Here is a 144179-nt window from a genome sequence, read left to right on the forward strand (position 1 = left end):
CTTGTCACACTGCTGGCGTTTAAAAAACGCGGCGCACTCATTGAAAACAATTGGGAAAATATGCTAGCCTCTGAAAGAAAAAAAACGCTTTGATGGACACACGGCCTAAATGATAACAGAATTTAATTTTTTTAAAGTGAACTGTCCCTTTAAGGGAATTTCTCCAGATGAATGTGTTCTTCTTCTCTTCTGGAACATTTACTCAGAAGTAATTAACAGAGATTATCACAAAGCAGCTTGATCCAGCTAACAAGCATTTGAAAATGACGCTCTCAGAGAAATTACTTTCTTCTCAGGCCGCTGGATTCAAGCACATCAAATCATCGCATATCTCAATGCGGGCCGGAGGTCTCTATGTGTTTTTTGTCCAGCTCTTCTCAAATAGCCGAGCATATCCGTTTGAAACAGAGTCTGTTCCGATCGTGGCTATCTCTATCTCATTTCTTAGTGCAGGCCAGGAGCCTTTTAACCAGAGATGAGAGATGTGGGATTAATGCCAACGCAGTTAATGGACTATGAATTCCCTTGACCGATGAAGTCATCCATGATATCATATGGGCTTCGCCATGGATTGATTTGGGAAAACATTTGTTAATGCAAGTAGAGCCCAACCTCTCTGCTGGGAGTTTTAGATTGCCTTTATGGTAAAATGGAGACTCGGGTTAGTTGTCACCCCACTCTCAGAAGTGTGCTACATCCCTTATACCATATGCCCTAAAATATGTACTCTTTTGAGAAGAAAAAGTATACTTTTGAGTTTGTAGCAGAAGAGTACACAAATGACATACTATCTTTCTATTATAATTTTAGTCATATGCTACTTTTGGTGATTCTACACGAGAGACTGTCCATGGACTTTTTGGACAGTGTTGTTTTCTGGGGTAGGTTGCCAGGTCTTTCCCAACCCTCCCCATGGCTTGGGACTCACACACACATGCATTCACACCTACGGCCAATTTGGCATTTCCAATCCATCTAACCTGCTTGTCTTTGGACTGTGTGAGGGAAACCGGAGCGCCAGGAGGAAACACACGCTGACACGGGGAGAAGATGCAAACTCCACACAGAAGGGACTCCTGGCTCAGCCGGGGCTCAACCCAGGGTCTTTCTTGCTGTGAGGCGACAGCAAGCCACCATGCCGTCCCGTTGACTAGTCTCAGCCTCAGACGTCACGCTGGCTGAATGTCTGATGCATATGGCACACTAAATTGGAAACACTTCTGGATTTTCAAAGTCGTCATCTGATTGGTTGAATTCTACAGGATGTCCAGGAGACGTGTGTCACGTTCTTTTACGGTTCGCCTGGAAACAAAGATGCCGTGATGCCAAACCCCCTCATGGATGAAGAACGGCATCGTGTTTACAACTGTGACAATGAGCGCTTGTCAGGATCAACTAAACGCTGGGAAGTATATGAAGAATGCAGCATAGACTCTTTGAAACACGTCCAAGAGTTTTACACACCGGTCTGTTATTGTAGGGACATCGATGTTATATTTTCACGCCCCTAAACATGACGCGGGACAAAACAAACTGTGATTGGTTGCTTTACATATCAGTTAGACATCCTCTTGGGCGGTCCTTGGCCAATGAAAGCTGCTATGAGTCCAGACCTTCTGCCGTTAGTCTGAAGGTCTGGCTATGTGAAATTACCCATTGACATACTACCACATCATAAAATTTGCATATATGCATTCTGTCACCGTAAACCAGCCTGTCAATCATCCAGTCAAAGTTAACATCCACATATATGCACTCTACATATTTAATTAATATTACACTACAAAAATACACTACAAAAAAATCTATCTATCTATCTATCAGCATTCATTACTTCCCTGAACTGGAAACTGTAGAAGCATTTCCCCCTCACAGCATCAGCAACTTTTACACACACACAAACCAGAAGGCAGAGAGAGAGAGGGAGAGAGAGGGAGAGAGAGAGAGAGAGAGGAGGGGTGAGTGAAGGAGAAGACACACTGCGGAGTTCAGCAGAGGAGAGATGAAGAGAGCTGGAGACAGAGACCAAACCGACATCACAGAGCTGTGAACACACAGGAGCTCATGCAGTCACGCCGCCTGTGAGTTCAACTTCACGTCTCTGACACTAAGCAGCTCTGCTGTGGACCTAAACCCCATCTGTGATTATTCTGGACTGGACCCCCTTTGGACTGTGTCTTAACATGCTGGGAGTTCAAAGTGATGCTCTGCTGCTTGGCTTGATGGTTTGGATGGGAATCCTATGGGGAGAGATCACAACCCAAGGTAATGTTCATTACTGCTCTGATTCATTCAGATGCCCTTGTGTCTTTGATGGACTGACACTGCTGTTTACCATAAAGCCCCCGTGGAAACTTTAACACTACGTCCACCGCACTTTTATTTCAATTACGCACAGCCCGTTTAATAAAAGACTCGTTGCAGCACAAGTTTAGTCACCCTGATGCGACGTGTGGGGCTTGCGGACAAGATCATATTTGAGACAAACATGCCGGGTTTGATCAGTTTGGATCGTGCATGCGCTGCCAGAATTGTTTTCAAGACAAAAGTGGGGCAGAAACATTGAAGAAACACGCTTATGTGTGGATCTGGTGCATAATAACGCGCGTGGACAAAGAAACGCTGCGGGATTCCAAATGAATGTCGTTTATAATGTATCACATGTATAGATGTAATGCACAAACATCGCGCTTAATATTGTAAATCACACTCAAGATTGTCTGAAGGACCCTTGCGCTTTAACTGCAATGAAATGAAAACGCATTTGTTTGTTGTTGGCTATTGTGTGCGTGTGCTTGTCCATTCATAAGCATGCTTCATTTACAAGATATTTTGAGTTTGTGTGTGCAAGATTGCGCTTGAAATAAATTATTCCTTTGTAAACCATGTGTGCTCGCATCAGACACGAGCGGTTTGATTTCAGTAAGTGTCACCTCCCCAAAACAGGAGCACTCACCCTCCCTGACCTGGTGTAATAAATGCAATGCTGTTGCATTATTCATGCAGATGCGTGAACAAGAAGTCAAATGACTGTGTTGGTTCTTCATCCACCCGCGTTTTTGCTTCCCCGAGCAGCTCTTTAATCACTTGCTGTGTAAATTTAGCTCAGTTCCAAGCGCGTGGGCAACTCATCTTTAATCGGGACATGCGCGAGTGCATGTGGCTCCATAACACAGTTCTGTCCTCTCGTAAAAAAAAATGTTTATTTTTTATAGAATAAAAAGACCCCACTCTGTGTTTGGATTATTTTTGTCCAATGTAAATTCATGTCCCAGCACCATTTGACGTTTCCTTTGTTTTCAGGTTGAAGCAACTGCATTTCTCTTTCCACTAACAAACAAGAAATCAATATTAAGCTAGAGATATAGATACTAGGCTATAAATATATAGCAATATGTATTACAATCAAGTCTATCCTCGCTCGAACGTGTGTTACTGTAGCAGACACTGAGGTTCAGCTTTATTTTTTACTAGCCCAAGTCATTTCAAGTTCATTTTACATTTAATTATTTAGCAGACGCTTTCCAAAGCGACTCACAAATGAGGAGAACCATAGAATAAAAAAAAACTAACAAGGACAACAGTAGACCTATGCAAGTGATGTGACACTTCCCAGTTTAGTCAATTATTATTATTTTTTATTATTATTTTTATATACAGATTAATTTGAGCAAAAGTATTGAAATTCGAGTCTATTTTGTGATAAGTTCGCATTCACGCGCACCTGTAGTGAACGCGTGATCAGCCAATAGCAGCAAAGCAGAGGCATCCTCACGTGCAAGTGCCTTTGACAATTTTTTTGACGTGTTTAACGATCTGAATGAGAACGAAAATGAGCTCAAGGCTGGCTAAAGAAATCAGACGCAGCCTTCTTCTGAAGCTGTATCTTTTGGATACAGTGTTACATGAGAAAAACGAGTGTCATATTTTGTAATATTTTATTTTTGACTTGTCAAGGAAGGCCCATAGCCACCAATTATGACTTAAAGACCCCCTGTGGTGAAAATCAAGTTTTTAATGTTGTTTATATGTCTATGTGGTGTTTTTAATATGCTTTAAGACAAACCATGTGCAAATGAAGAAAAGTGAAAAAAGAAGCAGTTTGAAATTGCCTGTGTTTCTTACGTCACAAACTGCCTTGTAACCAATCACATCAACGTGTGGGCAGGCTTTAGCATATCATTAACTGCTGTGAAGCAGGGGAGTCTCAAGATAAGCCAGGTTATATTTTCCTGTTGATATGAAAAAATCGGGTACATTTTGCAATATAGCGGGTGAATTATGTATATGATGTATATCACGATGTAATGATGAAATATACGCCTTTCTCCACTGACGTTCTAAGTTGTTCAAAGCGTTTTTAAGGATACTGATTTTTAGAAGGCAGCTGTCTGACTATATGGCGAATGTGGTTGGTGTAGCATTAGCAGCACATTATTAGCTGTTTGATAACGTAGTCAAGCAAAAGGCTAATCATATTAATTACCGTTATGTGTGCGACATTTTAAAGAATGATACATAAAATGCATTACCATTCTGATACTTCGACTTGTATACAAGCCTGTGTAATTCACTCTTCCACTTCTTCTGAATTAGTTCTGGTTCAAACATATATGGCTGAATTTAACCAGTGTTTCCACTTGACATGCAGTGTTTACTACAGTAAGGTTGACCGAGTGGATCAGGTAGTCCGAGCTTGTGTGAGTGGAGGCGGGGCTAATTTGCATATTTATGGAGCTGCATATACTACATGAAGCAAGGGTGTAGTTACATTCAAGCTATTTTAAGGCATGAATAATTTTTTTCCCCACAGGAATTTTTTTTTTTTAAATATGTCATTTTGGCGATCAAAGATGAGTTTTAAGGGGTAAAATGATTGACAACAGGGGGACTTCAATCAATGTGAGTGCATGTTTCCCGACATCAGTATTCTGTCTGTTCAGAATATGATGTATAAAGAAATAAAATGGCAATGCTAGCATGTGTTTTGCAAGTGTATACAGTTGTTTAAATTCTAGATTTCCACATTTGAATTGGATTCTGTTGCACTTACAGTAGTAAAGTTGGCCATTTCAAATTGAGTTCAAAAAGAGCATTCAAAATTATTGTCTAGAAATCGTCAGCATCTGTGTTAATTAGTCATTATAGAACTTAAATTTGTGCTGAACCCAGCACATTCCTTTAACTAGAAGGGTCAGATTACAAAAGTTATCATATCCCTCGTGTTCACTTTGGATCAGGTCCCATCATAATAGAGTTCTCATTGTTTTGGCACACTGTACTGTTGAAGGGAATGAGATCTTAGTTACACTATGTGTCTTTATTTACTGCTGGTGATATAATAATCAGAGCTCTTCCATATACGAAACACATGAAATATAAAGAGTATTCTTTACCACTGAATCTTACCTCAAATGAATCAAAATAATTGTATTTTTAAGAAATAAATCACTCATGTCCCTCTTTGCTCTCCATCATTAGGCGCGTTTCCATTAAAGATTTGCGCAAAACTCTTGCGATTTTTTTCTAAATGTCGACAAAAATCTGACAGCGTTTCCATTAACCGATGTTATGCGACTAAAACCTCATTTTTTCCTCTCGCGATAAGTCATTCCAAACATCATAGCAACGGATGTTGGTAGGTTTATGTATCTCAGCCACCGCACTGGCCATTATTATTAATCAAAGGAGACGTATGTGTGTTATCCATCATTAATGGCAAGGAAAGACCCTTAGCCTATACTTGAGAGCGGCTCATATGAGCTGTTTCTGGGTGTTTCTCCCTCATTTCTGCTTCAAGGTCTTGATTGTGGCATTTCTTTAAGGTTTAGAATCCAGTATTCCTGTAATTCTAAAGTCTTTAAGTCTTTTATGAATTTAATAAAGAACTCTGTCTCGTATTCTGTCCAAACACACGTCTTCTACGTCAGGTGTCTGTAAATGCGCAAAAACTGTTTCCATTGCAGTTTTGCAGAATATTTCTTTTTCGAATTGCCTGAAAAAAACCCTCATGCGAGCGGAAAAACTTTTTTGCGATAAATGGGAGTTTTTGCGAAAATTGACGTGTTTCCATTGGGCGTATTTTCAATTCGCAATTTCAGTTTCGCAATTTGAAGGGTAATGGAAACACGGCTATTGTCTATGGTGTTGTTCTTTAATTTGTTCTGGTCACTCTCTTCCATGCAGTTACAATGAACAGGGAACTTTGATGCTTCCAAAGCAAGTAACATAAAAGTAGTCCATATGTTCTGCATCCACACTAGAAATGACTTAGGGGTGAGCAAATGCGTGAGATTACTCATTGTTGAGTGAATTATTCCTTTAACTGCACTGCATGCTACCCCCTTGCTGATTTGTGAACAACCACAGAACTATTATCGCCTGCAAAGTTTTAAGCAAATTCACAGTAGTTCTCCCAAAAGTCAGATCGACTGTTCTGGCGGTGCTGTCAGTGTTATTTTCACAGGGCCAGAACTCTCTAGGTGACAGACTGTCTGTTCTGCACCTTCTGAAACTCACTCATCTGGAATTTGTCCTTCTCTTCCCATCACATCACTTCCCGTCTTTCTCCGCAGCTCTCCCTAGTTTCTGATACACAAAGCCAAATCAGAATAGAAAGGGGAAGAATGTCCTGCAGGAAATGTCTGATAGGGACTAAAACAAGTGTGTGAGATGTGCACCCAGAGGACTAAAGGCTAAAAATGTGTTTGTCTATGGCAGTGTCCTGTGCTGGGTAAACAGGTGCCTTTTTACTCATTAACATGGAAATAATCCCGCGGTTTCACAGACAAGGCTTAAACCTATCTCAGACTAAAATGCATGTTTGAGCTGTTTTAACTGAAAGCAACTTGCACTGATATATCTTAAAATAAGTTTTGTCTCAAGATTCACACCAGTAATGTTTTTTTTCGAAGGCACGTTTACAAAAGCTACTTAAATGTCCTAATTGAACTAAGGTCTAATCCTGGCTTAATCTAAGCCCTGTTTGTGAAACCAGGCCTATATGACTTTTGTGGTTAATTGTAGACTTTTTCTTTTATCGTTTTATATTGTTTTGTTTTTTTCTGTTTGTCATTGTCTCATTACCATGAAAAGTGAGTATTTGTAGAAATAGCCAGTGGCGTATAATACTGGTAGGGAAATTTGTATTCATATTTTACATTAATAATTTGATTTGCCTCAAGATGGCACAAAACAGTTAATTAAAACTAAAAGTTAATTATTTTGTCTGGTACAATTTATTTTAAATAAATATTTACATATTGTTTTATATTATAAAATATTTGTAATTTATTCAATGTGTAATATAAATATATTTAAATAATAATTAAATATTAAATAAATTAGGTACAATTTTAAATGTATAAAATTGTGGGTAAAAAGTATAATATTTTAAGTAAATATTTATAAGTAAAACAAAAACAAAAAAACATATATATATATATATATATTTAAATATATATATATGTTTGTTTGTTTTTTATTCCCCTTTTGAAATGCAAAAAGCACCCGTTTCATAGAATGACTCATTTGATGGTACCTGTGTGGGTTTGTTGACTCGGGATATTTTGGGCTTCTGTCTCTGAATCCATTGTCAGGTGTTTGTTTTGCTGATATTGTCTTATTCTAATCTGATATGTAAACAAATACTGATTTAGATCCGTTGAACGCTGGCATGTTCAGTACGGTAAGTTAATATCTCAAGCTTAATTTGTTGGCTGACATTATGGTTTTATTTCAGTTAAGCATGTGGTGCGTTAAAAATAGCAATAAGCTCTTAAGATTTGTGTCTACATCAGGATATGGTGTTTTATGCAAGATCACTGGCATTTTATAAGCTCTGACAGGGCAGCTTGCGTAATATATGCTATCCTGTAGCTCTATATACCGGCCTGTGCGCGTACAGTGGATCTTGGAAAGTGCTTTCTGCTGTAGTTTCCTCCGAACGAGAGGTTTGAATCTGATGCCCTGGAGGTTTGCTGACAGGAGGGCGACTGACAGCTTCTCTTCAGCGCCTGGAGTCCAACTCACCAGCTCCACATTGTTCACATGTGAGGATGCTCTTAGTCACTGGGAGTTGGTGAGACTTTCTCGAGTTTTCTCTGAGCAGTGGTGTCCTACATCACTAAACAAACAAGATTTTTTGCTTTGAAGAGAAAGAGCAAAGGTAGAAGAGATGTGGATTTGTAAGTAGTTGTTTTAGGAGATTTTTTCTTTTCTTTTTTTTATCCAAAGTGACATACCATAGGGGAGACTGGAGGCCAGTTGTAGCATGTTTTACATTTTCCTTATTGAATTACAGCCTATTAGAAATCTACCTCGTATATACAAGTAAAAATAGGATTTTTTTTTGTTTCAAATAGAGATCAAGATTCTCCCACGATTCTGAACAGACAACTAAATACATTTTTGATTTGAATGAATGATTCAATGACTCACTCATAAAGCCTTCACTTGTTTGATTACTAAATGAAACAGCGTTTTTGAACGAATCTATTGAATGAATGATTCAATGACAAATATGTTTTTAACTTTTTGTAAAAATATGGATAAATTGAAAATCACAAGTTTTTTGTTTCAAATAGAGATCAAGATTCTCCCACGATTTTGAACAGACAACTAAATAAAATAACATAATTTACTAGAAGTTCTGACAAAACGTAATTGCTGCAGTCTATTTAAAAAATATTTTATTAATTTGAGTGAATTGTTTTTTTTTTTAAATGGCTTGAATGAATGATTCAGTGACTCACTCATAAATACGTCACTTGTCTCATAGATGAATCAGTGTTTTGAACAAATCTATTGAATGAATGATTCAATGACTCACTCATAAATACTTCACTTGTCTCATTACTAAATGAATCAGTGTTTTTTAACAAATCTATTGAATGAATGATTCAGTGACTCACTCATAAATACTTCACTTGTCTCATTACTAGATGAATCAGTGTTTTTGAACGAATCTATTGAATGAATGACTCAATGACAAAATACGTTTTTTCAGTCACTTTTCGCAACAATGTAATCGATTATCGATACAATCGTTATTTGAAGTGCCAAGGGATCTACTATATTTTGATCGCTACCGTAGACATCCATTTTTATATCCAAACTATAAATCTTTATACTTTTGTGATCATTTGGATTATTGCATACATGACAAATGCTCTTTCTGGGTCAACAGCCGGCAGCACGAACACAGACAGCCGAATCATTGTCATTTAGTTATTAGATCATGTGGATGTTTGAATCGAAATCATGATCTTTTAACGATTAACTGTGCAGCTCTAGTATATACCTTCATGTACATCTGTCATGCAATTCCCATTTCATAACCAGTGTTACAATTCCCTCTTGACCTCAGCTGTGATATTATATGGGAGCTGCCAGAAACAGTGTTACCTTTACTTTAATCATTTATTTTGCACGAGCAAATGCTGCTCCAGTTCTTGTTTCAGGTTCAATCCCCCTGGAGCAATCTTTGTTTTGCTGAAGGGCAAAATGTGGATGCTTTTCTTCTTGCGGGGATCAACCCATCATACTATTGGTAAATTTAACTATTACACACGCTTATCAGCTAGGCAGTGTGTAAAAAAAAGAGGCAGAGCCTGTCAAATGAAAAAAGACTTGATGTGAAATGAAGGCCCTCTTTAATGTAACCCGATGAAGAAGTGAGGAAACAGTGTAGCGTAAACATCCTGACACAAGAGTTTCACAGCCGAGCATCTGTTGCCTCCGAGTGTTAATGAAATGATCAGGCAGTGTTAATCAGCCCTGACTGATCGCATTGGTCGGGTGAATCCGACAAAACTAATGAATGGCCCAGGATCAGCTCATCTTGACCATGAAAAGAGGATATATTTTGTTTTGTGTTTATTTGCACTGGATCAGATTATGGATTGCATCATTAAATGCACTAAAATGTGGATAAACTTTATAATAGTTAACATTAGTTAATGCATTAACTAAATGCCTTTGTGTTATGTTATATAATGTTAGCTCTACTCCATTAAATAATATTAACAGATGCAACTTCTGATTTTAAGAAATAATGTTTTAAGAAATGGTGAAATTAACATATACTAAGATTAATAACTGCTTTAGAAGTATTTCTCATTGTTAGTTCATGTTAACTAATAACTAATGCTTACAAATGGAACCTAATCGTGAAGTGTTACCGAAAAGAGGTTTGATTAGTTATAATCATAATCAAATCGAAATCAACCCATTGACTTTTGTAATGATCCTGTTTTTTGGGGTTTTTTTTTTTTGAAGGATTCAGTGCATGAATGTTATGCAAAAAAAAAAAAAAAAAAAATTATCTGCCTCAGAAATTAATTGCATTGGGTTGCAACCACCATTTTATGCTTCTCCCACGCCATGGTGCTCAAATGGGAGATGTGAGTTTGAATGTTGTTTGTTTTGTGTCTTGATTTTGTTTCCCCTGATTAAATGTTCTTGTGGAAAGAAAAGGTCATAAACTCACATTTACTGTATTTGAATTACATGTAGGGCCTTCAAGACTGTATAGAACAAGGCTCCTCAAACATCTAAATGTTTACTGCCAACAGATGCCTTGATTTAAAAAGCGAGCTAAAGTTGAGGAATTGCACACAGCCCCTCATAATCGAGCCTAACACGGCTACGGCTCTAATGATGCATGTGAATGAGCGATTCAGGACGTCAGCGCTGAACTTTGAAGACGCTCCATGATGAATCTGAGCCTCTGAATATGACGGTGTCACTTCAGCCAGATGGAAGTTGCTGCAAAGCATGCGCCATCTGTCAGGCGCATGACACCTCAATTTCCGTGGAGCGTTTTACATGCTTAATATTTCAGCTTCCCTTTGCTTCAAAGCAGCGGCTGACAGGTAGCGTGTTTTGAAACGTCCCAACCTGTTTCTCTGATTTGAGAGCTGCCTTCACCTGAGCCCGGGCGCGTTTATCGCGTCGAGACGAGGTGAGAAGCGCAGTCAAAGCATTGCCGTCAGCTCCCCTGTCTCCACGGTGACATTTGAGAGCGAGTGTTTGCCTTAACGTTTTAGCTCTATGTTCTACACACCTTCAGCTGTCGGGTTAGTTCAGTCGTGTGCTTGCGAGCGCTGTCAGCCGCTAATGCAGAAGGACAATCTCAGCAGGTGGAGAGAGTCGATTTAGTGCCAAAACTTCATTTTACAGCTATTATGGAAATGAATTTTTCAGGGTATGAAGACGTCTTTAGAAAGAGCCTCTGAATTAATGTAATTTCAGACATTTAGATCTGAATCACTTCTGAATGTGATATTATCGTGCCTGCTGCTTTTGTAAATGGGAATTAATCTTGAAATGTGAGTGTGACTGAAGAGCTTTAATGGCCTTAAAACATACGGTTCAATCGTACCTTTGAATACCAGGATATAGAATGTTTAGTTATTATTAATGTACCCTAGTGTATGTCAAAATAACATGGTAATGCCATTGAACCACTTTAAAAAAAGGACCATGGTATTTTAAACATTATTGTAAGTACCAAGTATTATGCACCAAACGTACCATAGTATTTATATAATCATAATCAGAACTTTTTGTAAGGTATAACCAAAAATGCATATAGTATTACCATGTTACATCCAGTGTTGTGTGTGATGCATTACATATTTAATTACTGTTATTTAATTACGTTTCCCTTGAAAAAGTAAAGGATTACTCTTCATTTTTCTGTAATTTAATTACAGTTACTTCTGATTTAATTGCATTAAATACTGTATAGACTAGAACAATTCTGTATTAACCGGTATTGAATTAAACGCTTGTCTGTCATCAAAGACAAAAGATAAGATTTAACATTTGATGTCTTATGTTAAAATGTATGTTTTAATATAACCTTCTCCCTTTAAATACTTTGGTCAGTTCAAGAAGAATTTATGCAATTTTATATTATTTATTTGAAAGAATTAAAAGAGCAGTTTCATGTCTATTCTTGGGATTTAGGAAGTAATTACTAAGAAGTAATGGCATTTTTTGAGAGAGTAATACAGTAATCTAATTACACTGTTGAAGATTTAATTAGTGGTAATTAATTTTTTTAAGTAAATAACAACATTTTGTATTGTATTATGATGGTAAACATTCATAAAACTATGTTTTTACCATGTTACATAATTAAAAAACATTGTATTATGATGGTAAATGTTCATAAAACTATGGTATTACCATGTTATATCATCAAAAACATGGTATTATGATGGTAAATACTCATAAAACAATGGTATTACCATTTTCCCTTAAAAAGTGATGGTATCAGTTGAAAATACCATGGTATTTACATGTTACTTCAAGGTATTAATAAGAATACCATGGCACTTTAATGTCCAAAAATTGTATATCTGGTGCTACACAAAAAGTACTGTGGTATTTTAGAATGTAAAATGGTACTGCTATGATATTTAGGAAAAGTTCCATGGAATTATTGGAAGTCATGGTAAATGTACCATAGCATTAACATCTGACACCATCACTGTACCATGGTACCACCACAGAACTTTTTTGTAAGGTACATAACCAAAAACCATGCTATAACCATGTTACCACATCAACAACAACAAAAATGGTATTACCTTAAATACTCATAAAACAAGGGAAAAAATGTTTCCCTTTAAAAAGGTGATTTTAACATGTTATTGAAAATCATGTACTAACGTATTTATTTACATGCTGCTGCAAGATACTTCTAAGAATATCATGGTGATGTCCAAAAAATTTTATTAGCAAGCAAACTTACAAAAAACGACCATCTTACATGGTATTTTCCTTACAAATGTGATGGTGTACTTCAAAGAATACAGTGGTATTACCATGATAAAGAAAGCATAAGCAATATCATGGTACTCAGTTAGTGTGAGATGTGAGGTGTTAAATACGGGTGTCCGGGTGTTTTCTGGCTGTGCAGTCTCGCTGCGGTCGGGTCCAGGTCTTTTGAGCGTGTGAATGAGCGATCGGTTGGAGGGTTCTTGGCAGGCCTGCACACTTTAGTGCTTCTCTGTGGGCAACAGTCATTGAAACACCACTCACACTCCAGACTGCCTCACGCTCATGCATGGAGCACAAGATGGAGGAGTCAAGGCATGGAGAAGAGAGAAAAACATCTTTCCATCTTCCATCCATCAAACTTTGTCATGCTTATGAAAGCTCCTCACTGTCATGAGACTGTAAGATCTGTGTTTTGATGAAAGACAAGAGCTTTGATTTTTAGACGTACAGTGGGTTTCCTCTGGGTTGCATAAAGCATAAATAAATCAATAAATAAATGCAACCGCATTAATTGTAAATGGAGAAGGCTTTTAAGATAGGCTGTCATGGCAATAAGAATATCAACACTGGGAATCTTTGGAAAAACAAGAGCGGAATTCAGTTCAGTTCCATTCTGTTTCATTAGTGGAACACTTTTTCTATTCAAATAGTTCCAAAGTAGCTTTACAAATAAAAGTACCTAGTGAACATGCCAAATGTGACATTGGCATGGAAATTAAAGAAATCTAAAAGGCAAATCTCAAAACTACCTTTTATGAACGTAATTCTGTGCATTTCTGTATGCATGGAACATCTGGATGACCTGCTGTTTGGGGTCAATAAGATTTTTAATGTTTTTGAAAGAAGTCTCGTATATGCTCACCAAGGCTGTGTTTATTTAATGTAAAATACTGTGAAACCGTAATGTAATTTATTCCTGTGATCAAAGCTGAGTTTTCAGCATGCAGTCTTCAGTGTCACATGGTCATTCAGAAATCATTCTAATAATGCTGATTTGCTGCTCAAGAAACATTCATTATTATCAATTTTGAAAACGGTTTTGCTGCTTCATATTGTTGTGAAACCGATGCATTTTTTCAGGATTCTTTAATGAATAGAAAGCTCAAAAGAACAGCATTTATTCAAAATAGACATCTTTTGTAATTATAAATGTCTTCACTTCTCTTCACGAGTCATTAATTTCTTTCAAAAAAATCATACCAACCCCAAACATTTGAACAGTAGTGTATATAAAGAAGTGGTGGTGGGGTGCTATTTTGTGAGGAATCTGTGTTTTCGTATGTTAATGCCCAGAGAGAGAGAAATGAAGTGAGCGAGATCATTCTATCAGTCTTCTTGATCTTTTTGATCCCTGTGCACACTTTGTAAGTTAAATGAAGGCAGGAGAGGCAGAATGGAGAGATACGGCTCTTTGATGTATTGTCACCCTTTGTTCTCCAGAGAAGTGGTTAATCACACTCTCGTCGTATCGTAGAAAACGTTATTCGTTTCACCTTTGTGGAACACACCGTCCCAAAATAATGTAAATGAAAGCGCAGCAAGGGTCAGAATGTAGAGGGAGGAGCGCCGAGATTAAAGGCTGAGGAAAGAGAGAAGGATGGAGGGAGATGCACATGTGAGAGGAGAGAGAGAGGAGGACAGACGACACACACCTGTGCAGCTGCTCGGAGCGGGAAGAAGATGCCATCTGCCTCGCTGTGCCCGTCGCCATCCTGGAGGGAATCCAACACAATCGGCCCCCGGAGCATCCGAGGATGGATGAGATCCCTCTAAAGGCACTGATCACGGAGACCACGAACGGATGAGGTTCTTTAAGGTGGTGGTGATTGTCAAAAGAGTTTCTCCTGTCTCCTGAAACAACTAGAAGTATGGAAGAAAAACTGATGATGCCCTGGCTGATAATTACCAGTACCTTTTCCGTTACGGACATTTCCTTCAACGTTTCAACACAACACGATGCAATGTGTAATTCAGAAAATGGGTAAAAGACCTGTGGAAAATCATTGCAGAAAATTCCCTCATTAACACAGTACATTGAGCCATATTTTCACACTAATTTATAAATTGGATTTAAGAATGATTTACATTCGGCGGACCTACATTGATTTGAGCCTATTTACTTTAATAGAGTTTAAACTTGCCTTCTGTTCCCATTATAGTATGAAATCAGGTCGTGGGCCATTCAGAATTGATGTGAGAATGCCTTTTGAATTACATTCAGCTCCTGAAAATTGAATTTTATTTGAATTGAGGTAGCAAACAGGATACAGGATTGCAATTTGAATTTGAACATGTAGAATTAAAATGAATTTCATTAAATTAGTTTTTAGAAAAGCAAATTTCTTCATGACAAAGTTGAAATGTTGGCTTGACATCCTTTAAAAAAGGTTTTCTTTGTATTTAGCTTCTATCTATCTATCTATCTATCTATCTATCTATCTATCTATCTATATCTATCTATCTATCTATCCATCTATCCATCCATCCATCCATCCATCCATCTACATATCTATCTATCTATCTATCTATCTATCTATCTATCTATCTATCTATCTATCTATCTATCTATCTATCATCCATCCATCCATCCATCCATCCATCCATCCATCCATCCATCCATCCATCTACATATCTATCTATCTATCTATCTATCTATCTATCTATCTATCTATCTATCTATCTATCTATCTATCTATCCATCCATCCATCCATCCATCCATCCATCCATCCATCCATCCATCCATCCATCCATCTACATATCTATCTACATATCTATCTATCTATCTATCTATCTATCTATCTATCTATCTATCTATCCATCCATCCATCCATCCATCCATCCATCCATCTACATATCTATCTATCTATCTATCTATCCATCCATCCATCCATCCATCCATCCATCCATCCATCCATCCATCCATCCATCCATCCATCCATCCATCCATCCATCCATCCATCCATCCATCCATCCATTTCCAACTCTTCAGTTCTGAATTTTTCTCAACCCTAATATGAAATATTCAGTTTTCCTGCTTCATATTTTCTTGGTTCAGAATGCCGTTTCACTCAAAAATACATCACATTACAAAAATGAGTTGTGAATATTCATTGCCAACTAATGAATGCTTATAATTGTCTTTGCACATTACATTTGAATAAGAAAAACAACTTTACCTTTAAGCAACTTAAAATAAGCTTATTAAACATCTATATTTTACCATTTCGATGCTAAGTCTTTTACCCATCTTATTACAGACTCAAGCTGATTTGTGCTGAAAAGATTTACATGCCGGGTGTTTGCCATCTGTAATGGATCAAGATTGACAGCTCTTATTTTCCACATCGACGGACGACTGAGTCAATCTAGAGCTGTACATTCACCACCAATGTGATCGTACAGTCACCAGGCATTTGTCCAAGACTCTTGATGTAATTTGTACATGTTTACAGACTCTCAGCAGATGATAAAGTTGTTTGCATGGTAGTTCATTGGTTTAATATTGTGTCTGTGTTGCACTGGGCAGCACTTCAGGCAGAGATGATGTGTCGTGTGACCGTTCCCAATGCGATCAATGGCTGCTCCAGTTCAGCTTTAGATCTAGAGGGCTTGGCTGACCCGTGGGGTCATACAGCAACTGTCCCGAGACATCGACCCAATGTCTGTCCTGCTCTCATTAGCTTCCACTGGAAAAAGAAAAAAAATCATTATTTCTGGTTCGTGCTCTTCTCTGTCTCTATCTCTCATAGCCGCTGTAACTGCGATTGAGCTCAGGGCCGAGCGCCACAGATAATGAGGCAGGTGTTCAAATTAGTGAGCCGGGCCTGCGATCCCTTGGGAAAATGGCTGCCGTCATATAGAGAATTTAGATTAATTAACGTTGGAATGTGCACTTGAGTCAATAGTTCAGATATAATTAATATGCGGTGCTTCTAAGGCATTGTTTGGAAAAATATTGTGTTGGAGTGGTTGACAAGACTGCTGTATGGTGTTCTGATTGGTTTTAACATGTTACTATGTGGTAACTATGGTGTTCTGATTGGTTTTAACATGTTACTATGTGGTAACTATGGTGTTCTGATTGGTTTTAACATGTTACTATGTGGTAACTATGGTGTTCTGGGTGGTTGCTAGGGTGTCATTTAGTAGCTCAAGTCATTCCAAGTTTCTATCATATTCTAATCTCTTGATCTGATTTTTAAAAGAAATTAATACTTTTATTTAGCAGGGACATTACGAAATTTGCATATTAGAATGATGTGACACTGAAGACTGGAGTAATGATGCTGAAAATTCAGCTTTGATCACAGGAATAAATTACATTTTAAAATGCATGTTCAGAAATACTCTGTGGTCATGAAACAAATGCTGGTGCTGGCTGGCAACGTTTTTCAAAAACGCTGGCAAGGAAAGAGTTACAAACTAAGGTAAGAAGCTATGCACTCAATGAACTGCTTCTCAACAACTATTTTTAGCCATTGCGTAATTTGTCTCATAATAAATGGCAATGCTGTTTGGCTCCTTCACGTTTAATTTCAGGGGCCAAAATCTCCCACTATAGTCATTTTGATTTATTTATTTTGTCTGGAGCCTTGCACTATTATAATTTAAAAACACTCCTAAAAATAAAGGTTATTTATTGGCATCTATGGTTCCATGAAGAACCTTTAATATCCATTGAACCTTTCCATTCCACAAAAGGTTCTTTATAGCAGATTTTTAAAAATGTTCTATATAGTAACAAAAATGTTTATTTTAAGAACTGTTCACTGAAAGGTTCTTTGGGGAACCAAAAATGGTCTTCTCCGGCATTACTGTTAAAACCCCATTTTTTAAACTTTATTTTAAAGTCAAGTCAAGTCACCTTTATATATATATATATAGTGCTTTTTAAAATAAAGATTGTTTCAGCAGCTTTACAGTGATAACAGGAAAATAATGCAAAAGATCTAGAATAAAATAGCATCATAGTCCAGCTTAAAGGGATTCTCCACTTTTTTTGGAAATAGGCTCATTTTACAACTCCTCCAGAGTTAAACAGTTGAGTTTTACCGTTTTCAAATCCATTCAGCCGATCTCCGGGTCTGGCGGTACCACTTTTAGCATAGCTTAGCATAGATCATTGAATCGGACAGGACCATTAGCATCTCTCTCAAAAAAATGACCAAAGAGCTTCGATATTTTTCGATATTTTTAACTTGACTCTTCTGTAGTTTCATTGTGTACTAAGACCGACGGAAAATGAGAAGTTGCGATTTTCTAGGCTGATATGGCTAGGAACTATACTCTCATTCCTGCATAATAATCAAGAAACTTTGCTGCCGTACCATGAGTCCAGCAGGCGTAATGATATGACGCAGCGCCTGAAAATAGTCCCCAGCTCAGTAACTTCCAACGTGACCGGGACTAAGTTTGTCTAACCTATTAGACCTATTTTCAGGCCCTTGCTAATGGTCTTGTCCGATTCAGTGATCTATGAAGCTATGCTAAAAGTGGGACCGCCAGACCCGGAGATCGGCTGAATGGATTCGAAAACTGTTTAACTCTGGGGGAGTTGTAAAATGAGCCTATTTCCAAAAAAAAAAGTGGAGTATCCCTTTAAGTAAGTTCAGTAATGGTTCATTTTTGTTATCTATGCAGCCTCTCTGGAGAAAACAGTGATGTCATCGTCCAGCTCAGTTCAGTTCTCATATAATGGTGCTAATGCAGGCAGATCAATAATATTGTTGAATATTAAGTGTAAATTTAAATTATCAATAGACATTTATTACACCATAGCAAAAGTAAATTTCTTAAGTTAATTTTTCATCTCTATTTTTTGTGTTTATTTAAAATTGGACAAATCTGATATTATTTTAATCTCCAATATGTTATTTAACGGTTTATATAGTTCTTTAATGCTTTGCTAACTAGCAGAAGACACTAGCAGGGTTTAAATCACAGTTGTGTAGGTGGGGCATGTATGTAATATGCTATTCTATTCTATACTTTTATGAATTCTATTGAGAAAACGTGAGAAAAAGGTGAATAAAGACTGAGAGTCAATGTTCAGAAATTACTAATTATTAATGTTTTGTACTATGTTGTATAGCTGTATTTTCCTGTGTTCGTAGTCAAATTCAAAAATTAGTTTATTTTTAATTATTAAAAAATGCCATTATTTTATATGAAAAAGTTAATAATTGTATTTTATTGAGACAATATTTTAGTTTGTCTTGTATATTTCTTTGATTAGATCAGATAACATTTTAATCTGTCATATGGTCATGTTACGATGTACCAATGGGGCATGTTGTCACATTCACTTCCATTCTTTCGGGGTATATCAAGAAAAAAGTATATACTGTATTAATAAAACAGAACCACATAATTGTACTAGACGTGTGAAATTAAACGTGGGAAAAAACAAATACTCTGAACCCTAAGTAGATTTACACAAACTGAGAAAGTTAAAAAGCATTACTTTGTGCCCCGCTCTCCCCTACACACTTATGTTTCTTTCCCTGTGGTTTATAATTCTCACGGAGCTATTTAGTTCATTTCCACCCTAAAAAGTGTGATGTTTTGTAGCATAAGCAATGTCGCCTTCACACACAGCGCTTTTCCACAGCAACTGAATATGAACGGACGGGAATGCGCCTCAGGAATTTACGGTTATAGTAATTGTCTGTTTGACAGCTGTAAAGCGCGTAGAGAATGTCACCAGCGGTGGAAAGAGGAAGGGCATAAAAACAGGCAAATGTGGAGATTGAAAAGTCAAGGTTAGTTATATGTTTTTCTATTCAGCCATGCGTTCAAACCTTGACAAGCGTGCAATTCTTCCTCACATCCATACAGCCAATGGTGGTGGCCTTTATCTGCTCTGCCCAGAAACACACAGCCTTGCTCTCTCTCTCTCTCTCTCTCTCTCTCTCTCCCCACCCTCTTTATCTCATGCAATCCCTCCTTTCACAACCACTCTGTTACTCTTTCTCTCTATGGTGGATCATTGACACCTTTAATGAGTCAGCACACAGTCATAGCTGTAAACGGTGATAATGGGATGCTGTGTAGAACGGGGGAGATGTGGAAGTGTGTGGGATGCTCTGCTCGAATCCGCGAGAGCGTGTTTATTGGTTCGGTCAAGCCATTTGTAGCTTATTTTAATGCCTTTTCTTGTACTATGACTGCCCACTTTCTTTCAGCTGCTTTGCTTCCGGAAATAGTTTTTCCCATTCATTTTTACCATTGGGATTTCAAATAAAGGGTTCTGAACCTTGAAGCGAACCGACCAGCTCCCCGATGAATCACAATATCACAAACTTTGACTTGAAGCATAAACAATGTTAATTGAGGCAGCCAATATAGTCAATAATTTATATTCTATAATTCAACTAATTTGCATTGAAAGAGGCGTGTATTTGCTTAGAAAAGATTAATTTAAATTAAGTTGGACTGCTGGTGGTTACTTAGTACAACTAAAATAACACATGATGGTACAAAAATATAAAGTATATATATATATATATATTATAATACAAGGACACACACACACACACAAATGCTATACCATTCAAAAGTTTGGGGTTAGTAAGATTTTTAAAAATGTTTTTGAAAGAAGTCTTTTATGCTCACCATGGCTGCATGTATTTGATCAAAAATACAGTAAAAACAGTAATGTTTTGAAATATTCATGCAATCAAATTTAACTAGTTTCTGTATGAATATGTTGTAAAATGTAATGATTTGTCCAGCAGCCATATCACCCTGTAGCCCAAGACTGGTTGCCCCAGGGGCGTAGGAATGACTTTGACATTGGAGGGGACATATTGGCCACTATGAATCAACGTCCATCCCACCACCATAATAGTAACATACAGTATGGTGACGTGATACAACATGTATGGAATCTCAAACAGCAAATAAATAAACAAAATCATCCATTCTGTTTATTATTAGACAAATATTGGAGTTGGAGTCGCTTTCAAAATAAAAGTTCCAAATGTACAGTTTTTGTCCCTGCGGTATAGAAAATTTTCAATATTGAGACGTGGGTTGCCCACTGAAGCAGGGTTGACTCTGGTCAGTACTTGGATGGGAGATGTCCTAGTTTGCTGCTGGAAGAGTTATTGAGTCTCACCCTGTGGTCTGTGTGGGTCCTAATGTCCCAGTAGTGATGGGGACACTATACTGTCAAAAAGCACCATCCTTCAGATGAGACGTTAAACCGAGGTCCTGACTCTCTGTGGTCATTAAAAATCCCAGGATATCTTTCTAAAAAGAGCAGAGGTGTAATCCCAGCATCCTGGCCAAATTTGCCCATTGGCCTCTGTCCACCATGGCCTCCTAATCATCCCCATATACTGATTGGCTTAATCTCTGTCTCCTCTCCACCAGTAAGCGGGTGTGTGGTGGGAGCTCTGGCTCAATATGGCCGCCGTCGCATCATCCAGGTGGAGCTGCACACTGGTGGTGTTTGAGGAGATTTCCCCTTCCATATGTGAAGCGCTTTGAGTACCCAGAAAAGCTCTATATAAATGCCACAAATTACCATCATTATTATAATTTAGTCCTGTGATCAAAGCTGAATTTTCAGCATCATTACTCCAGTCTTCAGTGTCACATGATCCTTCAGAAATCACTCTAATATGATAATTTAATGCTCAAGAAACATTTCTTCTTATTGTTAATGTTGAAAACAGTTGTGCTGCTTAATATTTTTGGGATTCTTTGATGAATTCTTTCAAATGATTTATTTGAAATAGAAAACTTTAGTAACATTTTAAATGTCTTTACTGTCACTTTTGATCAATTAAATGCATCCTTGCTGAATTAAAGTATTGGTTTCTTTAAAAAAAAATCTTACTGACCTCAAACTTTTAAACAATAGCATAGTTTTAATAACTTAATAGTTTCATAATTGCGCGTGTATAATAGTGTCTAAATATATAATGAATAATTAATGATTAAAAATAATTTTTTGCTTTATTGCCAAATATTCAAATATATACACAAGTCATTTGAGAAGTAGTAAGTAATTTTTTTCCCCATGGTAAAAGCGACTTGTTTGGTGTATCTCTGTGAATTCCGCAAATAAACATGATTGGGGAAGAAAACTTGAATTGAATTCTCTTTGAATTGTGTCTTCTACAGAAGCATAGACCGTCGCTCAACCTCAGAACTCACGGTAGGCCCGTCTTTATCGGATTTAATACGTTATAGCTAAAAGCCAGTTTTTCTATAAAGAAAATGAATAGGATTTTTACTTCTGGAACTCTGCTGTTGCTCTCAATAGCGGCTGGCTTTTAGCAACATCCTGATAAAGACAACACTGTCTCGTGAAGATGAACACACTGTGCTTTATCAACAGCAGAAACGCTTGCTAAATCTCTCCAGGTTGTTGTGGCAGCAGCGTCTGACTGAAAATCCTCCAACTGCTCTCCAGGCTGCAATTATGACAACTGAATGCCTCTATTTTGATTTTGGCATATTCGCTTCGAACCGCTTTTGGATTTGATCCAGACACACAAAGGGAGGCGGGATAGTAACCATCAAGCGTTTGTACTCGGTTGACAGGATCGCAGGGTTTTTCCTGATCCAGATTGGTCGGGATCTTCCTCTTGTCAAGCGCTAGTGATGAAAAGACCATTGTGCCGCGTGATTGGCCCTCTTTCACCTCTGTTTGAATGTCAAAAGACGCTGCTGAGAGGAATTATTCTACTGCATTTCAAGAGACGACGAAAGTCCTGGAATAGGGCTTAGCCTACTGAGACAGAGAGCTTCAGCTAGAGTAACACGTGGTGTTTTTAACCGTGCTGTCATATTTCATAAAACACTTATTTATGTTGATGCACATACAGTTTGTTACACAAGTTGTTGTGTATTTACTTTCTAACAATAGGAACCCTTAAAAAAGTACAGTTGCGTTACTATGGTATACTCTTTTTTTGTACTACAATTTATCTCACTACAAAAATGTATTGTGGTAAATGGTAAAGACAGGACTTGTATTTATGTACCATGGTACTACATGATTATCATATTCGTATACCATGGTGTTTTGATGGTACTATGTTTAAGATACAAAAAAAATATGGTTTTACCATGATTATATGATGGTAGTACTTTTTGCAATTAAAAGCAAGATTCGGGACAGTTTTAGGTGTGTGTATACTGTTTGATTACCAGATTCATATATGTACAATTCAAAATCGATACTACAAAAAGCAGAAAACCCCCCAAAAAACTGCAGCTAGAAACTACATTTAGAAGCTCAGTCCAGTATTAGACATTAATATTTCTCGCATGGTTGAGCTGCCACTGTTTTTGCCTCTCCTGCGTTTTTCTCAGCACTGGCCATTTATTGAATTGCATTTCTTCTGTTTCCGCCGTCACTGTCAGGAAAGCTGTCTGAGTCATAATCCGACAGAATAAGCAGTGTGCGGGGGGACGGAAAGAAGCCGAGTCGAGGAAACAAGATAAAGAAGAGACAGAGGCAGCGGGAGAGCGAGAGAGAGAGAGAGAGAGAGAGAGACAGAGAGAGAGAGAGAGAGAGAGAGAGAGAGAGCGAGAGAGAGAGAAGCTGAAGTTGATGACAGCGAGAGGAGGATTAATTCCTCAATCAGCAGCAGTGTTGGACTGTGCTCTTAGTAATTGCTGTGCTGTTGGGGCCCCTGTGTTTGGGGCTCATTATCGCATGTGAATGAATGCCGTTCACGGGGCCAGCTCAACCGCACTGACATCACTGCAAGACGCATCGCTGGCTCGGTGTGGACGGCTGTTAATGTGTCTACATGACGTGAGCAATTTCTAACCGGTGGAAGAGTTCATTTATCATTCAGAGTAGCCGGGAAAATAACACCCTAGTCATATCTGGTTATTAAAGTTGGTGCGTGTGCTTTTTATTTTATTTTTTTATGGTTGATGTTGATAACTAGAGAGCGGGGTGATCCAATACATAGGATATAATTTATTACAATTCATATTTACAGTATGCATTGTTTTATTTGAATTTTTGTTTCTTGTATTCATTCACAAAAATAATATATAGTTAATATATGGTTTAAATAGATGCATATGTCACAATCACTGTAGATACGAGCACACAAAGATGAAGATGTAGATCAAAACTGAAGTCTTTAATATTCCACAAAGCAAACACAAAGTGGATCATTCACATCACATTGAAACACGTCACATTGAAACTCAAATGAAACAGGGAGACTTCAATACAAGATTAATCAAATCAGTAACTATAGAAACAAAATTAAAAACTAGGCAGGTGGAAAGACTCTAAACTTTACTGAATATAACCGTGACAGCATATATATATAGTTAATACAATTCGACATTATTCATTTCTGAATGGAATATTGCACTTTTTGTGTAATTTAATTCATTAATTTGCATATATATATATATATATATATCATTTGTATAATTATGTTTAAATCGTAATTTCATTATAAAAAAATAATGCATAATTATCATACATTCTACATTATTACTTGTTAGATTGAAAGTTGCATTTTGAATTTATCATATATACTGTATGTGTGTATATAATTTACATATTCTTGCAAATAAAAAGTCATAAAATCCACGTTATTTATTGTTAAATTGAATTTTCCATTTTAAATGAGATTTTTAATTGATTAATTAATCATTTTTTATGGTAAAATGTGTATTTTTTTTTTTTTTTTATAATTTATTGCTCAGTTGATTTAATAATTTACAGGTGGTTATGACATTTGCATGTCAATTACGACATTTGCAGCTATCTCGTATACGGAGGTTGCATACAGCAGAAAAGCGGTTTCGGTGATGAAAAGATTTTAATGTGTCTTCCTGCAGTTTCTGACTGGTGAAATAGTTCATTTGACATTCAAAATAGCAGGTTTGAAAACTAGCGTCATTAAAATTCTCTCTCTCTCTCTGTGGATAATGGCTCATGTCCTAACTATACAACCCCGTAGTGTTTAGTGGCGCTGGAGTTTCAGAGTCAGATGGTGTTGGCTTTGTCTGACCCACTTGCTATAAATAAAAGTCCAACGGCGTATAACAGCAATTCAACATGATGAAAAAGATCCAGTGAACAACGAAGTGAAATTGCTACTCTTTGTCCCTATAGATTAAATGATTGACAGAGATAACACCGTGCACTCGCAAACAGTGATCATGGAAGCTCTAGCCTCAAATCGAACCATTAATGGATGAAGGGTTGTTGTTGTTGTTTTAAACACTGAATTGCAACGGATGTTTTCTAAAATCCAATTTCTCATAGGTCAGAAGTTTTCATCATCTTATGAATACAAATCTCTTTAATACTTCAATTGTTTCTTTTAGACAGCAATTAGATTAGAAGATCAAAAGGAGGCTTTGCTGAAGTTGAGATTGTTCTTCTAAGAAAAAGACGCCTTGTAATCTGAAATATGTCTCCTCTAGAGTTTCAGAAGATATCTCAAACTGCAGACTTTAGTATCTTGGCAAATCTGAGAGCAATCAAAGGTAAAAGATGAACTCAAACACATTTCTCATCAATTTTTCTTAAGATCGATTTATCTGAGCTACTATCTACATTAATTGTATTGCTCTGTACTCTTACTGTGTTTTAATTACGGTCTGGATTGAGTCAGTTTTTCTCTTTTCGAAATTTTAGGACTAAGTTGATTCCTAATGAAGTAATTGAGAATGCTTGAGCTATGAATAAGCAACTTATGTGCAAAATATATATTTTCAGACATTTTCTGAAGTTCTGTTAAGAGGGTCATGATATGAGAAATGAAATGTTCCCTGATCTTTTGACATGTAAGAGGTCTTTGAACCATTAAAAGGGACCTATTATGCTTTTTGCATTTTCAGCTTTCTTTAATGTATGTGTAATGTTGCTGTTTCAGCATGAAAAAGCTCCGCAAAGTCACAAAGCACAAAGTCCCTCAGTGGGAGTTAATCATATCAGTGCCACTGTTTCTGAACTCCCTGAAACGCCTCCATTGTAGTCTTGAGTTTTCTTCTCCTCATTTAAATAATTCCCGCCCATGGAATACGCAAAAAAAGGGGGCGAGGTCTGGTTGAGTTGGTTAGTAGTGCATTGAACTCACAGTTATGGTAAGGGGCGTGACATTTCCCAAACACGCTCAAAGGAGTTGACCAATCACAACACACTGGTCCAGCCGACCAATCAGAGCTGCAACCAATCAGAAGAGAGGAGCTGCAACAAATATGTGAAAAACAATGTTTTTTAGTTTTTTTTGTTTTTTTTTACATTACTAGAAAACCTAAAAACAAAATCAAGACATCCTGTAAGTTTGATTGCTTAAAATTCTCCTCAATATAAACAAAACATCTATTTAACCCGGTTTTTATTTATTTATTTTTTAACATTTTTACTTACGGTAAAAAAAATTGGTACATTTGGTAAAACTTGGCAAATGTTTTGGAATTTGCTATGTGAACACACACAAAAAAAAACATGGACATGATTCGAAAAGGTTAAATGGTCCTGAAAAAAATTGTGCTGTTGTTGAAAATGAATGGGAGACGAATTTCATCTAATGGAAACTTTTGGTACTGCAGCCAAATAAAATCTTACTGAAAGCTAATTTTTTGAGATATCAAGCTTAAATTCGGAACCCAACTTGTTTAGATTTATGGCTTTGATTTTCTTGCAGTTTTAGAAATATATATTTTTGAAAATCTATGAAAATATATATTTCATATAAAAAATTTCAATAGCATTTTTGTATTCTGTAAATTCTGTAACTTTTTATCAATAATTTGCTAAGTGTCGTCTTTGAAAAGATATCAAACTTAAGTATGTGTTCCAAAGCATTCAAGATTTACAACAGTTTAAATTGGAAATTTAATTTTCAGGTTTATGCTCAAAAAGTGAATAAATGGATTATAACTACAGCATATAGTGCCATGAGCAAGACACCTAACCCCAGCTGCTCCCGACGAGCTGGATGGCACCTTGCATGGCTGACACCGCCGTCGGTGTATGAATGAGTGAGTGAATGGGTGAATGTGAGGCTATATGTATAGCGCTTTGGTGGCCATAGGTCTGTGAAAGCGCTATATAAATGCAGTCCATTTACCATTTACAGCATAGATATAATTTAATACAATAAAATCCCATAAAAATTCATTAATTTTATTGAAATATAAAAAATGCATTATTTTTGACTACCACACGAAGAGCATCAGAAGGTTAACCTAGCTCCGAAAATGCTTCCTTTGGATAAATGTGGGATCTGTGACATCACATGGGCAAAGACATTCGCATATGACTGCTTCTAGAGCAAGACTTCGAAGATTAGTCGAATAGATAGGCCCCGCCCATTGCCGTTCAGTCATTTACCGAGGCACAGTGTAATGGAGAGTTAACGTTTGCTGAAAGATGAAGCAGCCAACTGTACTGGATCTGACAGCAGCTGCATCACAAGTAAACGATTTCATAATGCTTTGACAGTTTTATGTGGATAATGTTTTTAATAGCAAGTGGGCGTTGATGCTGTTTCCTATGCAAGTGAGGTAAGCCAATCATAACAGTGGCTGTTTACTGACAAGCCTTAAAGGAGCGGCGCATTAAAACAGATAATTTCAGACAGTATTTTTCTGCATACAAAAAAAACCTTTATTAACATTTATGAACCTCAAGAAACATATATAAAAAAATTCTAAATCCATTTCATGACACCTTTAAATATATATGTTATAAATCAAGTAGTCAACTGTCTTCTTGTTTGAATCTCTAATAAATTCAGAATTGCTTATATTGAACAGAAGTGCATGTACATTGTACATGGACCAATTAACTTTCACCAGAGGACAAAGTGGCCCTGTGCACGCCACGTCAGGTGCTTTCCTCTTGTACTTGCTTTCATTACATGTTTTATTGCTCAGACAACGTCCGTGGACAACACTCTATCACTCTCCGAGGGTAATAGCTTTTTTCGCCAGAGTAATTTAATTGATCAGGCACTTCTTCTTTTTTTACCTTGAGGAATGGCCACTGTGCTGAAAAAGCCAACAGAGATTAGAAGTCGTATGCATCTGAATTAGTTTGATATGGAAAGATTTAGTATATTGTATTGTAATGTAATTCCACACTATATATATAGAATTATTATTATTTTTTTATTATGATCATTATATATATATATATATATATATATAAATTCCAATTTTTTTATGTGGTCGCATACTTTTGGATCCTTACTGTATGTGGGAGTATATATATAGTGCAGAAAAAAAATCTTTTTTGGTTAAAGTCCAATTTAAACATGAAAATTTGATGTCACTTTTTATGTCTAGCTGGCTCATTGACATCCTTTTTGGCAGAAAATGAAAGGTTGAGGTGTCTCAGTGGGCATGAGAATGAGTTCAGGCTGTGGGTTGGCGCGCAGGAGGTGAAGCTCCACATATTAACACACGTAGGAAACGGCGTGTCGGCGCATTTCTTACGGCGTCGTTTCTCCGACACGCTTCATTTGCGTTCCAGTCCATCCTCCCCGTGAAGGACTGTCTGCAAACCTGAATCAGCCGCACAGGAAGAGAGAGAGTTTGAATAACTTGCCGTCCTGGCAGTGGTCCACTCAGCCTGACAGACCCAGAATAGTGCTGTGAAAACTAGATTCCCCTTTAGCTTGATCTCCCTCCTCTTTTACACCGACCCCTCATCAGTGAGACTGCCCTGAATGAACACAGCCGTGGAAGCCTGCACTTTACCAGAACCTTATCGCAAATCATGCGTAGTATTGCACTTTGCATTTGGCAACATGCTTTTCCAGAGGAAAATTGTATAGCTCAGAGGTTGATTTTTATTGCTCACATTCCACTCACACCTTCTGAAAATGGAAAAATGTCTTATTTTTCTACAATTTCTTAAACATTAACTATGGAGTTAGAAAGTTACATTATGGTTTTATAATATCCAGCTATTTTCTTATCATTATTTGTAGCAAATTATTTGTGGTAAAAGGTGGTTAAGGATACTTTTTCTTTTATCTTTACACATGAAATATTTTATTGCAAAACATTTTTTTTTTTTTGTGGTGGAGCCAGTGAAAATGGTGACATGTGACACCATGTTTTAAAGGTACATTACAGAGCAGTGTTATTTTAGTATATTTTATGAAGTATTTCATATGAACAATATTTTATTTTTATGTTTTCAGATTTTACTTGTTTTTTTTTTTTTTAAATGTTACTATTTAGTTTTAATTATTATCTTTTTTACCTTAAACTAAAAAGTTAGTTGCCTTGCCAAGGCAAAATTTAAAATTTTCATTTAGTTTAATTTTAAAATTTAAATATAACATTTATTTTGTTATATTTTAGCTTTATTTGAATTACCAAACATGTTTTAAATAGTTTTACAATGGAAAATATCCCATGAGGCCACGGGAAAGGTTTTCTGAATGGCAGTGAACAGACGTAATTGACCCTGGTAGATCACATGACTATGACAACATGGCTAATGTAGAATGTTCTGATTACATTCATATAGAACATTTAAAAAAGTGATCTGTCGCTATATTCAAAATAAGTACCTACTCAAAGTATGCAATTTCAGACGAAGCCGTGGAATATAGCGCTATAAAAGTATGGATAGCAGCTCAGATGATCTGAACTTGGAAGTATTTGATGAGAAATGTTCAGACTTTTGTTTGCAGACTTATCTTGACATTTAGACATGAGATCTCTTACTGGGCTCTTTTTCTCACGAGACAAGTTTGAGAAGCAGAGCAATTTGCACTCCATTGCTGTCTTGGACAAGCAAGTGGGATATCAGTTAAGTTTGCAGGAAGCAACTTGGTTACTCCCTACTAATTGTTCTCAAACTCTTTTTCTTTGTCCCAGATGAGACCGATTTGACCCCTCCACCCAGCCTCACTCCAGTGATGCAGGTACCAGCCCCTAAAGAAACCCCCAGAGGAGTTGCATCCATGGGGCAGGACTTCCTAGAGTCTGTCCTGTCAGGCAAGGATCATCTTCTGGCCCAGAAGGGTGTGACTCTTCCCAGTGGTTTACCCCCTAATCTGATGCCCATGTTGGGGAAGGGGCTCGAGGCCGGAGCGGATGCCCTGTCCCCCGACCAGCCCTTCCTGAAGAAGATGCTCCCTGCACACCCCACTTTACCTCCAGCCTACGACCTCCCGACCGAACCCCCGGAGGCCGTCGCAACTCCGAGCTGGGATACCGATGCTCCAACCGCACACACGAAGCCTTCGCTCACCGATGCGGTTCCCACCACTGTGAACGTTGACACAGTGTCTGGTGTTCTCACCTCAGGTAAGACCGAGTTTCAGAGAAACCTGAATCACGAATGAGGCATTCTACTGACGGTTGCTAATTGTTCCTCATGCTGCTGCACATTTACATATAGTTGACCTCTAATTAACTTCATCGCATTACCAGCACAGTCTCGCCCAGTCTCAGTGAAAGTGAATGACGTGTGGTTGCTTTCCCACTGAAAATCATTGGCTAGCTGGGTTTCCGTTCACTTTTTATGCAAATGTTTTGAGATTGCTTAAAAAGTGCTGGGTGGAAACCCAAAGATCTGAATCGAATATCCAGAATGCTCACTTCAAGTGGAGACATGCACATCAAAAAAAGTCATGTGACTGAATAATGTGCTCAGATGCAGTGTTTTTTTTTAGGTGTGTTCGACTTGCGGAGACTGTTCGGTGTTTGACACCAAAGTACCACAAGAGGAGACGAGAAAGCATTATTTCAAATTGCTCCCGTGGTACTTTGATGTCATACAACGCTTTAAGACGAACACAACTATTGTTAACTAAAACTATTTAAAAAAAAATTGTTTAATTGAAATTAAAGCCTAAATAATATGAAACATTAGATGAAAAATCTGGTTCAGATTACACAATATTTTTGTTTGTTACGATAGTCAGCAGTGTCAGATTATGCGATTTTGACTATTAAATTATTGTCGTGTCGTGGACAAGTCACATGTCAGACTACAGGTTGCTTCCCAACCAATCATCACTAGCCATCTTTAACAACGTGCGTGATGTCATCGAGAAGGCGGAACTAGAGACTGACGTTCAGCTTCCGGCTTCTGAACTGGTTGCAGTTCCACTCTGGTTCCAAATGAGGGCGCTCACAGGACGAGTGCAGAATGAATGGAGGTCTATGGCGCTATACCCCTCAAAATCCACTTTTCTCAGGATATAATTTTTTTGTCTAGTAATTTGAATGTTGTATTCGAAAGGAGATGCAAAGAAATTACACATTGCTGGGTGTTAGATTTTTTAGAGTCACTTATTCGCTTTAAAAAGCCTTGTCTTTTGACGTCAAAAAGCCTTGTCAAAAAGTGTCAATGACGTCATACACATCGTACGACCAGAGATACTGCTTTACGGCAATCCTTCAGTCACTTTGGTGCTTTCGCGCTCTGCACTTTCTATTCTCTTGAGGCATTGACAACACAGCTGACACAGGGAAATACAGTTTTTGTTTTGTTGTTTTAAAAGACCACGCCGAAAATGTACACGATGCCATCAAGCGGTATCTCTGGTCGTAATCAGTCCTTCACTGACCAATCAGCGTTCATTAGCAGAATGCTAGCGTGTTATGGGCAACAACAACTCAACCTGTAAGAAATCGAAAGGACATAAGTACTCGTTCATTCAACTTTCGACCTATAACCCATGTTGAACTTGCAAAACCTACAATCAAATCAGAGATTTCCTAACGGCAATCGGGTGAAAGAGACAAATTTAGCCGTCTAGCCCCATAGACTCCCATTCATTTTTGCACTCATGGGCGATCGCCCCCAGTGGAACTCTGGTGGACGGGCTCTGGCTTAACTCTTTCCCCGCCATTGACGGAAATTTTCAGCTTTCTGTGTTTTCACTGTTATATGGTAGGGGGCGCTATTACACATCTTCTGAACAAGCACTGAATCTCCTGATCAAAACACAGATGAAGAAGAAGCAGAAACAAGCGATATCATATGTAGGGAATGCATATGTAAAATAACGCGATCATCAACATTTAACAGCATATAAATCAAAACTGCCTAATGTTACTGAATCAAATGTCGACCCTGACTATCATTTCATATAAATAATATCAAATGAGTAATAATTCTGAAAAAATAACACTGCTACTATCCAATATCTGTTGTGATGACAAACATTTTGTCAATGTGCTCTAAACTGTAATGTTCTGTAAAAAGTAATTTGCCAGTGTCTATTCGCACAAATTGCACAATTTTATTTTTAGTACTAATAACAGCATATTACATGACATTTTGAGTTAATACCCAGATAGCATCTGTCACTTTTTGCATTAGTGTAAACAAGATATTTGTTGCTAATTATACTTGTTGCAAACAGTGTCAATTTACACTTAGCATAAATAGCTGCACAAGATATATTTGCGATAATTTCCTCCAGAAGTGATTTTGTTTCGTGAATTTTTTCGCAAATTTCCCCATGAATAAAATTTCCAGCTTGAATGAAAACATAGCTAGTTTGAAACTTTTGACCTGAAGCGTACAGCTCAGTGATGTAGATGTTTCTCCTGACTGTTGTTTTCCTTCTCAAATCCCCTTTTTAGAAATTCTCAGATGAACAGTTGGCTTTTTTAATGTCGTCTGTCTGGCATTTTCCTGCAGCTGTAACAAACTGCAGGGTCAATTTCACCGACCCAGAGGGCTACATCGATTCTTCAGACGATCCTCCTCTTCCCGAAGGAGCGTTCCTGCAGTGCACGTACACAGTGACGGTGTACACAGGCTACGGCGTGGAGCTACAGGTACACTTACAGCTCTTCGGTGTTCAGATTTGCAGACCTTTTAATACGAGGTTTGAATATTGCATCCATAAATTATACTTTCCCCCTCCTTCAAACGATATGACAAACTGCGCTGGTTTCTCTTGACTGAATAGGCACCTGTTAATGCATGAATCTCTTTAAATGACATGCTAATAGACTGTGTAATTCAACAAATAACCAGCTGCAGAACACCGACCACAGCATGTGGCCCCGAGGGAGTTATCTGGAAATGCAATCTGCTGCCTAACAAGCTTCTTTTTTTTTTCTTTTTTTTTCTGCAATGCAATCTGATTTCTCCTGTGCCTTGCACATTTTCCCAACACCCTCGCTCGGATACAGGTGACTGCGCTTAACAACTCTGTGTCCAGTCGAACGTGCCCTCTAGTGGCGGATGGTGTAATTGCAGGGATCTAATTACTGGAGTTGAGCACTTCGGGCCGGCAGCAGCCGTGTGTTCCCAGAGAGCCGGAGCCACACAAGCAGATGTTAATGAGAGAAACGGGGGCTTGTTGCCGCAGTGCCCGCGTGTTGCCTGCTGTAATCCCGTGTCCACGTCCGCTCTCCCTCTGCGGATAATTCATGCCCGTCACATAATCTCTAATTAGCCTACCACTTTAATCCACAGCCAAAGGCCTGCTGTGCTTCTGTGTGTCTGTGTGTGTGTTAAATATTCTGTCTCAAGAGATTAAAACACTTCCAATTAATTTGGTATGTATACACACACTGTCCTCATGGGATCGGATGAAATATGGATAATCCATGCTGGCCGTGATATGCTTTAAACGTGAAATCAAAATGCACACTTTTTACTTCCTACATTATTACTGTTTATTGGTGCATGTTGTTTCAAAGAAAAACATGTTGTTCCTGTCATTAATTTTCTCTGCCTCTGAAATGGTTTTATTAAATCATTAAAAAAAATATCAATGAAAATTATGCAATGTAACACCAATGACACATTTAAAACGATGTATTTAAATTAATAACTTTTTAACATGGTGTGAAAAATCACTATGTAAACTTTTGAACAACCTTTGAAATGTTTTATATTTTAAATTTTCTGATGTTGATAATGTATGTGTGGTTTTTTACACACACACACACACACATATATATATATATATATATACAGTATTGTCATTTTTGTTTTTATTATTATATCATAATTATGTATCAAATATTTTGATTAATATCAGTATGTATAAAATTTGGCACAAATAAAAATAATATTTTCACACACACACACACACACACTTATATTGAAGTTTCTTGACTATTTGAAGTAATTTTAATGATTAAAAAGAGACATTGTCTCTATTTTTTGAGAATTACCGATACATGGAAGTACCATGGTATTATCATCAGATACCATCATTGTACCATGGTACACATTACTTTTTTGTTCTCAAATGAACTTGATAATATGTTAATGTGAATGTCGTACTGTACATGCTCTGCATACTTCTTAATGTATTGTGGTTTTCTTACAAGATGCTTGGCATTCCTTTGTTGTAGGTCAAAAGTGTCAACCTGTCAGAGGGCGAGCAGCTGTCAATCAGAGGTGTAGATGAAGGCGGAGCCTTGCTCGTACTGGCCAATCAGACGCTTCTGGTGGAAGGTCAGGTGATCCGCAGTCCAACCAACACGCTGTCCGTGTTCTACCGCTCGTCTCCAGAGGGAGGAGTCGGCATGTTCCAGCTGCATTATCAAAGTGAGTCTTTCAAAACAAGCCACTTATGCATTAAACAGGGCATCTTTGGGATTTGTGGAGATAATTGCTCTTTTACATAAAACTGTAAAGTTTATATAATATTACGGTAATGAATCCCACAGCAGCTTGTGTAAATGTTAAAAATGCTCCTCATCCAGAAGTCTCAGTAATTTACTTTGCCTTCAAACTTTTTATTGAAAAATTCTCTGTTTGTTTAATTTGCTCGGTTATCTAACTCGATAGCTTCTGCCATGTCCATTAACCGGCTAATGTTGTAGTTTCACTCCAGGGCTCATTTCACAAGGCTTTCTTGTTGCTGCCTTGGTTGCAATTTCTTTTGATTAGTGTTCTCGAGCGGGATTATCATACATTTTACTCATAAATGATTCAACAAATAATTCACCCTCCAAAATATCTGCCATTATTTACTCATATCTCATAAAAAGAGAATTTTAAAAAGGATAATCTGAACTTTCTTGTCCAGTTTTTCGCCTGAGTTGTGCCCTACCTCGACGGCCTCATTTTGGGGAGGTGTCAGTAAAAGATCTGCATCCCGGAGGAACGGCTCATTTCCAGTGTCACATGGGATACCACCTGCAGGGGGACGCCACCCTCACATGCCTGAATGCCTCGCTGCCTGTGTGGAGCCAACGCGAGCCAAGCTGCAGGGGTGAGACTCGGAGAATCACAGGAACTGCTGGGAAAAGTGCTGAAATGTTAATATTAATAATTAGTATTCATTTGAACAAACCTATATTCTAAACATATTCTCACCTGGAAGAGAAATAAAATGGGTTGAAAAATCCCATAGACTTTACATTGATGGAGATACCAGAGTCATATCTAGAGACTTGGGCATGGGCAAAATCCTCATCTACAGATCATCTCGATAAAGAGCTTTTTTCCTCTTCTCCCATGCTTTCTCAAGATAATTGGCTAATTTATATGTTTCACATGTGAACAGCCATCTCAGTCTTTGAGCATCATTCATATTTACCAAATCAATCTCTGATTTTATCCTACAAAACAGAAAATCACGCTGTTCACAATAAAATGGACAATAGAAAATGGAACTCATTTTCTATATCATTCAAACAACACATGGGACAGATCCGTTTTTCCTCTTCTAAATTAACATATCGTCCTGTTTCAACAGTCAAAGGTAAAACACCAGATCTCAATTGAGCACACAGAGATCTTTGCCTTTTTGACAAATTATATACAATATAATTCTCTGTGCCATATTTCGGTTTTATCATCACAAAAATACGCAATTTTGGCTTAGCCCATATATCGTCGTTTATATATAATAAATATTTCATTTTTATTTTATATTTATTTTTTTCTGTCTGAAAAGAATTTATATTTTAAGTTAATATACATTTTAATATAATATATAATCTATAAATGTATTCTAATTTTATATATATATATATATATATATATACAGTATACTGTATATGTATATAATATGAAATTGTTATGAAAACAATTTATAAAAATACATTTTTTATATTTATATTATTGAAAAAACTAAATATTTATTATTTATAAATATATTTTTATAATTACAATATATAAAATTATATATATATATATATATATATATATATATATAATATAAATGTATATAAAAAATCTACAGTATATATGTATATAATATGAAATTGTTATGAAAACAATTTAGAAAACAATTTATAAAAATTTTTTTTATATATTTATATTATTAAAAAAACTAAATATTTATTATTTATAAATATATTTCTATAATTAAAATATATATAAAATTTTATATATATATATATATATATATATATAAACACATTTAATATTATACTTTCTTTTATTGTTTATTTTAAAAAGTGAATCATAAGCCTGGCTCTTATTGGCACATGTTCTTTTGAAGCTTTGTGTGGCGGGGTTGTAAAAAACGCCATGGTGGGCCGCGTTCTGTCCCCCTCACCCCACTCGGGCCCTAACAGCACCCTGGACCGCAGCTGCTCTTGGTCCCTGGAGGCTCCTAATGGCCAAAGGCTGCACCTGCATTTGGAGAGAATGGTGTTGGGTCCGACAGACAGGTAAATGCACGTATCATCTAAATCAATGCATTCTTTTTATATGTATATAAGAGGCTCAGCCTTTCTCCCATGACACAGGCTTGTCTTATGGAGCGGCCTCGACGCAGGATCGGTGGTCCTGTTTGATTCCGGCCGCGGCGGCCCGATCCCGTTCGAGGGAGTGATCAGCGAAGGCCCGGCTGTTCGGGTCCAGTTTATAACAGACCAACCTAACAGTCACAACACTGGCTTTAATATACGTTACGAAGGTACGCCAGTTTGATCTCTGCGAAACTGAATGTACAGTGGCCCAAAAAGCATTTAAACATTTAAGTAACACTTAAAAATGTATGAATTCCATTGCATTAGATAAAAGTTTTTAGGAACATTAGATCTACATTAGACTAACATTTGAACTCTTTCCTATTTTTTATCATTTAAAACACAAAATAAAAGTGACATTTTATGAAGTGTTGTACTTGAAAAATGTGCTTTTAAATAAATAAATTTGGTTTGATATTTTATCTTAATGTCTTATATCTAATATTTTTATGGTAACAATAAGTACATTTGTTAATGCATAATGAGCAAGACATTTATTACTATTACTAATTTTTATTATGGAGCAAGTATTTATTTATAATTGGTAACGCAACTGTTAATAAATGCAACTGTTCATTGTTAGTTCATGTTAGCTCAAGTCCATTAAATAATAATAAAAAGATACATCTTTTGATTTTAATAATCTTGAAATGAATTTAGTAAATCTTGAAATGAAAATTTACCAAGATTAATAAATGCTTTAGAAGTATTTTGTATTGTTAGTTCATGTTCACTAATGTGAACAAATAACAAATGGAACCTTATTGTAAAGTTATTTTTTTTATCTCATGCATTAACATATATTTTAATATATGTTATATATAATATATTTTAATTTAATAAAATATATTTAAACATATATATAAATAACAGCTAAGGTTAACATGTTTCTCTGGATTGTTTATTGTTACTCTATAGCTAACAGAACTTCTAATTCTTCACGTTTAGCATTCGAGAAGGGCCACTGCTATGAGCCGTACATCCAAAATGGAAACTTCAGCACGACAGACCCGACTTACGGCGTTGGGACGGTGGTGCAGTTCACCTGTGACCCCGGGCACTCGCTGGAGCAGGGCCCGCCCGTCATTGAGTGCATCAACACACGAGACCCCTACTGGAACGACACAGAGCCCCTCTGTAAAGGTAGATCGTCACACTACGGCACTACGTTACATAATGCACATCACTACAAGATAACATTAATCCTTTACTAAATGTCATGGGATGGCAGATTAGCAGCTAATTGGCACTTCTTCTCTAATTATGTTATGGTAATTGCATTGAATGTTAATGGCATTTTAATATCCAAAAACAGCCTTTCATCTAAGAAGTGCTTTTTAGAATTTCGTATTTTTTGCTGCTAGGCTGAATAATATTTTCACGGCCTAATCATCGGGTAGTGGATGAGTATTAGGTATTGCTCTATATTTAACCTTGTTGTAATTCATCTTTAGACAGGATAAAGGAGGTTTTCTGTGACTGACAATAGGTCATAACAGCTGAACATAACACTGGTCGACCCCACATGATGTATTACACATGCTTGATATCGCTTGGATGTCACATGCAATTAATATCGAAATGCACAGGACACACTTCAGAGAATAATGAAAAAATTATATATATATATATATATATATATATATATATATATATATATATATATATATATATGTTTGTGAATGTGTGTGTCAATGTATAAATTAACTTACACTTTATATTATATGTACACTGTTTTTAATAACTATTAGACAGTTATTTATTTATTTTATTATTATTTTACTTATTATTTATTTATTTGTAATTATATACCGATTTAATACCAAATTACATACCTGCTGATATTAAAGACAATATCTGAAAACATAAATATAATAAATATATTATTAATAAATATAAAAAATAAATTACTGTGTGTGTGTGTGTGTGTGTGTGTGTGTGTGTGTGTGTGTGTGTGTGTGTGATGTATATGTATATATATATATATATATATATATATATATATATATATTAAATATATTATAAAGATGCTAATTGTGACATGACAGACTTTTGAAATTTGTTCCACTGATTCATGAGACAACAATGTGACAGAGAAATCAATGTGACGCGTGTGTATGTGGACTCTGCAGCTCTCTGTGGCGGTGACCTGTCCGGCCCCAGCGGCGTTATTCTGTCCCCAAACTGGCCCGAATGGTACGGGGAGGGCGAGGATTGCAGCTGGAGGATTCACGTCGGCGAGGACAAGCGCGTTCTGCTGGACGTGCAGCTGTAAGTCCGTCTGGAACATTCTGTTCTGAGAACAACAGCGAAGTCTGCGGGTTTAGCTGCTCTGGTGGCTGATGCGTCAAGCTGATGCTGAAATCCAATGAAACCCACAGACCTGCTGGATGCGATGACTCACCAAACCGCCTGAATGACTCGTTCATTTTCTCATTTCCTCCCACACCACTCACCTATCTCTCTCTCTCTCTCTCTCTCTCATTAGCTTAAATCTGAGCGACAGTGATATGCTAACTATTTTGGATGGAGATGAGGTCACAACACGTATATTGGGCCAGTTTGTTGGGGGCACCAACCCGTTTAAGATGTCCTCCTCGACCCCTGACCTCACCATCACCTTCCACTCAGACCCAGCCGGCCTGGTCTTCGGGAAGGGTGAGGGTTTTATCATCAACTACATGGGTAAGGACACTCGAGCTAATGGCACCAGTTAAGAGGCATAAATTAGATTCAGTCTCATGCATCTTGCAAACAGGCTAGAAGAGTGTTTTCAAAACCTGATTGTCTGGAGATGAAGAGAGTTTTGTTTGTATAACATATAAACTATCTTTGAGAACACATACTTTAATATTATTTTTCTTAATATTTCTATTTAGCTGTAATTTATTTTTATTTTAGATTTATTTTTAGTCATTTTAGTACTTCAACTTCATCTTATTTGTATATATACAGTAATATTAAACAAAATATTTGATACATAATTATAATAAATATATATTATAAGAAAAATGTATTTATAAGAATTAATAAAATAAGCAATAAATACTGTATATATAGTTTTTATTTTAGTTATTTTATTTCAGTTAGTTGCCAATATTTCATCTAATATTTAAAGATTTAATTTATTTCAGCTTTATTTTTATTATATTTATTTTATTTAAAATATATATATATTTTTAATTGGTTTAGTTTTTAGTTGTAGTTTTAGTTTTAGTTAACAGTAACAACACTAGACCAGACTTTGTTGATAGTCAAAAGTCTGGCTAAACTAAATTAGTCGGTCACAGTATTTCTTTTCCCACCTCCCCCTGTTAAAGACAAGCTTTATACACAAACGTTCAGTCTGGCATGAGTGTCACGAACTCACAGAGAGTCTCAATGCAACTCTTTCTTTTCAAATTACTTCAACCGATCCATTATGTTCTCAAGTGGTCTGCATGCATTTTAGTCAATGCTTTTTTCCACTCAGGCACAACTATTCATCTCCCATCATCCTCTTCTCCTCCTTCTTTTTCCTCGCTGCCCTCATTCATTCACATTTAGTTTTGTCTCTGTCCTCTCCCATAGGAAACACACACACACACACACACAGCATGTTTGCATGTAATCTCCAGTAATGGCTTGAACTAAAGAGACAGAGATACTCTTTTTATGTTCGTATAATGGTAGAGGATAAAGTTCCCAGGAAAATAAAGGTCACCGAAGCCCTATGAATTCACAATGGCTGCCAAGTTGCTCATGATCAATCCGCTCATGAACTGATTGAATGTGGAATCTAAAGGAAACCCCATTAGCACTGCGCTAACATCATACACGAACATCCGGCCATGCTAAGAATAATTGATCTGTTGAAAAACTGTTTTGAATGCCTTTTAAATAAAAAATTCATTTATATTTATTTATAATTATTTTGCCAGCTACAAGATCTGAAATCTTATGAATAAAGCTGTCAGAGCACTGACCTAGTGGTTAGCGCACATGCTCCTACACACCAAGCCGACACGTTCGTGTAGGTTTCAAGTTGCCTCTTTGATTCTCAAAAGGCTAAAAATAATATCAAAACTAGAGTTTTCATTTCCTAATAATGAGTGAGTGAGTGGTGCATAAGTCCCTCCGAGATGCTAGGGTGTTGCGGGTGGTTGTTAGCTGTTAGCGCTTTGCTGTGTGGTCACCAGAGTGTTCTTGGTGTTTGCTAAGTGGTTACTTACTGACCTAGGTTAATAAAATCCACCCTCAAGTGATATTCTGGTCTCTATGACTCAGATCCCTCCTTTAATCTATGTAGATGGGACTTTAATTATTCGCAAGGCAAAAACTGTGAGTTCAGTCGCTTAAAAAAACAATAACACACCTCTTAAGGCAAATCTAATGTGTATAGATACTGTACTAAAGCTTCATTCTGCTATGGAATAAAAAATAAAAAAGGTGATCTCACAATTCAGACTTTTTCTCCCTGTAATTCCAAGTTTATATCTCGCAATTTAGACTTTATTTCCCAGAATTTTATAGGAACACTCCACCGTTTTTTGAAATAGGGCTTATTCACATTCTTTCATGCATTTAGATAGGTGGGTAAATATATTTTTGTCTCAGTGCATGCATTGTTTTGGTTTGACAGGGTCGGCGCTAGCTTAGCTTAGCACAATGAATGGAATCCTTTGTTGCCAGCTAGCATGTCCTGAGTAAAAGTGATCCAAAAAAAAAAAAAAACCCACGTAATTACTTCTTGTGGCCTGCGTATTCACAACGAGTACAAATAGCGATGCAGATTAACACTATGTGATTTCTTAGGCAGATATTGACTGTGGGAAGCACAGGCGAAGCACGGCTACTTAGGCGAAGCACAGCCACTTGGGCGCAGACATATCACGCAACACATGAAATATACAGCGCCGACCCTGTCAAACTAAAACAATGCATGCACTGAGACAAAAATGCATTTACCCACCTATCTAAATGTATGAAAGAATATGAATAAGCCCTATTTCAAAAAACGGTGGAGTGTTCCTTTAAGTTAATAATTCATAATTCATAATTCATTCTTTTCTCTCAGAATTGTGGGATACAAACTTCTAATTCCAAGTTATAAAGTCTGAATTGTGAGATAAGTTGCGATTTATTTATTTATTTAAAAAAAAATTGTGGTGGAAACACGCTTCCATAGTACTGTACAAGCATGTACGTATTCTTATGCACATGTATGTATATACTTTATATTTGAATGGTCTTGTAGATGAATGCGTGTACACTGTGTATATAGGTGAAAACTTTCAATTTTGATGAGACAACATATATCCTATACATACTTGACATACTTTTGTATTAAATTGTGTATTGAGTTGTGTGTGTATATATATATATATATATATATATACTGTATATACACTATATTATACAGTATGCTTACAAACTTACAAATCGATTTGAAAGCACTAATATATATAATTATGTCAATAATGTCAAATTATGCACAAAAAAACGAATTTCTAACTTATGTGTGAGAAACAGAAGAAGTTCAATCATTTTACCCCTGTTTTCCAGAGGTATCACGCAATGACTCGTGTCCAGATCTACCTGAGATCCAGAACGGCTGGAAGACCACGTCTCATGCAGCGCTGGTACGCGGAGCTCGCATCACTTATCAGTGCGACCCGGGGTACGACCTCGTGGGCAGTGAAACCCTGACCTGTCAGGTGGACCTAAGCTGGAACACCCAGCCTCCGTTCTGTGAGAAGAGTGAGTCAAGCATAGTTGGGTGTCTTTGCTAATTGGAGTCTGAAGAACTTTTACTTTCAGCAGATTCAAATGTCATCCTTCTCAGCTTTGTCTCTTTTTCATCCCTTCCCCTCAATAGTTATGTACTGCACAGACCCTGGACACGTGGAGCACTCCACACGGACTCTGTCTGATCCCAAACTCTTAGTTGGCACCACTATCCAGTACAGTTGCATTCCCGGATTTATCCTGCAGGGCGGCGCCACACTCACTTGCTATGGTCGAGAACCCGGCACCCCTGTTTGGACGTCTCGCTTGCCACATTGCGTTTGTGAGTTCCCGCAAATGTTTTGTCCAAAATTTCTGTATTTTATATTTAAATCCTTTTTTTAGCCCTCAATTATTCCTGATTTTATTTCTTACACTGTATAATAGCGGAAGAGTCCGTGTCCTGTGAGAATCCCGGCCTTCCTGACAACGGCTACCAGATATTGTCTAAAAGGCTTTACCTACCGGGAGAGTCTCTAACCTTCATGTGCTACCAAGGCTATGAGCTCATTGGTGAGATTGCCATCAAGTGCATTCTGGGAAATCCCTCATTTTGGAGTGGTCCATTACCTCTTTGCAGAGGTAAGGAAAGATATTTACAGAGAATTTGTATGTATATAAATGTGCAGGGGTTTATCCCTCACGCCTTTTTTATTATAAAAAATATTAATAATATTTTTTTACATTTAAAAAAAAATGTTGATCCCAACAATTGCATTTTGTTTTCTATTTATAACTACCCTAATGAAGCTGCATAACAGATATTTAATGAATATTCAAATAAAATATGTAAATATCTGTGATGTGAACACAAATAAATTGTCATGTTCATTGTTATTGTTTTATTATATTATTATATCATATATTAAAAGCTGAAATATATATTATTTTCCCCTAATATTTTCAGTCAATCATGAATGTTCTGGCAATCATGCACTAGAGGGTAAGTTTTATTGTTTAATGTACTAATGTAAGCAAAGGTTTGAATTTTTATAGATTGTATCTCAGTGTTTACCCATTGTTACCCTTGTTTTATAAAGTTTTTATAAAGTTTTGATGGTTGTTGTAGTGGGTAAAGCAGTCGAAAATGAATTCTTAATGTATTTCATCTTTGTATCTTGTCTAGTGGCTGAGGCTGCTGCAGACTCTTCTTTTGACGGGGGAAGTATGGCTCTAGCAATATTTATACTAGTGTTGCTAGTGTCTGTTTTACTGGGAGGGGCCTACATCTATGTCACAAGGTGAGCAATATACTGTGTAAAGTGTTAGTATTACTAATAGAGTGCATTAGCACCTGCACCCTTTTTCAGCAGCACTGGTTCTGGAAGTATTTTTTCATTAATTTTTCCCATAGGGATCTTAAAATAGTCGTCGTTAAAGAGTTAAAAGTAGGGATGCACTGATATGAAAATTTTGTCCGAGACCGATAACGATAATTCTTTATATTTGAAAGCCGATAACCGATATATTGGCCGATAAATATTAATAAAAAATGTTATATCATTTTTGAGAGCCTGATTACAAAAACAAAAGTCTCACCATTAAAAGCCATATCCCAAGCAATTATAATTTTATATATAGCCTATGTGACAGACTTGCTCTGCACATGTTGCACTTAATTGTATTTTCCAATCATATTTCAAGCAATTCAAAACCATCATGGCGAACAGTACGCATCTGAAGTGTCTCAGCTGAAGGAAATAATACATTTTTTATCGGCTTTTATATATCGGCTAAATATTCTTATTGGGCCGATAATGTTAACGTTAACATTAAAGTGAACGTATATTGGCCGATACCGATATGGTGGCCGATATATCGTGCATCCATAGTTACAAGCCATGAACTAAGCCAATCAGCTACAAGGTGAATCATAACACTACAAACTTTGATTTGAAGCGAAAACATTTTTGAAAATTGGACAAAAAGACAATGCAAGACAAGACTGACTCTGATTGTTGGAATTTTCTGTACAGCATCATGGGTAATGTAGTTTTTCACCAGGAATTCCACTGTTAAACACAATTATTTAAAAAATAAGCTGAAGTAACATGAACTGACGGCTTCAACAGAAGTAAATACACACAGTAGGCCTGTCTTTAGAGGTTTATAAGTTATCCTTCAAAATGAATTTTCCTTATGGAGAAAATGAATGGAGTTTTTACTTCCGTAACCCGTCTGTTGCATGTGTTACAATAAAGAGCTGCCAGTGTTCATGAGCACTTACACATGTTCTGTTGCTCATTTAATAGACTGCTCAAAGCTGCTTGTACTAATAATGTTGTGAAATGAGATTGGTTTCTTTATCAAGCATTTAATAACTTGAAGTGTAATGATATGTGTGGGAGGGAAAACAGACACCATGATTGTCCATTGCTGAAACGAGAGAACATGTGCTGCTGTGTTCCTCAGGTGCCGTTATCATTCAAACCTGAGACTTCCTCTGATGTATCCGCATCCCTACAGCCAAATCACCGTGGAAACTGAGTTTGACAACCCCCTCTACGAGACTGGAGGGGTGAGAGTTTTCTAGAACACCTTAGCAACCGCATAACAAAGCCTTGGCAATCACATAGAACACATAAAACCTCCCAGAGAACACTAGTCCTGGCAATCATCCAAAACACCTGAACAACCAACCACTTAGCAACTCCATAGGAACATATCACCACCTTGGAAACCTCCCAGAGCACCCTAGCAAATGCTTAATCAGCCTGGCAATCAGCCCAAGCATTTTAACAACTGCCTAAGCACCCAGAACTACTTTTGAGAAACCACTTAACAACTCACAGAAACCCCTAGCAACCACCTAGAAACTCCATAGCAACCATCTAGAACCCTGTAGGAACCATATAGCACTGCCCTGGCAACTTCCCAGAACACCCTAGCATCCGCATAGGTCTTGGCAATCATCCAAACCACCTAGCAACTCCCTAGCAAACACCTAGAACAACTTAGGAACCACATAGCACTTCCCTGGCAACTTCCCAGAGCACCCTAGCTACCGCATAGGTCTTGGTAATCATCCAAAACATCTGAGAAACCACTTAGCAACTCCCAGAAAACCCTAGCAACCACCTAGCAATCATCTAGAACCCATTAGGATCCACATAGCACTTCCTTGGTAACTTCCCAGAGCAGCCTAGCAACAGCATAAGTCTTGGCAATCATCCAGAACATCAGAGAAACCACTTATCAACTCCCAGAAAACCCTAGCAACCACCTAACAACTCCCTAACAACCATGTAGAAACGCTTAGGAACCACATAACACTACCCTGGCAACTTCCCCGAGCACCCTAGCAACCGTATAAGTCTTGGCAATCATCCAAAACATCTGACAAACCACTTAGCAACTCCCAGAAAACCCTTGCAACCACCTAGCAACTCCATAGCAACCATCTAAAACCCTGTAGGAACCACATAGCACTGCCCTGCCAACTTCCCAGAGCGCCCTAGCAACCGCATAAGTCTTGGCAATCATCCAAAACATCTGACAAACCACTTAGCAACTCCCAGAAAACCCTAGCAACCACCTAGCAACCATCTAGAATCCCGTAGGAACCCCATAGTACTGCCCTGGCAACTTTCCAGAGCACCCTAGCAACTGCATAAGTCTTGGCAATCATCCAAAACATCTGACAAACCACTTACAGTAGCAACTCCCAGAAAACCCTTGCAACCACCTAGCAACTCCATAGCAACCATCTAAAACCCTGTAGGAACCACATAGCACTGCCCTGCCAACTTCCCAGAGCGCCCTAGCAACCGCATAAGTCTTGGCAATCATCCAAAACATCTGACAAACCACTTAGCAACTCCCAGAAAACCCTAGCAACCACCTAGCAACCATCTAGAATCCCGTAGGAACCCCATAGCACTGCCCTGCCAACTTCCCAGAGCACCCTAGCAACTGCATAAGTATTGGCAATCATCCAAAACATCTGACAAACCACTTAGCAACTCCCAGAAAACCCTAGCAATATCCTAATCAGCCACTCTGAACCACATAACAAGGGCCAGGAAATCACCTAGGAGAACAACATCACCTGTGGGGGCAATGAGTTTTTTACATGATCAAACGTGGTAATTCTCACAGCATCTCTTGTGTTTATTTTCTACAGGACACGAGAGAATATGAGGTGTCCATATGAAGAGGCCCACAGACACGTCCCGTATTGCTCCAGCTCTTAGAGGAAGTGATGTAAATATATCCTGACAATTCCACTCTCCCCACCTCCCCAACCTCCAGAGGAAAGGGCACTCATCAGCCGAGAGAGAGAGAGAGAGAGAGAGAGAGAGAGAGAGAGAGGGAAGTGAAGGGAAAGGGTCTGTGAAACAGGAAGTATCGGTGCAGAGATCGTTCGCCCTGTAGACGTTACTGTGGTTTTACGACATGTGACTTAACACGTATGCACTCACAGATGGAGGCTCTCATTCTGCCATTCACAAACGTGTGTGTGTGTGTGTGTGTGTGTGTGTGCGCGCGCGCGTGTGTGTGTGTGTGAGACATGACAAGTGAGTGGAAAAAAACAAGTGATGGGTTTGCACAGTGTTCTTTCGCCTCAATTCTGTAACTTATGAGACAGTCTAACCCTTGAGGTACGTGCTCCGATATAAAGGGGTTGTGGTGGCGCCGTCCTGTGTCTGTCTGTCTGTGGCCCGTCCTGCCTGCTGTCATTTTTAAGTCTTTGTACTTAGAGCAGTTTGTAGTGCAGGTTTTAAAGTAGTATTTTTTCCCCCTGCAAGTGACGTCCTACTGCAGCAGAGACCAGATGATGTATTTATTTTGAAGTATATATGTGAAATGTTCTCTGCTGTTTAATGAATACTTCATTTTTGGAGATCAAGAAAAAAATGTAACTGATTTCTCTAAAGAAATGTGAAAAATAAATTCATTTAAATCTTTTTTAACCCTGAAGTGTCCTGATTTTATTAAAGGCTTTTATTTTAAGAGAGATCTGACAGAAATAGGGCATTTATGCTACAGTGATTACTCACAAAATCTGCCCATTGGACAGAAAATGTTAAAATTAAATCTCTTTAATATGGAGTCTCATGCATTTCAGATGTTTCTCCTAAGAAAAGTCAAGTCTCAAACTTGCTCATTACAAAGGTCCATTGTCTATAGAGTGCAACAGTCGGGTTCCGGAAGTAAAAACTCCATTCAATTTTCCCATAGGGAAAAAATTTTGTCAGCCCATGTTATTTCAGCTTATTTTTCAAAAATAAGTCCCATTTATCAGCAGAATTCCTAGTGAAACACTACATTACCCATAATGCCGTACAGAAAATTCCACCAATCAGTGAGTCGAAAAAAGCAACTTGCTCCAAAATAGCTCTTTAGCTCCGCCCACTCCCATGAAGTTGTAATCGAGTCTATCTCTCTAAGCTCTCACAATACTATATGCATATTTTGCAACTTAAAATATACTATTAATGTGTAATCAACATTTGTACTTTTTTTATTTATTCATTATGCTGTTTGCAAAGCTTCATGGGATTGTAGTTCTTTCCCTCACTAAAGTACACAGTCTTGTAGACTACCTTAGAAATTTTGTTCGATTTTCATAATTTTTTTGATTCCAATCAAAGTTTGTAGTGTTGTGATTCACCTCGTAGCTGATTGGCTAAGTTCGTGGCTTATAAGTCTTTAACAAAGACCTTTTTAAAAACCCCTATTGGAAAAAAATGAATGGAAAAAATATTTCCGGAATCAGCGCTGCTGAAAAAGTGGGTAAAAAAAGTGGTCTGTTGACCAACATGGTGAATTTGTGTGACCAACTTGAACCCATTGTGAAACCTGAGTGGGGAAATTTTTCGCTTTCATGCCAGATTCTCATTTGTGTGGATTTATATTGAATTGACTACAAAAATTTGCCGAACAACAGTAAATGTGACGGCAATAGATTGCAGTAAATTGACCTTGACTCAAAATGATCATTCAGTCGAATACTTCTATACTCATTTTATAGCTCTAAATTTTTACTGTATGTCAGTATTTGTGTCTAGATTTGCTGAGGAATCTTCCGAGATACATAAATGAACTATTAAAAAAGCAATTTGCAATCAATAACATCTTCCTTGCTGGATACTGGATGTCCAAAAACATCCAGTATGCGGCAGTCCTGTGGGCGAAAATGCCTTGCTGATGCTAGAGGTCAGAGGAGAATGGGCCGACTGATTCAAGCTGATAGAAGAGCAACTTTGACTGAAATAACCACTCGTTACAACCGAGGTATGCAGCAAAGCATTTGTGTAGCCACAACACACACAACCTTGAGGCGGATGGGCTACAACAGCAGAAGACCCCACCGGGTACCACTCATCTCCACTACAAATAGGAAAAAGAGGCTACAATTTGTACAAGCTCACCAAAATTGGACAGTTGAAGACTGGAAAAATGTTGCCTGGTCTGATGAGTCTCGATTTCTGTTGAGACATTCAGATGGTAGAGTCAGAATTTGGCGTAAACAGAATAAGAACATGGATCCATCATGCCTTGTTACCACTGTGCAGGCTGGTGGTGGTGGTGTAATGGTGTGGGGGATGTTTTCTTGGCACACTTTAGCCCCTTAATGCCAATTGGGCAACGTTTAAATGCCACGGCCTACCTGAGCATTGTTTCTGACCATGTCCATCCCTTTATGACCACCATGTACCCATCCTCTGATGGCTACTTCCAGCAGGATAATGCACCATGTTACAAAGCTCGAATGATTTCAAATTGGTTTCTTGAACATGACAATGAGTTCACTGTACTAAAATGGCCCCCACAGTCACCAGATCTCAACCCAATAGAGCATCTTTGGGATGTGGTGGAACGGGAGCTTCGTGCCCTGGATGTGCATTCCACAAATCTCCATCCACTGCAAGATGCTATCCTATCAATATGGGCCAACATTTCTAAAGAATGCTTTCAGCACCTTGTTGAATCAATGCCACGTAGAATTAAGGCAGTTCTGAAGGCGAAAGGGGGTCAAACACAGTATTAGTATGGTGTTCCTAATAATCCTTTAGGTGAGTGTTTATGTTTAAGTGTACTATAAGTGTAACAGTAGTAAACTTTAAGTGCACAACTACTTCATAATTACATTTCTCATTTGTACTGCAAGTGAACTTATGGGTATACTAGTAGTTTACTATTTTAATACTTGTAGCAACTTTGAAGTATACTCAGTAAACTACTAGTTTAGTAGTTTTATACTACAAGTTTTCTTTAAGTGAATTTAACATTATACTTATAGTTTACTATTTATATATAATTTTTGCACTTGCAGTAGGCCTATACTACTATGTTCAAATGTTATTTTTTATACTTGAAAAATACCTTTAACTGTACTTTAATTTTAAAAACATTTTATTAGCTTTATGCATCCTTTTTTATCAACACTTGAATGTCGGTAAGTTTCATAAATGAAGGCAACATTTTAAACAAAAAAGATGAGAAAATCTCATTTTTGTCAAAGACTATGCCTTGATCAGATTTAGAAAGATGATCAAAACACAGATGGAGTAGATCGAGTCCAACACCCCCAAAGCTTCACAGTCGTTTTCTCTTCATGGCTTCATTTCATTTGGAAACATTAAGCAGTTTTGATTTACAAGCTGTTTAATGTTTGATGATCACGTTATTTTACATTTGAGTGAGCAATCTTCATAGACAGTAAAAGAAATGGACACAGCGACCCCATTGGATTCAGCAGAGAAATATGAAGTCAATTAGAAGCACTCACTTCCTGATGGCTGAGCGTACTGCGCAGACTCAAACTGAGCTTGACGGCGTAGATGTGACGTGAGCAACCCGTCTGTCTTCTAGTAGCTGTGCCAAGAGAAATCTGAATCATTCCCTTCCGAAACTTGCAGAGACGGAGAGTGTGAGTAGGAGGTGTCCATGAGCTAGGAGCAGGAGCAACTTTTGCTAAGTATTCTGATGAATCATTTTGCCTCCACGTCCCCCCAATTGCCCGCGAGCTTCTCCTCCTGTCCATACGGTAATTTCTCTACTGTGCGACAGAGAGTCGCGTGGTTATGATGCAATCGTTAGCCTATTTTTACAAAAACTGCTTCTACGGGGCCATAACGTAAGATACAAGGTAATGAAGCCTTTTATACATTTTCGTGTTTCTTTAGAAATAAATCTAAAGATGAAAAGATGTAAGATGTAAAGTTATTCGCTGTCAAAGTGACGCCAAAATGAATGGGAGTCAATGGAATGCTAACAGCAGGTGATGGTCTGCTAATCAATGGCGGCCCCCGGGAAGCTTCAGTTTTTTCTGAAACATTACCCCCTTGGCAATCTTCCATCACTTGTTTCAGCTTCTTCTTCTCCTGTGTTTTGATCCGGAGATTCTGTACTAGAAGATGTGTCATAGCGCCCCCTACCGTATAACAGTGAAAACATGGATAGCTGGAAAATTCAGTCAATGGTGGGGAAAGAGTAAAGTAGAATTTAAGTAAATTCCTATGTGCACTACCAGTGGACTAGCCTACACAAAAATTAAGATACGCAGAATTATACACATATCTGTTTTATATCAATATTTTCAAACAATGTAAATTTCATAAGACTGTATATGAAAAACTATGTAAAAAAAGTATATTTAATAGGCTACTCGATCAAAAGAGTTAACACACCTACAAGCCAAGTATACTTTGAATAATTAAACTTTTATATCTCGATCAAAAGATTGAGTACAAGTATAGGCCAAATATACTTGGACTTTTCTCTCAGTATAAGTCAAGTACACTTAAGTGTAATTAAGTATATTTCTGAGAAGTACATAAAGTATATTTTTGAGAAGTATTTAAAATGTAGACTGAAAGTATGCTTTCTTCTTTTAGTTTAAAAGAAGTATACTAACAGACTTATTTTTCGTAAGGGAATTACAAGATCAGGTTCAGTTCCATGCTCATTTTATTTACTCTATAAGCTATTCCACCCGAAAGCTTGTTACTATATAAACTTGAACATGTTAGTTTATAAGATAGTGTGTAATATTATGTTTAAAAAGCCAAGAATACTTAGAATACTTAATTTTACTTTTAAGTATATCTTGATCAACAATAGGCCAAATATAGGCTACTTAGACTTTTCTGTCAGTATGAGTCAAGTAGCCTATACTTAAGTGGAATTTGAAGTATATTTCTGAGAAGTACATAAAAAGTAGACTGAAAATATACTTTCTTATTTTTAGTTTAAAAGAAGTATACTAATAGCACACTTGAATGAATTTCCTCACAGTCTAATGCAGTGGAAACATCCAGCCTCCTACTTGCATGCAAATGCCACATTTGCTAGTCAAAGTTTCACACCTTTTCTCATTTCTCAGTTCACCCATTTCCTTTAAATGTTTTTTGAAAGTGTTAAATGAATGCATTTCAATCAGATTTGCACGATTTAGCAAAGAATCATTCAGCACAGATTGAGCACATTTGAGGTTTAGAGACACAGGAAAAGACATCACGCAAGCTTTTTGGTAGAGGAGAACTGTTTGTGGCTGTCAGGAAAGATCTCGACTGATAACCTATTTCTAAACTGCGTTCACTTCCTCTTTGTGCATTCTGCCCATTTGCCTTCACTTCAGCGCATGGAGATCATGCGATGTTCATTGTTTTTCTAGTGAAGGTGAGTTAATAGTTTCCTTAATGACTTGTGCGTATCGTATTTAATGCATCTCGTATCATGTCACTTTATAAGTAGGCTACATTATATTTTTTCAGCTCCATATTTCCTGTGTAGATAATGCATGTTTCATATACCACTTTCACTTTTTTTTTAATATGCAAAAAAGTCATTTTTAAAGAATGTTGTGTGATTCATAGATAAGATCTAATAAATGACACTCGTAGTTCCTGTAACCAGTTATCTCGCAGTTAACACGAAAATATTTGCAGAAGTAGCCAACAGAGGAAGTGCAGTCAACCCGGTGTTTAAACTTAAAATGTTTTCCTCTTGCAATGTCTCAGAGTGATGAGGTTGTCAGTCAAACGGACAGTTGTACTCCTGCTAACCGTGTTAGGAGCCTGGACTCTCACTAGGACTCTATTTCGAGTGCTGGCATGCCACGGAGAGCTTCCCAGGACTCATATGGTGTCTTTAGTGTCTCGAAACTGGAACCAGACACAGTATCGGTATAATCAGAACACTCCAATGGTGTTTGTGGGTGGTGTTCCACGATCAGGGACCACTCTGATGCGTGTCATGCTCGACGCCCACCCTGACATCCGCTGCGGGGAGGAGACGCGGGTGATCCCCAGGATGCTGGCCCTGCGGCAGGCATGGGGAAGGCAGGACTCAGGGGAACGCTGGGCTCTGGAGGACGAGGGAGTCAGTCAGCAGATGCTGGACGCTGCAACCTCTGCCTTCTTCCTGGAGATCATCGCGCGTCATGGAGAACCTGCACGAGTGCTGTGCAATAAAGACCCCTTTACACTGAAGAGTGCAGTTTATCTGTCACACATTTTCCCCAAGTAAGATTAGAGGATTATTTTATTTTATTTTATTTTATTTCATGCTAATTAAAAAGTTCTACTCAAAGACATTTGCATTAGTTATTCATTTTATTTTGCTTGATAAGATTTAATCAATATAAAAAGCATATTTTGTATTACACCACCATTCAAGAGTTTGGGGTTAGTATGATAAAAAAAAAAAAAAAAATATATATATATATATAATTATATAATTAAATATATATATATATAATTATTATTATTATTTAGCAGTGATGCATTAAATTGATCAAAAGTGACAGTCAAGGCTTTCACATTATAACCAAAAAAAATTATTTCAAATAAATGCTGTTCTTTTGAACTTTGTTCATCAAAGAATCCACCAAAATATTGTGGTAAGCAGCACAACGGCTTTCACCATTGATTATAATAAGAAATGTTTCTCGAGCAGCAAATCAGCATATTAGAACCCCACTACACACACACACACACACACACACACACACACACACACACACACACATATATATATATATATATATATATATATATATATATACATATATATATATATTATTACTAAATCAACTATTCTATTTAAAATTACATTTTGACAATTTAGTTGAATAATTGAATAACTGATGAGAATCCCAGTAAAAAAGATTAATCTGAAAGGTATTTACATAAAGATTTACATAATTAATTGCCCATATTTTAATTGAAGAAATGTAATAATAGCATAAAAGTAACCTATAGATTATAATGGAAGCAAAGATGTCTTATATGCACATCTAATAAATGGAAATACTGAATAATAACCCCATTAATTAATCAATTAACATAATACAATAATCCTACATACATAATCCTAGATCACTATTTTCCAGAGACACAAAATCTATTTAACTCAAAACTGTTTTGACTGACTAAATCTCACAAATGTTGATAGTGTAAATATATATATAAAAAAATTAAAATAAATAGTAAAGCCATTCATCAAAAGTGCTGAGATGAGATTCTGTGTCAGTATATTCAAATTGACAAATGTCTAAAATAATTGCTTTGCCTTTGTTGTTGTTGTTCAAATGCCAGAAAAACCCTTTCCATTTCTCATCTTTTTCATGGCATTTTATCTGTCCTGAATCTGTCCTTTCAGCTCGAAATTCCTGCTAATGCTCAGAGATGGTCGAGCATCAGTTCACTCTATGATCTCCAGACGAGTGACTATCTCTGGCTTCAACCTGTCCAGCTACAGGGACTGTCTGACTAAATGGAGCAATGCAATTGAAGTGATGCTCTCCCAGTGTATGGCTGTTGGCCAAAGGCGGTGTATGGCGGTCCGCTACGAGGATCTGGTGCTGCAGCCACGAGCCACCATGCAGCGTGTGCTTCATTTTCTCAAATCCCCGTGGCATGAAGGGGTGCTTCACCATGAGGAGGCCATCGGGCGGCCAGGAGGGGTATCACTGTCTCGGTAGGGTGAAATTACATTTCATGTTTTAGGCCAAGGATACTGGTCCGGGAGTGCCGCTGTCCTGCAGAGTTTAGCTCCAACCCTGAAAAAGAAAACTCACCTGCCTGTAGCCTTTGGCTGTGTTCGAAATCATCCCCTATACCCTGAATTACTATTCCCTATAAGTCCACTAATATAGTCCACTTGAAGGAGTGAATGAAAACGAGTGAGTGAAATTTTTCGGCTGCTGCTTTTGCATAGATTGTGCATGCGGTTTAATAATCATTTGAAACTCAGCAAACTGGCAGCTACAGTAGTAATGAAAAGATTTATCTTCAACTCTGTCATGGAAACTAGCATGTATAAACCCATCTGTTCTTGATTATATTTGTACTATTTCTTCTGATAGGCTACTGTATAAACACTCTAGCTGTTTTAATTAAAGGAATTTATACTTGTATCATATTACGCTGTACCAACATTGGACCTGCGGTTTGGAAAATGGATGGATGATTCAGCTGCGGTGCCATCTTCTGGCGAGATGCGGGAATTCATTTGATGTGAACATCACAGTGCATTATGGGTATTCTCTTGCTGATGAGCGTACATCAGTTGTACATTGTTTCGGACACCACAACAAATGGCTGTCCCCGCAAATAGTGCCCATGGGTATAGTGGGAGATTTCGGACTCAGCCTTAGGGGCTGTTGACACGACACCGTTTTCCACTAAAAACGTAAAACTTTTTATGCATTTTAGCCGTGCATTTACACGACAATAGCGTTTTGGGTGCCTGAAAACGCAAACTTTTGAAAACGGGTTTCAAAGTGGACGTTTTTAGACGTTCCGAGTTAAGAACAAAAACGTGAATCTCTGAAGACGATGACGTCATGCACATGCGTATTACGTGTCAGTATATAGTGTTTCATCGCCATCTAATGGCCTGGCAGCAAATACAGCGTTTTAAGTCGTGGATTGTGCGGATCTGTGTGAATGGGGATCGTTTTGAAAACTCAGAGGAAAAACTTCTCAGTTTTAAGCATATCGTTGTCATGTAAATGTACCCTTAGTGATCCTGAAGACATTGATTAGCTTGTTCAGGTGTGTTTGATAAGGGTTGGAGGAGCTAAACTCTGCAGGACACGGCACTCCAGTACTGACGTTGCCTATCCCTGTTTTTCGGCCTTCTTCTGTTTCTTGTCAATACTCACTTCTCACTATGTTTTTAAGAACCGAACGCTCCACGGATCAGGTGATCAAACCAGTAAACCTGGAAGCTCTCACACGATGGGTCGGCCACATCCCAGCAGAAGTCCAGGTGGACATGGAGAACATCGCTCCAATGCTCCGTAAACTGGGCTACAACCCCAACGCCAATCCCCCAGACTATGGTCCACCAGATCCCGAAGTGATCAACAATACTCAAAGGGTATGTGCAAATAACACAGAATATGTGCATTTCAATTCATTCAGTGCAACTCAAAGATCAGAGTTGCTACACTCTATAAAATAAAGATAAGATTTTATCTTTATTTTTATAAGGATAAAAATAAAGGTTCTTATCAGTGTTGGGGAAGCAACTCTGAAACTGTAGTTTGACAAGCTACAAGCTACTTGTAAGTTAAAGTTAAGATACTATACAAAAGTAGCTACATTGAAACTACTTTGAAAGTTTTACATTGAAAGTTTCTTTTTGGTTGACAGATACTTTGCCAAAGCAATGGCGCAAAACACGACATTGGTGATCTTTTGGGTTGATTACAAAAATTGTGGCAGGACAGATTAAACTATGATGGGTCATCATAACATCAGAAATAGACATTTGATAGAATGCAGTAAAGCAGGACAATTAATCAATTTAAAAAGGCTATTATTCACCTGTATGTGCTTGAAGTCTTCGACACAGACACGGTTTAATCTTTGGCTTGCATAAATTACTGTATATACAACAGTGTAACCTTTGTGGTGGCAAACAATTTTCTATTACCGGATAAGAGACAAACCTGTAACAATTGTCTTTGAAGATTATTCCCTTGCCAGGAAAGGTCAGCAATCATACAGTCATACAGAGTGGCTGCAGAGTGCGACAATGAGAGGAGGGCATCCTTCCATCTTTATAGTCCTGACTCCCCCAAGGTTATTTCTATAGGCTAAATGAAGATATGTCTCAGCCATAACTAACACATTGTTAGACTTGTTTATCATATGCTACCCTTGAGTGAAGGCCCTGTGTCTCGGTCATACATTAGTCACACATTACTTTTTGTCAAGCCACGTATACAAGGTCATACTCATACTTACATTCATAAGGGTTAATAAAATTTCTTTGTTCTATCAATGTAGCAGAGAATGCAGTTCTCGTGCATTTTATAACCTTAATCTAATTACCATCATGTTTCTAAGATTCTATGAATATAAGAAAATGCAAACATATAGAACATATTCAATTTCTTCCACACCTTCATAGGTCGATTCATATGAAATCTCAACTGCATGTCCTTTACATAATCATCAGACGATCTCTTCTCAGTGAACCGATAATGCGCACAATTTTAGTTTGCAAAAATGTTCTGATCTTATAAGACGATAACACTTCAATGCTTTGCAGGCTCGTCAAAACGTAAAACATAGCTTTTTTTCGCACTACATACTTGCTGTAAAAAGTAGTTAACTGCTGGAAAAGCTACACTGTTGTAAAAGTAAATGAGCTGCTGTCAAACTACTGAAAAATGTAGTTACGTTAGTAGCGCCGCTGCTTGTAGTTAGCTACCCAACACTGGTTCACTGGCATCTGTTGTGTATTGCATTCTAAGAGTTGCATGTTTTGTCCTTACGACACTCCGTACTGGTTCCCTGTTGTATTGTACATGCACAGAACAACTCAGTGTGTCTCCTGTATACATAGTGAACGAGACAGTAAAGCTGCCATGTGAAAATGCTTGTGTCAGTGTCATCACTCAAGCAGTTTACGATCATCATTTAACGATGTAACAGCATCTGGTTCCATGAAGAACATCCATGACACAAAAGGTTCTTTTTAGTGGAAAATGGTTCTTTAGATTTTTTAAATGTCTTTTAAACTAAGAAAAAAAAATATTTTTAAAAACTAAAAGGTTCTTCCAGGAACAAAAATTATTATTCTATGGCATCATTGCGAGAGAGAGAAAAAACCCTTTTTGAAGTGTAGTTTTTTGTAAATGTAATAAAGTCATTTCCATTTTTTCCATGTTTTTTCTTAGGTATTGAGAGGAGATTTTAAAACCCCTACAAGCCTGAAAAGATCGGCACAAGTAAGTGCATGCTTTTGATTGTTTAACATACTTTGGCCCCAAAAACTTTTTGAAACACAAAATGTCTGAATGTCATTAAGTCGGATGACAAACATTAAAGCAAGTGTCATTTATTTGAAAGAAAGACAGCACAAGCACACATTTCAGGCTAAACTGTTGACATAAATATGTTTGTTAGGTTTGAAATGATAAATAAAAAAAGATTGTATATGCTTTTGGACACTTTCTGGTTAAGCTAAGGTGAACTACATGTGTGGTTATGCTACTAGGTTTCATTGGTTTTAGTTGATATAAAGTCATTGCAAAACTGGCAGAAGTTAGTTGTAGAAAATTTCTAGCATCGCTTATGTGCAGATGCCACTTGATTTGGTGTTTTGTTGTCTAAAGCAATTATATTAGGCCTATATGTCCCAATACTTTCTGTGGGCACTGTGTAAGTTGCCTATATATTATGATTATAGGCCGCTGTCTTTAGTTGTTTTGCATTAACCATGCTCATTTTGAAAACATTTCTTTCTTTTGACAGGTATCTTCAAAGATAAATTCTAAAGGAGGAAGAAACTGAACATTCTGCATTCTGAGTTCTGCATTGATTGCAATATGTTCTTGTGTTCAGCTTTGGATAACTTGACCATTTTGTGCCATACACCTTGGAGGCCTTTCACATGATAGAGAGCAACCTGATGAGGAATATCATTATTATGCAATAACTGTGGTTATATTCCTGTGTCACCTGAACTGCCTTATTTTGAAATCACCAGAATCATTAAGAGAATCAAGTGACTAAATCTTATATGTACCACAAGCTGAATGCAATTTACTGATGTACCTAAGTCTTAAAAAAGAACATTAAAGACTGGACAGGTATATTTACTTCCTGATGTTCTCAGAAGAGTATTAATCGATGGAAGCAAACCATCACTGAAGTGAACTTCATAAACACTGCAATTTTGTGTCTTGTTTTGGAAAATGAGAAAAGCGTGACGTTGCGCTTGGTGACGCACTGAATGCTGTTGCTATGTGCCAGCCCAGCGTTCATTTTCTTGACCTAGATATTATTAAATGGAGCCAAAATGAACCCGTTTACATCAGTGTTTGTAAAAGTGCATTATTTCAATAAAAATATTTCATAGAAATCGCGCAATGTGTTATTTTGAAGCCTATATGTTACATTATCTTGATCTCAAAACATTTGATCAAGGCCAACCGTGTGCAGAAAATCATATCACTCCGCTGGTCCCCCAACCCCCACGAACACACAAAATAAACAGATCTGTTTTACGTCCACAAAACTAATGTATAAAATGCTTATTGGTATATGTTCAGCATAACACATATATTATTGATTCCTATGAAACCAAGTTTTCAAATTTAATAGCTGCAGTTTTTTAAATAGTGCGCTGGGCGTAGCGGCGGAAGGATACAGCGCGTTGTGTATAAATACCCGGATCTTTTGTTTTGAGCTGTTATATTCGCTCCTGTGACGAAAGGAAAGAGACTCATAAACTCCGTGCTCTTCAAGAAAAGAACATTTGTTTGTAAGTATGAAGTAAACTATACGCAAACGACGCCAGGTATATCACTGCTTAAAAGCAACAGAATTTTGTTTTGATTTGAGGTTTTTGTCGAATATATATACGTATATTTTAGAAAAAGCTAACGCGGTAGCTTTTATGCTAGCCGACCTGGCGGTTTCTGAGGACCAAATTTGTATGTTCTTTGTGATTTAGTGTCTTTTTTATTTTTATTTAATGTGATTTAAGTATTTAAATAATGTTCGTCGATGGCTTATGTATGTTTTGTTCGCATTCAGTATTGGCGGCGAATTAGGCCGCAAAATAGGGCGGTGAGGTCATCGAATATCTGAATTCATCTGCGTTTAAAACGTTTGTCAGCCGTCGACACGTTATTAAACTATTTCTCCCATCGAATTATAGCTCGTATTAATATGTATGTTTATGTAATCTACTTATTTATTCTGGCCATTTTCTGTTAATGTCGCCATTTTGTTTTCAATCGCCCATTTGTTAAACCTGACTCACAGCTGTGTCAGCAGTAACGTTAGTCATGTGAGCACACCTACCTTGTTTGTTTCTTTTATTATGAGTAACCTTCTAGAGAATTCTGGGCTTTTCTAACGATCCCAAATGAGCAAATTTTCAGTGCTCATTAATGATTGTTCACGACAAGTCAAGTTAGATTTATTTTTTTGAAGGGTTGAGTGAAAGAATTAGCCTGATTCAAACGTCAATAACAACAAAATAACTAGGGCATCACCGAAACGCGAGAATGGTTATGATTTGATTAGGTTTAGTGTAAAAGCCGATTAATGGTGGATAATATAATGTAGGCTAACGTTACATACTGACGGTAACATAAAGTTGCGTTGTTGAGGCGCGCACCCTCTCAAGGAGAAATCGAAACAAATGAGCGCAGCACACAAACTCAGTTACTATACTGCGAAAAAATACCTTTTTTTAATTTTATTTATAACATGATAGTTGGGCAACATCACACAGCCAAGAGTGCCGTCTTCAATATGTGACTGATTTCATATAACAGTTCAATAAAGTACTTAATATTAATTTCACTTACATTTTAATTAAGTTCTAATTCAGTAGCAAAAATATCCAAATAAACATCACCGCAGAACCATAGCTCATCTCACAGCAACACTCCTGTGTTTCATTACTTATTGATTCTGTGTTTTGAACAAATTGGTTGTCAAAGATTCAGTGACCTATTCATAAACCACTGCCATATTCTGAATTGTTTGAATGACTTTCTCATTAAGATGGTCACTGGTGGTTTAATTTAATGTTTAAGTCAAATAATCCCCCCTCCCACCCAACACTTATTTGCATATTTAAAACCATCTCATAACATTTTATTTAATGCAGTTGTAATTTTTCAGTGCAAGTGATTTAATTTGATGGGTAACAGCCATATAGTGTCTTGTTCTAATTGAATTTATTAGTCAAATTTAAGAATTTTAAATTATGCATAATCTTTACAAGATTAAGGGGGTAAATATCACAAATGCAGATTTTAGGATTTCAAAGCTGATAAAACACAGAATATTGCTTCAGAATAAATTATATTTGCACCTAAAAACCTGTTTGTCTGGACAAGCAACTATTTTTACTCTGACAAGTTAAAGTGCCTGGCATTCACCAATGCAATATGTTGAAATTAATTTACATTTGTTTGCTTTCTAGCGTAAAGATGCAGATCTTTGTAAAGACGCTGACTGGCAAGACCATCACTCTTGAGGTTGAGCCCAGCGACACCATTGAAAACGTCAAGGCCAAGATTCAGGACAAGGAAGGCATTCCTCCTGACCAGCAGCGTCTGATCTTCGCCGGTAAGCAGTTGGAAGATGGACGCACACTGTCCGACTACAACATCCAGAAGGAGTCCACCCTCCATCTTGTGCTCCGCCTCAGAGGTGGTATGCAGATCTTCGTCAAGACCCTGACTGGAAAAACCATCACTCTTGAGGTGGAACCAAGTGACACCATTGAGAACGTCAAGGCCAAAATCCAGGACAAGGAAGGCATTCCTCCTGACCAGCAGCGTCTGATCTTCGCCGGCAAACAGTTGGAAGATGGACGCACACTGTCCGACTACAACATCCAGAAGGAGTCCACCCTTCATCTTGTGCTCCGCCTCAGAGGTGGTATGCAGATCTTCGTCAAGACCCTGACTGGAAAAACCATCACTCTTGAGGTGGAACCAAGTGACACCATTGAGAACGTCAAGGCCAAAATCCAGGACAAGGAAGGCATTCCTCCTGACCAGCAGCGTCTGATCTTCGCCGGCAAACAGTTGGAAGATGGACGCACACTGTCCGACTACAACATCCAGAAGGAGTCCACCCTCCATCTTGTGCTCCGCCTCAGAGGTGGTATGCAGATCTTCGTCAAGACCCTGACTGGAAAAACCATCACTCTTGAGGTGGAACCAAGTGACACCATTGAGAACGTCAAGGCCAAAATCCAGGACAAGGAAGGCATTCCTCCTGACCAGCAGCGTCTGATCTTCGCCGGCAAACAGTTGGAAGATGGACGCACACTGTCCGACTACAACATCCAGAAGGAGTCCACCCTCCATCTTGTGCTCCGCCTCAGAGGTGGTATGCAGATCTTCGTCAAGACCCTGACTGGAAAAACCATCACTCTTGAGGTGGAACCAAGTGACACCATTGAGAACGTCAAGGCCAAAATCCAGGACAAGGAAGGCATTCCTCCTGACCAGCAGCGTCTGATCTTCGCCGGCAAACAGTTGGAAGATGGACGCACACTGTCCGACTACAACATCCAGAAGGAGTCCACCCTTCATCTTGTTCTGCGTCTCAGAGGTGGTATGCAGATCTTTGTCAAGACCTTGACTGGCAAGACCATCACTCTTGAGGTTGAGCCCAGCGACACCATTGAGAACGTCAAGGCCAAGATCCAGGACAAGGAAGGCATTCCTCCTGACCAGCAGCGTCTGATCTTCGCCGGTAAACAGTTGGAAGATGGACGCACGCTGTCCGACTACAACATCCAGAAGGAGTCCACCCTCCATCTTGTTCTGCGTCTTCGTGGGGGCAATTAATATGCTTAAGTTTAATATATAAGTCTTGAAAATTATCAGACCAATTACCATTTCCTTTGTTCATCTTAATCATTCAATAAAGTTCTGGCATTCCTGATTTTGCTGTCTGTCATCTCTTGAGTCATTTACAAAATTCTTTAATAGATTACAAATGTTTACATTTTGGGGATTTAAAATTGGTTTCTAGGTATTTTTAATGGTTAAAGTCAAATTTAAAATTAAGTGTTGAGTGATTATGCTCATAGTATTTAACTGCGTAGAAGGTGCACTTTGTACTTTTTTGGGACATGAGAAAGGTTAACCCTCAAAACTAAGTGGTTCTTAAGGGAATTTCATATGTTTTATCAACTACAGGGGTTTTCAAACGTTGGTCTAGTGGGGGGGAAATGCAATGTTAAATTTGATTAAAATAAAAATATTAGTAATCCATTTAAATATACAAAAATTTACAAAATACAATTAACAGTTCATTACTGTAGGATGATTTTGAGTATTCTATTATAAAATATTTAATAAATTTTAGGATTGGTTTCTTCATATCAAGTGTGATCATCTTTAGGGATCCATGGCATAAAGACTGAAAAGCCCTGTTCTAATACATGGGTCATTCTCTTGTGTTATAACTATCTCTGTGGCACACTGCAATTATTAAACCAGCCGCAAGATGTCACCAGAGGCTTTGCAAAAAAGCTAGCCATTATATTTTGGAGGGGTCTCATGTCTGTTATGGCTCTTTTAAATGTCTTTCGTCTGACCCTTGAGTCATGATGGCCGAATGGGTAATGATGAAATCATAGTAAATGCAGGTGCCCTACTTAAAATTCTTCCGGGTTGGTTGAGGGCATCTGTTAAATAGTCTAACTATTGTAAAAACTATTTGCCCTTAAGTGAAGCTGACCTTTTTTTTGTACTTTTTGCACAAGAGAGCTTGCAGCATATTGGCTTAGTCATAAATAAACCATTATCTAACATATCTTAGTTTTGCTACTATTCAGTTTCTTTTGGCATCAACTAGTGTAGCAGACACTTCATTCAAACTGACCGGCAGCACTTGTGTCTTGAGCAACCTAAAGTTTTGTATTGCGTAAAGATACAAATCAATCTTTGTTATAGGAATCACAATGTCTCTTGGCTACTTGCTGCATTGTCTTGAAAAGAATCCATACGGATATCAGTCTAGAAATCAGTCCAGCCATACCTAACAAAAATACTCATCAGGGCCCGTATTCATAAAGATTCTAAGAATCCTCTAAGAAAACTCTTAATTTAGCTTAAAAACTTTTACGTAGGAGTCTTAGCTTAAAAGCTATTCGGGACCGATCTGAGAGCAACTCTGAGTAAGGAAAAGACAAAAACTTTCATCTTAGTGAGGAGGCGGGGTTGACCCCGTTGCTATGTATGACACAATCTTTTGAAGACTGTGATTGGTTGGTTGTCCAAGAAGGAAGAAAAAAGTGATTTTAAGTATAGGGTCAATTCTAAGCCTTCACTTTGAAATTACATGCATAATTTTTCCTATTTGACCGTTCTCACACACACACACACACACACACACACACATTATATATAAATCCTTTTTTTTTTTTACCATGCTGTTAATTTTCTATAAGGTATTTGATTGGCTTAGAATGATAAAACATTTTCCACTCTTTCCAATTACACTGATTACTGGCATGTCTATTTAAGTGGTGGTTTGAATGTTGGTTTTAATGTATCAAACATGGAATTTTCCCAGTTGCCAAATATCGTAATGTAGTGATTACTTTCATTTCTGGCGCTATGGCATTTCTGTGCTGTGTTGGAGATGTTAGCGTGTCTCTAATAAGATCAGTCTCAAACATGATCCCTGCACGATTTAATCTATAGCGTCTTATTAACTCACTGTCATCCATTGTCTGCAACACATTTCTTCTCCCTCTTCGTCTTTCTGCCATTTTCTCCTCAGCTAAAGAAACTCTTAAGCCTCTTAAAAGTCCTCGTCAGTGCTCCTAACAATTTTGACCTTAAGACCTCTTTTAAGGGTTAAGATGCTTTCTGAATTACTTTTTTCTTTGCTAGGATTTTTTCTTTAATTTTAAGAGTAAATGCCAACATTTCTAAGAATTTTCTTAGAATTTTGTCACTAGAAGCTACTCTTTGCATTAAGATTCTTTATGAATACGGGCCCTGATCTTCTGAACGTATTGCAGCACTAAATGATAAACAAGCCTTCTTTAAGAGCTCAGCGAAAACAACTGCACTTATTGAAAGCAATAGATAAAGCTGTTGATGTTGGCCTGTTAAATGTTCAGTGAAGAATGCCATGTTGTAATACAGCTGTTGAGTGTTAGTGTGACAGATTTTAAATATTTCTAAATTTAACACATTTTTTGTGTCAATATATAAGGTTATAGTTACAAAAGGACATTTAGATGCTATTCTGATGCATCACAGTGTCATGTGTTTTCAGAACATTTCATTCACTAAATACACAGATGCATTTCTATGCACTTGCAAATATCATTTATAATTTGTGGTTTATCATATTTGTCATGCTCTTTAGGGCCCAAAAAGTTTTCTTGTTTCCATGCAGTCCAGATTTGTCTTAGATTGGAAATAAAAAATCACATGAATAGCCTCTTTAAAAAGCTCTTTTGATGATGTTTCGCCTCCAACCTGATTGACATTTCACAGTATTATAGTACAAAATATCAAATGAGGTGAAAGTTTCAGTTTGATGGACTCGTTGATGTTAGACTTGCACTGGCAAGAGAATCCTGAGAAGCGACTGAAACATGAAACTCCTTTGTGAAGTGTGAATGCTTTTATTTGGCAACGTTCAGATCGGACGCCCTAATTATATACCGATATGTCAAGTATGTCAGTGTCTTATTGTTTGTTTTGCTTTAGGTGAAATTTTAACTGAACAGTCATGATACTTTAATGTTTTAAAAAAGCATCTTAAAATTTTAATATATAGGTCCCTGAATACCACCACTGCCACACAAAAAGAAGAGAGAGATTCAAACATGCAAAATATCCTAGGATGGATCAGTTTTGTGCTTCAATGCATTTAAATTTATATTTATGTTTTCCTCCCCAAAATCTGTGAAAAGTATCAAACCATGACAGATAATGCATCATAACTTTTCATGTCACAAAGATAAATATAGCTGCGTCACCACAGGCTAAGACACAGATAAGAGATTCAAGTAATTGTGTTACATACATATGAGTTATCAGTGGCAAATACTTATCCAATAAAGATACATACTCTTATCATGTTCTTCCAGCAGCTCTGTTTGAACATATATTGTGCTACTTTCAGGCACTACATAATTTGCTCTCTCGGACATAATACGCCATGTTCTCAATGGCATAAAACAGGTTTTACAGTCAAAATAAAAAAAATTGTATTATTACTATTTTTATTTTGGACATCAACTTGAGCCAAACTTGTTATTCATATAGAAGAATATATAATTCAAATCTGCATATAGGCCTGGCAAAATTGTTAACATAATAGGATGATGTTGTAAATGCATAGAGAACTGCAAAATATATTACTTATTAATTTGAATACAGTAGTGTGGCATCAACAACAAAAAATATGGGAGGCCTTTCTATCTTGTAATCATAAATTTAGCAAAAAACAAATGGAGACATATATACTTGTATAACTACATTACCCAGAATCCTCTGGTTTATAGGTGGCGCTTTGAGCATCGTAAACATGGTAATCACACAGCAAGAGCGCTATAAAACCTGCTCGATCAGCGAGCCGGACTTTAACATCACTCACAGCCGTAATGTACGAGGCCATAAAGTCAGAAGAGCATTAATAACTCAATGACCAGAGTTTTATGGCTTTATCTCGTATGTAAGTGATAGTTTGTTCAGCTGTTGTGTTGAGGACTCACTCGTGCTTTGAGCTCCGTGCCCTTTCTGGAACAATTAACTTTATTCCTCTCAATCCTTTGCGTTCATTTGTAACGTGAAGTAAGGATGGCGGTGGCTAATTCTACATTAGCGATCGTTTTTTTAGTTCTGGGAGGTTTGGCCGTTTTGTTCGGGACTGTCCTGGTGTTTGTTGGACCGATTATAATAGACGATCAGATAGTGAAGGTAAGTTAAACACCTCACAGGTGCACGAGGCGCTCTAATCAAACATATTTGCATTTTTAAATAACATTAAGTTGCAAAACCCCGTGTTTTAGTGTCGAAAATCTTTGAACTGAGCTCTATATGGCGTCTATAGTTGCTTTGTGCGTTTAAAATAAAATTTATTAATGGGAACGATTATTTAATTAAATTAAATTAATTAATTAATTTAATAATATAGGCTAGCATAGCCCGATTATATGAATAATGTGCTACAAACATACATCGTTCTTGGAAATTTAAACTAAGATTAGATAGTTGTGGTAGTCTTAGTTAGTCGAACTTGTGTAATCAATCACATTGTCAGACTCGTAATTACTGACGCCTATGTTTGTTTTCTTCATGTTGTTTTGTTTTTATATTAATTTTTTTTTTTTTATTGCTATTTGCAAGGGTCTATTCTTGTATTCTACTTTTATTTTTATTTTTTTATTCCGCAAGGACAGCATTTATAGAAAGACATTCAGAAAGATATTTATAATGCTACATAAATGCAAGACAGAAAGTAATTTATTATAATGCTACAAAAGATTTCGATTTCAAATAAATGCTGTTCTTCTGAACTTCATCAAAGAATCCTGAAAAAAGTTTTCAACTGTTTTCAACATTAATAATCAGAAATGTTTCTTTAACAGCAAATCAGCATATTAGAATGATTTCTGAAGGATCATGTGACATTGAAGACTGGAGTAATGATACTGAAAATTCAGCTCTGGTCACAGGAATAAATTACATTTTACAAATTGAAACATTACAATAGTAATTTTAGTAAACAATTCAAATTGTAATATTTCACAATATTACTGTATTTTTTTATTACATAAATGCAGCCTTGGTGAGAGACTTCACACATAAGAGACTTATTTAAAAAAAGAAAAATGTAATAAATTGATTTGAGATTTCTCCTTTCCCTTTTCAGTCACATAAAAAAAAAAAAAAAAAAAAAAAAAAAAACTTTTTTGGTGTGACAAATTTACAAATTGTGTTGTCCCTCAACAGGCCATAAATCTGTATGTTGTAATTATTAAAGAATTCTAGAGTTAAAGAATTTTGACCATTTTAAATACAGCATATCACACTCTGATCACTAACCATATTTGCATACTTCAAATCCTCACAGAATGTAGAGATAAACCCGAAGAACGAACTCTCCTACACTATGTGGAAGGACATCCCGGTTCCCTTCTTTATGTCTGTATATTTCTTCCACATCGTCAATCCTGATGAAATCCTAAGAGGAGAAAAGCCCATGGTGATCCAGAGGGGGCCGTATGTTTACCGGTAAGAAGTGTGTTCCCTTCTTTTTCTGTAAATCTACTTTGAAACCATATGGATTGTACAAATCACTAGATCTGACTTGAGTGGACATGTCATGGCTTTGTTGATGTTCAGACCTGCAAGTGAAAGCCCTATGGCACTGAAGTTCATGGTAGGTTTGTGCCCAGCGGATTGGAAGTGATTCTGTCAGTTGTCCAGGCAGGACTACCATAATGTCTGTTAAAGTGTCCTGTCCATCCCAGAGTGATTTGTAGAGCTATAACTTTGCGCGATATACCTCGAGTTGACTGGGTTTGTTGGCACCTGTCAGTATAACTCTGAAAGCATTCCTCCTGTGCGCATAACCTGCCCCGACATTTAAATGTGCCTTGACAAAGATACAATTTTTTTTTTTTTTTTTTACACACACACACACACACAAAAAAAAAAGAATAATAATTTCACTTGAACAGTGATATACAGTATGTTTTGCAGTATTTCCCACAGCTATTTTTTATTATTCATTTGAATTTTTTTTGTGCATTCAACAAATGATCCTTTTTCTATTCTTTTTTCTTTATTCCCTAATCTGCATCTGTCCATATTTTTTATTATTGGAATGGAACTGTGATCCTATCCTTGAGCCATGCATAGTACTAGAGCATTTCACTGAGTAAAAACAGACAGTGCTGGAACTGAATGAGAACAAAGAAGGTCCACACTTCTGCTCAACATGCAATCTGATTTTCTAACTTTTATGAAAAATGATGCTAATCCAAACATTTTATTCGCAGCCTCTATCCAGAATTAAGATAACAAGATTCCACATAAGAACTTTTTTTTTAAATGCTTTTTATTTAATTTATTTAATATTTAGCATAATCTTTTTCTACACTGTCCGGTCATAAAGTCGCTGTTTGGATTTAAATAGGCAAATGCTTAAGAGTCAGTGATTGGATCATTGCAGTGATTGTTTCTAGTATGTTACAGTACATGTGTAGCAGCAGTTCTTCTAAAATGTTGTGATGTTATTTTCATCAAGAGGTGCATTCATTTTTGCTCAAGATCTTGTATTGTCAATGCAAGAGTCCAGCACTGTGTAAAGTCTCCTCCAGCACATCCCAAAGACTTTCAATGAATTTAAGCTCTGGACTCAGAGGAGAAGATTCATGTGTGAAAATGATTCTTCATGATCCTCACAACCATTCTTTCACAATCTGAGCCTGATGAATCTTGACATTGTCATCCTGGAAGATGGCCATGATGTGTCTCATACATGGTTGTTTAAGAAATGAAAAGCTACACACTCCATCAATGAGGGTTAGAAGAACTGTTGCCAAACGTATAACATGCTTGAAACATTAATCACTGAAATAATGATCCAATCATTGACTCTTAAGCATTTGTCAGTGTTATAATGTTATTTTATATTCATCAGAAATGCCTTTTAACTGCTATATTTATAGTTATATTTCATGTATGTAATGTACTTATGTTGGCATTCTGTTTGAAGAGTACATTTATTGCTAGAAAGTTGTTTTTGGCCAGATCATTTTGTTGTTTTATGATTGGTTGTTAAATGTGCTTTGGTGTCCTCCCTCACAGTTCAGTGGCTTCTTTTTTTAGATGAGACACATGACATGTTTGTGTGAGCTTAACTTAAACAAAGCATGTGTTTGGATTTCACAATCTGAAAGTCTTTTTGCGTGACTTTCTGATGTGGTATTTATGCTGACCGAGAAACTCAAAGTTGTTCCTCTAAAAGCTGAATTTTGCAGTGTTAGGATAATATTGCTAATCAGCTGGCCACAAGTCACATTTTTCTTCTGATGTTGTGACTCGTATCTTTTTCAGTGAAAAGCGCTGGAAGGACAACATTACGTTCCATGACAACAACACTGTTTCGTATATGGAGTATCGTCAGTATTTCTTTGAGGAGAGCATGTCTGTGGGAGATGAATCCGATGTGGTCACCATCCCTAACATGCTAGTGCTGGTGAGAATTTATGATGAAATATTTAGCTCACCGTGTAGGGTTGGGAATCGAAAATCAGTTCCAATATTGCAATCGAATACTTATCGAATCATATCAATTCCTTTGCCGCCTCTCATACTGAACAACGCGCGATACTGAACGGAGTTCTCTTCCACATCTTTTAGCACTTGAACAGACAAATACACACAAAAATGTCAAAATATCCTTGTCAACGGTTTACGTTCGCTTAAGACATAAGCGGCTAAGAAAATGCATGTGTAAGTATATTGGATCTGTACAGCTCTTAAAGTGACAGCAGGCTAATATTCCTGTTGCCGTTTGACAAAAGACAGAGAAAATTCACTTGCTGTTTGTGACTGAATAATTTTTGTAACTGTATTTGTAATGTATAATTTATTTATAAAGTGCAGTGTTATTTTACATTTACAGTTTCTGTACCTGAATACCTGAGAATTTTAAAATGCGATTTGCTAATTTGTTCTTTTTTAATTACTGAGTGTTTACTTGTCTTTAATAATGCTTGAAATTTTTAATAGTTAGGCTAGTTGTTTTTGCTATAGTTTGGGGTTGGGCAATAGTTCCTTGTGTAAGTGTTGATTTATGTTCATGGTATTAATGTACATTTTTGTAATGTAAAATTATATAATGTAATTTTTTTACCTTCTAAAAATCGAAATTAGGAATCGATAAGAATCGTAAAAATTCAAGCGATACCCAACCCTACCACCATGTAAAGCAATGAAGAACTTTAACATAACAGCTTTTGATTCACACTTTCAGGGCGCATCGGTAATGATGGAGAATATGCCGTTTCCTATCCGCATTTTGCTCAGCACCACGTTCAAGACCTTCAGCGAGGGACCTTTCTTGACAAAACCAGTAGGAGAACTCATGTGGGGCTACGACAGCAAGTTGGTGGACTTCCTGAACACCTATCTTCCCGGCATGCTTCCATCCAGCGGCAAGTTTGGCTTGTTTGCTGAGGTGGGTGTTTCCTGTGCATTTAGTTGTCTTGGTGTTTTTAGCCTCAGCTGATTTTTCTTGCTTTGTTTCTCTTCCTATGTAGTTTAACAACTCAAACTCTGGACAGTTCACCGTCTTCACTGGCCAAGATGACATCCGGAAGGTTCATATGGTGGACTCTTGGAATGGCCTGAAAAACGTAAGCCAAATGCCCTTTGGGGCCAATTAAAACTAAAAGGAAACTAGCTCTGTTCCAAATCTAGTGAGCTCCCTACCTAGATATAGGGTCTGAAACATGCACTGTGCATGTACATAAATGCACAAACTTTTTTTAGTTATGCAAGCTTGATTCTACACGTTGCATTCTTAAAATGTGTCAAAGCAATTTCAGGGGTGCAGTAAAAATGGTAATAATGTGAAACATTATTACTTTTTAAAATAACCGTTTAATTTTTAAATGTAAGTCAATCATGTGGTGAAAGCTGAATTTTCAGCATTATTACTGTCTTCAGTGTCACATGATCCTTCAGAAATCATTCTAATATCCAGATTTGGCGCTCAAGAAACATTTCTGATTATTATCAATGCTGAAAACGGTTTTGCTGATTAATATTCTTGCATAAACTGATGTTTTTTTCCAGGATTCTATATTTAAAAAAAAAAAATAATGTAAAAGTCTTTACTGTCACTTTTCATCAATTTAATGCATTCTTGTTGGATAAAAGTGGTAATTTCTTTTCTCTTAAAATAAACTCTTACTGACACCAAACAATAAATAAGTGTTAAAAAACTACAAACATGGTGGATGTGCGACAGTCATGTAGAGCGTTTTAAATAAAGGGCTTTGAGTGATTAAATAATCAGTATCTAACCAGATATTCATTCAGTGTTATCCACATATTTCATCTGCAACAGCATTGTGAACTTTTATAAAGATACGTTTGGTCATTATCTTTTAAATGCATCCTTATGCAAACGCATGAGGAGAGTCTCCGCATGAAAGACACATCTGACCGATAAACGACAGATACTACATTTCTCTCTGATACGGTAGGAAATTAAATAAATAAAAAAATTGAACGTGAAGGATTTTAACTGACAAGATGATTAACTGGGCAGTTTAAACCGTGACCGGATGCGTTTCGTTAAAGAAGTAGTAGAACGTCCCAAAGCAGGCATACTCTTCTGCTACACACTCAAAAATATGTACTTTGTCTTCACAAAACGGTACATACTTTTAGGGCTCAGTATAAGTAGGCGAACTGGGACGTTTGGGAATAGATGTGGTGTTATAAAGGAAGTGATATGCAAATCTGGTGTTTTGTGTAACAGGTGGATTACTGGAGGTCTGAGCAGTGTAACATGATCAATGGTACAGCGGGCCAAATGTGGCCTCCGTTCATGAACACCGAGTCGACCCTGCCCTTCTACAGCCCTGATGCGTGCAGGTGAACGCCAGACTGTGACTCTGCCTTCAGAAGATGATGCGCGTTTAATGACTATGGTTTTCTAAGGGCACGTTCTGTGGCTGTTCTCCAATCTCAGGTCCATGGAGCTGGTGTACCAGAGGTCAGGTGTGTCGCGTGGGATTCCCGTGTACCGCTTCGTGGCGCCAAAGACTCTTTTTGCCAATGGTGCGGATTATCCTCCCAATGAGGGCTTCTGTCCGTGTCGTCAGTCCGGGCTCCTGAACGTCAGCACCTGCAGACACAGTGAGTCTGTGATCCTGACACGCACTTCTGCCAAACACTCATTTACTACTGTCAAACATGCTGGTGGATCATTATGTCTTATCTTCAGTCAGTAAATATGTTGTTCATACTGGTTTTAAAGGCAAACTGGGTAAAATCATAATGTGGCCTCTTTCCTTTTCTTTTTTTTTTTTTTTTTTTTCCTACACTTTTTCTTTCTTGTTTTTTACCTTATCTGTTTTTTCTACCCTTTTTCTTCTTACCTTTCTTTTTTTCTATCTTTTTTTTTCTTTGGCAATTCTGTTTTAATTTTACAACTTTTTTTCCCTTTTATATCTTCCACATTTTTTTTAAACCTTTTTTCTTTGTTTTTTTTAAACCATTTTCCCTGTTCTTTTCTTTTTTCTTTTCTCTTCTTACCCTCTTTCATTATTTTCTTTCTCTTGTTTTTGCATTTCTGTTGTTCATTTTCTTGGTTTAAATTCTTTAAAAACTTTATTTTCTTACCTTTTTTTTCTTCTTTTATTTACCTTATCTATTTGTCTTTTCTTTCTCCTTCCCTTTTCATTTTCTTACCCTTTTCTATTATCTTTTTTCTTACCTTTTTTCTTTTTTACCTTCATTTTTGAATTTCTGTTTTCTTTTCTTTAATTTTTTTTAAACTTTCCCTTTTCTTACCTTTTTTTGTTTAACTTATCTATTTTTGTTTTTTCCTACCCTTTCTTTTTCATTTTCTTAACCTTTTCTTTTATCTATCCTATTTATCTCGTCTCTTTTCTTCTAATCTCTTTGTCTCGTTCTCTTCTTTTTCTTTTCTTTTTCTTTCTTTTCTTTTCATACCCTTTTATTTCTTTCTACTTTTTACCCTATCCATTTCTTATTTTTCCCTTGTATATGTTTCACCTTTTTTCTTTTTTCTCATATCTCAGATTCCCCTGTGTTCATTTCTCAACCGCACTTTTTTGAGGCTGATCCCGTCCTTTTGAAAACTGTCAACGGATTGAGCCCAAATGAAGATGAACATGGACTTTTTATCGATATCCACCCGGTAAGAAATCCGGGCACACAGAAACACATAACATGTAGCATTACTATTGGGAACTACTTAATATAATTACTAATCTTTCTAAGAATAAAATTTGAAATATTTGCAACATATGTACAGTTATAAATCATTATACAATCTGTAAAATAACTTTCATAACAAAATTAAAAAAAAATGATTCTACAGTTCGAGAAAGCAAACAAAATTAACAACCAGTGGAATGTTCCTTCCTTGTCAGGCGACTGAGCGAGTTTGATTCTTTATCTCTCAAGGTTATTGATTATGGGTTGTTGTTGTTGTTATGACTCAAGAAACTTAACATCTTTATCTCTGAAATTGGCCATAAATGTGAAATTGGTCCTTATGTCTTATCTAAATTTGTTGCATAAACACCTGATTTTATGTGCCTTTTGGGGTCAATACATCCTCTAACTGTGGCATAACCACTTTTTCAACCCATTTTCAAGAGCGTAGGTCAGGACTGAGGGGGTCTCTCAGCTCGGGTTTATGTTTCCTACCTACACAACAAATGACCTAACTAGAACACCATTATGGAGTACCACAAAATACACAAAAATGTAAATATGCTTTGAGGTTCCTAGAACAATTAACGTGCCTAGCCTACAGGATGTGCTCTGTTGAGAGAAGATCAAAACCCTGAAATACCACAGCAACAAAGCCAGAGATGATTGGTATTTTTAAATGTATTGTCATATCTGATTGGATTTGTGGATTAAATTTAAGAATCTGACATGAGGACACAGAGTAAAAAAGACTCTGTATGGCTATTACCAATCAAATTAAATCAACAAAATCAATCTTTGGATGCAGCTCAGATGCGACATAAATAGATTTACACAGCAATTATAATTACATAAATTGTTAAGAGATTGCTGTTTAAAATATAAAAATTTTAATGTAGAAATAATAAATGCTTGAAAAAATGTAATGGGATATTTTTACAAATATTTTAAACTAAAACCGCCAATAGGTGGCAGCAAGTCACTGTCTTAATGAATGAGTTGAATCTTTCACTCAACCGATTTGGCAAAATGCTAATTCATTTAACATGGCAAACGACTCTTTTAATGAACGGGAAGCCTAATTAAATCATTTACTAATCTGATTCATTCAAACACGCCGATTCTTTGAGGAACAAAACTGAACAGTTCTGCTGTTTGTTCTATTTTCTTGGACTGAGCAAAACCAGAATGTGCCGTGCCTGTTACTCAGCAAGTTAATTAAACGGTTGTATAAAATCAATGTCAGATTTGCAATGGTGCAGATGTTCGGAAAAAACGTCTCTAGCTTGTGTGATCATATTCTCATGTTGACTATTTAAAACCAATTTTTTTTTTGTCATTTTGATTACACAAAGCTCTCAGTCGGAGGCTATTAGCCGCGGCTGACCCGTTAATAGCCCTCGCTCGCATTTGCTTGACAGTGGAAATGCGGCTAATCATTTCTGACTGGTATATAACAGAACAACTCAAATGAACGTAAATGGGTAAAGGTGGGAATGCTGGTCATGATCGTTTCAGAGTACGTTGCTCATTACTGCCATTAAACCATTACAACATCTGATAAGCTAATTGGAAATTAAGGTTATCGTGACCTTTATGATGTTTTTATAGATCTCAGCAACTTAATGACCCATTATAAACAAGATTAAAATTTTAAAGGTATGATCTTTTTACATGGTCAATGACTGACTAAAGGTTTTCTGATTACATGCATCTTTTAGGTTCAACTATTAATGTTAATTCACTCTAGTGCTGTGGTTTATTGGGGGTTAAGCCTAGCTGTAAATCTGGCATTTGTCATTTAGTTGGTTGGTTAATTTAGTTTTGCTGGATGTGAAACCCCTGATGTCTGCATCCGTGGGCCTTTTGTAACACAGGCAGTTTGATAAGACAAACTCCACTTTATGACTTCTGATTAGTTGGAGATACAGATACCGCTTTGTGCTGGAGAGACGGACAACTTTGTGTCGCTAAATTTAACAGAATTGCACAATCCTGACACACTTCTTGACTGTCTGTTCATCCGGTTGCAAAATTTGATGGTCATCTCGTCGTTCTCCCTTCATCTGTTTTCAAGATATGTTTCTGAAACCGCTGCTGGGTTGAACGTCTGGGACAAATTCACAGCATGATGCCCGATTTGCTCCGGATCTATTGAATCCATTACTAAGCTGTCACGAAAGCAGCTCTTTGGTTTCAGTGTTTTCTGTAGGAGCAAATGCATGTCTGCTCATAACTAGGCCGACATTGAATCTGCACCCAAAAAATGAAGCCTTTATGCTTTCCGTAGAGGACAGTTTAGTTCTGTTTAATTGGTTTTACTGTGTCTAAATCGATTCAGCAGGGTTTTAAATAGAAAGTAACAGATTCTGCTCTCTCAATTAATATGGTCATAAAAACTGCATGCGTAAGTAACACCGCAGGACATGCCAACAAAAGTAATTCATGGCAACTATCATTTTTAGCTTCTATCCAAATTACATATTCAAGGTATAAATTGTGGTATCTGGGTTCAAACCCATGACTTTGGAGTTCTTACAGGGTTTGTACAAGGTGCTTAAATTACTTTAATTTGAGTTTTTGAAATTTAAGTCTTGGAAAACCCTTGAAAATAGCCTTATTTTTTAAAAGGGACTTAAAGTGCTTGAATTATTGATAGACAATATATATGTGAAATTGCTGTTTAATTGTATTGATAAAACAAAAGTTTCACAAAATCAACGCTGCAGCCCATCTGATATAGATATAGAGCCATTGTGCATGGCTATGAGCCTGATATTGCTCATATAAATAGGTCAATCATATTTTCATGGGAGAAGAAAAATCAGTTTGAATGTGGAAAGCGATATCTTTATCATAGGTTCTTTACAGTGGTTAAAGTTACCGCAGTCAGTGCATGTGCATCACTTGATTTGTAACATTTTGTTATATTAGTTTATTATTATTTATCGATTTACCTTTTAATTTAAAATATAATAAAGATATTGTTTAAGTGAGATCTGATAGATCTCTGAGAAACCAAAAAGAAATAGTGCCTGGAATTTCATTTTACAGTATCTGTACGAACCCTGTTCTTAGGGCTAAATTTATTTTGTAGTTCACTAAATTACATTTTTTCATAGTGCAGAAAGTCATGCGCTTTCTTCTGAGGTTGTAGAAGCCTTGTTGGTAATTGAACCTTCTGATCGCACCATAAATCACAGTGACTTTCTCTTCAAAAGATTATATCTTAGAACATATAACGGCTCGTAAATTACATGGCTGTTGAGAAACCAATCAAATGAGCAGTTGTAATAGTCACTCTTCAGGTTGTTTTATGACTTTATCCGATAGCGTCAAGAAATGTATATGAAGTAGACCAGGCTAAAGATAAAGTACACTTTCAAAAGTTTGGGGTCAATTATTATTTTATCTTTTAAATACTTCTATTGAGCAAGGATGTATTAAACTGATAAAAAAAGACCGTAAAGACGTTATAAAGTTACAAAAGATTTCAGTTTTCAATTTTAAATGATATTCCTTTGAACTTTCTATGAATCAATTTTAAAAAGTGACTGTTTCCACAATATTAAAGGGATAGTTCACCCAAAAATTAAAATTCTATCATCGTTTTCTCACCCTCAAGTTGTTCCAAACCTGTATGAGTTTCTTTGTTCTGCTGAACACAAAGGAAGATATTTGGAAGAATGACAGAATCAAACAGATCTCGGTCCCCATTGACTACCATAGTATATATTTTTTCCTACTATGGAAGTCAATGGGGACCGAGATCTGTTTGATTCTGTCATTCTTCCAAATATCTTCCTTTGTGTTCAGCAGAACAAAGACTCATACAGGTTTGGAACAACTTGAGGGTGAGTAAATGATGACAGAATTTTCATTTTTGGGTGAACTATCCCTTTAAGCAGAACAACTGTTTTCAACATTGATAATAATAATCAGAAATGTTTCATGAGTATCAAATCATCATATTAGAATGATTTCTGAAGGCTCATATGACACTGAAGGCTGGAGTAATGATGCTGAAAATTCAGCTTTGCATCACCGGAATAAATTACATTCTTAAATATATTCAAATAGAAACAGCTATTTTAAATTGTAATAATATTTTTACAATTACTGTTTTTTCTATATTTTGATCAAATTAATGCAGCCTTGGGGATCATATGAGACTTCTTTCAAAACATTATAAACATTTTATAGACCCCAAACTATTGAACGGTAGTGCATGTTTTCAGTAGACCAGAGAGTCATGAAACCTGTATGAACCTGTATGCATGGCATCTACTTTGTATTTTTTATAAAGCAATGTTCTATGCATTTGTCCCTGTCAAATAAACATTAAATAATAATAAAAAAAGAAAAATGCTTTAACTTTTAATCTTCATCCAGGTTTTATTTTCAGGAATTTTAAGGGTCATTTATGGATATTTTAGTTTATTTATTTGTTCATCAGGAATGTATCTTAATTTTCTTTCACCTTGTTCTAAATAGAATCAAATGTATAAAAGACATGAACAGTTTTCTATATAGAATGTTAGCTAAACTTCTGCTTCAACTAATAATTCAAGTTTAAAAACGGGCTGAAATTCTCTTCCCGAGTGAAATAAATTTCATAAATGAATCTCTTAGCATGGTGACATAACACATGCAACAGGTTTTCATTGAAGGCTTTGTATTACAGGAGACTGGAGTGCCGGTGAACGTTTCCATACGGCTGCAGCTCAACCTGCTCATAAAGAGTGTTTCCGGCATCTCGTAAGTACAGCACAAATACAGTAGGTCAACAGTCATGAACGGTCTGCGTCCAGTTGTTGTGAAACGTGTTTGTCTTTGAAGGCTGCACTGTTCTGTACTGTGTCTCCCTTTGACTCTGTTCTGTGTGCTGTGGTTTGCTTGTTTCAGAGAAACAGGAAAGATAGCGGAGGTGGTGATGCCCATGATCTGGTTTGGAGAGGTAAGAGTGAATTACAAAAAGAAAACAATGCACAAAAGAACTTCTAATGCCCTAAAATGTTTTGAAAGTCCCCACCAAGTGTTAAAATGTCTTAAATGTGCCAAAATACGGGCGTCGTTAAAAAAAAATTGGTACATTTAGTTTCGCATCTCGTATTTGCTTGAATTTAGGGTTTGAAAAAACACTTAATTTTCAGTAATATAATCAATTTGACTTCATTGAAAGTATTGGATATGAACAAAACTTGAATACACTCGAACTCGAACAAAACTATATTGAGCTGGATAATAACAATTGTCTTCTGTAGAGCTGCTTTATAGCTGATTATACTATTGCTTCATAACTAATGAACTTTTACACTGTTATTGAACTAAACAGAGTCAACATTGAACTATATTGAGCTGAATAACGACCCGGGTTGAGGAACATTTCACACTTTTTTGTGAAGCAAGATGACCCAGGATTCTGTTTACCTGGGGTTTAAAATGATCCATGGTTAACTATTGTTAGTTTTTTTTTTTTTTTTTTATACCTGGGGTGTCTTGCCTTAAGATATGTTAAAGTCACCCTGTAGTCAATCATTTTATCCCTAAAAACTCATCTTTGATCACCAACATAACATTTCAAAGTTTTTTTTCCTTGGAAAAAATTATTAATGTCTTAAAATAGCTTGATTGTAACTCTACACCCTTGCCTCATTTAGTATACGCGGTTCTATTAATATGCAAATGAGCCCCGCCTCCACTCACTCAGTACTTGCTTTTAAAAGTGTAATCCAGCAATCTTGGGATAGGCTAGACTGTGAAGGATCCACTTGTTCTATCTTTTGTGGCCAAGGAAATGGAGACATTGTAGGCCTCATTCAAAGGAGCCTTCGAATTGGGACGGCCTTCGTTGCACGTTGTAACTCGTTCGGCCTTTGAAGGATGCAGCCTCTGAATTGGGACACAGCTTGCATTGTCTATGTGCTTTGTGACTTAAAATCAGTTCGAAACGGCAAATTAATGAAATGAATTCTGTTGTCGTCTTTCTCAGAGCGGCTACATTGATGGTCCCGTTCTCAACACGTTTCGCACTAATCTGGTGGTGCTGCCCATGGTCATGGAGTACATGCAGTACATCTTCATCGGTCTCGGACTCGTATCCATTCTGGGAGCCGTGATATACTTATGTGACAAGGTATGCGCTTTTTATGCATGCTTTTTATTCAGTGTTTTACTAATATTAATTTGATTCAAAGTGTGTATGTTTGTGTGAGTGCATGTGCGAGAGAGACTTGGAGAGGAAGTGGGTTTACATGATGTTGAGCAAATGTGGTTTGGTGCTTAAACGTGTCTGAGCTCTGAGGAGGTAAAGTTGAGCATAAGAACCCGAAAGCACTTTAATGTTCCTTTATCACCCCCACTTTAACACTCTGCATGGGCTTAGATGGTTTAAAGTGCAACATTTGCATGGTTTGTTTTACAGAAAGCCAGGGAAAAGTCACCACTTTCTCTCACACAAGGGGTCAGCACTTATTTAAATATACATATTCAAAAAGATTACAATGAGAATAACAATCAAAAAATGTGTTTTTATGTGTATGTAATTGTTCCAAATCTCTAGATTTCTTTAAACCATTGTTTGATTGTTTACAATGTCATTTAAAATAAGCAAAGGCTGATCAACTTTAAATGTAATGTTGCTGATTTGAAAAAAAATGAAAAGCCACAGTGAGATCTCGGCAGATGTGAATTATATTGCACGAGTTGAATGTGAAAATCAAGTTTCAAAGCATGTGATTTACCAAATGCACGATCATCTTGCATGCTCCCGCCCCGTTTCAGTCACTCACGCCCTTCATGCATGCGTTGCCGTGCACGAGCACTACAGGCCGTTCAAATTCCCTTCAGCTTTTGTCCGCCGTGATGATCCCAACACTAATCAACCTGAAGATCACTGGCTCCAAATCCGTGTCACTGCCCACCTGATGTTCAATGAGGTCTGGTTATTCTTTTAGGAAAGCGTAAAAGATACAAAACACGACCCGACCAATGAGACGCAGGCTGAAAAATTAAACGTGAACGACACAGGTGGGTTTTTGGCCTAGATCTGCCTCTTCTCAAACTCTTCTTCTGCAGGTGGGATGTTTTTGAGGTCACACGAGCACACTGAAGTGAACGCACCTCCTTTCACTCACATGTACCTTTCATAGTCACTGTATTTCATTTAATCTGCTTCACTGATCTGTCCATCATAACTCATCAGAACTTTTCAGGCAATGTTCCCTCTAATTTGTTTGCTTGCTGAGCAAAACCAAGTGTGTTGCACACGTCCTGAAAAGTGAAGCCAGAACATTTCGATCGCCCCCTGGTGGCTGGCTGCAGAATCAGTCATAATCCCCTTGGTCAGTGTTTTCTGTAGCAGTGCAGGGCGCTTTCAGAAACCCTCCACCTTCCCCAGCTCCACCTGTATAGATCTGCTACGTGTAATTCATGTATGCTGTATTGTACAGCAGCAGCGTGTCGTGTTTGTATTAGCAGTAGCAAGTCCTGTATTTGCTCTGCAGCAGCAGCGTAGCAAACCTATTCAGCCAAGACCAAACATATCAACAGTATCATATCCATTACAATCCCAAACACTCCGAGGTATCATGACAGAAATCCTATTTAAACTTTAAACTTGGTGGAAAAAATACATTAGAGGGATCAGTGTTTGTGACAAACTGAGTGTTTTCTGTTATAAGCATGGAGGATTTTGCCTTTTTTCTTTTTTGCACACATACTTTAAATAAAACCAAAACTCCAGTAGAGTGGCTCTAGATGTTAACCAACACATGGTAAAGTCCTTGGCAGTTCCTGAATGGTTAGGTTTTTTTTTTTTTTTTTTTTTTTTTTTAAGATGCAACTTTACTGTCCACGGTTTATGCTTTATTGTATATTGGTTGTTCTTTTTCTGCAAATCAGACTTAACTCAAGAAAAAAGTTAAATTATAGTTAGTTAGGTAGTTGGGTAGGTTTTATTTTAACAAAAATATGATGCAACTTAAAGGTGAAGTTTTTATATCTTGTTGTAAGCGGTTTAGTGGAAACTTTAATTTGGGTGAGGAATTTGTTTTTGTTAACATGTCTTTTTTTTTTTTTTACCAGCGGATAAAAAGTAAGATGCGTGACCAGCCCTGCACAGATGTGGATCCATCCAGCTCAGCCAGTGAAAAGACCCCATTACTACAGGCCTCAACCAGCTAGAGCCGCTCTCCACACTGCAGCTCCCTCTCACTATAAACTCAATCCCACAATCCACTGGGCAATAAATAAAGGTTATTTTATTAAGCGATGTGGTTGAGTGAACTGGATCAAGAACAGGATTATGAACTCTTTTGAGTGTCTTGTTTTTTGCACAGCAGTTGGGTCTAAAGGTCTCTGTGGGGTCAATGTACATTATTTTTTATTTTTTGTATGAAAAAGTGACTAGCAACTGTGCTGTGGTACACTTTATAATTATATAATTGACAATATACTACTAGACAATGAATTTTCAAATGGTGCATTTGTATAGCTTTAAAAAAAAAAAATGGTCAAAAACACTCCAAACCTTACCACCTCTAAAGGGGAAAATGTATTTAAAGACATTAACCTTTATCCTGTAAATAAGGAAGGGATGTGAACACTTTGTCACATTTCCGTGCCATTGAGTGAAATGTCCTCTGAAAACAGAAAAAAATGCTGAGCCAACACATGTTTCTCAGTGTGCTGAATACACATTGCTTTTGTTCTGTCTGTAAAGCCACTTGTATTTAATGGATGTGAAAAAAAAAAATGAAAAAATGTAATGTCATTGTTTTCATTCACTTGATTGTTCAGTATAAAATGAAATGGGATTGTTTTTAAGTTTTATAAGACTTCATTCAGTAATGACTTTCAGTTCACTTTAATGGTGGTGTTTATTTCTGCATGATTCACAGACAAATGTTGTATGAAAACTTTTAAAGATACCTATAACTCTGGCTGCAAACCGCACATGGTCATGAGTCCATGATATATTTTATTAGGCTTACTCCTTAAATACTGTTGAGGTTTATCAAAAGCTGTGCATATGAGATAAGTAACTATTGTCTTATCGGGTTGTATTTTGTCCATTAAATGAAAACCTGTCCATCTTATACAGTACCAGTCAAAAGTTTGGAAACAGTACTATTTTTAATGTTTTTGAAAGAAGTCTCTTATGCTTATCAAGCCTGCAGTTAAAAAAAAACAAAAAACTAAAAAAAACAGTAATATTATGAAATATTATTACAATTTAAAATAATGGTTCTCTTTTTTAATATACTTTAAAATGTAATTTATTTTTGTGATGCAAAGCTGAATTTTCATCAGCAAGTACTCCAGTCTTTGGTGTCTTATGATCCTTCAGAAATCATTCTAATATGATGATTTGATACTCAGTTATTATCAATGATGGAAACAGTTGTGCTGTTTAATATATTTTTTTGGAATACTTTTTTCAGGATTCATTGATGAGTAAAACGTTAACAGCATTTATTCATAAAAACAGCATTTATTCAAAATAAAAACATTTCTAACAATATAAATCATTACCATCACCTTTTATCAATTTAACGCATCCTTGTTGAATTAAAGTACTAATTTCTTTTAAAAAAAATAGTTATTGTTCCCAAACTTTTGAACGGTAGTGTATATTGTTACAAAAGATTTCTATTCTAAATAAATACAGTTCTTTTTAACTTTTTATTCATCAAATAATCCTGAAAAAAGTATCTCAGGTTATAAAAAAAATATTAAGCAGCACAACTGTTTCCAACATTGATCATAAATCAGCATATTAGAATGATTTCTGAAGGATCATAAGACACCAAAGACTGGAGTACTTGCTGATGAAAACTCAGCTTTGCATCACAAAAATAAATTGCATTTTAAAGTATATTAAAAAAGAGAACCATTATTTTAAATTGTAATAATATTTCATAATATTACTGTTTTTTTTTGTTTTGTTTTTTTTTAACTGCAGGTTTGATGAGCATAAGAGACTTCTTTCAAAAACATTAAAAATAGTACTGTTTCCAAACTTTTGACTGGTACTGTATCTCGCCTCAAAAAAAAAAAAAAAAAGGAAGTAGGCTACATTGCATAAAGCAAATGAAGCACATTTCCCCTGACAGTTTTAATTATGGTAACATGTCTGACTTCAAGGGATATAGTTCACCCAAAAATGAAAATTCTGTCATCAAGTTGTTCCAAACAAACCTGTAGGAATTTATTTCTTCTGGTGAACACAAAAGATATTTTGTAGAACAAGTGACAGACCCCATTGACTTCCATTGTATTTCTGTAGTCAATGGGGTCCATTTTCTTCAAAATATCTTTTATGTTCAGCAGAAGAAAGAAGTTCATACAGGTTTGGAACAACTTGAGGGTGAGTAAATGACAGAGTTTTCATTTTTTGCAAGGTGAACTATCCCTTAGCTTACTTTATAATTGTTATTTTCAAAGATGAAGGCTTGGATCATCCTGCCCAGGCCACTGATACTGGTCAGGTACATTTGTTTGATTTAATTCAGCCTGAAATGATCACTACAAATATAACTAGGATTTCTAAATGGTTTAAAATCACTGTCATTACTAGCATTACAGTAAACGAGAATGAGTCTTTATTTTTGTCGCCATTTTTAAAATAGCAGTTATTTTTCTCACCGCAAGATGGCAAGAGCGAGCAACAGTACAGCAGGCGACGCCGATTCTTTGTTTTTTTAACTAAAGTCATTTATTTTATTGATCGTTTTTAATCAAACAATTTTTTATTTATTTAATGTTTGATATGATTGCGTATGAGAGCAGAGCGGTGTTGAAGATATACACAAATCTTGGCAAACGTGTCGCTGCTGTGTTGACTGAAACGAAGAGTTCCTGACGTGAGTTTTAACTTTTACAGTCTATGGTTTTAACAGAATAAAATAATTTTACACAATGACATCCGTAAACGGAAAATGTTATATAAAGACTCTTTGTCTATGGCTCCAGAGAACGCAATGACATACTTTGTAATTTCAGAATTAACCTTATATTTTCCCTTCAAAATGTTCAACATGTTTTTTTTTTAACATAGTTAAATCTCAGGCAGATGTTATTAAAAACCTAACCCAAAGCCTACTGTATCATATTTGATACATGGATTTCTAATGCCTTTAAATTATTAAGATTATCAGGATTTTTCTGAAAAACTTGTTTACAATCTTCTATGCCTTCTCCCCTCTGGTTGACACTTCATACTTTTTTAGAAAGTAAAATGTATTTTTGCTTTGTAATCTTTAATGATTTTTATAAAGTAAATGTTTTAATAGTCTGATATACTGTTATAAATATCTCACTTATTTACATTACAAGCTAGCAGAATTTCATCTTACTTTTTGGCATATAAATGCACTGAATTGCATAGTTTTGCTCAGTATGGGCCTCTGAATAAAATAGTTTTTTTTTTTTTTTAAACCATTAGACAAATCTAAAAGAAAATATTTTTTTAAAAATGGCATAATTTATGTTTTGTATGATATATGATACATCAGCTCCACATTCTTACTAAATAATACTATATGGGCCTATATCATACAAAACATAAATTATGCCATTTTTTAAAAAATATTTTCTTTTAGATTTTGTCTAAAGGTTTCAAAAACTAAACATGAGATTATTCTGGCCATTATTTCAGGCTTTACAGGATCAAAGCTCAATGAAATCAGAAGTGGATTTGTGTGCAGTTAGTCCGTATGAAAGATATCTATTTTAAGTTTTAAATCTATTTTTTTTATTTTTTGTCCATTTTTTCCTGTATATTACAATGCTTTCTACAGTGAGATTGTCCCTCCCCATAATTCCACCTGCCATCTAGTAATAACAAGTAGCAAATCGAAGCTTTATTCTCATGTTAGCACAACACAAACAGAAATGTATTATTTTCATGAATGACATTTAAAGCTAGTTGAAACTAGGTTTAGAATAATTTCTCATAAGATTAGCAAGTGTCAACCTGATGTGTCAGTGTGTGCTTTGGTGTAAGTGAAGGTCATTGGGGTTTCCCAGATCCCAAACAGAAGGGTTACCACTTTTCAGGTCATCAGAACTTCAACATTTGAAATGAATCGAGAAAAGCCGTCTGTTTGACAGCTGTTTAATCAATGAAGTTGGCAACTGTATAAATGTGACCTTTTCCGCAGAGCCGCCGCACTTCAATCTCATGTCCTGAGGGAATGCGTGTGTCGGTGTTTCCTTGACCCTCGCTGCTGATTACGGTAACCTGTGGTGTCACAAAGCAGCCACAAAGCTGTCTTGCATGTGAAATATAGAGCGTTATACGGACACTGCAATGAATCATATCTCAAATATACGATTAAACAAACCCCAGCACTCAATTGCAGTGGTCTGCCACTTTGTATGTGGTGTAGAGATTGATTTAACCTCAGTGGTTTCGGTTTGACGAAGCAATTAAGAAACAGGCAGAACAACACCGTACCAGATTCGGCGACCCAGGCAAGTGCTTCAAGAGCTGAATGCAAAGAGAAAACATGCTTCAATATATAATGAGCCCCGTTGGGTTCTGGCCAGTTCATAGATTGTTCTATTTGTGGACGCCAGTTGTTTGTGTCCATCAAACGTAATGGAAAGATAAAGGGATAGTTCACCCAAAAATGAAAATTCAACTTTTTGGAACAAAAGTTGTTCCAAATCTGTACGAGTTTCTTTCTCCTGCTGAACACAAAGGAAGATATTTATTTCCATATTATGGAAGTCAATGGTGCCCCACAATATACATTTCAAAATATATTTTTTTGTGTTTATACACTTTGTTTAATTTGTTTTCCTTGCCTCTTCTCTTGGAGTCGACATAGTGAGCCGTCTACCTGAATGATTTTGGTGTTTGTATTGTGTTGCTCTGTTGTGTCTGATGAAGATACTTTGGCTCCTGTTTACACCCCCCCACTGGAGTGAGCGGGTTTGACGTCCAAAGGGAGGGCGCAGGTCATCCCTTCAGGAAACATCAAACCGAGATGTAATTGTGGCCGCCCTTCCAACATCTTTGATGTCTGGAACCCAGGCATGACCAAAGTCTGGTGTGAAATTATAGAGCGGAGTAGACACAGAATATTAATGCTGATGGGTGAAGCTCATGAAAACATGTCCAGGTCACATTCAATCTCATATGGAGAAAAAAAAAAAAGAAATCATCCCAAAATTACGGGGGAAAAAAATACTCTACCTCTTAAAAGTTATGCGATAAGTACGTTTTTTATTTTATTTTTTACTTTTATTAAGCAAGGATGCATTGAATTAATCAAAAGTGACAGTAAAGACATTTATAATTTTACTTATGATTCTATTTCAAATAAATGCTGTTCTTTTAAACTTTCTATTAATCAAATAATCCTGAAAAAAAGAAAATAATCCACAAAAATATTAAACAGCAAAACTGAAAATGTTATACTGACTTGCTTTTGGTTTGGTTTTGTTTGTTTTTTGTGATGCCACACTCCATACTTTGGATAATATAACATTCATGGAGTATATATAATCTTGCTTAATAAGTTTTTTGTCAGTGCTGTGGAAAAATATGAGAAAAAAATATTGATTCTGATCTTTTCTTTCAGATTAGCTTGTTTTATTCACCCCATTTTGATTGTTTGACAGCAGCGTTCCAGGTAGGGTCATTAAACAAGCAGACGAGACACAGTCTTCCCTAGTTGGAAATTATGATAATGAATAAAGAGCCCAATTGTTCACCCAATGATGGCTTTGAATTCCAAACATTTGATGGAGAACACTTAAACACAGAACAGTAAAGTTGTGTTTTCAGACCTGCTCTCCAACCCTGTATCAAAGGACAGAATATGATTTACATTGAAAGGATCCTTGAGCATCACTCACACTCCTAAACCTGTTGCGCTCAGAGAGTTGTGTTAATTTAAGTCTCACTATAATCAGATGCCACAGTGACATCTTCAGCTGAAGTGGCGAGGCGGGGATCAGCTTGTCTTTGATAACCTGTCATTCTATCTTTTGAATGGCTAAATGGGTTTTAATGATATGCTTTATGGAGTCCAAGCAGACATATCAAAGAATGCCTCTTCAACAAATGATTAATCACAGCAGCCCAAGCCATCTGCATAGAATAATTATAATTATCTTATTAGCCTAGATATCCCTTGATTGATGTCTGCATTTACAATATTCAATTATTAATCGTTACGGGGGAAGACAGATTGAGGCAAAACATGCAGGAGAAGTGCATTAAGATGCTTCGTCTTCCTCTTCATCATCCTCTCTCCACGCTTCTAGCTAAACAAATGGCCTTAACACCGTAATGGACAAAAGAGCCATTACGCTCGGAGCACTAAATAATTTCATTGACGTGTTATGCTGAGTTTCATTGAGCTGTAATCCTCTTTGTGAATGATATCTATGGCCTTGAGGATCTAAATTGCCTTCATTAGAGCAGTTCCAAAAGTAAAAATTCCCATTCATTTTCTCCATAGAGGACCGAAAGCTCGAGGATTTCATCACAAAGATCTTCATTTGTGTTCCGAAGTTGAACGAAGGTCTTATGGGTTTGGAACGACATGAGGGCGAGTAATTAATGACAGAATTTTCATTTTTGGGTGAACTAACAATTTAACATGTTATGTGTTGTCAGTGTTATACGCATCTGCGATGGAAACTAATTCTATCTATCTATCTATCTATCTATCTATCTATCTATCTATCTATCTATCTATCTATCTATCTATCTATCTATCTATCTATCTATCTATCCATCTATCTATCTATCTAACTTAAATTAGATTAAACTGACTTCGTTGAATGACTTTGAATGACTTGACTTCAATTGAGTTGAGTTGAATCATGTATAACTTGTTTTAAAAAGCTGAAAATGGCTTAACTAATTTTGATAAGTTAAAGTAATGTAATACATATGTTGTCATTACTTATTGATCATATCATTTTTTAATGTAACTAATTAAAAAAACAAAACTTTTTTTTTTTTAAAGCTTCCCAGACTATCAATCAAAGTCTCTCAGTTTTTTGGCATATCTAGCCAATGTTCAGTACATAAGATGTAGCACTGGCCTGAACTCTGAATCCTTGTTATTGCCCTCTGCGCTGTGAATGCAATAGTCTTTTGCTAAAACGTGTAGAGTGTCTCCGAGGGCTTCTCTATAGAAGTATGAGCCCTGTCTTTTTATAGGGCTACTGAAAAAGTAGGCTTACATTCAATTAAATGGAAGCTTGATTCAATCCACTTGGTACCTGAATATTGCTGTATAGAGAAAGAGAAGCAGTCGATAGTGTCTTCATCGAGGGCAATGCCAGACATCTTGTCAGAGCACACAGCATACGTTGATGATATTGAACCCAACAGATTTCATTTTCTCCCCAGTGAACAGACGCTTTGAGAGCACTGCTCAAACTTGGCAGGGTGTTCTTATGTCTGATCAGCTTGCTAGTAATTGTTTTAGAAATAGCACCCGGGGGTATTTAAGAATGAAAAAATGCTAAACTTTGATTAACAGTGAAAACATCAATCTCATTGCAGGGCTTCAGCTGGTCAATTTTTGCTCATTCAGAGGGGGTTTAGCTTTCAAGATGGTAACGAATGGATGTTACTGCTTTAGGCTGATGAAAACATGCACACTCTCTGGACGTAGAGATTACAGTCACATGAAAAAGAATATTCAGCTAAATAACATTGGGTAGAAATGGATTTTACTAATCAGAATTTGCTTCGATTGTGAGAAGTGGGCTATAATATCTCTTTTCAGTATAAAAAACAAGTCAAGTCAAGTCACCTTCATTTATATAGCGCTTTTAACAATATGGATTGTTTTGAAAGCAGCTTTACAGTGATAATAGGAAATTACCGTAACAGATTGTTTAGGCTTTACAACAGCTCTAAGATAAAGTTATTGTCCAGCTAAAGTTAGTTTTGATTGATTGATTCACTTCCGTTGCGAAGATCATTAGTTATTAACTTATGGGCCGCTAACACAACACCGTTCCAACAGGAAAACCCTTAAAGGGATACTCCACTTTTTTTGGAAATAGGCTCATTTTACAACTCCCCCAGAGTTAAACGGTTGAGTTTTACCGTTTTCGAATCCATTCAGCCGAACTCCGGGTCTGGCAGTACCACTTTTAGCATAGCTTAGCATAGATCATTGAATCGGACAAGACCATTAGCATCTCATTATCTCATATCATTACACCTGCTGGACTCATAGTATGGCAGCAAAGTTTCTTGATTATTACGCAGGAATGAGAGTATAGTTCCTAGCCATATCAGCCTAGAAAATCGCAACTTTTCATTTTCCGTCGGTCTTAGTACACGATGTAACTACAGAAGAGTCAAGTTTTAAATAGAAAAAATATCGAAACTCTTTGGTCATTTTTTTGAGAGAGATGCTAATGGTCTTGTCCGATTCAATGATCTATGCTAAGCTATGCTAAAAGTGGTACCGCCAGACCCGGAGATCGGCTGAATGGATTCGAAAACGGTAAAACTGAACTGTTTAACTCTGGGGGAGTTGTAAAATGAGCCTATTTCCAAAAAAAGTGGAGTATCCCTTTAACGCGCTCCGGCCGCCCATCCGCACAAAACAGTGGCTGGTGTCTCGAGAACGCACTCCCTGAAATAGGTTCGAAGGTGCAAACGATTATCTCTGCGCAAATCTCAAAAACGCAAACCCACGAAAACGCAGATGTCACGCACATGCGTTTTACGTGTTCAGTACAAAGGTATGCGCGTTTGAATATATATGTGCGCAGGCGTGTAGTCCTTCCTTACAAAACAAAAACAAGCACTATTATTACATCAGAATATAGTAATGGTATCTGATTTTATTGAGCAAAGCAGAGATGCAAACAAGAGTCATTTGAGATTTACATTTCCTACAGAACATCATAAAGCAATGACAAGCCTCAAAGTACACAGTAATGTTTCCTTAATTGCAATCTAATATTAGCAGTGTAAGGCTATTAATTTAAACTTCTTAGACTCTTACAGACAAGCAGTGGCTTTATTTTATGCACAAATCACAAGATAAACAAATTAAATACATTATATTTACATAAATCAGAATAGTTTAAATGGTGAGTGTGATCTATGAGGCTCTGTTGTGCTTTAAATAACATTATACTCAGTTTAAGTGCTTTAACAGCAACTTCTGGTGGTGTGCTAATGACAGCAGCTTTTCTGAACTAGCTTTATAGACTATTTTCTGTCCCTTTATGATGTAACAGGAAGTTGGAACGAGACAAAGTATCTAACTCATCTTTTTAGCCTTTAGGCTACATCTTTTAAAACCATGATTTTATTGGTTGCAATTGCAATATTCGGTGGCTAGTTATATTAGATCCAAGGGACATTCTCATTCTAGAGAGCATTTGATTGGACAAAATTTTTTAATATGCCCCTGTGGACAACATGAATCAAAGGTTTTGGTCCATTACCTAGAGAAACACGACATTGCAAATGTGTACCAGCTAAAAGTTAAATCAACTTAATGCATATTCCATTCCACCTCAAAGCTAACAGACATGGACCACTGCAATCTCATATATATCCTCTTATGATGAATATCCTTGATATTATGGTCCCTTAATTTTTTTTTTTTTCTGATAAAAGATTTGGCCTTCAACTATCTGCTGGGAAAATCAATACAACACAAATCAAATAGGTAAAATAAAAAAAACAATATGCCGCTGGTGATGCCTCACATATAAAAGCAATTCTAACCAGTGTTGTGTTTCTGTCTGTTTTAACAGTCTAAATAAAATACAGAGTGACTCTAAACATGTGTCCATTAAGAGGGCTGAGATATTACGCTAGATGCAAGCGCATGCAGCTGCAGAGCAGTTCAAAAGGTGGAACATCGCTGCTCTTTTGTTCTTCTGCAGGCATCAAAGCAGCTCTAACACCTGCCCAACAAAGCAAGAGCCTCTACAATTTGGCGCTAAAAAAAGCATGTAAAGCGAGCGCAAGCCACGGCAAACAGCATCATGATATCACGCACAGATGAACAACAACCACTGTGTGAGAAAATGGACCTCAGATTAAAAGAAACGTGTAGCACTAGCACTTACTTGAATGTAGATTTTGATAACACTGAACTTATTGCAGGAACTTCTGTATAAGCTGTATAGCTAGGCATATACTGTACTGTATATGAAAATGGTATTATAATTTGAATGCACAATCTTTACAAATATCAAATATTGTCTCTTTGTAGGCCTATACTTTCTTTTTATCAAGATACTACAATCGGACGCCACAAAACAAAAGCTAGGTTTTAAAGCTATACAAGCAAAAAAGTTTTAAATCTTAAAATAATAATAAAAATATACCGCTAATAAAATGTATTTAACATGGTCTTTTTTGTAAAGGCAGTGTAGCTTTTACTCAACAACATGCATTTAACTGCTGCTTGCTGAAGTTTTTTTTTTTAACTTATATTTCTTTATCTATCTTAGTTTCCACTATTCTTTAATCCCTCCCTATTTTAGCTTGTACTGTTCTGAATGATGGCTAAAACTTTATATTACTAGAACTTTTTGTGTTTATTGTCTTAATGGTTAGAGAGTCAGACTTGTAACCCGAAGGTTGCGGGTTCGATTCTCAATACTGGCAGGAAAATATAGGTAAGTCAGTGAATGAACAACGCTCTTCCACCCTCAATACCGCAGCAAATGGCTGCCCACCACTCCTGGCGTGTGTGTGTGTGTGTGTGTTCACTACTCACTTCTCCTAATGTGTGTGCACTAATTTGGATGGGTTAAATGCAGAGGAAAAATTCCGAATATGGGTTGCCATATTTGGCCTTCATGTCATGTCACTTTCCCTTTAAGTTGCATTGCTTGTTGTATTCCTCAGTTGTAAGTCACTTTAGATAAAAGCGTCTGCTAAATGTGTAAATGTAAATATAACATGCTAATAATAAACTCTGGATTTAACAGAGGATTATAGTGATATAAATGGAAGTAACTATGTTAGTAGTTTTTTTTTCTTTCTCTCTCTCTCTCTTTGTGCTATATTTATAATGACCCTCTGCATTCCAGACAAATCCTTTACATTGTCGGCTCCATAGTCCAGTAATATGCAACAACAGGTGCAGACCCTTCCACGTCGTCATGATGGCTATCGAATCATCAACGACCAGCAGTAATGACAGACAGATCGTTGCCAAGGGCATCAGCTGGTCATGTTTTCCTAAACAAACATGCTGGGTCCAGGACTCCTATAGAAAAAATGGCGATTGGTTAAGTTGTTTGCTGAACTCTTACGGGGTTGATTTCTATCCAGCTGCCTTGAGTAGTAAAACTCAGCTGAAGACAAGATGATGTTTTCACACACTATCCTTCCGGCCACAAGAAAACCTAAAAACCTGTTTTGGTTTGTTGTACCTCACATCATGACATTCCCTGGAACGTAAATCTTTCTCCTCACAGGATTGGTACCATAACCCCGAAAGTATTTCTTGCATTCTTTTCTAAGCTAGATTGTTACTAGAATAGAAGCTGGAGGACTCAGATACGGTCTTTGAGGCGCTTCGTGAAGAACCATTGGACGTGAGATCTATGGATCTCCTTGTGTTCTCCTGAAGGTCTACCTCTCCATTCGGCATGACTGTGGATACTGTGGTCTCCATTCGGCTGGCACGGTAAATGCTGGCTTGCGTCTGAAGATAACGAGTTGATTTGAGCTCCAGACCTTCGTAAGAGCCTCGAGGGACACAAGGACACCAGAAGAACGCCTGTTGGAATCCAGCTCGAAACCTGCACAGATAGATGAGTGTTGCATGATTTCCTTTAAAACCTGAACCTGTTTTCCACTGAACCAACTCTTACCTGTCATTGAGAAGACAGTAAATGATGGGATTGTACATGGTGGAGCTCATGGCAAGCCACATGATTCCTAAGTACACCTGCTGGATGTAGGGTTCCTCAAATAAGTGAGGAAGGAACTGGTGCAACAGGAAGTAGACATGGAAGGGCAGCCAACAGACGGCGAAGGTGCACACAACGACGATCATCATCTTCACCACCTACGCAAGTTAAAATAGAAGGAGCTGAAGTAAGTTAAAAACCTAGTCATGTTCCTGTTAAACAGACCAGCAAAGTTGGTCACCAGCTAATGTTGTGTTTTGCATGCTGGTCCCTAAGAATGGGATCTAAAGCCAGGTGCACACTGTACGATTTAAAACTGTTGCTTGTCAGGATCTCAGTTGTCATTCATGTCAGACTGTTCGGCATTAAAAACAGACACAGGCAAGAAGACTTGCCCGGTGGTATTTTACATCATCAATCCATGACACGTTCAGTGACTGTAAGCTGCATTACATGCAGGATTTAAATGGTGGCTAGCAAACAAAAACAGTCTCTAGCGTTAATTTTGATTATGGCTTGTCCTAAAAAAATGTGTATGGAGCAGGTGGTTTGTTATTGTCTCAACATTCTCAACATTGGATTCTGGTTCTGAGCTTCTGTTCCCAGCAAGCAATTTTGCGTTTAAAAGACGTCTAATAGCCATTTAATAATCGTCTAATAGTCGTTTAATAGCTAAATCGTGACTACAGATTGACCATGACATGAAATTACACTTAGCCTACATCTTGTAGAAATTATTGACATTGGTAACATGATGGGATATCAACCATCTCATGCGCTGGTCAAAAACTACAATTAATCAGTTTTGACTATAAATAGCATAGAAATGAAATAAAATCAATCACATTATAATCACTGTTGACTTACATGATGGCATATCATTTATCTCGGAAGTTATTTTGGCAAAAACGACATGTACCCAATTAAATTTTTTTTTGTCTAGAAGTGTTACTCATAAATGGACTGTCGGGTCTATAGTTAACAGAGACGGTGAAATGACGGCTATTGGTTTTTGATTTGACGGTTGTCCTAGGAGAACTCACACTGCAGGACTGTGTGTCAAATCTTCTGACACTGCCAGAATTTCGTCTGAGGTTAAATTTGATTGCAGCGGTCATTAATCGGCTCAACATTTGTCTCAGACAGCCGAAACCGTGGCCAAAATCGTACAATGTGAACCCGGCTTAAAGGGTAACTCTCGCCAAATTTTTCTTTTTGTTAATCTACCCGAGTCAAACTTTTGTGTAAAAGCATAATTAGAATGGAAACGCCACTTTTAAGATTGACCGTATTTTCGTTTTAGGTCAAAATGCCTTTTGAATGGGAGTGCTTGGGGCACTACAGTGATAGCATCAAAATCGCTATTTTTAAAACACTACATAAACACAACATGAAACTGTGCTCGAAGTATCACCAGGGGCTCTACACATGAACTCGAGCATTGACTACATTGTTTGTGTACACAAAGTTTACTAAAAAGAAAGGTTTTGTACGACTCACTTTATCAGTTAGTGTTTCCGGTGGCTGGAATTTTGTCAGTCAAAAGTAGTCGATCTCCAAATGCAACGTAAAATGAGGAGAGTAAAGATGGAAAGCTCCTAAAGCTTGTTTCCATATAAATTCACGGATATTTTTTATCTAAGTTATCATGCTTTTCATTGGAATTACAAGTTCATGACATTTCCTCATATGGAGTCAATCCATTACGTTGCATTCGGAGATCGACTACTTTTGACTGACAAAATTCCAGCCACCGGAAACACTAACTGATAAAGTGAGTCGTACAAAACCTTTCTTTTTAGTAAACTTTGTGTACACAAACAATGTTGTCAATGCTCGAGTTCATGTGTAGAGCCCCTGGTGATACTTCAAGCACAGTTTCATGTTGTGTCGAGCCTTCTTAGTGTTTTAAAAATAGTGATTTTGATGTTATCATAGAAGTGCCCCATACACTCCCATTCAAAAGGCATTTGACCTAAAACGAAAATACGGTCAATCTTAAAAGTGGCGTTTCCATTCTAATTATGCTTTTACACGAAAGTTTGGCTCGGGTAGATTAACAAAAAGAGCCTAGGTTCAATTTTGGCGAGAGTTACCCTTTAACTAAACAAACCGGCAAGATATTCTCTCAACAAGCTTCATCAGATAATTTTTGCTGGGTTACTATCCATTCAAGCTGGTCTTTTCAGCAATGCAATTGACATTTAAGCTTTTATGTCACTCTGCAGATGATGACCTTCCGTTTGGCAGTCAGCTGCTGTCGATAGCGGTCTGAAGAGTCTCCAGGAATCTCACTAGCCCAGAGACTGCGTCCCACCACCAGGTAAGCACAACCCATGATGAGCAAAGGCAGAAAGTAAATAAGCACAACCACGCAGACGTAATACCTGTGAGAGAGAAAGAGACAGAAGACAGCCAGATGGAGAATTAGTATGGGAGAGGCAGCCAACGAACAAGAACAAGACATGAAACCCAAGATGAAAATAGAATAAGTTGTTGAGACATATTTTGAGTGCACATTTTTACACAAAAGGATGCCACACACCAACAACTCAGAGTCCCACATGTTTTCTCGCATTAGTTGCCACTTAAAAATAACCGCTGGAAAACTTTCGAATCATGAACTGTGAATGCTCCCAGGATTCAGGCGCTTGCGGCAGTGCCTCTCTTCTTTTGGAGCGCTGTACAATTCAACGTGCTAATTAGTCCGAGGCTTATCCAGAAAGACACTCGTCTCACAGGAGAGGTATAGAGGGAAAATATACACAGGCCTTTCACGCATTAACCAAAACATTCTGAATCCCCGTCCCGAAAAAAACAACAATGTGAATGCCTTCTTCTCTCATGTTGTTTTGATTGAATGTGTCTTACAGACATGCTATTTCGAATGAGCCAAATGATTTGTGGGCTTTACCGCTTTCCTTTTCAAGTATCCATAACTATCTCAGTGGGTGAGAGGTAATTGCATATCATCCAGTTGATTAATTTCAAAAACGCTTGTAATGTGGTAGGAAATAAGCAGTCAATCATGCTAACATGACGGGTGATTTGCTGTGCACTATCCAAAATCTTGCAGAATCCTATGGCTAGTTGCAAATAAGTGAGTGCAAAAGAAAACATTAGTAGCTTTGAATCTACTTCTCCCATTCTCTCTATCTTCCCTTTTCTGTCCCTCTCCGGCTATCCATCATCTCTCTCTCACACACACACACACACACACACACTAATAGATCTACCACCCAGTTAAAGAGAGTTCATTGTTCAGTGCTCCTTATCTTGTACACCAGTGTTACCCAGATTTGGTCTTTCAGAGACTATCTATTCCTTTAAAGAATGTTCGGGCAGACAAAAGCTTGAGATACTACCTCAAGAATTGATTCCTGCAAAGTAGGATTGGTGAAGTCTGACAGGTTATGTCACTTAAAGGAGGTAGAGGCATTCACTGCTTTGGCGTGACAGGGAGAAGCCTGCTGGAAGATTGACTGTACGGGTGGGTGAACGGCTAAGCTGTTACGGAAATAAGAGCATGCCGTCGACACCTGACACCTACAGAGCAGTTGCAGGAAACTGGCAGGATATTGGAGAATCGGATTGGAGTTGGTAGCAATTAGAGTGAGCGTATGTGAAGATCTATCAAAACTCGTTCAGTAGCTGATAAATATGTGATTAAGATGCAGGACAGGGCATATTGCTACTTGGCCACAGTTTAAATATTCATATCGTAAATCGGACCACGCCACACACTTTGTACTGGCCCGACCGAATACCGTTGAGAGTGCACCCTATGGTGTCCCTAATGTTGTTTTCACACTGCATTGGCAGATTTCTCATTGCTATATTCGTGTTTTGCTAAAATAAGTAGTGCTAAAATAAGCTGGTTGCCTTTGCTTTAGGAGCCAGAATGCGAGGATGCATTTTTGGGCAATTTAATGCCTTGAGAGATTTGAATTGTCTTTGTCTTTTTCATATTATTATTGCAATAGCAGATGTTTTGAAGTGTGAGTTTGACTGTAGTTTCCAGACCTTTGTGAGGTAGGGGCTTTAGGTTGTTCAAAACAAAGTATTGGCCATATGTGACCCTTTTTATTTATTTTTTTATTTTTTTTATACATATATTATCATTGACTTTGAAAGTCGGACTCGACAGCATGCACTCACGTCTTTTGAAAATCCCATATGCTGTACTCTGGCCAGTTGATGTAGCACACGACACGTCCTGGCAGCTGAGCAGTGCTGGAATAATAGTACTGGGGAAAAGCCAGGAGCAGCGCCAGGGCCCAGATCACCCCCACCACCAACTTGGTCTCAGTGGACGACAGGCGCTGCTGGAGTGGGTGGATGATAGCCATGTACCTGCAGGGGGAGGTTAACAAAGGCAATGACCTGCTATTTATGCAAACTCAAAGGAGAATCAGCCACTTGAATTAACCCTAAATTATTTGCCTGGTCCCGCTGATATGATTTGGATAGTGAGAGAGATGACTAGATGTCTTTTTAGTGGGTTGGTTCTTTCCCCGCAGCAATTATAGAAAGGATGCAGCTTCGTTCTATGATCTTTGCTTTCTACACAGGTTTGAATTTTCAGGTTTCAATTCCATCCTCCCAAAAAACAGCAAAATTTCCATTTTAATACATTTAAAAATGTATTGAATTTAATCAATGTAATGAATGAAGTCTCCAGTCTTCAGTGTCACATGATCCTTCAGAAACTCAAGAAAACATTTGTGATTATTATTATCAATGTTGAAACGAGTTTTTGCTGCTTAACATTTTTGTGGAAACAATGATAACATGCAAACATTTGTGGTAAGAATAAAAAAAGAGAAATGAATAATTGTATTCATCAAGGAAGCATTAAATTGATCAAAAGTGACTGAAGAAATTTGTAAAAAGATTTCTATTTAATAAATGCTTTAATAAATGTAATAAATGCAAATAAATGCCGTTTATTGAACTTTCTATTAATCAAAGAATCCTGAAAAAAATATAATATGTTAATAATAAGAAATGTTTCAGCAAATCAGCGTATTAGAATGATTTCTGAAGGGTCATGTGACACTGAAGACTGGAGTAAAGATGCTGAAAATTCAACTTTGAATAAATTACATTTTACAATATAGTCAAATAAAAAAACAGTTATTTTAACTTGTAGTCATATTTAGCAATATTACTGTTTTTACTGTATTTTTGATTAAATAAATGCAGCCTTGGTGAGCATAAGAGACTTCTTTCAAAAACATTACACAATTGTAATGTTTCCAAACTTTTGACAGGTACTATACTCTTACTCACATAGTCTTGTTTAGCCACATTTAACAGGGATTTTGATTCATCTGCCATTTCAAATAACAATTTACTTCACCTTTCAGGCTTAAAACCTTCTCTAAAGCAAAGACATGGAGCAAAGATAAAGGAGCACATGTCTTATAGCCAGTTAATCCTTACAAAATAGTACTGTATCATATTCAATTCACATTTATTTGTATAGTGCTTTTCACAATACACATAGTTTCAAAGCAGCTTTACAGAGTGATAAAGTGGTCTGTTATCAGAGGTGACTGTCCAAGTTATGTATATATTATGGAAATTCATGCACTATGGTATTTACATTGGCTTCCAAGGTTATTTCAAGAATACAATAGTAGGCTACATGTACCAGCAACAAAAAACATAGGTAACACTTTATTTTAATGTGTCCTTGTTACACGTTATGTATTTACTACAGTAATAACTAAATTATGCATAATTACATGCATCTAACCCTAAACCATACCCTAATCCTATACCATTACCTTTAAATGTATAGTTACACTGTAACGGGGACACATTAAAATAAAGTGTAACTAAAACATGTAACCATAAATAAATAGCTCACCTGTCCAGGGCTATTGCCGTCATTGAGTAAATACTTGCGAACACAGCTGCTATTGGAAAGAAGTTGTGAAATCTGCAGTAAACAAGTCCAAAATACCATTCGTTATGCACTGCATACACAAAGTTAATAACGGTGTTGAAAGCCGACATAGACGCCTCTGCGAACGCGAGGTTCACCAGAAAATAGTTGGTAACGGTTCTCATGCGCTTATGCGCTAAAATGATCCAGATGACAGTGATATTTCCAACAACTGACACCAGAACTATACAGCAATATGCGATGGCCCACAAAACTATCTGCCAAATCGGCTGAACGAACTGGTTCGAGAACACGTCTGTGTCATTGACCAATGAACCGTTGGTCCCGTTTGCGCTTGAGTTTTGCGAAGTGATGTAGAGAGGATCCATGATCCATAAATCATCAGAGAAAAAGCATTTCAGCAAAGAAAAGTTTAGGTTTTGTTGTTTCAAGATTGGATTAGACAATTAGATCCAAATGAAATGTCAGTGTTATTTTCCCAGCGTCTTCGGTATATGCTGCAGGCTGAATCGCGAGCGCGTACTCGGCGCGCCTCTCCAAGCGTGACCGCGCAGTCTCGAAACAGTGTGGAGAGCGCGCGCTGCATCTTTCCAGTCACGCGCCAGTGAACACGCGCATCCTCCTTACTGACACTTGTCACTGATTGACTTTAAAATGGGTTTGAGAACAAAAAGCAGACTAATAATAATATCAATTTAAATTCGATCAATTTGAAAACGTAATAACTTATAGGCTAAAACAACAAAACTCTTTTGTAAAAATAACAAAAAGCCAGAGTAGCCTAACAGTCATTCTTACTGCGCAGGATATTTTCAGGTCCTCTTCATATAGGCTATGTCTAAATGTATGGATAAAATAAATTCACATTTTTAAAGATGTAAATCATATTAGTTTATCAATTAAGTCAAAATGGGATGAATTTTATGTGAAATGTAATCTTAGAAAATCATATATATTAAGAAATATTTCAGGTGTTTCTTGTTTTCTTTTTCAGGTTGACACTTTCGTTTCCCATGTGCTCAACGTCACTTTCCATCCTGTCAGACACATTCCTGTAACATCATTAGAGGAAAATAACATTACATCGGTAAGTATTAGCAAAGACTTTGTGTGATTTTCTGTGGTATTAGTTTGTCTCTCTCTACAGCATTCCATTATATTTGATCAAACATAAATATCGCTAAAACTTTGGTAACTTGTTATTAGCCAATAGGGCTGGGCTATATTCAATTTTGCATTTGAACTAGAATAATTAAAGGTGCCTTAAACACTAAGAAGGCTCGACACAACATGAAACTGCGCTCGAAGTATCACCAGGGGCTCTACACATGAACTCGAGCATTGAGAACATTGTTTGTGTACACAGAGTTTACTAAAAAGAAAGGTTTTGTACGACACACTTTATCAGTTAGTGTTTCCGGTGGCTGGAATTTTGTCAGTCAAAAGTAGTCGATCTCCGAATGCAACGTAATGAACTGACTCCATATGAGGTCATGAATGTCACGAACTTGTAATTTCAATGAAAAGCATGATAACTTAGATGGAAACAAGCTTTAGGAGCTTTCCATCTTTACTCTCCTCATGTTACGTTGCATTCGGAGATCGACTACTTTTGACTGACAAAATTCCAGCCACCGGAAACACTAACTGATAAAGTGAGTCGTACAAAACCTTTCTTTTTAGTAAACTTTGTGTACACAAACAATGTAGTCAATGCTGGAGTTCATGTGTAGAGCCCCTGGTGATACTTCAAGCACAGTTTCATGTTGTGTCGAGCCTTCTTAGCGTTTTAAAAATACAGATTTTGATGCTATCACTGTAATGCCCCATACACTCCCATTCAAAAGACATTGTGACCTAAAACGAAAATATGGTCAATCTTAAAAGTGGCGTTTCCATTCTAATTATGCTTTTAAACGAAAGTTTGACTCGGGTAGATTAACAAAAAGAGCCTAGGTTCAATTTTGTCAAGAGTTACCCTTTAAGAAAATCCCAAAACAACTCTTTTTTTTCTTCTAAATTTAGCCCTGGGATGAGATCAACTGATGGCTAAATCAAAAAAAAATTGTGAGAAAATTTATAGTTTTCCAGCCTGAATGTGGCATTTTCAGAATCTATTAACATTTAACCTTTGGCCCAACAGCAAGGTCACTGCGTGCATAAATCAAGATGTCCACAGGTGGAAAATATGAGGACTAAATCAATGCACAATCCTTGAGCTGGGGGGGGGGGGGGGGGGGGTCATCGACAAACAATTTATCATTGCAAAACATGCCTGAAATTGTTTTGTGAGTTTAGGTCATAAATCATCATCAGAAAAATTGTGTCGATGAATAAATACATAAAAAAATATATAAAAGGAAAGAAAAAGGTACTTGGAGCATCACAAATGAAATCATTGAAACAAAATCAATTCATGAATGAGAGCAAAAACACAAGTTCAATTAGTAAAGTGGTCTTATTAGTAAGTGACCTCTGCACATACTGACCTATGCAGATTTAGAGCTCATTTAACTCTTCAAGAGGGTGATTCAACAAGTCTTTTGACTTTTTCTTATATTCCATATATAACATAGCCTTCATTGCCTACACTGCAAAAGAAATATGTAGTCAAGCACGTATAGGGTTATCTAGAGGTTAAGAATAACATGACAGCAGAGGGGACTTTGGGCTATTATATTACTGAGCGCAGAATAAAAGCAATTCTTGTATTTCCCCATAATTCCTTCTGAATGAAACATAATGTTGCTATAGTAACTGCATTTCACTAAAGTAATATTCTCTATAACCATTTATTATTAAGAGAGTGGCCCAAAAACTTTAGAAACATGAAGATGCCGTGCAGTTATGGGATCAAAACAAGAGCATATGTTGTTGTCAGAAGCATTCATGGATCGTTTGAAATGGTCCAATGTTGTTTTGATTGGGTGAATGTTCTTGATCAGATCAGCGGCGATGTATTATCCGTTGATTTGTTTTGTTTTGGCCCCACTCTTTGCACCTGTTCAGTCCCTCCCTGGTGGCTCCAAGTGTCCAACCAAATGTGAGCGATCAGAATTGACAGCTGGGAAATGGAAATTCAATTTCACACATCACCTGCTGCTCGCTGCAATGCAGCAGAATGAAGGGAAAAGAAAGAGAAACAAATATCTTCATTGCTAAACATGTCGGAGGCTTGACCGATAATAATTTCATACTGCAATATACGGCATCTTTTCGATTAACGCTGTTGTCTTAGAATTAAATCCAGAGAATACATGAATATGTAAAATGTTGGCCTGCAAAGTGCTTGACCCTGGAGTCATGAAGGGTAATTGAGTTTTAGAGAGGCTGCTTTGCAGAAAACTCATTCACATGGTAGAATTGCCTTGAAGGCATGCAACGAATAGAAAGGAGATGCATGTTGAGGAATTGTTTTCAAATCAATACAGCGCATACCGTCTCATATCATTAAACTAGGGGAACGCATTCATTTGTCTCTTAAAATTCAGTCATTGCCACAAAAACAAAAAAATCAATGATTAATCAATATTTTAGACTTGCTCTGTTTTAAGCCTTATTGCATTAAATTTAATGAAATACAATTCACTGATAATGTTTTAAAATAATAATTCTTCTCCACAGATATCAGATATCACAGATTGGAAACCATGACTTGTTTGATCAAAGTCGGTGAGTTTCATAAAAAACAACCTAATATACATAAGCCTGAATCTTATTTTTTCATTAAAAAGGACCCACACATCATACATTTCAATCACATTAAGGGTCGTGTCAAGAGCTCAGCTGCCGTATTTATTTAGCAGAATTATTTATTCATTCATTTTAGGATGATCTCTGATGAGCCCGTGACAAGCGAGGGCGACGCTCGACTCGGCAGGACCAGGTGAGGGTTAACAGGCCGCCATGTACACGTGATCTTCAGAAATTAAATGTCAATTCCAGTTTCATACAGAAATTGGTTGTACATGCTCAATATCGGGATTCACACGAATTAAATTTGAAGAGTGTTTTCTTGAAGGACGGGCCCACGCAATCATGTCGGTTTCAGTGAGAGAACAAACAGATACAATTATTAGCATTCTTCTCACATAATTATAAATAAATGATCAGTTCTCTTGTTAAAGTCACCATGAAATTAAAATTGACGATTCTTGTTTTTTTATTGAACATATCAGTATTTATTATCACACATGCACATCATCATTAATCTTTGATCAAATTAACTTCCCCTCCTCTTGCGGCGTCTTCTCTTCTCTGATGATGTGTTTACTGTCGCAAGGGCGAGACAACCTGTCAATCACATGAGATCGACCAATAGAAAACCACAACCATCCAATCAATTCCTGATGGACAAAATCATGTCCCGCCCTACTTTTTTTTTTTCTTGTTCGAGAAGCCATTTCACTCGGATATACGTCACAATAGGGAAGAAAAGAATTTCATGCCGTCTTCAGAAGTGTAATTCAGGTTTGTAATGATTGGTTGCAGAAAAATATAACAGCTTATCATGTGTTTTATATTTTTTTATGTTTTTATATGTTCTAATGCAGCTAAAAAATATTTTTTAATAGCATCAGGATTGCTGCTAAACAACAGCCAATCAGATATTTGCCAGGAAATCATTAACTCTGTATCATTCATCATATTAACATCAAGTTGCCGTTTGATTATGAATAAATATAGTACAAGCAGCCACTCATCACTTACTAGAACGAGAAACCGAGAAACTTCTTTGATAAATGAGACTAATTATGTTCTTCAGTCAGCTGTGGTTTCATAAGAAAAGCAAAAGGAACTAAAAATATGATGGAAGCTTAAAAGTACAATTTCGTCTAATAAAATATATTTTCATTTCAGACTAATTTATCACTGTTACAGTCAATCTGAATAATTTTTTGAACGTTCCTCTCTCTTTGACAATGCCTGAGATAATATTCAGTGTAGTTGAAAATCTGGGATTCAAAGTCTAATTTGCATTTAATTGGACATAAAGAGAAGTTTTTGGAATTTTGAAAAGTTTTAAGCAAATAAATGGTATGATGTAAAATTAAGATAAAGTTCACTACCATTCAAAGGTTTGGGGTCAGTAAGACTTATAAAAAAATTATAATACTTTTATTCAGCAAGGATGCATTGAATTTATCAAAAGTATAGACATTTATCAAGTCAAGTCACCTTTATATAGCGATTTATACAGTACAGATTGTTTCAAAGCAGCTTTACAATGATTTAACAGGAAAATAATGATCAATGATGCAAACAGAGTTCAATTCTGCTGTGAAGCAGCTCTAAAAATGACAATAGTGCCATTATTCAGCTGAAATCAGTTTAGTTTATTTTAAATTGTTATTATATTTCACGATATTAGTTTTTACTGTGTTATAAAGCCTTGGTGGGCATAAGAAACCCCTTTTAAAAACATTAAAACTTCTTACCGATGGTCTTACCAAAATTAGTGAGATTGATCATGTGACTATTTGTACAGATGGTCTGATGTTATTGCTTCCATTGAATCTCAAGATGCTCTTTGGAACATTCTCAAAAAGAATTTCTAAAAAATTGTATTACATTTTAAATTAATATAGAAGCATTTTCATTAGTGGTCTCAGACCTTTGAACCCCCGTGTTTTGTACTTCCACGAAGAATTCATTATGAAGCTCTCGGCTGTCTGGCAGATCCTTCCTAAACAGTTCCTTTTTTTATGAAATTTGAGGTCTTCAGATCCGCTGCTGGCGAAAAAAAGTTTTATCATCCCTCGGCTTGCCAAAAGTTTCAGGTATGCCACAAAACTGATTTGAAATGGATGTAAATATATTACAATATTTTAAACAGAGCTGAAAGTGCTACACTCTTACTGGTTGCGGAAAATATTACAGAATTAGCCTAAATGTATAATAAACAAATATGCATGAATTTGTAAAGCTGGCAGTCTGATCCATCTTCTCAGTTTGACAGTGGAGATGTGAGCATGCATGTGTGTTTACGGGAGAAAAATCCCTCTGAAGGATCTCTAGTGTGTTCACAGACGCCATTGAAACGGTCTGATACTCATTATCCCGCACTTATCATGCAGTGAATCTGACTCTGGCTTAAATTCACCTCTAAATCCCTGATTATTATGTCTCAAGTGAGAGGATTTTATGGAGATGTCCTCCTCTAAAGAACTGTTGAAATTGCCCACATCCGCCTGGATGAGAAGTCTTATCCTCTACTTATCCGCAAGGACATCTCAGGCTTACAAGTTTTAATTTATTATGATCCAACAGAGCAAAAGTTTGTCTACAGCACAGCAAGAACACAAGCCTTCCATTTTCATTGCACATGTCTGCTTGAACATGCTCTCCATTTTAATCATGTATTTGAAGATTATTAATCATGCATCACTATTACTATTCCTCAGACTTGAACAAAAATGACTAAATTTGCTTTAAAAAAATTACTCGCAATGCGCCATGGCATTGTGACGGTGATATTTGCACATGCAAACATCACTCACACATTCTTTAGATAATTCAAAATCTAGTTATTTATATGTAAATATCTCCAGCGTTAGCATGTCACTCATCTGTCGTGTTTACATTAGAGGGAACATATGCTCTGATCTTTTTGAAATTCATTTTTGAAGTGAGTCATTAAACGCCCAAACATCGTATGAAATGTTCATTAGCATATGGATTTTTTTGTTGTTGTTAAAATTAGATTAATCATAATGATGATCATTATATTTACATTTTACACCCATTTAGCAGATGGTTTTATCCAAAGTGTTTTACACATGAGGAACGCCACATTTGTAAATGAAGGATATCAATTCTTCGTTTTCCCTTCTGTTGTCTGAAATTGAAAGACATCAATCCTCATGTCTCAAGAGGCAGAGAATGATATTTTGATGTTTTTTCACAGCCGCACATCAGTTTACTGTAAAAAAAGAAAAGGAAATCAATAAATAACACTACCAGTGAAGCAATGTCATGATACATGATCATGATCGTGTGTCTGAAGTTATGATCTGAAATGCCCAAGCACAACCTAGTTTAAGATAAGCTTATGTTGCAATTAGATGAGTTTGTGCTGCCATCTTGTGGATAATTTACTCTCTTAGCTGAGGTAGTTATTTTGAACAAATATTTACTTCAATTGGTCGCACTTTATTTTAAAGTCATTTTCCCCATGTACATACTGTATACTTATTATAGTAATTACAATAACTGGGTAACTAGTTACTACCCCTAAACCTACCTACCTATCTATCTATCTATCTTGGTGTGATGCTTTTTAATTAATGCATTGATATTCAGTTACAAATGAATGACAATTCAGTAATGTTGTGGAGTCGCTGTATATTAGATAAAGAGAGGAATAAGTCCCTTTCAATACTATGGTAATACCATGGCACTTACTTACAGTTTTTTTTTTCAATTGCTAACATTCTTTTGTCCAATCTGTAGTCACATTTTACACAATAAGCACAACATTATCCGTTATGACCTTATAACACAATTCATGTTGTTTTCAAACAATATAGTCAATTAACATGTTTCAAGCTTAGCCAATACCAAATCATGGATCTTATTTACAAATGCTTAAACATAGCATGACAGAAATGAAGACCTAATGTTTCCAAGCTTAAAGGAGAACTCCGGTCAATTTTAACATTGAGCTCATTTTTGCTGTCAATACAGAGAACAATGACAAAAATCGGTGTTGCCTACACCGTGTTATCCTCTTTTTAAAATTTGCACCCTGTTGACTTAAATGGGGCAAGTTTTAAACCTGCTTTTAGCCTCTTAACATCCTTGATGTGTCATTACAAGTGCACAGCCAATGTGAGTGATTCCTTCAGAGTGAACACGGTGAATCTGACTGCAGTAGATGTGAAAGATATGAATAAAAGTGATGTTAATTCGGCCAGCGCTCATACCTGTATTTACTTCCTGTTTTCGGTCGAAGACCACAGTAGTCGATTGTCGAGTTCTCCACTGTTGCTTAGTTACCTATGATCACGCGCGTGATGTGACTGTAAATGTACAAGTTTTTGCACTAATGTTTTTTAAGTAAATTTCACACGCATATTTTTTAAGTGAATTTCACATATGGAATTAAGTAAATTCTACTTAACTAAGTTAAGTGAACGTAACAAAGAAAATAAGTAATATTAACTTTGTTAGTAAAAGGTTGAGTAATATTTATTTAGTTGTAGTTTCCTTTGCAATACATTTCACTCAAACAATATAATCTTGAATTAAGACACACTTTTAAAGTATATGCTTTACTTAAAAATACCTAAGTAATCAATACAATAGATATTATGTAAGACAGCATATCTACATATCAGACATTAAGCATTATGTCAACGCAGAGACCTAAATACTTGGTAGACAATACACAGTGATGGTAACATTTGATGGATCGTTTTTGTGTTTGAATGTGTCATTTTGAGTGGAAAATGAACTCCAAATGTCAGAAAATGGCACGTTACTAATCCTAACAACAAAAACAATGATAAAACAGATACAGCTGGAAAAGTGAAAAATCAACTAATTAATTAATTAATTGATTAATTAATTAATTAAACAATTAATTATTCAAGGCCCAGTGCATGGTGGGAACACCAGTATCAGAAAAGTTGAGTAATTTTACTTAATTTTATAACGTTGATATTTACACTTTCATTTCTACATGCTTGAATTGAGTACTAATATAGAATTTACTTCTTTTTTTTATTCTTGCCTGAACTAACTTTTCCATGTAAATTACAGTTTTTTTCTGTAGTATTTACTTCACCGCAAAATAATTTTATCAGTGATATTGAATAGAAAATAAAAAAGGTAATTGTGATTTTTTTCCCCTCTTAATTTCTTGTTTATATCTCACAATTCTGGAAAAATAATAAAATAAATTAAACTCTCAATTGCAAGAAAAAAAGTTAGAATTGTGAGATAAAAAGTAACAACGGCTCTTTTATTCTGTGGCGAAAAAAGCTTCCATATATTAGCCAAAGGCCATGTATATTGGATTTATTTGTTGATCAATGGCAGCAATTATGTTTTCATTTCAGTAAAAGCTTCATGTAAAGCCCCAGAAAGCATGTTCTGCATTGGGAACCATTTGACCAGTGGCTGCCCTGAGCAATTCTGTTACTTTCTACATTTCTTTTTCTACTATACATCCTATAAAGTAAGTATGTTAGTATTCTGACAGTCATTGCACTATTATTGACTATGTTCATGTTGGATAGAAAACTAGTGCTAGTGTTTTGACAATGGTTCTATTTTGAGTCGGGTTTGCTGTGTTTTGATAGAGTCAGTATAGTATGTAAAAAAAAAAATATATATATATTTAAAAAAAAAAAGAAGTTTTTTAGCATTTTGAAATATAGACTTAGTATTTATTTAACAAAATGTGGTTTTGGCCAGAAAATGAACTATTCAACTATAATTATGTGATGTAGGTGTGTTGCTGTGTTAAGAGTTTACAAAAAGTAATTTTAAGTATCAGTAAACACTTGTTAGCAATTGTAAAGAACTAAATATGTTATATAGCCCTAAGCTGCACATGTACAATATTGTTTCATATTTGTTTTTTGTAATATGCATTTAACAAGTATGCTTGGATAAAGAACCACATGATTGTGAATTTAGATTTATGATGAACTATCAGGCGATAGCGTGTTTAATTAGAAAACAGCCAGCGGGGTGTTCGGGGTGAGCGTGCTCTGTGCGTGTCATTTATTGAACTTCATGTCATGTGTCCCGTCATCATACTGTGTTCAGTGCTGTGCTTATGTGACCTGAAGCGTTTGACTGTTCAGCCAATCACAAGACAGATAGACGGTGATGGATAATCATTGTGATCCGCTGTCTCTATGTGTCTGATACTGTACAGAGAAACAAGCCTGACCTCATCTGATACATACAGATGCTCATCACACTGCTCATCTCAACGCCTCTTCTGTAATAAGGTAAGAGCTGGTTCTTTTTCTTTTTAAAGCTCCTGGTAAAAGTATTCGGAAAGTAATAGATTGCTTTAGCAACTTGGTTAATGTTAAACAATTACTTTTTGATGACAAGGCCTAAAAAGATCCAAGGTCTAGTAAAACACACAAAAATTTACAAATCAAATAAATGGTGATTGGTTGAAGGTTTTCATTTGTGTTAAAATTTGCTGTTTAAATATATATATATATATATGTATGTGTGTGTGTATATATATATATTGTGTGTGTGTGTGTGTGTGTGTGTGTGTGTCTTTGTGTGTGTGTGTGTGTGTGTATGTGTATTGGTATATATATATATATTAGTGCTGTCAGTCGATTACAAAATTAACTAGATTAATCAGACATTTTTCTGTGATTAATTGTGATTAAAAACACTTAAGTTTTTATACTTTTTTAAATATATAATAAATAATTTCACAGTTAATCTCCAAATTAATGTAGAAACAACATAAAGACAGTATATTTTAAATACTTGTTTAATGGCATCTTTTTATGATTGAAGGCCAGTATCACTGATACTAAAACTGCAACTGATGTCTCGATGAAAATTGTTTTTTCCCCCAATTTTAAACATTAATTATAGCCATTCAACATTACAGTGTATTGAAAGCTATACTTTTTTTAAACATTTAGTAGGCTTCAAAAAATATAACAACTCAATTAACTTAATTTAAATGAACTTAAAACAATCCTCATATAAAACCAATAATTAATGTCATATTTACCTCAATATACAGAAAATGAATAAAGTTATCAAACAGTCTGCACTACATAAATTATAAATTAAAGGGGTCATGAACTGGCTTTTTTAATTTTTTTATATTGATGTCTGAGGTCAACTTATGACGTTCGCTTGGTTTTTATATTCAAAAACATCAAAATGAAAAAATAATAGGCTATTTTCTACCCTGGTTTTGAGCCTAGCTCCTGAAACGCTCGGTTTTTATGGGCGTGCTGCATTGAAGACTTGGAAGTAAACACCCACTGCTATGATTGGATAACAGTTTTGCATATTATAATGAGTTTCATGTAATGCGCGAATCGGTGGGCGGGGCTAAACAGGCAGTGTTAGGCGTTGATCTTCTTCTGCGGAGGCGGTGTTTGATACCCTTTGACCTCATAGATCCCCACTTTGAAAAACCTGTCGTTCGCTGTGCCTGGTGTCAATAACAGCTTTTATTGGACTAACAAGGACGTTTTCAGTTCTGAAACTTACAGGATATTCTTATAGTATGATGACCTCTTATATGTCAAAAGCTCAAGGAAAATTTGATTTCTCAGTTCATCACCCCTTTAAATAAATATGAATCCTTATTAAAGCTATATAAGTTCTTTAGTCAAGAGCAGTGAATAATTTACCTTTGTTCTTTGATTAACATTAATGACAGACTTCATTAGTGGCTGCTGTCACTCATTACGTTCATTTAAAGTCCCCCTGTGGTGAAAATCAAGCTTTTAAAGTTGTTTAAATGTCTATGTGGTGTTTTTAAATTGCTTTAAGACAAACCATGTGCAAATTCACAAGTCAACACCATTGCTGTCTCAAAAACGCAGTTTGTTTCCTGACGTCACAAACTACTTTGTAACCAATCACGTCAACGAGTGGGTCTCTGAGCTGGTGTGAGTGAGTGGAGGCGGGGCTAATTTGCATATTTTTTGCAAACCGCTAGCCAAAGGATGACAGAAATGCTGCGTTAATTGCATAACATGTTAAACTGGACGACAATTTATCGCATACAAAAAACAGTAATTGTTTTCAAACAGGTTTCCAGAACATTTCTGCCATTATTCAACCAACAAATGATTTATTTATAGTGTTGGACTTGATTATTGTCTCTGTAGGCTATATTAAAGTGGGATAGGGGTATTTTAACAGCTGTAATATTAACTGGGTCTTTTGATACTGGATCTAAATAAAAAAAAGTTCATAACTCTTTGTGTAAGAGTCATTTCAGGTGTAAATGTGTAAATCTGTGGACATTTTCCCCTTCATATAATCACATCGCGTTCTCCTGCGGATCAATGATGCTGTCAGTCCTGATTATCTGTCTGAGTTGTTTTCTGTCTGGTGTGAAGGACACTGATCATCATATACAGTAGTGTTAATTACTGTATTAAGTGCCGTCTTGCATTACAGCACTTCAGCTTGGGTAGCCAACAGAATGATTGTGTAACTAACATGGCATTATGTTTCACACAACAGTGATGTTTAATAATTTGTGTTTCTTTATTCATGAAAGACGAGCAGAAAAGAAAAATCTGTGTAAATTGTTCATAAATCCATTCTATATAAATTGTAAACATTTGGAAAATGTATGTATGAATGTTTTATGTACATTTTACACTTCTGATCTTGTGTTTATGAAAAAGGTCCAGTTACTTTGAGAGAATTTCTAAAGAACCAGAGAATGAACACTTATTATTTGTCAATATTTACACAAATCATTTTTGTCCCAGGTTTTGGAGTTTTGTTAAAGCGTGAGTGTGTAACTCGGGAATTGATTCAGTGCGATTTGTGAACAAATCATTCAGACCGGTTTTGTGAACTGAATCAAGTGATTCATTGAAAAGATTTGACTCAAAAGAATGATTTGTTCATGAATCGAATATCCCTGCAGAATATACACAATACTCTTTTAATTACTTATTCCTTCAGTATAATTTTATTCATTTATGGCCTTTTTTACTGTTGTTGGAAGGAGATTGAGGCCGGACGCCAGCTGGATTTGACGTGCACTGCATGGCTCTCTTTATGGGATTTTTGAATGCAGAAATGTGGGACACAGCTACTGCTTCTGAATGTATGAATCGATCAATTATGTGACAGTGTGTGACATAAGAGAGAGCCGCGTTTGTGTGTGTGCGTGCACGCGCACTGACAGTGGAAATCCTCCCATAATTATGCCAATGCATTGGGTTTTCCTTTCCCACCAGCGACAGGGACATTGATCTCATGAAGCTGCAGGTCCACGTGTCCCATCGTTCAGGTCCTCTTCCGGTCACTGAAGCTGAGACTGTGAGACCACGCTGGAGGCATTCAAACGACTGGCTGCTATAACTAGCTAAACTAAACAAACCAATAAGCACAAATTAAATGTGTGTAAATACACTGAGGTCATATAAAGTGCTTTTCTAACTTTAATTAGGTAGAAGCTTACAAAATTGTAACTAATAGATATCACCATACTTCAACAGTTACTTCAACCATGCTACCACAGTACATTAAGACAATTCTATTGACAATTCTATAGTTTTCTGAAATGTTATGTTTAAGTATGCAAATGTGGCATTATCTTGTAAAAATATCCCCTAATTTGCATACATTTCCAAAACAGAAATTTTGTTTCATTTTGTTGACATATTAGAGTTCAATTTTGAAAATTGTAGAGCGTTGGCGCTTGCAACGCCAAGGTCATGGGGGTTCGATTCCCAGGGAAAGCAAGAACTGATAAGAGTGTAAATGTGTACCTTGAAATGCAATGTATTTCGCTTTGGATAGAAGCATCTGCCAAACGCATGAAATGGAAATGTAATTGAAATCTAGTGACTCAAATAGATACAGTGTAACAAAAATCCCTTAAATGTGTCTTTTAGATGTTTTCTTGCCTTTAATCTGAAAGACAACAAGTAATGTAAGCAAAATAGTCCAAAATCTCAAAACTGACCAGTGTATAAAAAAAAGTTTTGCCTGTACTGTCTTGCCTTAATAGTATATATTTTATTCTACTGTTTTTTTCCTGTCAGGATGGACCATGAGTCGCACGGCAGCAGGAAAAGTGGTCACCGCAGCAGACACAATGAGGATGAGGATGGTGAGAGGATGGGCATTTTTTTACGTTATTTATTGGTAGATGTACCTGACCTACAAACCAATTTTTGATAAAGAAACTAATTAAATTATTTTTGTTTACTGTTTTTTTTTTTCAATGATCAAATTGTACAATTATTTTTATTATTTATTTTCAGTATTTGTCACAGAAACAAATATAACATAAATAACATAGACATATAAACATGTAAAGATATAGAAATATATATTATATTGTTTTCATATATTATATTATATTATATTATATTATATTATATTATATTATATTATATTATATTATACCAAAAATGTATGCACCTCTTGATGGAAATAAATGTTGTGATGTTATTTCCATTAAGAGGTGCATCAATTTTTGGTCAAGATCTTGTCCAGCACTGTGTAAAGTCTCCTCCAGCACATCCCAAAGACTTTCAAGACTTTTTTTGAGTTTAAGCTCTGGACTCAGAGGAGACGATTCATGTGTGAAAATGATTCTTCATGATCCTCACAACCATTCTTTCACAATCTGAGCCTGATGAATCTTGACATTGTCATCCTGGAATATGGCCATGGTGTGTCTCATACATGGTTGTTTAAGAAATGAAAAGCTACACACTCCATCAATGAGGGTTAGAAGAACTGTTGCCAAACATATAACATGCTAGAAACATAATAATCACTGCAATAATGATCCAATCATTGACTCTTAAGCATTCGCCCACTGAAATCCAAACAGCGACTGTTTTTTTGGCCAGGCAGTGTATAACCAATATACACACACATATATACTATGTATGTGCATATATGCAGGGGTGATGAATCAAATGAATCATTGTATCGCTTTTGAACCAGAATGAACGTATTTGCTGAAAATTAATCTTACTGGGCTGTGAATTGGACTACTAATAAAATAGTAACTCACAGGTCTTTCATTCTCTGGTTTTAGAGTCCGTCTACATTGGCGTCCCAGTGCCACGGGGCTACAGAAGGAAGCGCAGGCATCACAGACGCACGTCACGACATTCCCACGCGAGTGACGGCAGGGAGAAACACAACAACCATTACGAACATCAGGATCGAGAGGAACCATGTGATGCAGATGAAGGGGAGCAGGATTCAAACGAGCTCTCCGACATCAACTTCACCAGTGAGCTTCTCTTAAACATTATTATTCTTGACATAACAAAAAAGGTCTATAGTTTCTATCAAAATACAGCTAAATACAGATCAATGTTATTTTAGCATCAGTGAGATACTATTATAGTTGTTGGTTATTTCAATAGTCCACTTTAGACATTCTACTACTAACTATAAGTAACTTTGCAACTACATGTCAACTAACTCTCATTAGAGCATTAGTAGACTGTTAGGTTAGGGTTAGTAGAATAAGTTGAAATGTACTTGTACATGTTGGGGAACCATCACAATAAAGTGTTAGCAGATATTAAGCAGAAAGTCCACTAATACTGTAATGGTAGTTGACGTAGTTGCAAAGTTACTTATTTTTATGGTCCACTTTAGACATTCTACTAATGTTACATATTTTCTTTAAAACATTTTTTGAATTGGTTTTTATTTTTGTATTCTCCGTTTTCATTTTAAATTTAGTTAAAGTTTTAGCAATTTTGTTGTGTTTTTGCCATTATTTATTGTTTTTTAAATATGCTTTCTATCATTTTTTATTATTGTGTAGTTATTGTAGTTAGTACATCAAGTTATACTAACTTAAAATTAACAATGTTGCTTTGGCAACTAGCTGAAATAAAAAAAAAAAATTCAAGTAACATTTTTTTTATGGTTTTATTTTTAGTTAACTATATGGTAACTTTATTTTAAGGTGATGTAGTTACACGTTTCTGGATGTAATAACTACAGTAATAACAGTAAATTATGCACAATTACAAGTAACTAACCCTAAACCAAACCCTAAGACTAATAACTCTATAGTAAGTACATGTAGTTAATAAATATTACGGGAAGCACCCTATGGGGTCAACGGGACATTTGCCCAATATAGTGGGTTATTGGACAAATAGTGGGTTCGTGGGATGGGGGCGTGTCTTAGAGGTCGGGGGGGGGTCAACGGGACATTTGTCCACTTTAGTGGGCAATCGGACAAATAGTGGATTAGTGGGACATGTGGCGCCACACTGAGGATGAAGGCTGAACTGCGTCGGGGGGCTCGGACTTCGGGGGCCTCCTGTCGGGCCCCCGAGGGGGTCGGGGCTGCTCGACCCTGCCCGGGTCAGTCGGTCATTCGGGGAGGGTCGGCTTGTGGCGTCGGCCGATCCCCCCAAAAATTTCAGGGGGATCGGGGTGCACATCCGCCAACCATCATCCGCGAACCCACGCCCTATTGACCGTTTGGACGTTTTCTCAAGTTTGGGACTAGCTAGAGTAAGTACAATGTAACTACGTCAGCTTAAAATAAAGTGTAACCAACTGTAATAACCCTGATACAATTACTGCTTTAAAATAACATGCATCATTGAAGATTATTGATGGAAACATGTCTGAGAGTTGTTTGAGGATTTAGAATTAAATTCTGAAGTGAGAGAGAGAGAGAGAGAGAAAGGGAGGGATCAGCAAAGCTGGAGGAGGAGAAAAACACTTGTTGGGCCTTTCATGCGTGTGGCACTTTGCCCTGCTTTAGTTTTCAGGAAAGAACAACATCGCTGAAGAGAAAAGTTCAAGAGCAAGAGCACTTGCTCACAGGGAAGGTGCATATAAAATGAGGGAAAAGGCCTAACGGATTCATCGAAAAGAGGCTGAAGTCAACAGGTGGACATTTCAGAATAGTTGTGGATCTTTTTCTTTCAATGAAACAATAAACGTGGGATTTACTGAAGGATGGAGCAGGAACAGCGTAGGTTGACGGGCTCGTTCAGTCTTCAGGACTCTATACAGTCACTGACGTCCAGCCTGGGCTCTCAGAACACTCTTCTGAGCAGCTGCACAGGTACAGGTGCTCTTCAGCTCTTTTCCTTACTAGTGCTGACATTTATTCTTACGTGTTTTCTCCCAGAGAGTTTCTCTCTGTAACTGTGGTCAGAGCACATTTGGTTTGGAGTTTGATACTGGTAAATCATGACCTTGTTGAGTCTGTTAGTCTTTTAGAATTAGTTTTTTGCTGATACAGTAATAACAGTACTGAAATCACAAGGTTGGTTGATGATTGTAGTAGGGTTTTTTTTTTTTTAAATCCTTGTGAAGCCTAGGACAATCTTTTTTTTTCTCTTTTTTTTTTTGCAGTGTGACATTTTCATGACATTTAAGCACATTTACTCCCAAAATAACTTTTCTGTAATGCAAATAATGATAAACTATTTTAAATGTCAAGTACATCAGGATAGCACTTAATGCGCTTCCTTTTTGTGCTATATTTTAAAATATATATATATATATATGAAGAGTTCAGATGCAAAAGCCTCTAAGTGGCATCTGAAATTTTCTTCTAGAATGATCATTTTTATCAAGCTTGTATATTTAAGTTCAGTAATTTCACTTAAATTAAAATTAATAGGCCATTTTCATTGCCATTTAAGTGAAATTACTGAACTTAAATATACAAGCTTTATAAAAATGATCATTCTAGAAGAAAATTTCAGATGCCACTTAGAGGCTTTTGCATCTGAACTCTTCATATATATATATATATATATATATATGATTTTTTTTTTTTGTATAACCGTAATTTGTATATTACTATTTTTCATTTTATGTGTAATAATAATGAACTACATGTAGTACTTACTATAGGGTTAGGGTTAGGATTGGGGTTTGGTTTAGGGATAGTTGCATGTAATTATGCATAATTTATAGTTATTACTACAGTAACTACATGTAACGTGTAACAAGGACACTGTAAAATAAAGTGTTACCATTTATTCTTATTATTATTTACTTTTTTTCTTTTAATATGGATATGCAAAATGAGCCACACATCAGGTTTAATGAGATTCACTCATTGCCGCTGGATGTAAAGACACATTTCTGAGATCAGTCTACAACCTTCAATAATAATTTGCGTCAGTAGTGTTCAGTAGTGTCCATATTGGCATGATTTTGCACTAAATGCATCGATTTAAATTGTGAAACACATCAAAATTTCAGTCCGTTGGGAATGCGTGTTTCTGTAAGGTTCCTCTCAAGAAGAAATCTCAGGATTTAACATCTGCTTTTATTGGAGTCAAAGTAAAGACTAAGTGAAGACTGACCTAAAGAAATTCACTGTCGATGAATTCTACGGCAACATGTACAGCATCAACAGCTAACCTCTAATATCTATGACTCTATCAAAGTTTGATTGAAGTGTATGAGCTATAAATAAGCTGATGCGTTGTACTCTACTCTGCATTGGCATTCTACAACCACACGTATTTGTGATTTTTACTTTAGGATTAGAAGGATTACATGGAGAAAAACACCCACGTGCTAATAATCCTGAGGAAAAGCCAGAGATTGAGAGGAAGGTCACAAAAAGATTGTCATGCTTGAGCTCACAGGCACCGACTTGCACCTTGAGTTTTCAATAGATTGCTCTAAACTTCAGATTTAATACACATAACATTAGATTGTGAACAGGTTTTAGTAACCACCACTGGAACTTATGGAAGCTGACTTTACCTAAAATATAAAGTCGATCATTTTGATTAAATCAGCACAGGTCTATTGACATTAGATATTGATTCTGGCATTGTACATCAGATTAGATTAAGCCACTGTCATGTGGTTATTTAAGATAATCTACTGAACAAATTCTTTTGATATGCTTTCAGATATCTGACTAAGATATTAATCTTCAAAGGAAGATTATTAAGATACTTATCTTTAAACAATCCTGTTGATTTGATTCTGACTTTATCGGCTGATGCACGACTCGAGTGAAGAGTTTGAGCCGGATTCAGTGCGTTCTCAGATCCGAAAGCTCGGCGAATTCTCGTTCTGATTAGATACATGAATTATGATCGAATCGTTGATGGCCTTAGGGAGTCGTGCATCGTAATGTTCCTGCTCTGTCATATTCAGATTTCATTTCAAGCAGGGTCAATTCAGATTGAGCTGAAGGCAAAACAGCCAGACTTATTCAACATACAGTCCAGTAGGCTTCTGTTTAATGCAAAGAATCAAACTCAGTTGTACTAGTAGGGTGTGTTGAGCTCCAGGCCATTATTGACACGTTTGCATGGACATTTTTTATTTGCTTCTTTATTTTTTCTTAATGCTTTATTGCTTGCAATGATCATAATTTCTAAGTTGATTTGGATATAAGCATCTACATTTACATTTAGCAGACGCTTTTGTCCAAAGCGACTTACAAATTAGGACTAAATTAAGCGAGTCAACGTGAAGAGGCTAAAGCAACGCAAGAAGTGCCCAAAATACGAAGTTCAGGCGAAGTTCAGAGTAGCATAAGCCCGATAAGGGAGGATTAAAGGAAAAGGAAAGAATGTTTTATTTATTTACTTATGAGGTTAGGTGCTCACGTAAGAGATGTGTTTTCAGCTGTCTTTTGAATGTTGTCAGGGATTCTGCATTCCGGATGTGGGTGGGGAGAGCATTCCACCAGCATGGAGCCATGAATGAGAATGTTCTGGAAAGTGATTTTGTGGCTCTCTGTGATTGAACCACGAGACGTCGCTTGTTGACCGATCGGAGGCTTCTGGTAGGGATGTAGACTCGTAGGAGCGAGTGAAAGGAGGGAGCTGAGCCTGTGGTAGATCTGTGAGAAAGCGTCAATGCCTTGATCTTGATGCGAGCAGCGAGAGGTAGCCAGTGCAGAGAGATGAACAGAGGAGTGACTCTTTTTGGCTCGTTGAAGACGAGCTGCAGAATTCTGAATCATTTGTAGAGGTTTAGTTGCACGTGATGGAAGTCCAGCCAGAAGAGCATTGCAGTAATCAAGCCTAGAAATGACCAGGGCCTGGACGAGACGTTGTGTTGCATGCTCAGTTAGGAAAGGCCTGATCTTCCGGATGTTGTGCAGTGCAAACCTGCATGATCGAACATCTGCAGTTTCTTTTCAAAGTTACATGATTTTCACATGGCAGTTTATACAACAGGCGAAAAAATACAATATCTTTAGATTGAAAGAAGGACCCGAGCCATACATAACCACCCACAACACCTTAGCAACACCCTGGCAACCACTCTCAACACACTAGCATCATGCAAACAACAGTGCTGTTCAAAAGTTTTATTTGTTTTTATTATTAATACTTTTATTCAGCAAGGATTCATTAAACTGATCTAAAGAGACAGTAAAAGCTTTTAACAGTAAAGACATTTATGATTTTACAAAAGAATTCTATTTCAAACAATAGTTGTTCTTTAGAACTTTCTGTTAATCAAACAATCCTAAAAAAGAAAATGTATCACTGTTTCCACCAATATTTGAAGCAGCAGAACTGTTTTCAACATTGATAATAATCACAAATGTTTCTTGAGCAGCAAATCAGCATATTAGAATGATTTCTGAAGGATCATGTAACACTGAAGACTGAGTAATGATGCTGAAAATTCAGCTTTGGTCACAGGAATAAATTACATTTTATAATTTATTAGAATAGAAAATGATTCATATTGTGAAAAAAAATCACAATATTATTCTTTTTACTGTATTTTTGATCAAATAAATGCAGCCTTTGTGAACACAAGAGACTTCTTTCAAAACCATTAAAATCTTGCTGACCCCACAGTTTTGAATGATAGTGTATATATATATATATATATATATATATCAGATTATAGCATAGTAGAGTGAATACAGGAAGTGATGGGGAAAATGAGAGGTCGAATCAGAGATGGTTGCAAGCAAGATTCAAACTTACCTTACCCACAAGTCTCAATGTATTGGAGCATGTAAAGTTCTGACTCTTGTTTGGCTTACTTGCATTGCTCAAATACTACATATACTACAAATACTACTCCTTTGCATTTTAACATAAATACATGGCTTTGCATTTTATCAAACTATCTTACGCGTTTGTGTGTGTGTGTGTGTGTGTGTGTGTGTGTGTGTGTGTGTGTGTGTGTGTGTGTGTGTGTGTGTGTGTGTGTGTGTGTGTGTGTGACAGTGTCCCCTGCTGCTGAGAGACTACGCCACATCCTCAGGGAGGAAGATGAGCCCACACCCACCCTCTTCACTGAGATGGACACACTGCAGCATGAGGGCGGAGAGATGGAGTGGAAAGAGTCGGCCAGGTGACACAAACAAGATCACATAACACATAGGGCGCTTCTCATTTCTTATTGTGCATCCTTGTTTCCTTTCTTCACTTCCTTTCAGCTCCACCCTTACACTGTAAACCTGAATAAGTTGGCAAAACTCAAAAAATGTAAGGCAATCAGTTGCCTAAATTTAAGTTAAGAAATTCAAAGTTTAAGTAAGCAGAACTGGCAGATTTTAATTTTGTACTCATACATTTTAATTGTTCTTAACTTGAAATGTTTGAGTACACTAATTCATACATTTAACTTAAAACTTTCATGTAATCTCAATGTGAACACTTTTATTAGTATAAACTTTAACAAGCTAGTTTGCTAACATACTAATTTGTTAAGATGTTAACAATAGTATGTTATACAGTAGCACTTGCTTTATGAGTGCAGCAATATAAAGTTTTATTTGCTACAATATAAAGTTATATAAACTTTTATTTGCTCTCAAATCAAGCTGCATGCACCACTTGTCACCATGATGGTAATTATCCTAAAACAAACATTAACAGAAATTATTCTAAATTAGCATAACAAAACATTAATCACTACTAAATCTCCCACTTAACAATCTTGCACAAAAAAAACATTATATTACACTTAATTTTAGCATTTACTCTCCCTTTCGAGTGCCACCGGCAAAGCATGCTGGAAAATAGACAAAATTAAAATTAAAATTACGTCTAAATTAAAAGAAATAATTTCATAAAACTCAACAATGAAACAGTTGTTTACTTAAAATATATCAGTTCTGTGAACTTGAAAGAAAAAGAAAGTGCTAAATACTCATAAAAGTTCATCTGACTGAACTAATTAGTTTAATTTAAGTTTGTCCTACTCAAACCCATTAATTATTTTGTTCATATTTTTATGAACTAACGTTTACAAAGATTGGTAAATACTGTAACAAATGTATTGCTGATTGTAAGTTAATGTTAGTTAATGCGTTAACTAATGGGACCTCATTGTAAAACTTTTTAAAGGGATTTATTGATCATGTTGCAATGATTTCCAGCCATTTCATTTACAAAACCTAAAAGTGTTTCATCCATCTGTTGGTACATGGGAAGAAAAGTGTGTTGTCAAGTGAAGTAATGTTGTGTCTTCTGTGTGTTGCATCAGGTGGGTTAAGTTTGAGGAGAAGGTGGAGGAGGGTGGAGAGAGGTGGAGCAAACCGCATGTGTCCACGCTGTCTCTGCACAGCCTGTTCGAGCTGCGCACCTGTCTGCAGACGGGCTGTATCCTGCTGGACCTGGAGGGATACTCGCTGCCACAGATAGTGGGTCAGTACATAAAGAGCCAAGAACAGAACCACCTTTAATCTGGGACGACTGAACTCCAGTTTGAACACACATCATTCACAAAGTTCTATTTAATATTCCGTTTCATAAACATATTGTAATACTGGTCAAAATGTATTTAATTTTTTTTAAAGAAATTTATACTTTTATTCAGCAAGGATGCATTAAATTGATCAAAAGTGATGGCAAAGACGTTTATAATGTTACAAAAGATTTTTATTTACTCAAAAATATGAAGCAGCACCACTGTTTTTAAAATGGATAATAATCAGAAATGTTTCTTGAGCATCAAATCATCATATTAGAATGCTTTCTGAAGGATCATGTGACACTGAAGACTGGAGTAATGATGCTGAAAATTCAGCTTTCATCACAGGAATAAATTACATTTTATAATGTATTCATCTTTTAAATTGAAATAATATTTCACAATATTACTGCTTTTACTGTGTTTTGATCAAATAAATGCATCCTTGGGGAGAAAAGAGACTTCTTTTAAATACATTTTTAAAATTCTTACCGACCCCAAACTTTTGAATGGTAGTTTTTTATTGGCTAATTCTTAATTTTGATATTAATATGAGTGCAGTTCTTTCATATTTTACCACATTTAAATAAATTAAACAGAATTCCAATTTTTTTCCATTTAAAATTAGTGCAGATAAAAATTCAACAATTATAGCATGCGATAGTCAAATTTATATTGCTCAATGTTGCTCTTTTAGGATATTTAATGGGGTTCTGAGAAATGTTTAATTAAAATATTGACTTTGTGACCACAGTCTCTAGCTTCAGTCACTGATGCGCCTCTTGAGACCAGGGGAGTGAGGTTTACAGCTCTTACTAGCTTGCCACAGTTACATATGGATATATACAGTTAAATATATAGATATATACAATGAAGAAAGCAGCTCAGATCATTTGGTTTTGGGAAAATTTGATAAGAAACGTTCATATTTAGATCTCAGACTATGGATTTTAATGCATTTGTGTGTGTTTTTCTCTCTTTCACAGATGACATCATTGAGAAGCAGGTGCAGGAGGGTCTTATAGCTCCTGAGATCCGTGAGAAGGTCAGTTTCGTCCTCTTGCGGAAGCACCGTCACCAGACCAAGAAGCCGATCCACCGCTCCCTGGCTGACCTCGGAAAACCCAGCCCCTCGAGTAAGAGTCCGCTATGTAACCTGCCCCACAGTCAGTGATTTTCCCAGGATCCCCTGTCTCTCTGACACTTGATTTTCAAATCATTTCCAATAAACTTCTTTTTCTTAAAGTGCCCCTATTATGCTATTTTTATGTGTTGGAGTGTCCTACAACAGGTTTACGTGCATCAAAGCTCAAAAAACACTTTAATTTTCTCATAATATACATTGCACATCACCTCGTTTCTCAAACAGTCTGAAAACGACTCGTTTGAAGATTCAGTCTCTCTAAGCCCCGCCTTTCCGAGAGCTACCCTGCTCTGATTGGTCAGGTGGCCCAGGTCAAAGTAGATGTTTTTCGTGGGCAGCCAATGAAGAGCATAGGCTGGCATTATGCAAATTTATTACATTGTTGTGTAGGTTTGTAACAGGAAGTGAGACTGGAATTACTGACGACTCGTTTTGGCAGTTCAGAATTGATTCTTTCTTTTAGGAGACAATAACTTTATTTGCCATGCACTTTGACCTTTAAAACATTGCAGACCTTTTACTTTTTACAAACAGCTATATCACACACTACATGAAAGGTAATACCTGAAAAAGCATAATAAGGTCACTTTAATTTCTTGAATTTCCACTTTATTCTTTTCCCCATCCTGCCGTCTTTATCATGTCTTTCTCTGTGTCTGATCTCGGGTCTGTATCAGACCGCAGTCTGAGCCCGAGCCCGAGTCCTCGCTCTGGATCGGGTCTCCATCGCTCCACTGAGGACCTGCGAGCTCATCAGAGCGGCGGCCTAAGCAAACTGCGTGAGTCTGAGCTTCTGGTTCTTCTCCCTTACATTGATTCATCTACAACCTCTTCCAGATCTCTGGAATTTTCCATCTTAAGTTCACTCTGGCATCCCTTAAGATGAGCTTTTGGTTTTCTAATAAGCTTTCCTACTGTCTCAAGTTTCGTTACCCTAAATCACCAACACCAATCAAAATGCATGACCCTGCAAACTGCTGTCAGTGTGAACAACCTTTTACTTCACATAGCATCATCCACTGACTGACTGTGTGTAGTTGCAACATTTCTCAAGTATGCAACAGTGCATTTTTGCCATTGTTCCGAGGATTAGAGATTATTAGAAAGGTCTTGACTTTGGTTTTCCATTCTTGTTTGTCACGATCTGTTTCTGTACTCTGGGTACTTTAGGCCAGAAAAACAACAATCGTTTTCTTGTCTTTTAGAGAAAAGGTTCCAAAAAGCATACAATCAGGAAAAAATTTGGAATAATTAAGACGTTTTTTTAATGTTTTTGAAAGAAGTCTCTAATGCTCACCAAGGCTGCAGTAATATTGTGAATTATTTATTATAAATATATATAATATTTATTAAATAACAGTTTTTTTATCCACTGTTTTTAACATTGATAATAAGAAGAAATGTTTTGCCATCACAGGAATAAATTACATTTTACAGTATAATATATTCAAATTTTAATTATTCAAATTGTTGTTTTTGATCAAAGAAATGAAGCATTGGTGAGCATAAGAGACTCCTTTCATAAACAATAAAAAAATCTTAATTAATTCAGACTTTTGACCAGTTGTGTGTGTCTTTTAAACATAAAGCAGCACATATTTTGCAGTAATTTGTAAAAAAACATGGGTGTATAAAAGGCCCAGTTTTGTCACATGGACATCCCTATCTCTAAGCAAAATTGGGACTGTTCAAAAACTTTCCAAGCGAACGTGACTTTCGGAAGTTTAAGATGTATTGTACATGAATATTATAATCATAAAGTAACATGGTATATTATCAAAGTATCTAAAATCTTTTTTGGTATGGGGTGACAATGTCCCATTGTTTTTGCTTGCAAAATAATTTGTGATGAATGTGTTGTTATATGTATTTGGCATGCATTTGACACTGAAATTAATGTTATTTTAACGTTATGTATGTACTATTTAATATTTTATGAGCTTTTATTTAATAATTTCAGTTCTTATTTCAATTTTAGTTTTGGTGATTTGGCATTTTTACCATTTTTTCAATTTCTATTTAGCTTTATTTTTGTTGTAGTAGTAGTATTTTGTTAAATAGTTGTAGTAATTTTAGTACTTTGACTTTAACTTGAGTTATTTGCCAAGGCAACATTTCTAATTTTCGTTTACATTTTTGAAGTTTGAGTTTTTCATCTAATATTTATATTTTATTTCAGCTTTATTATATTTAATTTAATAGTTTGAGTTTGAGTTAACAATAACAACACTGATTCAATTAATAATCAAAGTGTTTCATCTGTGCTTCTCAGATCCTTCTCAGTGCCGCAGCATGAATGATATTTCTGTCACGCCCAGCACCGACCAGGTACAACAGTTTTCCATTAGTATTCCTAACATTGTCCGATTTTTTTTCTTTCTTCTTTACATGAACATATTAAAATACATAGAAAATGTACTTTTTCATTAGCAAAGAGTAAACAAGATGATTTTAGAAACAAAAGCACTGCATCTGGTGCAACGACTCATTTCTGAGCATTTATGCAATAGAGGAGACAGATATGAGCCGTAATTAAGTGTGTGTGGATAATCTCCATATAAAGCCGGGTTCACACTGTATGATTTTGCCACGATTTGGCCATCTGAGACAAATGTTGAGAATCCTAAAAGATTCCTCGGATCCTAGACAAATATCTGGAGTCTTTGATCGCTAGTTTGACAGCTTTTTCAAGACAAGTAACGTATGCAATCATTGAACATGTCTCGGATTGATGATGTAAAGCCCAGGACGAGTCTTCTTGCGTGCGTCCGTTGTTAACGTTTCTTGACTTCTGTACAGTCTGACATTAATAACATCTGAGATCCTACAGTGTGACATGGCTTACAGCGGGGATCATGTTTGTGCGGTCTGACATGCAACAATCGTACAGGACTATTATAAATCGTACAGTGTGCACCCGGCTAAAGTCACTCAAGTGCTGCCAGCCCTCATTAGTCTTTTTGTAATATTTTCTTTCATTTGATCACTGGTTTTGCGGTGCAAAAACGAAAACAATGAAGCACAATTATGAAGTGCACAATAAAGCTCTTATTTTTGCCTAAGTATTTTGAGGCGAACGGTGCCGCCACTGTCGGCTCACTAGACTTCAAAGTGGGCCAATTCTGAGTCCACTTTAATGAGTTTCTATGCTTATAATGACACCCACGGCTGACTTTCATGTGGTCACTGCCCTCAATAGGTTTCATTTAGGGCCTACAGGAGCATGCTGAGTTTGAAAGTCAAGGGTCCCAGGAATTATGGGGGGATTGATTTCAGTACATGCAGATTTGCATTTATTCAGGCATTACAAAGCTCTTTGATTGATTAATGTACAGGTTTAGATGCAGGAGCCCCAAAATAAATTTAGACACTTGATCCACCTTTAAAAATGTATGAATGTTATTGCATTAGATAACAAAACGCCAAACCAAGTATATTGTTTTTTCAAGAAAGATAGCACAAGCACACTTTTCAAGCAAAATCTTTCATAAAAGTTGTTTGTTAGGTTTGAAATGAGAGGATCCTTGAGCCAGTTGGTTAAGCGTCTTTGCAAAAATTAAATTTAGTTTAGAGAAAAGCTGTAGCATTTAGTCAGAAAGTAGTGTTGTAGATGTGAAAGCGGTCTCGGTCACAAGACTTTTTGAAGGTCTTGTTTCGGTCTCAGACTAAGAGAACTTAGGATTTGATTTACTGGTCAAGACCACAACTGTGAAGATTTGATTGGATGTAATACTTCCTGCTTCAAATGCAGTCAATAACTTATTTCTAATTTGAATTATTCTTGTGCTGGTTCAGAAATCGAGGGATTGTGTCAAAAATGTCAACAAATTGACTAATTACTAATACAGATGCCCACAAAATTCATGATATGATTGCAAAAAGGACTTGTATGAGATCTTGCTGGTCTGGTCTTAGTCTTGTCTTGGTCTCTGTTTAGGTGGTCTTGACTACAACACTACCAGAAGGTCAACTTCTAAATGAGACCTATGAGTGTTTATATGATTTTTGGACGTGAGAAGGGAGCTTGTTTATGTGTGGCAGAAAGTGAATTGACTCTGAAAGTGGCATTAAAAGATTAAAAGCTGATTTTGACCATAAGCACAGACCATTCCATATCCACGTGTTCTTTGAGGCCACCGTGGCCGATCGGCTGTTTTTATTGGTTCGTGTGTGCATTGCTTGGTTTTCCCGGTGTGATTGCGTAACTTTATCGATCTGCCATTGGAAAAAATTAGACGGTTCCCATTTCCATCGCATGCATGCACGTCAGACATTGATAATGGAGCTCATATTGATACTGGTATCATGAAAGAGGCGTGAATGAGGCACAAACTCTTTCCAACTTGGAAATTTCATGACCTAAGCATCTGACACAGACTATGTGGTCTAATTTAAACCCACTCACCCATGATGCCTAACTGCACTGTCATCTCGCTCACCAGCTGAAGAATAAATTTATGAAGAAGATCCCCAGAGATGCTGAGGCGTCTAACGTGCTGATTGGAGAGGTGGATTTTTTAGACAAGCCGTTGGTGGCCTTCGTACGTCTGGCTCAAGCCACAACGCTAGGAGGCCTTACTGAAGTCCCTGTGCCAACCAGGTGATCATTCCCAAACATTTTGCATATGTTTATTGGCTGTTTAAATAGCCAATAGCCTTTAGTTTTATGTTACAGTCTGGCAAAACCACACTTGACTTCTACCATAAATTCCAGATATTTCCTTTGCAAATGATTGGAAATACAAGTGTGCAACCAAAGACAAATTATGATTTCTGCATTTCATATATATATATATATATATATATATATATATATATATATATATATATATATATATATATATATATATATATATTATTTATTTGTTTATTTATTTTTGTTTATTTTTATATTTATATTTATTTATATATTTATATTTATTTTTCATTTTTATTTATTTATTTATTATTTTTATTTATTTATTTATTATTTATTTGTTTATATATATATATATATATATATATATATATATATATATATATATATATATATATATATATATATTTGTCGTTTTCCAGTAAAAGTTTCTAAGCCTATGGAAGCCAATTTCTGCCACATAAGGAAAAAAAACATGCTTTGGTAAATAATAATTATAACAATTAAGACAAATTCATTGAAATTATGACATAAAAATACAAAAGATGCATTTATTTGAGATAAATATTATAACTTTTTCTCAGAGAATATTTTTCCCCCCTCAACTGTCTCGTAAATTGTTTATTATTATTATTATTATTATTATTATTATTTTAAGTAACTCTGACAAACTTTATTTAGGTTTATTCAATTCAATTTTATGTTTTTCAACAAGATTGGGGAAACAAATTGAGTAACAATTAAAGAATTAAGTAAATGTAATATATTCTCTGAAAAAAAGTCTTATATTGAGGTTAATTTAGCTTTTCTAGTAAATCTGATCAGAAAGTTTGGATACGTTTTACTGGAAGAGAAGACAAAAAAAGGAAATGAAAATAAGTGTGGTTAAAGTCAGGTGGTAATTCTAATTTAGGGGGTGAGATCATCACGTTTTAATCATATTTTTGATCCATTTCACAGAAAGAGAAAGACTACATTTCCGATGTGATTTGTATTGCTTCAAATTGTAATCAAATACAATGTGAATTTTGTTTGTGCTGTATTTTCCAGGTTTCTCTTCGTGCTGCTCGGTCCCAACGGCAAAGCCAAATCCTACAATGAGATCGGTCGGGCCATGGCCACACTCATGGTTGACGACGTAAGAGAAAGTATTAGTAATTCTGTACCTCAGAGTTTAGTATCATCACAGTATTTGTTAACACGTGTGTATCTGTCACCATCTTTAGCTCTTCAGTGACGTGGCCTATAAAGCCAGAGATCGTGACGACTTGATTGCTGGGATTGATGAGTTTTTGGATGAGGTGATAGTTCTTCCTCCTGGAGAATGGGACCCCAAGATCCGCATCGAACCCCCAAAGAAACTGCCTTCAGCAGAAATGAGGTATTAAATCATGAGTCTATGTATATTACCAGTCTGGGGTCAGTATATTTCAATAAATTAATACTTTCATTCAGCAAGGACGCATTAAATTGATCAAAAGTGACAGTAAAGACATTTATTTGAAATAGTAACATTGTAAATGCTGTACATTCTATTCGTCAAAGAATACAGAAAAAAAATGTATCATGGCAGCACAACTGTTTTCAACATTGATAATAATCAGAAATGTTTCTTGAGCAGCAAATCAGCATATTAGAATGCTTTCTGAAGGATCATGTGACACTGAAGACTGGAGTAATGATTCTGAAAATTCAGCTTTGATCACAGGAATAAATTACATAAAAATATGTATTCAAATAGAAAATTGTAATAATATTTCACAATATTACCATTTTTACTGATCAAATAAATGCAGCCTTGGAGAGAGACTTCTCTCAAAAACAGTGAAAAATCTTTCTGACCCTAACTTTAACAGTTTTATCAGCATAATAGACATACTGTACACACTGCATTATCATTTAAAGCACACTGTGAAAAATATTTTGTAACCTAAAACATGTACTTTATGTGGTAGCATCTAAATTATTTGGCTTTATTCAAGTGAAAATATATGATTTAATATTTATTCCGTCATATTAAATATTACTTTCAATTAAGATTTTGCAGTTTGCACAGAGTTCATTGTGTTTGTTTCTGCAGGAAGTCAGTTTTAACTCTAAATGAGCTGGGGCAGCCGAATGGGAACGCAGGAGGAGGCGGAGCGTCTGCCGAAGACGAGGAAATGCCAGCGCCGCATGAGCTTGGAGAGGAGCTGAAATTCACTGGCCGGTAGCGTCCGCTGAGCCTGCTCACCTGCTAGTGCTAGGGTTTTAGATTGACCTCACGTGACCTCTGAGACTCTTTCTGTTTGTGCAGATTTTGCGGAGGACTGTGGCTGGACATCAAGCGTAAAGTGCCCTGGTGTCTCAGTGACTTCTACGACGGCTTCCACATCCAGTCGATCTCTGCGGTGCTCTTCATTTACCTGGGCTGCATCACCAATGCCATCACCTTCGGGGGACTGCTGGGGGACGCCACGGACAACTACCAAGTAATTCACCTCCTAGACACTAATGTTTGGATATAATGGCCATATTTTAATATAATTGACATAATGCCCATGCAATAATCTCAAAACAGCCAAATATGAAGCAATTAGGTGGCCTGGCCGGTATACAATTTCTATTTTAGAGTGCATATTTAAAAAAAGGATAAAGTGAGAGAAAGTTTAAAAATAAGACATTTTATAATAAAAAATTAATTTAAGAAAATGTACTGTATGTGAGAAATAAAGGTGCAATTGTGTGATGATATAAGGTCACAATTACAAGAAAAAAAGTTGCAGCTGTGAGACATAATCACCTTTTTATTTTTTATTCTAAGGCAGAAACACACAGATGCCCATTTCTGCCACTTAATTATGCATAAGTAAATCATAATAATGACTTATGTCATAATTTTGACTTTTTAAGTAATAATTATGAGGAAAAAATTTTATTCATGAGGTAAAAAATCATAATTGTATGGAAGCTTGTTTCCGCCACAGAATAAAACATTTTAAAAGATAATTGTGACTTTTTATCTCACAATTGCGAGTTTACATCTCGCAATACTGACTTTATTTCTCAGAATTGCGAGATATAAAGTCAGAATTACGTGAAATAAAGTCGCAATTGCGTGAAATAAAGTCGCAATTGCGTCTTATAAAGTCAGAATTCTGACTTTTTTTCTCGCAATTGCGACTTTATATCATGCAATTCTGACTTTATAACACATAATTGCGACTTTATATCTCGCAATTCTGACATCTTTTCTCAGAATTGTGAGATATAAAGTCCAATTCTAAGGGAAAAAAAGACAGACTTTTTTTTTTTACCTCAGAATAGTTTATATCTCACAATTCTGACTTTATAACACGCAATTGCGACTTTATTTCTCAGAATTGCGACTTTATTTCACACAGTTCTGACTTCATATATTGCAATTGTGAGAAAAAAAGTCAGAATTGTGAGATTAAAAAGTCGCAATTATTATTACAAATAGTCTTTAATATTATGTTATGATAAAATATATAAAAAGTCAAGATTAAGACTAACTATGACTTAGTATCTTATTTCGACTTTTTGTGTCATAATTTTCTTGTAATTACAACATTTTGTCATACATTTTTTACTTTTTATCTCGAATCTTTAGTATCTCATAATTTCAACTTTATATGTCATAATTATGATTTACCAAAGCATGATTTGTTTTCTTATGTGACGGAAATGGGCTCCCATAAGAAGCGGGCTTCGTAAAATTTCTTATCACAATATTAAGTCAAAATTTGAATACGTTAATTTCAAGTTTTATTCATTGAAAGTGCATTCAGTGTTTTAACTTTTTCTGTTTCGTTATTTCCTCCATTATATTTTGTTGTGTCTCATTGACTTTCAGGGTGTGATGGAAAGCTTTTTGGGCACGGCTTTGGCCGGTGCGGTCTTCTGTTTTTTCGGCGGTCAACCGCTCATCATCCTCAGCTCTACGGGACCGATACTGATCTTTGAAAAACTGCTTTATGAATTCAGCATGTGAGTGTGACATCCTGTGATTTAGTAAAGTTAAAAATCATGGAAATATGTGAGTCAGGAGCAGTCTTCAGTTGAGTTTGATTCTTTAACTGAATCGTCGTCTGTGTTCAGAAACAATGACATTGACTACATGGAGATCCGGCTCTGGATCGGCTTGCACTCCTGCCTCCAGTGTCTGATCCTGGTGGCCACAGACGCCAGCTACATCATCAAATACATGACGCGCTTCACCGAGGAGGGCTTCTCCAGCCTCATCTCCTTCATCTTCATCTCTGATGCCCTTAAGAAAATGATGAGCACCTTCAATTATTACCCCATCAATCGAGACTTCAAGCCAGATTACATCACCAGCTACAAGTGTGAGTGCCAGGCTCCTGATCAAGGTGAGTCTGACCCCTTGACCCAGTGAAAAACATCCTTTCACAGGTATTATTATTTATGAAATAAAAACTGACCCTATTTACTTTCTTCTTACACTTTCCTGACTTTTAATTCACCAGTGCATGTTATTCCAAGAATTTTTTTTTTAAATATCTATATAATAATAGACAAGTCACCTTTATTTATATAGCGCTTTATACAATACAGATTGTTTCAAAGCAGCTTTACAGTGATAACAGGAATATGATTCAATGATGCAAACAGAGTTCATTTCGGCTGTACAGCTGAAGTCAGTTCAGTGTTGATTTGTTCTATTATAAAGATCATCAATTATTAAATTAGTTCATTTCATCTATAAAGCAGTTCTGCAGAAAACAGTGATGTATCGTCCAGCTCAGTTCAGTTCTCATACAACAGCGTCAGTACAGTCAGATCAATAAAACTGTTGAATATTAAGTGTCCCCAACTAATAATAATATGAATAACAATAACAATGTTTTAAAATATTTTATTCAAAAGTGGTTATTATTTTTTTAAATAATAATCTTTTTTTTTTATATTTTATTCAAAAGTCATTATTTTTAAAAAATAGTATAAAATATTATTAATAATTGATCATATTTGATGTTGTTATGAATAATAATAATGTTTGTTTTTTAATATTTTATTCAAAAGTAATTATTATTATTCAATAATACAATTATTATTCAATGATACAATTATCAATATTAGTATCATAATTGTTATAAATAATACAATTTTGTTATTATGAACAATAATAATTACTTTTGGATAACATTTAAAAACATAGTATTGTTATTATGTTTTAAAATATATTATTCAAACAATATTCAAAATAATTAAATGTATTGTTATTGTAATTATTATTAATAATTAATGTAATAATGATAATAATATTTTTATTATGAATAATAGTCATTATAAAATAAATAAAATTAAATAAAAATCAAATCAAATTTAATTTAGTCATAATTTTTGGTCTCTTAATAAAAATATAATTTAAATTTAGTCAGTGTTTTGTGTTGCATTAATTAATTTGTGTAATTTTTAACTAAAATGACTACAATTAATCTTTTAATTTTTACTCTCCACAAATCACTGCAATCCTGCATTCGCTCACTGTTCTTGATCCAGATCCAAAATATTTTCTGTTGAATATTTGCTTTCATTAATGGAGGAAGAGTGTTTTCCATACTAAAATGTTATGTTGACTTTTCTGATTTTTGGATGACATATTGGTTTGTCACATCTGACCCCTGCAACTTATGTGTATCATATTTGTTTTTGCCGCCCATACTCGATTTGGCTGCTGATTGGAGTAAGTATCGTCTAGTGGCATGTTGTTACAATTCTTGACACCCCTTGAACGTCTATATAAGATGTTATTGTATGATATGTATGATACGTCTTGTCAATAAGCACCTTTACCTTCTGTTGCAGTGGCTTTCAACACGTCCTCTCCATTAGGCTTTGAAAACATCTCTGATTACTCTATGGTGAGTTGAAACTGTTATGTATTTCATACGTTTTTCTTCACAAAAGATATCACTATTACTTTTACCATACTTTTTTTCCGTTTTGTGGTCGGTGCGCACACACACGATCTCACTCCTCCTCCCAGTTCAACTTCACGGCTCTGGACTGGAGTCAAATGACTAAGAAAGAGTGCTTGAGATTTGGCGGTTCCCTGGTGGGCAAATCCTGCAAATACGTCCCAGATCTGGCCATGCTGTCTTTCATCCTGTTCTTCGGCACTTACTCCATGACCATCTCGCTCAAGAAGTTCAAGTCCAGCCGTTACTTCCCCACCAAGGTTGGGACACTGTGTTGAGCATTTTCACATGTATTTCCCATGTATGTCAACACGCCTGCTTCTGTATTCTCTGGTTCAGACCGTATGGAGACAGTTTTTTCTTATCCTAATCCATATTGTATTTACCTCTCTCTCTTCCCCAACTTGCTTCTGTTTTTCTCCAAGTGTCGCGCCTTGATAGCAGATTTTTCCATAATTATATCCATCCTGGTCTTCTGTGCTCTGGATTATGTGCTGTCCTTGGATACTCCCAAACTGCATGTACCCACCCAGATAAAGGTCTATAATGTGTCATCTTGATGTTATACCACAGACATGCCTTTTGTGTTGGTTATATTTGAATGAAATGCTGCCTTCAAGTCTTCATCATGTTGTATGGGCACCAGTGTGAAAAGCTGGACTGAAAAGCACACTACCCTGGAAATCCAGAGTTCTCGCGAGAGCACAAGTTGAATTTGCTCAGTGAGTTTACTCTGGTGTCTAGTAATGATGCTCATTAAATATGCCCTTGTATCCGAGCTGCACCAATCACATCGGGTTATCTGATATAGGCAGGCCAGAGGCGAGCTAAACATGACGACAGCGCTGTGACGTCGAAGTCATTAGTAAACATTGCAAGATGGCTATGGATGAACACCAGTTGTTTGAAACGGCTTTGACCGCTAACATTAAATGAGTTAGACTTGGCTTTTTATCTAAAAGAGGAACAGAAGACGGCGCTCGAATCCTTCCTTTGCAAGAAGGACGTTTTTGCTGTTTTTCCGACCGGATACGGCAAGAGTCTAATCTACCAGTTAGCTCAAGCTAACGCGTATGAGGCTTTTTGTGATTGGTCGTAGTGTTAACCAATTGCGTGCAGTGAGATTTTCAAATGCATGCTTGGTGCCGCCCCTCGAGCTGGCCGATTTTCATTAGTCGATGCCAGACCATTAATCTTTCAGATTTAGGTCTGGATTTCCAGGCTAAAAGCAAAAAGTTCATAAAGAGATTGTAAAACTAATCCAAATTTTCTGAAGAGACACAATTGCTTTTCATGATGAACATTTAATGTTTATTCACATATAAACATTCATCAAGCTCAAGCATGTTTGCTTGATGTGCGAGAACCGATGAGGTTCATTCTCGTGTTACGGAGCACAAACAATTCACATCATATTTGAACTTCTCAGAAAGACTTGAAGGCATCAAACATGCTACTCTTGCATTTTTAAATCTATTGCACTTTTGTCCTATAAAGCCTTTGATCGTCTCTAGTTCTTATTTAGTTGTCTCTAGTTTTCTCTGTCTTTATCTTTCTTTTTCCTCTGCAAATTGTGCAGCTTCGGAAACTCATCAGTGATTTTGCAATCTTCACGTCAATCATGACATTTGTGGGTCTTGATATGTTAATGGGGCTTAAAACACCTAAACTGATTGTGCCAACCGAATTTAAGGTACGTTGTGCAATGGATACACGCGTATCTTTCTTTACCCTCCCATTTGCATTTATTTGAGCTTTTTCTTCATGATTATATACTAATATCACATTAATCCAATGTGCTTTACATGTGATTTCAGTGACAACCACTGGTTTTTGCTATGCTGACTTGAGTGTTGTTCTGTGTGTGTAGCCCACGCGGCCGGATCGCGGCTGGATCGTCATGCCTTTAGGGAAGAACCCGTGGTGGATGTGCATGGCCAGTTTTGTACCTGCTCTGCTGGTCACCATCCTCATCTTCATGGATCAGCAGATCACAGCCGTCATCGTCAACCGAAAAGAAAACAAACTGAAGGTGCTGGACGTCACCTACGAAACTTATTAGCTTTTAACAACACACTACATCAGCACTCGTTCTCACACTCTAGCAACCACTCAGAACCACTGTATCGAAATGCAAAAAAAAAAAAAATTAAAATTTTAAAATAGTTTTTGGTACTTTGCATAAAAAAATATAAATATTTGATGAAAAACTGTAAAGCAAAAGTAAGTAAAAGGCCTTTTAGTATAATTCTAAAAATGTCCCCCTTCAGGTTACATGTGTATTTTTGTTGTGAAATATTTTTTAAATATATAATAAATAAATAAAATAAATAAATATATATATACTTTATTTTATAAAGTAAACATAAGGATAGGTTTTATATTGTTAGCAATATGTCAAGGTGAACATTTATTGACTGAAGGTTTACTTGATTATCCATACATAATTATTTTTAAAATCATGTTAAAATGTATGTATCAAATATACAACAGGCTCTTGAGGAACATTTATTTGTTCATCATTGAATCACGTTGCATTATATGTTTTGCCCCCACAATAAAAACTACATAGCTTTGATAAAAAAACTAAGCATTTAAATATCATCTTACTAAGACATATTATTGGCAGATATAGAGTGACGACTGATATTTATATGCATTTTATAGTAGATATCAGCAACGGCATGAAATTGCATATTTTTGCTCAGTCTGGGCCTCTGAATAAAATTAGATTTTTAGGACTATTATTTCATGTCAGGCTTTACAGGGTTAAACTTAAACAAAAACAAAAAAGAGACAATTTTCTAAAAAAACTATCTGTAATAATATTAAAGTTGAAGTTCTAAGATTATTAAAACTGAAATAAAACTAAATATAAATAAAAAACTAATAAAAATTACAAAAGCACATAACCAAATTAATAAAACTTATAATAAATACTATAATAGTATATAAATAATACTAAAATAACACTGGCTAGCACCCACTGGTGACCAAGCGCAATCCCCCAGTACCATGATGTTGAGTTATGATTATGTAATATGCATGCATGTCCATGTTGTTCCATTTAGCATTGCAAAATGTCTTTTTCCCATTTCCCCTGGAGCAGAAAGGTTGTGGTTATCACCTGGACCTGTTCTGGGTGGGCATCCTCATGGCCGTTTGCTCCTTCATGGGTTTGCCCTGGTACGTAGCGGCCACGGTCATTTCCATCGCACACATCGACTCTCTGAGGATGGAAAGCGAGTCCAGTGCTCCTGGTGAGCAGCCACAGTTTCTTGGTGTGCGGTAAGTCAAAAGCAAGACCTTTTCTGTAGATTTAAGCGTAAATATTAGTATGAGAATTATTCTGTTTGTGTTTATCGTAGGGAACAGAGATTCACAGGCATATTGGTGTTTGTCCTCACTGGAGTGTCTGTCTTCCTTGCACCAGTCCTACAGGTACATCAAAACTGCACTTTACTTTTATAAAATCATGCTTGTTAGTAATGTGCGTAAAGATATGGTGGAATCCGGCTTGTCCCGTAGATGTTCTGCTTGGTTCAGTCTTTCCACTATCAAATTCCGTCATGTAAATAGCGAATCCGCCATGGCACGAGCGCAACTGGCATTTAAAGGGAATGATTGGTTTAAAGACTCTGATTGGTTTAACGCACGTAAATCCCAAAACACACCCATTACTCAACAACCCTTTTAGACCATGCACTGGGTGCGCCGACCATTTTTCCCATCGTTAAACTAGCAAAAGTGGATTCGGACACGGCCTAAGTGAACTTGCGCCCTGTGCTTTAGACCATGCGCTTAGATCGTTGAAATAAGGCCCTTAGTCTGTAGTTTTATTACCGCCCAAATCCAGAATGTCTGTGTTTTTCTCTCACTACCCATGTATAAATTCCCAGTCTAATTAATGCTGCCTTCACTTGCTTGCAGAAATTGCTACTTCCCTATTGCCTATTTCTTGAGGAAATCTTATTAAAGCCAAACTTTATTAAAGATATTTAATTTTGGATAAAATGTAGCGTCCCATTCATTGGCAACCATATAAACATTCACCGCGCTATCTAGATTCTGGAATTTCTGTCAAATACAGGCTATTTTCGCTGTGTATACATACAATATGCTTCAAATTATTATTCATATATGTAAATATGCACTGCTTTAACAAAAAGACAAGGCGATGTAGGTACCGTGGAGAAAACTAATAAAGAATAGCGGTCACATCAGAAATTGTTCTTGTTTAAAGTTTATGGCACCCCAACTTGGGAACTTGGGTATCAAAATTATCTCAGAGTTTCCCAGTTGTAAATATGACTTGAGAATGTCCAATTTCTGCCTAGGAAACTCGTATTTACAAAATATTTCCTTTAGCGCGTGAAGGCAGCATAACCACTGTAGCTGTAGCGTGTAAAATGTCTTATTTTTAAATAATGAAAAAGGATATTATTTTTTCTATAATTAAATTAAATATGAATTTATTAACTGTCCAAGCAGACAATAACAGACATTTTGTTTACAGCTGTCAATCATGTGACTGAACATGTGAGCAGCAAGAACTCCAACGTGAATAAATCGCCAAACAAATGCGTACATTTTTATCACTGAGGTGCCATGAAAGTGTGTTTTTACAGACGTCCCCGTGAGAAACTATAACCATCCGAATAGAGCTTTAGTGCAATTTAGAAGCTGTACAAATAATTGTTTGTATTTCTTCACAGTACATCCCTATGCCTGTGTTGTATGGTGTGTTCCTGTACATGGGTGTCGCTTCTCTCCATGGCATTCAGGTACACGTCACAGATCTGAAAAACTGTTCAGATCGCTGCTGTATTAAACGAATGGTTCTAAACTATTACATATGTATGTATACTTCAGTAGATTTTACTTTTCTACTTAGTTTTGGGAGAGGATGAAGCTGTACCTCATGCCAGCCAAGCACCAGCCAGATTTCGCGTTCCTGCGGCACGTCCCCCTGCGGCGCGTGCATCTCTTCACCCTGGTGCAGATCATCTGCTTGGCCGTCCTCTGGATCCTCAAGTCCACTGTGGCCGCCATCATCTTCCCTGTCATGGTGCGAGCTCTCCACATACTCTGCTTCTCTGGACCAATCACTAGAAATGTGCTTAAAACACAAGCTGATGTGGTTTTTAGGATAATCTCTTGAAGGGTGATTTGGATCATATTTTACCCCAAAATATAAAACAAATCCGAAAATATTCAAAATTTTCATGAAAATAATGCAAAAAAAAGATATATATTTATTTTATTATTTTATTTAGCATCTTAATGTTCCTAAAATAGGCTCTATGCTAAATATTTTGTTTTTGTTTTTATATATTATTTTTATCATTAAAAATAATTATATATTTTATAATATAATATTTATCTATATTAATATAAAATAATAATACATAATATAAAATATATAAAATATTTTTATTCTGAAAATGTCATAAGGCAAATAAATGATAATGTAAATTATTTTATTTTATTTATTTTATGATGAAATATGAGTTTTCATCAGATCCTACTGCAAAAAAATCTAAAAGGTCTTAAAATAGGCTTTATTTTCTCTATGCAATTTATTTTATTTTATTTTGTGATGAAATATGACCTGACCTTTACCCGTATGTGACTCTCTCAGAATATTAGCATGTAGTGTGTATTTTATGTATTTTATTTTTATTCTGAAAAATTCAATTCTTAAAAATATGCTTAATTTTCACGAAAATGTAAATGCAAAAATATTTAAACAGTCCTAAAATAGGCTTTATTTTCTCTACACAGAGTATTGGAATTTGTGTGGATGAAATATGGCCTGAAGTGTTTGTGAGATCATATGTGACTCACCCAGATCATTAGTATGCCGTTCACTTTTTGTATTTGAATACTGTTCGCTTGCACAAATACCAAGTGACTTGTTCCTCCGTCCTCCATCAGATTCTGGGCCTGATGGTCGTGAGGAGGATGTTGGACCTGATCTTCTCTCAGCATGACCTGGCCTGGCTCGACGACATCCTGCCTGACAAGGACAAGAAGAAGAAGGAGGACGAGAAGAAAAAGAAAGAGAAGAAAAAAGCCAAAGCGGATGAACACAACAACAGCGATGAAGAGGTAAGAACAAACAGATGTGCGAGATGTCATCATGCTGTATACTCATGAACACAGAGATGATCTTATGTTGTTTGTGTGTGTGTGTGTTGTGATTTAATCTTTCATATTTTATCTTTTAATTCCACAGTGTTGCTGAAAAGGCACTGTATAACACTTATTATCATTTAAGTCCCTGCTAAATTCTCCCTCTTGTGCAACACTTAGCATGGCCAGAGTTGTCCTCTCGTCTCTTGGTCCTTTATTACAGCCTGCCTTTATTGTGTAGTTTGTGGTCATTTGTACAGTGCTGAATGATGATTTTGCATGAAATATTTATTAATTCAGGGTCCAGAATTAACACTTGGCCTTGCTGAGTAAATTAAACTCTTACTGGCCAAGGAACTGCATGATTTAATTTTCAATATCGCTAAATGTTCATCTAATGTAAGCACAGTGAATCAAAGCAATACAAACAGTCTGTTATAGAAAAGCTGGCAGCACAACATGAACCTCTAGTTCATAAACGCCAGAGGAGAACTGGCCCCCGACTGAGTCTGGGTTCTCCCAAGGTTTTTTTTTTCTCCATTAGGTCACCTGATGGAGTTTTTCGGTTCCTTGCCACTGTTGCCTTTGGCTTGCTCAGCTGGGGATATTTGGGATATTTAATTGAATTAATCAATCAACAATACTATTGATCAGCATTACCAAACGTGGACATTTTCCACTAGAAACAAGCATTGATGTATTATTTTAATTTAATACTGTGAAGCTGCTTTGATACAATCTGTTTTGTGAAAAGCGCTATATAAATAAACTTGACTTGACTTGACAACACAGCTTCAAGTTCATTTTGGACCCTGGGTACGTACACTCATAAAATATACACTACTGTTAAAAGTTTGGGGTTGTTAAGATTGTTTTATGTGTTTTGAATGAAGTCTTCTGCTCACCAAAGCTGCATTTATTTGTTCAAAAACACAGTAAAAACAGTCATTTAGTACAATATTATTTATAATAGTTTTCTATTTAAATATATTTTAAAATGTAATTTATTCCTGTGATCAAAGCTGAATTTACTCCAGTCTTCAGTGTCTCATGATCCTTCAGAAATCATTCTAATATGCTGATTTGCTGCTCAAGAAACATTTCTGATTAAAGTATCGTACTGAGCCCAAACTTTTGAGTGTTAGTGTACCTGCATGCTTATTGTCTGTTGCAATGGTGTCGTCTTCTCCCAGTCAAAGTGTCCCAAAGACTCCCTCCCGTCAGTGAAGATTCCTCTGGAGCCGATCAAACCTTCAGCATGTTGTCCAAACCCCTCTAACTCTGACCCCTCGGCCTAACTGTGAGTCCTGTGATGCAAAACATTTCCATAAGCAAATGACTGTTTGACATGTCAAACTCATCTTTATATATTTTTCCACTTGTTTCTTTTATATTTGTGTTTGAGTAGAAGCATCATCCTTGTTCTACTTGCACCCCAGGCGAGTCAGACCTGGATTTGGACGGATCCCGTCACGTGTCTCATCCCTCACACGAACCTGAAGCGTCCGGCCGATCAAACACACTCAAACCATGTTTGTCCTCACACTTACGATGAGATACGATCTGAGTCACAAGCGCAGCATCATTGGCAGTTTCCCAAACACACAAGGCTCACAGATGAATGATATTTGTACGTACCTTACCGACGCAGCAAGTGACGCACGTTTCCAAACCCACATTGACCATATTGCGCGTGAGTCATTCAGCCCTTGGATTTTACTCAAGATTCTTCAATTAGATCTACGGCGCTGTGCCAGTTTGAAGCGCTGAGCTCATTTGCTGCGTGTTAAGATAAGATTCATGCATGTAAACTGTGAAACCCTATTCAGAGAAGAACAAAAATAAGTGGAAGAGGTTTAAACTAAGTTTATGATTTCATTATCATTGTATAAATATATTCGAACTGTATGATATTAAATATGGATTTCATAGAATCTAGTCAGACACAAATAAATTGAATTTTAGTTAGAAAAACAGTGTATCTAATAGAGTTCAGTTGGATTAAATTTGTTGTATTGCATTACAATTAATATATATATTCCAGAAATAGATTTTGAGTTCATACTGTAGAATTTTGTATTTAAAAATCAGAAATGTGTAATTGAGGAATGTTGAAAATGTTTTCAGACAGTCGTGAATGGGTCTCTATGGTCCTTGAGAACAACGCACAGGTTTTGTTTTATTTAGATTTTGTTTGTTCATTTGTATTTTCTTCAAATAAAGAATAAAAGAGGGATGAATGTATTTTCATTGTCATTTTTCGTTCTGTCAACCCTTAGTTTCCCCATGTACAGATTTACATGTGTTGTGCTTTTTGGACACTAGCACCTCCGTACTTTTCATGGTAACATTTAGAATGTTATTCTATTGGGTACTTTGGAGTAGCGTGTAAAAGCCCGTTTACACCAAGAACGATAACTATCAGGATAATGATAACTATATTAGCGTCCACACCAACGCACGATATTGTTCTGTTTATTCTAAGCGCGCGCTTCAGTTCTGTCGTCTGTCACTTTAAATGCTCGAGCTCGTTACAGCAGGATGGATTCTGATTGGCTGTCAATGTTTTTATCGTTCATCAGCGGTGAAAAATCGTTCTGAAAGTGTTTCCAATGGTATACTTTCTCTGAGCAGTTATTGATTTTTAGAACTATATATTTATCGTTATTGTTATAGTTATCGTCCTTGGTGTGAATGTATATGTATATGTAAATGAATATAATATGAATACAATCATTCAGTACCATGCTAAATATCAGTCAAAGGACCATAGCCACCACTGACAAAAGAAAAAAGACCAAAATATTCTGAGATAGTGGTCTCATTTATTTATAATAAATAGTAGTAACTATAGTATTTGTGGCAGAAACTATTAATCTATGGGTTAAATCAATAAGAAAATGAAATAATTTTCTTATGAAATGCAAATGAAGATGTTTTTGATGAAATTTGAGAAATTTCTGTCCCTCCATTGACAGATACATAACTACCACTTTGACGCTTAAAAAAGTTCATAAAGAGATCATAAAACTAATCCATATGAATTGAGCGGTTTAGTCCAAATTTTCTGAAGAGACTCGATCGCTTTACATGATGAACAGATTGAATTTAGTCTTCATGACATCTCTTTATGAACTTTAGTGTGTAGTGGTATTGCGTAGCTGTCAATGGAGGGACAGAAAGCTCTCAGATTTCATCAAAAACATCTTAATTTGTATTTGTGTTTCGAAGATGAAAGAAAGGCTTATGGGTTTGGAACGACATGAGGGTGAGTAATCAATGACAGATTTTTTTATTTTTGGGTGAACTATCCCTTTAAGAAAAATAAAACAGATGCTTAAATTAAAAAAAAAACAGAAGTGATACACTAAAATTATTGTGATTTTAATTGAAAACAATTATTAAAACATTTAATTATATATAATTAAATAATATTGTATAATAATATAAATGAAAAACAATCGTGTCCAAATTCTAGAAAAATTAATGTGAATGTATAAACGTAAAGATGTTAACTTAATTATAGTTATATACAAATTATATAATAAAACTATATTTACCAAATCCTTTTTCCATGAATGGCCTCTTGACGTCGCTCACACGTCCACGCGCGCGACGTCACGTCCATTCACAGGCGCTGATTTGTCGGGAATTACTCGACTTCCGGTCGAGGAGAAACACAAGAGACTTCCCTGCGTTAGCGGAGACTGACACTCAGTAACAAAGCCATGGGAGAAATGTCCGGCTTCGAGAACAGATTTCACTCGTACTCCGACACACAGCTACACGAACTGCTGGAGGACGATGACAAGCTCCGGAAGATCGTCAGGGAGATGGACGAGGTGGGTGACCGCATACATGTCAGCCACGAAACGCTAATTTTATCCTGAAATATGATCATAGTTTCTCCTGACAGTGAGTGTAGGTCAGTGACAGGTGCGCGAGCTTTGATTTCACTGCTGCTGTTGTGTTCATTTTATTATTATCTTGAATGGAGACCTTTCACCTTTGACTGCGTCAATATTGGTTGAATTAAAAGTGTTGTTGACTGAAGGAGGGGCAGGATACGGAGATGCAATGAAAACAGTGTTATATAGTTCAGAATGGAGGCAATAGGAACTGCACATATAAAATAAAGACAAAAATATGATGTACACTGGCATGTACAGTATTTATTGTATATGAACAGACAGATGCTGTCAAACAAACATGCAAATCTCTTCTGGATTGATTATGTTCAGCCATTTAATCACTATGTATAACAATGCTGATATTACCTTCATGGGATTATTAATGTTTCATGTAACCTTTGATTTTAAAATGATTTATTACATTGTCTTCGGTCCAATCTTAACTTATAGAGATATATATATATATTAAAAATATGCTTCTTTAAGTTCTTGACATTTGTCTTTATTCCAATATAAAACACTTTATTGTATATTTGCTGTATAAATAATCTTGCTTTGCATTGTTAAATATTTGATCCTTGCAACATACACTATCATAAATTGCAAGTTTTCCATGCAGAATGCAAGCAGTGGTTTTCATTTATGTAACTGGTCTGGTCAGGACGACCCAAAGTTGACGCAGGAATTATTTCTTGTGTTTATTTTACTTTGTGAATTCCATATTAGGGTATTGTTTCCCATATGTTGCACATTGATTTCACCTAGGAGACCAGAGGTTTGACTAGCTTCTCTTGTTTGTGACTTTGTTGCCGTCACAGATGCAGGAAATGCAACAGAACAAAGAGCTGACGATCGCCAGTAACCGCAGCCTGGCCGAGCAGAACCTGAGCCTTCAGCCTGAACTGGACCATCAGAAGATCCAGCTGACCAAACGCTACTGCTGTTTACAAGACCTGCACGAGTCCTATCAGATCCGCAAGTCCACGCTAGGTGACGTGAACACCGCACTCTTCAGACCACTTCACAAACATGTGTTCTGTTTAAAATGATCAAACAGTAGATTACGTTGAAAATAAAGATTTTGTTAATAGTTATTTGGGTCCGGTTCCTCTAATAGTGTGAAATTGGGGAGA

The 144179-nt window shown here is 36.4% G+C and overlaps 7 protein-coding genes and 1 long non-coding RNA gene across 11 annotated transcripts in view; 6 read left to right on the forward strand and 2 right to left on the reverse strand.

Moving 5' to 3' along the window:
* The first annotated feature begins 1947 nt into the window (after positions 1-1947).
* On the forward strand, positions 1948-47127 carry sez6l (seizure related 6 homolog (mouse)-like). Its single transcript, XM_084104291.1, has 17 exons — positions 1948-2265; positions 29636-30067; positions 32418-32557; positions 34094-34289; positions 34774-34959; positions 36196-36367; positions 36446-36615; positions 37397-37591; positions 38581-38719; positions 38937-39133; positions 41993-42187; positions 42306-42497; positions 42602-42796; positions 43122-43157; positions 43341-43455; positions 44627-44732; positions 46338-47127. Exons 1-17 carry the CDS (start codon positions 2184-2186, stop codon positions 46365-46367), a joined length of 2778 nt encoding a protein of 925 aa, XP_083960417.1. The 5' UTR covers positions 1948-2183; the 3' UTR covers positions 46368-47127.
* Positions 47128-51532: 4405 nt separating this feature from the next.
* Positions 51533-58550, forward strand: tpst2 (tyrosylprotein sulfotransferase 2). The gene is made up of 6 exons (XM_084104671.1): positions 51533-51841; positions 52183-52686; positions 53825-54142; positions 55351-55549; positions 57360-57410; positions 57937-58550. The coding sequence occupies exons 2-6, from the start codon at positions 52187-52189 to the stop codon at positions 57973-57975; spliced, it is 1107 nt and encodes a 368-aa protein (XP_083960797.1). The 5' UTR covers positions 51533-51841; positions 52183-52186; the 3' UTR covers positions 57976-58550.
* A 284-nt stretch (positions 58551-58834) lies between these two features.
* On the forward strand, positions 58835-62106 carry ubc (ubiquitin C). Its single transcript, XM_084104719.1, has 2 exons — positions 58835-58948; positions 60629-62106. Exon 2 carries the CDS (start codon positions 60636-60638, stop codon positions 62007-62009), a length of 1374 nt encoding a protein of 457 aa, XP_083960845.1. The 5' UTR covers positions 58835-58948; positions 60629-60635; the 3' UTR covers positions 62010-62106.
* A 3583-nt stretch (positions 62107-65689) lies between these two features.
* scarb1 (scavenger receptor class B, member 1) lies at positions 65690-82222 on the forward strand. Of its 2 annotated transcripts, XM_084104110.1 has the most exons (13): positions 65701-66113; positions 67270-67430; positions 69261-69402; positions 70183-70386; positions 70469-70564; positions 71698-71813; positions 71911-72077; positions 72986-73104; positions 77809-77882; positions 78030-78081; positions 79117-79260; positions 80081-80153; positions 81210-81868. In XM_084104110.1, exons 1-13 carry the CDS (start codon positions 65994-65996, stop codon positions 81221-81223), a joined length of 1482 nt encoding a protein of 493 aa, XP_083960236.1. In that variant the 5' UTR covers positions 65701-65993; the 3' UTR covers positions 81224-81868. The 2 variants fall into 2 exon arrangements, with proteins under 2 accessions (XP_083960235.1, XP_083960236.1); XM_084104109.1 differs by lacking the exon at positions 80081-80153 and having other exon boundaries at positions 65690-66113; positions 81210-82222.
* A 7725-nt stretch (positions 82223-89947) lies between these two features.
* tacr1b (tachykinin receptor 1b) lies at positions 89948-99482 on the reverse strand. Its single transcript, XM_084104720.1, has 5 exons — positions 98881-99482; positions 97164-97358; positions 95242-95392; positions 92967-93163; positions 89948-92894 (listed from the first exon to the last, which is right to left on the reverse strand). Exons 1-5 carry the CDS (start codon positions 99285-99287, stop codon positions 92609-92611), a joined length of 1236 nt encoding a protein of 411 aa, XP_083960846.1. The 5' UTR covers positions 99288-99482; the 3' UTR covers positions 89948-92608.
* An 8496-nt stretch (positions 99483-107978) lies between these two features.
* On the forward strand, positions 107979-141379 carry slc4a5b (solute carrier family 4 member 5b). Of its 3 annotated transcripts, XM_084104508.1 has the most exons (27): positions 107979-108100; positions 108809-108884; positions 112665-112732; positions 113675-113875; positions 119805-119931; positions 121069-121229; positions 122262-122411; positions 123097-123198; positions 124692-124747; positions 126862-127019; positions 128106-128193; positions 128282-128436; positions 129136-129264; positions 129352-129526; positions 130912-131045; positions 131157-131428; positions 132888-132943; positions 133069-133260; positions 134580-134693; positions 134871-135032; positions 136110-136288; positions 136369-136441; positions 137716-137784; positions 137895-138068; positions 138938-139111; positions 140329-140435; positions 140544-141379. In XM_084104508.1, the coding sequence occupies exons 3-26, from the start codon at positions 112666-112668 to the stop codon at positions 140431-140433; spliced, it is 3273 nt and encodes a 1090-aa protein (XP_083960634.1). In that variant the 5' UTR covers positions 107979-108100; positions 108809-108884; position 112665; the 3' UTR covers positions 140434-140435; positions 140544-141379. The 3 variants fall into 3 exon arrangements, with proteins under 3 accessions (XP_083960634.1, XP_083960635.1, XP_083960636.1); XM_084104509.1 differs by lacking the exons at positions 107979-108100; positions 108809-108884; positions 112665-112732; positions 113675-113875; positions 134580-134693 and adding exons at positions 115342-115687; positions 133426-133539; XM_084104510.1 differs by lacking the exons at positions 107979-108100; positions 108809-108884; positions 112665-112732; ... (1 more) ...; positions 123097-123198; positions 134580-134693 and adding exons at positions 115380-115687; positions 133426-133539.
* LOC311076378 lies at positions 138597-143151 on the reverse strand. Its single transcript, XR_014604652.1, has 3 exons — positions 142696-143151; positions 140286-140442; positions 138597-139019 (listed from the first exon to the last, which is right to left on the reverse strand). It is a non-coding gene; the product is annotated as an uncharacterized lncRNA (long non-coding RNA).
* Positions 142794-144179, forward strand: part of vps37bb (VPS37B subunit of ESCRT-I b) — a 4684-nt gene continuing 3298 nt past the window's right edge. Inside the window, exons 1-2 of the mRNA XM_084104551.1 lie at positions 142794-142977; positions 143865-144036. Coding sequence (XP_083960677.1) covers positions 142864-142977; positions 143865-144036 — 286 coding nt within the window. The 5' untranslated portion in view covers positions 142794-142863. The remainder of the gene's footprint in view (positions 142978-143864; positions 144037-144179) is intronic.

Source organism: Abramis brama (genome assembly GCF_963993115.1).
Source record: "Abramis brama genome assembly, chromosome: 25".
Lineage (NCBI taxonomy): Eukaryota > Metazoa > Chordata > Actinopteri > Cypriniformes > Leuciscidae > Abramis > Abramis brama.

Excerpts from the sequence above, each read along its gene's own strand:
- tacr1b (XM_084104720.1), bottom strand. The coding sequence starts at position 99,287 with ATGGATCCTCTCTACATCACTTCGCAAAACTCAAGCGCAAACGGGACC. Across the intron at positions 97,359-98,880 it reads ACGGCAATAGCCCTGGACAG|GTACATGGCTATCATCCACC; the intron begins GTGAGCTATTTA and ends CTCCCCCTGCAG. Across the intron at positions 93,164-95,241 it reads AGCTGACTGCCAAACGGAAG|GTGGTGAAGATGATGATCGT; the intron begins GTCATCATCTGC and ends TAACTTGCGTAG.
- ubc (XM_084104719.1), top strand. The coding sequence starts at position 60,636 with ATGCAGATCTTTGTAAAGACGCTGACTGGCAAGACCATCACTCTTGAG.
- slc4a5b (XM_084104508.1), top strand. The coding sequence starts at position 112,666 with ATGGACCATGAGTCGCACGGCAGCAGGAAAAGTGGTCACCGCAGCAGA. Across the intron at positions 128,194-128,281 it reads CCACACTCATGGTTGACGAC|CTCTTCAGTGACGTGGCCTA; the intron begins GTAAGAGAAAGT and ends CACCATCTTTAG. Across the intron at positions 139,112-140,328 it reads ACAACAACAGCGATGAAGAG|TCAAAGTGTCCCAAAGACTC; the intron begins GTAAGAACAAAC and ends GTCTTCTCCCAG.
- scarb1 (XM_084104109.1), top strand. The coding sequence starts at position 65,994 with ATGGCGGTGGCTAATTCTACATTAGCGATCGTTTTTTTAGTTCTGGGA. Across the intron at positions 69,403-70,182 it reads TCCCTAACATGCTAGTGCTG|GGCGCATCGGTAATGATGGA; the intron begins GTGAGAATTTAT and ends TCACACTTTCAG. Across the intron at positions 72,078-72,985 it reads CGTCAGCACCTGCAGACACA|ATTCCCCTGTGTTCATTTCT; the intron begins GTGAGTCTGTGA and ends CTCATATCTCAG.
- sez6l (XM_084104291.1), top strand. The coding sequence starts at position 2,184 with ATGCTGGGAGTTCAAAGTGATGCTCTGCTGCTTGGCTTGATGGTTTGG. Across the intron at positions 36,368-36,445 it reads GTGTTGGGTCCGACAGACAG|GCTTGTCTTATGGAGCGGCC; the intron begins GTAAATGCACGT and ends CCCATGACACAG. Across the intron at positions 42,188-42,305 it reads GCCTCCGTTCTGTGAGAAGA|TTATGTACTGCACAGACCCT; the intron begins GTGAGTCAAGCA and ends TCCCCTCAATAG.
- tpst2 (XM_084104671.1), top strand. The coding sequence starts at position 52,187 with ATGAGGTTGTCAGTCAAACGGACAGTTGTACTCCTGCTAACCGTGTTA. Across the intron at positions 52,687-53,824 it reads CTGTCACACATTTTCCCCAA|CTCGAAATTCCTGCTAATGC; the intron begins GTAAGATTAGAG and ends CTGTCCTTTCAG. Across the intron at positions 55,550-57,359 it reads TGATCAACAATACTCAAAGG|GTATTGAGAGGAGATTTTAA; the intron begins GTATGTGCAAAT and ends GTTTTTTCTTAG.